At 50.1% G+C, this 126,734-nt stretch overlaps 1 protein-coding gene across 15 annotated transcripts; it reads right to left on the bottom strand.

Annotated features, from left to right (window-relative positions):
- Positions 1-4,094: 4,094 nt before the first annotated feature.
- MBNL1 (muscleblind like splicing regulator 1) lies at positions 4,095-111,875 on the bottom strand. 15 transcript variants are annotated; one of them, XM_054835648.1, is made up of 11 exons: positions 111,441-111,875; positions 83,269-84,240; positions 33,591-33,761; positions 27,528-27,728; positions 20,566-20,823; positions 19,532-19,585; positions 18,506-18,659; positions 13,166-13,201; positions 12,376-12,470; positions 9,036-9,110; positions 4,095-7,473 (listed from the first exon to the last, which is right to left on the bottom strand). In XM_054835648.1, exons 2-10 carry the CDS (start codon positions 83,440-83,442, stop codon positions 9,054-9,056), a joined length of 1,200 nt encoding a protein of 399 aa, XP_054691623.1. In that variant the 5' UTR covers positions 83,443-84,240; positions 111,441-111,875; the 3' UTR covers positions 4,095-7,473; positions 9,036-9,053. The 15 variants fall into 15 exon arrangements, with proteins under 15 accessions (XP_054691623.1, XP_054691622.1, XP_054691619.1 ...); XM_054835647.1 differs by lacking the exon at positions 111,441-111,875 and adding an exon at positions 103,604-103,784; XM_054835644.1 differs by lacking the exon at positions 111,441-111,875 and adding an exon at positions 103,341-103,495.
- Between the last annotated feature and the right edge of the window lie 14,859 nt (positions 111,876-126,734).

Here is a 126,734-nt window from a genome sequence, read left to right on the forward strand (position 1 = left end):
GCAGATGCTGCTCTCCAGCACCAGCACCCCACCCCCTTCCTGGCCAAGCCTGCCTGGGCATCTCGGCAGCATCCCGCGGCTCAGGCGCCCGTGCTCAGCCCTGCGGCTTCGTTCCCGTTCCCCCAGCCCCGGGGATGGGGGGGTCACTCTCCCAAGCACTCAGGTACATCCCATCCTCGGGAACTGTCACAATTCCCACTGCTGCGGTGACTGGTAGCTGAGGGCACATGAAAACAGCCAAAAGCGGTTTTGCTCTGTCCACCCCCAAAGCCAAGGGTCTGCACCACGCCTGGTGCGCCCTCAGTGCACTTCTAGGGTGCTTGGGAGTAACTGCACTTTTATTTCGGGTGCATTCCTGAAATATCATTGTGATTCATTTCCTCCTGTGGCTTATTAGCACAGGGATAACGCACCTTGTAGCATCCTCACCAACTCCATGAAACCCAGCACACCGACTTCTTACCTGCTTTCAGTTCGCTCCTTGAGCCTGTACAAACGAGGGAGACTTCTACACAACCCCCTGGCCCTGGGGAATGGCAACGGGCACCCGGCACAGGGCACCCGGCTGCAAACGCCGCAGCGCTCGGGTCCCCTCCGGCACACGGCACAGCTCTGTCACCAGACCGAGCTTCTGCAGGAGCAGCGCAAGGCCCCGGCAGGTACCGTTGCTCTCACCAGCCATCCCACCCCCAGGCTTCCCCGCACCACCGGTCAGCGACACGCAGTGAGAAATACCAGTTCAAGCAGCTGCACGTGAGCTGCTCCGGGTCCCTTCAGCCTTTCCAACGCCCGCCAGCTCTGCACGGCGATAGACTGGAAAGCGTTTTGAGAGGGGTGCACCCACAGCAGGGGGTCCACCCCCCTTTAAAAGCAGCATCAAGGGCCCATAACTTCCTGGACTTTTATCACTCTCAGAGCCACGACAGAGGCATAAACCGAAGGGGAATCCCACAGCACCACATCCACAGCTCTGCTCTGCACCGTTAGCCAGAAACCAGGTGAGCTGGGCTGGGCTGGGCTGGACCGGACCTGGGCCGGGCTGGACCGGACCTGGGCCGGGCTGACCTGGCGAGGAGATCTCAGCCAGGGTCCAAAAGCCGCCCCAGTGCTGGTGCCCTTCCAAGGCTGCAGATGAACCATCTCCTGGAGGATCTCCCCGAGGGACCCCAAACCACACCTGCCCAGCAGCAACCAGCTCCTACCTGCGCACCCAGAGGCCCACAGCTCCCTCCTGCAGCTGCAGCCCCAGCTCCCTCCAGCCCTTTACCCCCCGGGGCCACTCAGCACCACGGCAGGCACCTGTGCGATTCCCCAAACCTGCTTGCCCGGCTGCTCGGGGGCTGCAGGAGCTGATGCTGCGACGGGTCGCCGCGGGCCCAGGGCACAGCACGGCGGGGTGGGGGCCGGCCGTGCCGCTCTGCCCAGCCCCGGCCCTGCTGCGTGCCTGTGGGTGCTGCGGGGGGCAGAGCCGTGCCCGACCCGCACCTCTCCCCAGCGCCACGGCTGCGCCGGCAGCCAGCACGAGGCACCGAGGCATCGCGTGACGCCACTGCCGGGACCACAGAAAGTGGTGTGATCGGGTCTGTTTGGGCAGGAAATAGGCTTTTTTTTATTATAACTAAAATATGTATGCAAGAAGACCCTCGGAATGATTCTGTTTCCTTCTTCCTGACGCCATTCCCTGTTCTCATCACAAATCGCACAAAGGCAATTAATTAAAACTCCGTTTCAGGTTTCTGCTCCCCCTTCCCCAAAGGCTGAGAATCCTTCCCACATTTCAGAAAGCATCTCAGCTGCAGACACGTGTGGACCCCTTTGACCAAAATTCTTTTATTTTGGTTTTAACAACTGCTACAGTTATTGCTATTGCTCCGGCAGCCGTTACCATCCCAGCCCCGGTGAGGTGCCGCGGCCGCCGACGCGGCTTTGGCAGGAGCTCCTTCTCGTGGCTCTCCTCAGCATCTGAGCAGTTTTATTTTCTCTCGGCTCCCTGGCAGAGCCCCGCTGCGGGCAGCACGGCTGCTCGGTACCCGCTTACCGGCGGCTGCGGCCTGAGCCCCCCCCCCGGCACCGCCCGGTGCGACAGACAGACCCGACCCGGCTGCGGCGGAGGGTCCTGCGTGGCACCGACCTCCCACCAGGCTGGTGGCCAGAGGCCGAGCCGCCGAGCGCATCCTGCCCGGCTTCGGTCGCAGGAGCAGTGACCCAGAACAGCGGCCGGAGCCGATTAACCACGGGAACCTCCGCGGCCTTCTGCATAGGTTCGAGAGGAAAATGAAATCATGTTATTTTTGCTAGTTTAGAACATTTGTGCTGCTTGACACATTTTTTTTTTTTTTTTTTCACTTAGCAGCTAAATGCAATGATAGATTCAAACGCTGGTGTCATCGCAAGTATTGGTGCAAAGCAGCGCAGATGAGCCGGGCGTTGAGCTGATGGGAATGAGGCGCCCGGATGTGCTGAGCTGAGAAATGAAGTAAATAAAAGCGGCCTGAGAAACGGGAGCTCTTCGGTGAGGCCTCGGGCTGTGCCACCACCACAGCAGGCACCTGAAATCCTCGTGGGGAACAAGCGTGCCGATGTGTTTCCTGTTCCCCGTTAAGCCTGTGACTTTTTGGCCGATGCTTTTGATAATCGGAGTGCTTTGTGCGAGACCCCTCAGGGAGCAGCAGCGCGTGGAAACGGGGCTCCCTCTAACGTCAGCCACCACCTCGCCGCTGCCCGTCTGCCTGCTCTGGGCACTGGCACGGGGCAGGAGGACGCTCGGGGTCCCCTGCTGTTACCTGCACCTTGGGGGTATTGCCCCAGGAGGGAGTGACAGAATCACAGAACCACACACTGGTGGGGCTTGGAAGGGACCTCTGGCGATCATCTCGTCCAACCCCCCACTAAAGCTCCAGAGAAGGAGACTCCACAACCTCTCCGGGCAGCCTGTCCCAGGGCTCGGTCACCCTCAGGGTGAAGAAGTTTTTCCTCATGTTGAGATGGAACCTCCTGTGCTCCAGTTTGTGCCCGTTGCCCCTTGTCCTGTCGCTGGGCACCACTGAGAAGAGTCTGGCCCCTTCCTCTTGACACCCACCCTTTAGATATTGATAAGCATCGATCAGATCCCCTCTCAGCCTTCTCTTCTCCAGGCTAACCAGCCCCAGCTCTCTCAGCCTTCCCTCGTACCAGACATGCTCCAGGCCCCTCATCATCCTCGCAGCCCTCCGCTGGACTCTCCCCGGTAGTTCCCTGTCTGTCTGGAACTGGGGAGCCCAGCACTGGACACACAACTCCAGATGTGGCCTCACCAGGGCAGAGCAGAGCAGAGGGGGAGGAGAACCTCCCTCGACCTGCTGGCCACGCTCTTCTCCATGCACCCCAGGACACCATTGGCCTTCTTGGCCATGAGGGCACGCTGCTGGTCATGGAGAGCTTGGTGTCCCCCAGGACTCCCAGGTCCTCCTCTGCAGCGCTGCTTCCCAGCAGGTCACCCCCAACCTGTCCTGGTGCTGGGGTTACTCCTCCCTGGGTGCAGGACCCTACACTTGCCCTTGTTGAATTTCATTGGGTTCCTCTCCGCCCAGCTCTCCAGCCTGTCCAGATCTTGCTGACTGGCAGCGCAGCCTTCTGCTGTGTCAGCCACTGCTCCCAGTTCTGTATTGTCAGCAAACTTGCTGAGGGTGCACTCTGTCGCCTGTCCAGGTCATTGATGAATATGTTGAACAGGATCGGACCTGGCGCTGACCCTTGGGGCCTCCAACGAGACTCTGCGCCGCTGATCACGACCCTCTGGGCTCTGCCGTTCAGCCAGTTCTCGACCCACCTCCTGTCCACTCATCTGCAGCTGTGGTGTCCTGGTGCTTCGTATCCACCCTCGGGGTTTAACAATAATATCACGTACACTTAGCGCTCTCAATATATATCCTGTATATTTAACGTTCTATGCACCGTTGAAGAAAAAAACCCCAATACCAGCATATAGGGTTTTTCCCCCAGATAAATGATATCCCTTCAGTCTAACGAATGTGCAGATAAAATGAAAAATGTGTAGAAAAGAAAGCGGTGCAATTTTCAACCTGATATAGAAAAACATAATTAAGAAAAGAGAATTTTTATTAGGGCAATTTCACTTTATTTTTTCCATACAGCAAGGTCAACTATAGCAGTAATAATAAAATAAGCATAAAAACAAATTGCAGCCCAGGACAGAGTACATAATTTGGAGCAACTACAAGCAAAAGTAAGTCTGTGATTACATAATAGTAAAACCAAGCACATCTGTCCTTTCAGCAGATGAAAGTTGCGGGGTTGCAGGTAAGTGCAACGTCATTAATTATTCAGTGTGAGTACTGGAGAGATCAGATAAAGTAACGGCCCGATCGCTGCTTCGTCCAGCTTTGGCATATACGATAATGACAAGGTTTCTGGAACGCGTTCCATTAGAACGGTAACATTGCCCAGGGTCTGGGGGTTTTTTCACCTGCTAAAAGAACAGGACCACTACAGCAATAAAAAATAATCACATAACAACTACAGCTACGGTGTGCTGTTTGGTTTGCCTGTTCATGATTTAACTCTTTTGTGAAAGTCAGTATTTGTTTTGAAGAATCTTTTTTTGTGAACAATAAACCACTGAAATTGTCAGAAACTGGTTTGAATAGCATATATCTTTAATATATTTTTTGATACTTTAAACATGCAGTAGTTTTTGAATAATGTACGGAATATTTGATCCATGATTTCACCTTGATGGTCTGAAGTACCTGCTTTTTTTTCTTTTTTTTTTCTTTTTTTTTTTTTTTTTCTTAATGATTTTCAGGCAGATTTGAACCAGTGGAGCTTTTGTCAGTCATGAGATCTCGGAAGGATGGCATATCTTTCCAGCTGAAAAAATCCTGGCAAACTACAAGCTGTCCACATAAAGCAAAGCAACTTTTTTGAAGGGGTATGGAGTGCTAACTCTGTGCCACTTTTGCAAGCAATTTTGTTCAGCCTGTCATTTTATTAGCCTTAACAAAACTCCTTGTAATTATAGACATTTTTATTCAAAATAAGATCTTACTATTATACAGGTTTCTCTCTTTTTTGACTATATACAGAAGTGCAAAAAGTCAACCTTCTCTCTATACGTTCCCACATGCTAAACTGCAGCATAATCAACCCTCAAGAGTTTGCACACACACACTATAATTCTTGTTACGTAAACTTTGAGTATTTGGATTATCAACAAAGTCCCTTGATCTATTGATTATGCAGCTTATTTATAACAAGGCCTGATATTCAGGGATTTCAAAAAATATTTAAACAATATTTTAACATTTGAAATGGATACAGTAGAAAATAAATTTTATTCTAATATCTAGGAACTAGATTTTCTCATAATAACTAATTACAAACAAAATAAATCATCAAAATATTACTCAATTGTCTGCCAGGATTGTTGCGATAGCAACAACTTAACTTCTTACTTAGCAATGATTATATAATTATAAGATATCCATATAAAAGATCTTTGTTCTTTTAATGAAAACTAGACAAGAACTAACAATGACTGACATTCTTACATTGTAATATTAAATCAGTAAAATATAAATCATTTAGTTAACAATAATACGAATACTCATATGACACTACATGTAAATTCAAAACTGAGTATGTTATGAAGAAAACTACTTTTTTTTGTATTTTGAAAAAGTCATCAGTAAACTCTAATAAAACAAAGTTCTATAAACTGAAATGGTATTCAACTGGTAATAGAAAATGAAAACAAGCTAATAAATGTAAGAAATAAAAACTACACTTTTAACAAGAAAAAATAAGTAATATTCTATAATGTTAAGTAACTACAATAACATGTGAAGTCACCTATACTTTCTTAACACGATTGAAATTACATTGGTATGGGTTTTAACCCGTAATGTAATAATCTAAGGCTTTAATAGATGTACAGTACAATCAGTAAAATCAACACATCATTCTTATACTATAAAGCATCTCTCTCAAGCATAAAAACTCGCAGTAAACTTGGAAGTATGGAGAGTTCTAGAACCGAACTCGCGCTTCTTCCACTCCACGCTACGCTACCAGTGACCTGGCCCCCACTTCAGCACTTTGCTGAACAGAGCAAAAATATCCTTTACTAGCTGCAACATCCAAACCACAAAAAGGAATTCCTTTGGATGAATCCATTCTTAAAACTTGAATGCACATCTATTGTTTTGTTTTTTATTTTGTAAAGGCTTTCTAAGGCTATAAGCAGTTAATCTGAACAAAAAAAGTCACATATAAAACTCACCCAAGTATTTAACCCACCCAATTTCTAGGCTAATTAACATCTCCATGTTTTCATGTTTTGGTTTGTCATGCATCTGATGTCAGTGCTTCTTTCGTCTTTGTTTAGAGTCACCGTGTAAAGCGTGACTTTGATGAAGTAAAAGTGAAACCCATCTCTGCAAAACATTTATAGTCCTTTCGACTTTCGACAGAGGCTATAAATAGAAGCAAAAGAAGTTCCTCAAACATTTGTTACTGTGTCTCAGAAATGGCTTGTCCCTTTCGTATATCATGTTATACAGTAAAATATGCATAAATATTACACTACAATGTCTTAAAATAGTTTATATATATGTCCAGTATGGGTTAATTTGTACGGCTAGAGTATCCTTCTTGTGCTGTCTACTGTTACGGTAAGGAATAGTTGGCCATTTCTGAGACAGCTTTGGTTTGAAACAGAATGGTGCCCTTTGACTGATTAGTACTAGTAAAGTAAGTGAAAACGTGATTCTGAAAATAACACTGCAGAAGTAATACTCTGATCGGATGTACAGTCTATGGCACTTCATGAGAATCCTTAACAACATGGTATTTAAAGCCACTGATGTGCTTTAAAAGATACACAGTTGTGGTTTTGCTTGGCACATTCATCTCTGTCAGATACCTCTCTTACCACTTCTTACAATCTATTACATTAAAAATATTACTCTTAAACAAAAATTACTGTGCATGCACGCTCTCATCTATAATGGCAATTTTAAATACAAGGTGCACCTTTGTTATTTGTAAACCTTGAAAGAAATAAACTTACTTTAAAAAATTATATCTTGGTCTACAGACGTACCAATACATAATAGATTTATGGTTACATCATCGTCTGTCTTTTCAAGGTGACATACGTGATTATGTAGGAAACACACCACATATGCATATTCAAATCCATATGCATACTTCTGTGCCAGAAAAGACAGACAATGTTGTAGGTTTTAGACAATAAGATCACCTCAGCACAAATATCAATTAAATGTACAAAGTATATAGGCAACAGTGTGCAGTGGATTTCCAAGTTCTTGTTTCATCTTGTTAACATGCAATGTGTGGATGTCTTACTGCTGAGGGAGTTCCCGAGTGTTGCTTGACGGTATATACATTATGGCTAATGAGCTTGTCCTCTTCTCAACCCAAACACACTGTCCTTTGCTCTTTAGTTATGATCTAGAAAGGAAAAGAGATAAAGCATTTGCAACACAGTCGTAACTTCTTGGCAGCACCACATCAGCCCAAACTTTGCATTTGCAACCGGGAAATCCGCCCCCGAGTGCCGGGGAAGCTTGCACCCAAACCCCTGCGGGATTTCCCTTCAGCAACGTCCTCGCAGCAGAGTTCACCGCGCACCCGAATTCTGCAGCGATGAAACGCACCGAACACGGGCCTCCCGCTCCTCCCGAGCCCCCAGCCGTGGGATCAGAGCCTGGGGACGTGCCCAGCGCCGGGGAGGCAGCTCCCACACGGTGCTGGTGAGCACTGCCAGCACCCCGGGCTCCTCTCTGCTCCCAGGCTCTGCCGCCGCTGCCCTGTAAAACCCAGGAGCCCAACCAACATCTGAGAGGCACCGAAACATCCTCGGAAATCTGAGCCCTGCCTTCCCAAGGTAATTCTTCTGACTTAACTGCCCGCCTAGGGTAGCTATTTCTGTGGTCTCCGTTGCCTGCCACCCCAGAGACTCCTCTGGAGAGCGAGCCCTCCTCCTCCTCGGGACGGTCTCAGCCCCAGCTGACTGCGCAGGGAAGCCCGGTAGCAAGTTTAGGCTGCAGATAAGGGGCATCCCACCCGAGTCACTCAAGCAGTTTAAAAACATTTAAGCTCAGCGGAAAGGAATAACTATTATTATAAACCCACTGTGGCAGATCAGTTAATCCTCACCCTAAGCAATAATTCCATTGTGGCCGAGCCGTTCAATACAAAACACAGCAGAAATGGAGCGCGAGGGAGAGAAAGGCAAGACAAATGACAAGCTGTCCGAGGGGAGGTGATGTGCTGTGGGCGGTCTTAACGACAGCAGGCAATTTAGCGACAGCCTGGAAACTACCGTGTGCTCACGGGAAGATACAGGAAAACAAACCTCTCAAGCCTGGGCACACAAACCTCGAGTTCAAACCACGCAGGATGAAAGGTCACAGCATAAAAAGCTGACACGCGCTATCTGCAGTCGCCGTGCACGCCGACACACTGCAGGTGTGAAGTGCGCCTGCGCCGCGGGGCCTCTCCTTGCCTATGCCAGGAAAACACTGCACGTAACGCACCGTGGTCTGACAACCTGTGTTCTCGAGGAATCGGGCTTCAGCGAGGCAGATGACTAAACTTGTATTTTCAGAGATGCTGGCTTTCCAAATTTGGAGACGTTAAGATTAGTTCTTGCTCAAGACAGCTTAATGCAAGTAACCACCTCCCCTAGACCTGGCCTCGGCTCCCATCAGTGCTGGAGCCGTCGTATTTATAGACAAAACCTAAAACTCTGTCTGCGGGCTCCGGTTCTGCTCCATGGGTATGTACACACTAATGCCGACGTCTGGCCCAACACACTAGCCAGCGGGCCACTGCTAACACCGGGATCTCCACTCGGAGAAGAACGGCACGGCACTGCAGTTCAGCGCCTCTTCCCCCGTATCTTACTAATTGTCTTAGAAAGAAAATAAAAACATCCTGTCCCTGAAAAAGACAAATTATGCACATATAAACACACAAAAACTGCAAGCAACAACACATTGGGAACTTACTGTTTGATGACAAAATGTCTACATCTGTGTAACATACTTGTGGCTAGTCAGATGTTCGGCAGATATTATGGGTATCTATAGGTAAAAAATTTAAACAATGAGTAACACGTGCAATGAGCCGACCCAGAGACACAGCACTTTGCTACAGAACGTAAATTTGGAAAAGTGAGGATCAGCTGTGAGTTGGTGGATTTTATATTGTAACTATAAGTTAAAGTCAACTGAAGTGCTACAATAGCAACTTAAAACTGGAAAACGTTGTGTTAAGTACTACTTGACAAATATAAATAAGTATTATTGGCCGTTTAGGAAATAAGAGAAGTTAAAATCTACAAAAGTCATGCAGTGCAGTAATGGAAAATAGCCCTTTTTGTTGGCCTACACAAAATTCTGTGCTTTCAGTGTATCATTTAAAGCGCTAAATTCTACAGCGGCCTCGTTTCAGTCTGATTTTGTGAAGTGCTCACTGCTTTCACTGTCTTGGTTTTTGAATGCCAAACCTAAGATGCCCTGAGCTTGAATTTCACGGCTGGTGGAAACCCACTGCCAAGAAGAGCTGCCCGCTCCTCCCACGGCCGCTGTGGGCAGCACGGTGGATCAGCTGAAAAGCTAAGACTCCCCAAAGCAGTGAAACAATTCCCAAAATGTTTGTCCGCGTAACCAGAACTCGGCACGTGGCTCTCTTGAAGTGCCCCATCAACTCAGTTTCCCATTAAAGAAATCAGGGCAGATTCCCTGCAGCGCAGACACCCCGCCCCGGGTGCCAGCCCTGCAGCCCTGGGGGCGGCGCACAGGATGAGGTCCCCGGGGGTCCTGAGTGGCACCGGGGCACCGGCGTGCCGGAGGAACCCTGAGGAACCCTGCGTTAGACAGGACCACAAATCTGGCTGGAGGGAGCAAACCGATGTGCCCACGTAGAGGGAAACACGCTGGGGCACACCCCACAAAACTGATGTGTACCGTCACCAACGGCGGCAGCACCCGAAAGGACCGTCTCCTGACGGATGCTGAGGCTGACCTGTTAATCCACACAAGGAAGGGAATGGGGAGGTTTCAGCTTAACTAAATCGCTTCTAGGTCTCGCTCTCGGTTTTTCCACCCCTTGCGCCCTCTCCTCCCCTAGCAACTTCACACAACTCTACAACATTGCCAACTTGTACAGAAACGTGCTTCAAGCGTAATGAAGCTTCTCATACCATTTTTTTCTACTGCTGCAGGACAGGCTGTTGCACCCAACTGTGTAGAAGCATCAGGGACAGTGCTGTCGGAACATACCAAGGACCTTCAACACCAGTCAATGAAGATGAAGGGCCAGATCTTAAGACTTTTCGGCATGCATGCACATTGCACCGTGTGGCATTAAATAATTTCAGCATTGCTCACATAGTATATACATATATTCATTATATATGTATATATTGAGGTTTGGCTGCAGTACTTTACTGAATGTGTTATGAGGCTCCAGGGAGGGTATGCATGAAATGGTCAGATTCTACAACAGAAAGTTTCCCTGTAATCTGTTTGGGAAAGTGCATGGTTATTTGGACAGAGATGGTTTTTTTTTTAAAAAAAAGGATGTTCTTCTGTGGCTTGGCTTGTCCTCACCAATCTCTGGACTTACGGAGACACTTAAATTAATTGAATAGTGCAATAAATTACAATATTAAGATACTTTGGGCATACAGGTGGGTTGCTTGTTTAGGTGACGTACGCAGAGGTAGTCCTGCCTATAAACTAGCTTTCCAAAATACAAAGTAATTCTCATGCTAGTTTAAATCCATGACTGACATGGTCATTCAGCAAGAATTTCTCAAGAGCAGAAAGCGCTACTTGCTAAGTAGACTTGAGTATTTTTTGGAATTGTAAAATATCCATGTCCCTTTTGAGACTCAGGATGTGCTCCCCATATATTGCTGCAGTAGTGTAATTTTTGGAACAGTATTTTTGAGAGACCAGTAAGCAGACAGGTTAACAAAGAACATGCAGCTGGGCGTAATACAAACCGGTTGTGCTCAACAGGCGAAGGCAGAAGGGCTCAAAGCCAACAACCCTGGACTCGACCCTGCGAGAGCCCCTGCGGCGAGGCCGGGGGCTCCTGGCTCTGCAGGAGCCGGCACCGTTCCCCCGAGCACAGAGGGGCACGGCGCCGGCACTGCCGCTTACCGTCCAGCTGCAAACCTGGACACTTTATGACAGGATGTGGAACTTGTTTAAGGAGCTAGCTCTAACGACTTAGGGAGCTCAGTACGTCAGGTGAGCCTGCCTCAAAAACTGCCATTCATCTCCGGAATGAATTACACATACAGAACCACAGCTGCTACATGCAGAAGAGAACGTTTAGCTCCCTTCTAGAAAAGGCACATGTGTGATTCCCACCGAGCCGAGAGTAATACCTGCATCTGAGACCAGAGCCGATGGTTTCAGGATGTAGGCAATTCTAACTTCCTAGCAAATCTCAAAACATAGGCTGGTTTTTTAGAGTCTTTTAAAATTTTCTATTGCTGCACTTTCAGCCAGATGTACTGCAGAAATCTGCATGTTTGACAACCCAGCTAGGTAAAACCACAAGCCACGATCTGTCCTCAGGTGCAGCTCCAGCTGGTACGTGTGGGGACTGCAGCTCCTCCGGCCCCTGCTGCTTATCTTTAGAGCATCGTTTCTGGAGGGGACTTTCAATCACTTATTTAGTAAAGCATTATTCTTTTATTCCTGAATTACATGCAAAGATGGCAACAACGGGGTAGCTATTTAGAAGTAAAACCAGACTCTAATGGACATTTTCCTAACTGAAGTCTGTCAACTGCAACAAGTGATCGGCCCTTTCCCAGCAGAATCACAAGCTGAAACAAAGGCTTAAAAGAAGTTTCTCTGTGGCCCATGCTCAACAAACATTTTTGTTTTGCTCTTGGAAGAGGAGAGTCAGGACATGTTCAGACTGCTCAATTCAGACTGTTAGAATTCTGATCCTGCAGCCCCTCTGCACAAAGGTTTTACTGGCTTTCACTGGAGTTCTGCACTAAAAGGAACTGTCGGCTTCACAGAAATAGAAATAAATAATGGGTTCCGTGTATTATCCCTTTCTCTTTACATCTCTGAGAGTAGAAATAAGCAGCATGGCCCGTAAATGTTAAGACTGAGTCAGAAACTCTATTATCAATTATTTTTAGCATCAGAAATGGAACCGCAGCACCTTTTGAGCATGGATAAAGGCTTATTAAGCTGTGCTGCAGGTCTTAGAGAGAATGTGTAGGCCAACAAGAGGTAAAATCAAAACCCCCATGCTCATTACAAGCACCAATTTCAAGTTGTCTGTAAGGAACAAAGCTGTAAATTAGCAAACCTGGTTGGCTGTGGCTGTTGCAGCGAAGGGAACACTTGTGGCAGATGTTGTTGCTGCAGACACAGTGGCTGGCGTAGCACCGTGCACCATGGGAACTTTCGGAAGGAAAATCATATAAGCAAACATACAGAAGAGTGTAGCAGTATGGGAACCAGAGCGACACGTGGTAGGATAATTGAGCATGGTATTTATCACAGCAAAAAGCCCGAGACGTCATTGCCAGCGCGTGACATGCAATCACAGTGCAAAGCAGGACAACATTCCAGGGAGAAAGAGGAGAGGGAAATGAAAGAGAAAAAAAGGGGAAAATGCTTGTTACCATCAAATCAAGAAAATCGACACAAACAAGCTTAACCATTTCAATACAAAAATCAACAGAATAATTTTTAAATGCCCTTATATTTACAAATTTTTGTCTTTTAAAAATTCAACCCAAATATTTACTGCAAACAAAAGTTAATCTTGTTGAAGGACAGTATATGTCTACGTGGCTATAGTAAGATACAGTCTTTATTTAACACAAGATAGTTTCTAAACACTGGAACTCATAGTCCAATCAAAATCCACCAAGGAACAATGTGCAATTCAAACTGCTATAGAAAATTAATGACGTCTATCTGTCCATGTCAATTAAATAAAACAATTGCATTTAATTGACAGGTGTTAGTGCAGGAGGCTAAGGGAGATGGATTGGCACAAGAGCTATACGTTAAAATCTAGCAGTGGATTTTGAGGGTCCGTGAGCTGCACCACAGGTTTAAGATAATCAAGAAACAAAGCTGGCACCTACCAACACTTGTAGCGGGTGTCATGCACAATATTGAGCCTGCCCATCATGCATTGCAACAGGAAGGTGGATTTGGAAAGGGAAAAGAATTAAAACAACCCATCACACGTGTAATTAGAAATTTCATTTGAACAAAGAAGAAAAATTGTTATTATGGGAACAGTGGCATGTAACTGTCAGCACAATCAAACCATACAATAGCACAGTGACCCATTAGAACTAGTCTTCAGTGAAGGGAAAAGAGCTGATCGAACTGTGTGCCGGTATATCGTGTTTGCCTTTGCAGCACTGTGGAATATTAGCATGGCTAGGAAAAGCTTCTTTAGCTTTATTTTAAAACTCTCTTAGTCTTAACTCTTTTTGCCTTTTGACGTAAGGACGATGGATGGATGGTGAGAAGAGGCTCCGCTCCTCTCCTCTCCCCTCCCCCTTTCCAGCTGGGGCCCTTCTCAGACGGGCTGGAGTGCCGACCCCTCGCAGAGCAATGACTTGATCTATACTGTTTCATTAGCCGCAGCCTGACTGCTCCAATATTTAGGTAATGTACAGGGAAAACCCAGCTGAATTTGGCACGCGGTGCTTTTGTCATATCTGTGTGACCCTGGTGAGCTGGCGGAGAAGTGGAAGCGACCCTGACTGTCCTCTGCTGTTTGCTTAACACCAGGTCAGAGGGGTGGCTGCACAGCCCAAGCCTCCCATGCAGCTCATGGCAGCACCTAAGAATACTTGTTCAGCGTTTTTTTCTACATTATGGGATGTATTTTAAGCTGCTGGTGTCTGGGCTCACAACCTGCAACTGTCGTTAGGCTTCACAAAAATAATTAAAGTGACAGTGCCTGGTGAATTCTGCCCTGCAACAGCAGGAGCCAACAGCAGTGTGGTGTTTTGGGGAACATTATGGTGCCATTTTTTAAATATCACTAAGTTGGTCATTCTGTTTACTTTGCATAGCAAAATACCTTCCACCAGTCATTCTGTGGAATGGAAACATTCTAGAAGAGTGCTGGTGGGAGCCACGGCAATGGCAATGCTGCTTCCTCGCCACTACGTGACCGCCAAGGGGGACAGGAAATTGTTTCAGCCGGTGCCAAGCATTGCAGTGGCTTGCACGATCTCCAGAGCATTTAACTGAGCAGGGAAAAAGTCAGTCGGTGCAATTAGTGCTGGGGACAAGGTTATTCTCTGTCATCGCTGTATCGGTAAGGCTACAAAGAAAAGGGCATAATCATGTTTCCTAATTACTCTTCTATTTCTGTGCCATGGAAGAGACTGAAAATATTCACAAAGAAAGGTCAAAAGAAGGGTAGCTTTTCTGACTTCCACACGCACAAATCGTGGCTGAAGTCAATGGGGCCACTTGCAAAATTAAAAAATGGAGCAAAATTTGGCTATAAAGTACAAGCAGTAAGTAAAACTGCTTTCTCGGTCCCTCTTATGACACCTCTGTGGTGTTAATGAGGTTACAGAGAAGAACCTTTGAGTTCTGCCTCTGTGCAGAAGTGCCCTATTTATAAGGTTGTACCTACTTCATTACATCTGGAATATTACGTCATTCCACGCATAATTAGGTCTACATGCTAAAGACAAGTTAGATTTTCATAATGACTCCGAAATATCACTGTAAAGCTTTTCAGCTCAAAATTTTAGTCTGAGTTATCATCATTAACATTATAACCAGTGCACACAGTTTTGAAAGGGAATTGAAGCAAATGAACATAAGGCAGAAATGAAAATACTAGCTAGGGTGCAATAATTTGCAAGTATGAAGACATAATGCTGTATGACCCTCTTACCAGTAATAAAAATAATTTTTGTTATGACCTTAATATTCATCTTGACTTCAGGAGCTTTGACTGACTAATGAGAATGCATGAATAATAAATGTGCAGTTTCAAATGTTCCCTAGCTTTTCAGCACAAGGCAGAATTTTAATTCAAGAATGTGCTCAGTTAACTGATCATAACTTCACAACCAGATTATTTCTGCAGTGGAATAAAGCTACTTTTATAAATATTCTAGGTTTCCTGGTGTTTTAAGCATTTTTGTTTCTCTTCTCTCCCTTGTATTATTCCCCTCCGTCTATTGATTCTGTTCAATCTACTAAATCCTAATTAAAAATATCACCAAGACAGCATAAGGAGTCCTGTGGAGGTGAACAGTTGTGCCTGATCTTTCCCTCCCTGACATGCGGAGCAGAGCAGTGTTTTTACGCAGCCCCAGAAGCCGACGGAGGGAGGTGCTTCCACAGACGCCGCTCTGGGAAAGCATCTGTGCACCGAGTGAGTCCCAGTGATGAGCAAGTTCGCTCTCTGGTGACGAAGCTGCAGTAACTAAATAAACATGCAATGCATTAACCTCACGGCAGAGGTGGCCAAAGCCTTGCCGTGGCTCGGCTTCGTGGCTCAGCTGCCCTGCTGCCATTCTGGCCCTTGCAGGTGCATCAGGACGGCAGCTCCTGGGAGCATCCTGTAAACCTGAGCCCTGGCTTCTGGAGGATTACGCTTCTCAAAGACTGTCTGGTCACCCGCTTTACAGGCAGGAACAGCCGTATCAGCACAACTGAGGAGACAGCGAGCTGAGGCACAGGATGGTAACAAGCACCGGGGCATGAACGTCATCTAGTTGCACACAGGAGCTCTGTATCTGCACGTACAGACATACCCCTGGCCAGCTCGCAGGTACTGCGGGACAAAGAGCATGTGCAGAAGTAGTGAACGCCAAGTAACCGGTGCTCTGCAAGTTCACAGCCCCACAGCAAAACATTCGCCCGCGTGTCTGCCAAGGTGTCGAGTCGGCAGCCAGGACCAAAGTACCGAAACAAGCTGTGAACATCTATTAAGTTGTGCAGAGCCTCCTCACTCGGCAGACTAACTCCACTTATCTCAACTCGCCAACACCACAAGTGTTCCCAGTTCTTTCCTGCAACGCCTTTTAGACTCCTCTCTCAGTCTGGGGACAGCTTCCAGCAGCCAAGGTTTCTGGGAGACATCAAGAGGGGAGCCGTGCAAAGAGGGAGCTTTATTTGAGAGCAGGGAGATGAGTATCTAAGGGCGTTTAATCATTTAAAGTCCGCTGGGTGGAGTGCCAGTGTCCATCCCCTGGCACGGACGATCCCTTTGTTTGCATTCCCATGCCCTTGCATACAGGCAGCCAGAATTACGCCTTACAATTTAGAAGAGGTATCTGGGTTTGTCTGGAACATGAGTGGAAAACTCTCAAGGGTGAAACATCGAGAGGGAAGTGCTCTGCAGAGAGGAGGGTCCTGCCAAGATCCTCCGCAGGGGTACAGACCTGCACCGTGTAGGTTCTGCCAGTGTCCTGCCCTCCAGACCTGCTGCATTCTCACTCACTGCAGCTGAAGCAACTAAGAACACATACGAGTAATTACACTTTGTGTGCCTGAACCTGAAAAATACCACTTTAATTCAGAGCCCACTGAATTAACCTGCTTCTGCTGCCTGGCAGTGCAGCTGAGGCCACCCATGCTCTGTGCTCTCCGTCGGTTCTTAGGGACGGACGGAGAAACTCTGTTTCCAGATGACTATGCACAAACAGGACTGATGCTAGTTAATTTTAAGTGGAGAAGACTAAGAATGGCAAGGTGGCAAATAAAATTTTCAAACTTTTGGGAAAGTACTGGATTGCTGGAAAGCTCAAACTGCTGCTACCTGAAAAATATAAAAAGAGAATTTATAGTAGCTCACGCTAAGAAATCCTTTACTCTTCTTGTTTAACTTATGCTAAACTTCAGTGGTCAAATGAAGCGTCACTGCGCAAACCCCTGCAGGTTTCAGTAATTTGCTAGAGGAAGAGCTGAGGTAGGTTGTGTGCAAGTGCTGACGTGAAAGGTCCCCGTCACTGACGTAGTGCAAATGAGATCTGACGCACAGGAACCACAGCCCCAGCTTCTAAGTTCAAAGGGCGCAATTCAAAGCAGCTCGAGTACTTCCAGAAATCATCCAGCCCTTCGCCGATCTAATGGAAGCTGGAGAATTGCATGGTTTATGGACTACACCAGTTATGCTTTGCCAAAACAAATCTGTGAAATTGTTTAATATCTACAGGAAGGACTGGGATTGCACAAGCATTTTTGTAAGAATTTTAGTATGTGGGCTACAGACCTGATCTAAAGCTAACTCCATCAGAGTCTTCCTATGGACTCCAACAAGCTTTTACTAATATATTTTAATGGTTGCAATGTATTTTTGGAACCTAAATAAGTTATTACAATGTACTACATCAAGCAACTGATTTTTGTGCCATTTAAATTATACATGTTGGTTGTATGCCAGATGAAGAAAGAACAGTAAAAGGCATTATGCCGAATTCCTGGGAACGTGCTTGCCAAAAATGTTAAGAATAAAATCCTTAAATTTTTTCGGTAAAGACTGAATAGCTGTATTTTCCTTTCTCCACTCCCCTCAGCTATTCTGCATTACGAAGGGCTGTCCTCACTGACTCCTTCCAATTTGTTGAGCACAGACCTACCAGACGTCCTCTGCATACCTCCCAGAATGACAGCGCCGATTTACTGTGGGTTCATATGTGAAAAACTAACTCAGCTGTGTCATACTAGATAATGGTTTTTTTCATGAAGTGCCATTTGGAGAACCAAAATATATATATATTCCAACTTTAAGTCCTATCACTTGTCCTCTGAAGGGATTTCTGCTTATGTAAATAGTACAGGCACCAATTCTTCAGCAGTTACACTAGGACAAGTGCAGATTTGATCACTCCTGAATAAGAACAAGTGCACCTCAGTTCTGCTTAGTCCAAAATCAACCCTGAGGCTTTAGCGTAGAGGCCTGAACCTTGGTTTCCTGTGCTGGTTCATGATGATCCTATCTGCGAGACTGCCTGCCTGTGCCTTTTATGATCACTGCACCATAACTAAAATCAAAACCTTCAAGTGTGTGACTCAGAACGACTGTTGCTAAGCACACGAAGGCAAAGGGGTCTTACAGCAAAGAGAAACAAATACAACAGCTTAAGAGATGCATAACGAAGAGAGAAGTTAATCGAGGGAAAGAGGAACGAGAGAGAGCATGGTACTGATTTTTGTATTAGACTGGAGAACACCCACCCAGCTTCCGAGCGAAGCAGAGAGAAGCCAGCCTGCCTGCAGCCAGCACCTCCTCTGCCTGCGGCTCACCGGGCACCGCAGCGTCTCAGCCTGGAGAGAGGCTGCCTGCACCCGACAGCAGCCGCCGCGGCACCAGCGCCGCTGCGCAAACACCTCTGTGCCTTTGCCGTCAGGAACAAGCGGTTGTCTCCTAGCGTGTTTTTTTCCTGAATTCCCCCTTCTCCCTCCCCGGAAAAAGGCAAAGGAGAAGCACTTACCTGGTGGGAGAAAGGCTGTATGCTGCTGTAACTGCATGTTGGCAAGAGCTTGCTGGTATTGGAAAATACCAGTGTTAAAGACTGCGGTGGCACCATTGGTTTTTTCAAGCGCAGGCCTCTTTGGTAATGGGGGAAGTACAGCTTGAGGAATTCCCTGAATGGTGGATGGGTATAAAAATAAAGTCCAGTAAAAAAAAGAAAAAAAAAAAAAAGGGAAGGGGGGTGTGGGGTGTGGAGGAGGATGGGAGGGAGGGAGAAGAAAAGGAAAGAGAGAAAGGAAAAAAGAAAAATCAGTAGAAGGCAAAAAAACCAGGCAGCACCATGTTTATCCATGAGCAAGCAAGCAGCATAGCAGACTTAACTACCAAATAAAAGGCGAGGTAAAAGCTTTACAAGGGAGCACTACTTTAGCCTACCATTACAGCGGCACAGGTAATGTGTTGGAGCCGTACGTTATAGGAACCGCCATTAAGTATTACGCTAGGGTAAAGCTTCAGGGCTTCGATCAGGAGCGAGGGTATTGGGGTGGGGGGAAGCAGCACTGCTAGCTCCATGAGGATCAACACGTAGAAGCGATGTTAATAGTCACCGTCCGGAGCGGATGGCAGGGCCGCTGGCGCCAACCCACTCCCCGGGCCCCAGCGCCTGCCCGGGCATGCAGAGCGCGCGTCGCATGCCAGCACCCCCAGGACGCCTCCGCGCCACAGCGCCGCGAAGCCATGCCAACGCACCCTGCGCCCACGGTCGGCCCTGCGCCACGGCCGCCCGCGTGGCACCCTCGGGGACGGGGAGACGGGACGGGACGGAGGGGACGGGAGGGGAGGGAAGGGGACGGGACGGGGACGGCGGGGCGCGGGGGCGGCAGGGTCCCGGCTCTGTGCCCAGCCTGGCCCGGCCGCCCCCACGCCCCTCACCGGGGACCGGGGAAGGGAGGGGAACCGGGATATTCCATTTCTACACATTAACCCCAAACTCGACTCTACGATACAGCTACATGCCAAGCTAAAAGGTGAAAGGTCATAGTACCAGGTCAAAGGTTGCCTCGAGGGGTCGCTTCAGTGATTTGACAGCCGACTGAGTCTTAATTAGCAGGCAGCGAGCACATGATGGCAATGGCCAGTGGGGTCAAGCGCATTAACATAAACAGCAAGCAGAGGTGCATCATGGGGGCAGCAGTGCATTTGGGTAGGTGAGAAAAAACAAATAAAAACAAATCACCGGATGCCGTGTACAACGGTAACAAGACTAGGCATGCACGGGGGGCCGGCGGGCGGCCCCCGCGCGGGCAGGGCAAGCAGGGCGGGCAGGGCAGGCAGGGCGGCGGCCCCCTCCTGCGGGCAGGCCGGGGGAGACGCGGGGCCTCGCGGCGATGCAGGAGCGGAAACGGGGCTCCCCGCACGCGGCCGCCGGCTCCCCGCCCGCCCCTCCTGGCCACCGCGCCCGCTCTGCTCCTCTGCCCACACCCCACGGGGCTCCGCGCGGCCAGGGCGACGTGCCACCGCAGCCCTCCGCGGGGTGACGGCCTCTCCGCCCTGGGAAACCATCCCGGAGCGGCTCCGGGCCTGACCCGTACGAGTAGGAGCTTTACTCCAGAGAGAGCTGCCGCCAGCCTCGGTGGGGGACGGGGGAGGTGGGCTACGGGCAGCACTAACACAGGGGGATCGACTTCCAACTAACTCGCTACAAACACGGACTTACAGTAACTGAAATACGGGTTTATCTATCTGTGCAACTAGATAGATACGCATCTACCCACGCACAAACATACAATAAACTATATATACATATATGCACACACACGTACAGACACACGCACACGTATGCACACATATATGTACATATAGATACTCTGTACATCAGCAGGCAAAATTAGTGAAACACCTTAACGGTCTGAAACTACTTAAGAGCAGACCTGGCACCACATGCTGAGAAAGCTCATTGCACCGTGTAGTGACCGGGACCCCCGAGCACACGTGCCCCCCTCCAGCAAGAACAGCTAACACATCAGTTATTTTCTCCCATCAACGTACTTCTACTCCAGAGGTGTTTTCCAAACTCACCATGGCAGCTGCAGTCGCTGCTGCCTGGGCAGCTGCAGCTTGGTTAACCTGGTACTGGGCAGCCTTGATCTTGGCTTGCAGGTGTGCAGGAGGGTGAAAATATTTGCACTTTTCCCGTGAGCATCTCCCTTTGATGTAATCCATGCAGACAGTGACCGTGTTGTCATTGGTGTCGATCATCGCGCTGTCGGCAGGGTGAGCGAACCGGCAGTCGTTCTCTCCCCTGTTGCAGTTGCCGCGCTGGTACTCTCGACATACCTGCGACACCGGGAAAAGAAAGTCGCTTAATTTGGGTGACGGGTGTCACAGGCATGGCTCGGAGCAGAGTCAGGATTTCTGGAAGTCTGCAAGAGTGCCATGAGGACGGGCGCCCAGCCCCAGGAGGAGCTCAGCAGTGTGGGACGGTGGGCTTGGCTCCCGAGCAGCAGGGACCTGGCTTCTCTAGAGCCACCTCTGATGTCAAAGAGCACCAAAACCCAGCAGGACCGAGAGCCAAGCACACAGCAGGTTTTATTTTGGCTCCCGCTTAGCCGCCCACAGGGCTCCTTCTGTTTTCTGAAGAAACGCGCTGTGGCTAGCTCTGGGAGATCACCCCAAGCACCACAGTGCTCGGACGTGGTCGCACTCCTGGGTGATCTGGCTGTGCCCAAGTTAGCACTGCCCGGTGCGTTACGGTGAGTGGCCAGAGGTCCCGGGAGGGTCGCTGCGTGGCAGACCCTGGGCAGCCCCACCGGATGGGTGCTTCGTGCCCGTGCCGTGGAGCAAGCTGCACCCGTCGGGTTGTGCGGCGCCACACCAGCCTCCACGATCCAGTGTCTGCCACGAGAGGGCAATCCAAACCCCGCAGTGGCACGGCTGCCTCTCCCGGGCTGCCGGGATTGCCTGCGCATCGGCAGAAGGTGGGCCGCCTTGGGAGAGCAGAGGCTGCAGCCAGAGCGGTCACCAGTCCCGCTGTCATGCTACTGCCGTGCGACAGCAGCCAAGCGAAGCTGAAGGAATCAGCGCAGGAAGAAACCTGCAGGGCTGGAGGGCATCCCCCTGCAGTGTCCCGCAGCGGGTACACGGGCTCCAGCCCGGCCCCGAGCCAGCACAGCCCCTCCCGGACCTCCAGCCACCGCTGGCGGTGCTGACACTACTTCACCGCCACTGTGACACGCGTCGGCTGCCTCCTCACACACCTTGCAAACCCTGCATTTAAAAAAATGACGCACGTTCTTTTCATGGTCAGCTCTTCACAAACCGCAAACAAAAATGCGTTTGTCATTTTAGTTTTCCAAAGGCTATAGGAAACAGAAAGGGACAAAAGCAACCAAGTTTGTATAAAAATAAAACCACTTTAGTAGATGGAATTTCCTTTTAAAGGTGGGTGCCCATGAGCTTGGATCATCAGTATTTCCTCAAGGACCTTGGCTCTGATCCCTGCAACAAACCAAATTTGGTTATTATTTGGTTTCCATCCATGCTGCTCTGGCTGCTTTTTAACCCCTGTGCTGCTGCTCCAAGGACCAGCTGCTCATCGTCTGAGACCTATGAAATGACATCCCCAAAGGACAAGAGCAATGTCATTTGTGAACCCGCTTGCAGGAGACATCCGTTTGCCCAGGGTCATTCCAGTATGACCCTATTTATAGCTTTTTCCACGTGGTGACAAAGACTCTGGCTGTACACTTGCAGCAGAGCCAAATGAGACAGTTCGGGGACCTCCACAGCTCTCCTTCATCCCCATGGCCCTACAGCTGGTGGCTGGGTGCCGGCAGAACTCTTTCTGCAGCACACATGAAACGGACTGGGCAGGTTCCTCAGCTGGAAAATAACCACTTCCTTCCAGGTAACTCTTCAGCCAGATCCCTTCCCTGGCCTAGTCCCCGTGCAGTGACACAAACCACTCTGCAGCCAGCACGACACAGGGAGTGCCAGGGGAAGGACATGGCGCCTGTTGAAGCCCTCAAAAGATACAAGTCTGCTCCTGGTAGCTGTGCGTGCTAGCACCATCCCCGCCGACACGAGAGCCCTGGTCTGTCTGCCCCCGAGCACCCACCACAGGGACCTGACCTCACTGCTCCCCAAGCGCTGCACTGGTCTGCCCCACCGCCTGCAGCACCTCTTGCTCTTTCATCCTCTAGGAATGCTTCCTGGGCACGAACCAGTGTCTTCTACTCAAACACAGGCCTCCCCAATAGACAAAAATGCGTCATTTCCTTCGATTATTTGTCTGCAGTCTAGAAGTAAACTGAAGTCTTTTCCTCTAAAGATAAAGACAAGGATACAACTAATGTTAGTGGCTGTCTTTGCTCTTTGTCTTGTATTGGTGATCCGCAAAACCAAGGTCTCGAAACCACACGGAAGCAAGAACTACTCCATTAGTAACACAAAGATTATATATATACAGATTCATATATAAGTGTGTATATATATAAAAGCATCTATATACAGAGAGCAAGCAAGAAAAAGCATCCACAGATAAGCTAATTTTCTCACAGTTAAAAACCAAAGAAGAATAACCAGACAACTGAAGGAGTTAGGCAGACAGAGATCATCTTTGGCGTGTCCAGAGCAGCTTTTCGCTGAGCTGTCCTGCAGTAGCTAAGGCCATGAATGACTCGCTCAGTGCTCCTCAACAGATGGATCTCTGACCGATGCTTCACAGCAGTCAGGCACACGCTAGTCCTTTTAATCAGCGTGACCAGTAATGGCTCTTCAACCACAGCGATGGTAGCCAAGATATTTCCACTTCTTGTTTATTTAAAAGCAAGCATTGAAAATGGTGTTAATTTTTTTGCCACAGGCATGCAGTAATATATCATTCATCTGCATGAGTAGAGACATGGAAGCATGATACCGGTCTTTTGAATCTGGAGAGCTTCTATGTAGTTATTTATTAATAGCCCTGTAATTAGCATCACAATTTTCAGCTCAGTATGTTAAGAAACAAAACCAAAAGAGGCACCTGTACATCTCCAGCCCGTGTGCAAAAATGCTGAGTTAGTGCTGCAACACTGGTGATCCATCGTCATTCACTTAACTCGTTCTAACTTTGGGCTGAGCTTATTTTGATCGCCCCGCCGGGATTCAAGCTGCCCACCCTGGTGTAGAGACAACCCCCGCGTCACCTCAGCTCTGGCCGAGGTCCCGCGCTGCTCCCCGAAGGTGGGCAGAGCTTTGGCTGGAGGGACTGGTCAGCAGACCGAGATCCCTGCAAGTCACACCTCCTGCCTCTCCTCTGCTTGGAAGAGAATTTACCGAAATGGGGATATTGTTACCCAGCACATTTTGAACGTTTAAACAAACGGCACCGCTAGGTCAGATTTCCTGATTACCCCAGATCTGACAATCTCCAACAGCTTCTAAGCTGCTTCTTTCTGGCAAAAAATGGTATATAAGAAAGGAGCAGGAAACTGCAGCTTGGTTGTGGTCATTCTTGATTCTTGAATACTTTTAATAGAAAATGATGGCATTCAAACGGAAACACATGCGTTTTAAATAAAATGGTTAGGCAATTCCTTTCTCTCTCACTTCCGTCCTTCTCGCTTCTCTTCTAGTTCGCTCAAAGAGCCACACTTTTGTGCAAGATATTTCTGGCAGGAGAGGAGCGTGAGGAAAGCTGTAGGACAAGCCTCAACCCATGAAATTTCCACCCTGAGATCCAGATTCCTTACGGGAGTGGCTGAAGGCACTGGACACCCGAACATCTGCATGCTATCTGTATGCATGGTCCGAATACGTATGAAATCAACCCTCCTGCTAGTAACGGTCACTGACCTTATCTTACGAATATTCATATTAATTCAGGAGACTAGGCACACTCCCTGACAGATTTGTGTTGTCTGCCTGCTTTCCTTAAAATCCCAGGTATATGTATTGAGAGCTTTTAGTTGTGGAACAGTCTGATTCAGTATCCCAGAACACGTGTGCTAGCTTAATTAATGCCAGAGTACATCATTCTTGAAAATAAGTATTTAAAATTCTAAGCAGAACAAATCATATTCCAAGATTAGATGCTAACATCATAGCTGTTATTTTTCTCAAGGACAGTTCATTCCAAGGGAGAGCAAGCTAAGCCTTATAAAGCTCTCTAATCATGTCATAACAAATGACAATATGACAGCAATAAGCTCTCTTAAAGAGCAGGTAGACACACACTGGCTGCTCTGAGAGAACAACCAGAGCATGCAAAATCTTTCAAATCAGTTCTGCATTTCTGTAAAGTACATTAAAATGTTCTGTGGTTCACAAAAATGATGTGCTTGTTTGGTATTTGTATACTAAATTTGGATACTCCAGATTAAATGACCAATACACTGGAAAGCACTGGCAAATTATCTTCTCAACTACATATTTCACTATTTAAACTGCATTTGCTGAAGGGAAAAAAGGAGGAGGAGAAGACACCCTCTCCCCCCAACAGATACTACTGTTGCAAGGCAGCAGCGCAGTCTGGGTCAACCTGCACGTGCTCTTGATCCCAGTCAAATTACAAAGCAAAACTTAAACAGCTTAAAGGGTAGAAGGAGCTGGATTTCTTTGCAGCGATCTACATGGTGCAATGGCTAGAGCGGAGCCAAGAGAAGGCCCTGTAGGAAGGCAGGGCTGGGACAGCCCTCCCCCAAGGACAAGGGCATCTCCCAGGAGCGGAGCCCGCTCAGGTAAGGGCAATTACAGCAGAGAAGGCTGCTGGGTGCTGACTGAGCTGGGACGTCAGTCAGCTGGAGAATGGGGCTGAGAAGCGGGTGTCCTGCTCGACCGTGCTCTGGCTGCGAGCTGAGCCCACGGGAGGGCTGGTGCTGGCTCCCCCGGCGCTGCCGAGGGCTCTCCCCGGCACGGGGTGCTGCCCCGCGGGAGCTCTGCCGATGCGCAGGGACCCGGCACGCTCCTGCGCCACCAGAGTTTCCTGCGGTGAACAAAGTCTGCTCCCAGAGGAATCCCGGCACAGCGCCACTTCACCAGGAAAGGTGACAAGAGAGGCACTCTAAGTCTCAGCACTTATTTTCAGGGGTTTCCAACTTGGCCATCATGTTCCTTTCACTCAAGTTCAAAGCAAAACCACTTGGCCTTTTTTTAATATTTTACTGATTTCAGATGCTTTTGCTGGCTTTTCCCTGTTGATAACAATGTTTTTTACTGCAGACTGTGCCCCTGGGTGTTTTGTGAGAGTAACGCTCTCACAAATCCCTCTTGTGCAGAGGAGTTTGGCTCAGCAGCGTACCACTTCTCTAAATAGCTATATAAAGAGAATGCAGGACCAAATCCTGCGTGTTGAAGTCCCAAATTTCATTCACTCCCCGTGCACTTTGGTCCCAGGCTGCTGGCCAGCGCAAGCTCTGCCCCACAGGCTCCACATGAAGAGGTGCCCCTGCACAGCCCCTCTCGGGTTCCCGCTGACATACATGCTTCCCTGGCCTCGGGCAGAGCTGGGGCTCAGGGACCTTGAGTACGTCCTGCTCCTGCTTATGAACAGAAAGCTTTTGAGCCCACATGTCCCCAACACCACTGATCAGCGCTGTGGCCGTGGAAGCACAATCAGACACAGCAGCCGACCTCGGCTCTGCAACCCAAAGGGCTCCCTGCCATCGGCGTCCTCCTCTCAATACTGATTTCCAAACCTAGCATGATTTATTTATGAATTTATCTAATTGCAATTTGGTTTTAATCCACCTCTGGCAGGTATCCACCGTGAAATAGAGTCCTCAAAGGAAAAACATCCCTTGGTGATTCCAAACAGCCACCCATGCGCCAGCTCTCAGCTGGTGCGGCTGCCTCTCCTGTAACCCGAGCACGCTTTGGGGAACGCTTTCCTTGGAGAAAACATCTCTAAAAAGGGAAATGATGCGATCCTGCAGAAGGGGAACCTGCGGTGACGTGAGCTCTGAGAATAGTGACAGAGGCAGCGGGAACGCTCACCGCCAGATGACCCTCCTCCCAGCTTGCAGCCTTCTGAGCAGCAGCTTGTTGGTCAGAGATGCAACTAAGAAAAAGGAATTAATTTTCCTTGTAAGGAGAATTAAACCCTGTTAATGCAAATAAATGGGCAGAAAGAAAAGCATTAGAATTACATCTGGCTGCATTTTAAAAGAGAGATCCTTCTCGCTCCTCCCATCGTGCTCCCTGAGTTCAGGGAGCAAAGCTGCCGCTGGCTGCTGTGTGGTGCTGGAGAAGGTGAGCACCGGCATGCTGCAGGGACAGCCAGCCTCTCGCAGGCGGCGCGTGCCCTAACACACTGCCGTATCCAACAGACCACGGCGTGACAGCGGATCGCCCTGTCTGCTCAGCCTCTCCCATTGCCGCCTCTTAACCACCGGGCCGGACCGGCGCTGCCGAGCACGCAGGCTACGCTCGCTGGCTGTGCTCGCTGGCACACCCCAAGCACGCAGCAGCCGGTGGCAGGTCGCTGGCTCACCGCCCACGCTGCCGCAGCACCGATAAGGTGCCGAAAACACTGTCAGGCCTTTCAGATAAGAAAGATTCAGGGCAAGGGAGAGTACCAGCTAGAGAGCACTAACACTTGTCAGGGTTGTAGCAAGGATGATAAGCCGGGCGCGGGAGGCCAGTGAGGGAGTGCCGGCACCATCCGTCCACAGTGAAAGTAAGAGAGAGGCTGAAAGTCATCCTCTGCCCAGGCAGCTGAGGCTCTGCCCTGACACCCGCCCCGGTGTTTGGTACCCGTTCCCCCGCACCCCCACGTTAACACCTCCTGGGCACACACTAACACAGTTTTGAGGCGCTCTTGCTGCTGCCACAGTCATGCCTAAAAGGACTCAATATTTCCATTTCTTTCTGCAACGGAGGGTCAGAAACAGACCCACAAGCATTATCTTACTGTATGATCGCTCGGTCACTCCCCGTCCTTACCTGTCACCAAGACACTATCAGCTGAAGTGAAACCTTCACAACAAAAATATTTTATACCTAGGAGACGTAATAAATGATACAACTTGTGAGAGTAAGTTACACGTATCAGCCCCTACCTCCAGCCTGTCTGTCCTCATCAGCTTTTGGGCGGCGGCGGCGGCAGCGGCAGGAACCGGGACACCGGGGTTCCCTGTCACCAGCATCGGGGCGGTGGGCAGGATCTCTGCTGGGACCAGGCCTGGGGAGACGGGCCCCAGGTAGGGGTTGAAGGCGGCCGATGCGTTGGTGGCTAAGCTCGGTGCAACGGAAAACATCGGCTGCAATCAGAGAAAAGACGACAGACACTTTAAATATTTATACTTGCCATGCTGTCAGCATAATAACTTTTTGGCTATCGTCTTGAGTGCAGCAGCGGTGAGATTCTGTTACCGATGGGAAGGAAGCATTTGTCGTGTTTGTGGGACATGAAGAACACTCGTGCAAATGTTGCACACGAGCGAGCCCATGAGGACAGGCACCCCCGGCCAGCCTCCGCTGGTTCTCCTGCTCAAGCTGCTTCTTCTGCACGGTTACAGCACGGGGCAGCTCTGGAGCAGACTCTTGTTCGACCCGCACTTGAGCAACGCCATCAGAACCCAGCACTCCTCACGGCCACGGGAGGAAGTCTGGGGGTCTCGAAGGGATGTGTCCAGAATGGGTACAAACATCTGCTCTCGGGGAAAAAGGCGTCTGTGCCAGAGCCCCGACACACCATCAACCCACACTCAGCTCCAGACCCAGATAAATACATTTCTGACCCTGATGACAGCCAGTACTGGTTCAGAAATTACGGAGGTTTAATACAGGAACAAGACCAGATGACCATAATCATTCATTTTTACGCAATTAAACAGGCTGTCCACGCAGATATTCAGAAAGAAATACACTGTATCAGGGATATGCTTTATTTAGACTAAAACATTAAGCCAGAGAGAGAGAGAGAAAGAAAGCGTACAAATACTGGGACTTTTGTTTGTTTGCTTGCTTTAAAAAAAGAAACAGTCAGATGCCCTTGTAGGCTATCACATGTTGTGAAGATAATTGGATGTGGAAGACCAAATAATGCTGTAAGACCAAATGCAGAGCTGCTACGCTGCGGTAAAGATTAAATAACTCTTCTGCCCCACCGAATGCAAAGGCACTGTGCTACCAGTGTAATTGCCAAATAAAATTTAGTCTGGAGTGTTTATCTTTAGTATCTAAATAAAGTAGTTACTCAAGGCATTTAGATTTTTCTTCCAAACTAATTCTTAGAGGGAAAAACACCTACAGAGCTAACGCAACTCTTTTTCTCTGTTTCCTATCTATTAAAGCCAGACAGCATCTACCACCACTTGTTTTTGTATTCCTGAGGAAATGACTGAACTGTTTAGAAGCAGGGAACAAGTCCATTTGAAACACTGGACAAAAACACATGCAGAGATTACTGAAGAAAAAAGAAGTGTAAATGGGAATAATTTCTTTAGCGTCTCTGGCTCTTCATCCATGTGAATGAAAAACAAACAGGCAAATTTTACAGGAACTAAAATATTACTCTTAAATACACTATTAATTAACTGCGCTCTTCATTACTGTGTTATCAGCTATGTAATAATGAACATTAAAAATAAAACCACGAACCAGTATGGTAATGTGTAGCTTAGGAGATATCAATGTTTGATTTCAGCCCAATGTACTTACTGTACAGTAAATAAAAGACTATCCCATTTATTTTCTACTGAGATAATTTTATACTAATAAAAATATCCCGCGCCCTTTATGCCACTGCAAAATAATAGCATATTTTATCAGACCGTTTCCCATCATTCTGAACCTGGCAGGTGTTTTGCAATGTGCTGTACCCATGTAAATTAGGAGATAACCACCCGTCCTGCAGTCTATCAGCCCAGACTGGGAGCCAGGCTGCTGGCAGGAGGAGCCCACGACGGGGTGAAACCTGGGCAGCACAGGAGCACTGCTGGGCAGCAGAGGAGTCTGCCAGGGCACGAAGCCACCCCAACGCTTCTGCACCCAGGAGAAATTTCTGGCGGTACGGTGGCCCCGGAGAACACGCGGCGCAGGCTGGATCTCCCCCGGGACTGTCCCCAGGCTTGGGCGGCCGCGGGACGAGAAGGAGCGGGTCACCCCACGCACAGCCCGGCCAGCTGTGAGCATCAGCCAAGGGTCAGCCTGGGCTCCCCATCCTGTAACTGCAAACTGGTCAGAACTGGGACCTCAGTGCCACGCGGGAGAGGAGAGACATGGGGGAGCTCCAGGTCAGTCCGAGCCGCTGGGCTCATCTCTGCTGAATGCTGCTCGCTTGTTTTCCAGCGAGCTTTCACTTCCCCATCTCTAGAAGCAGAGGTAATATTTCTCTATCACCTTGACCAAACCATACAACTGCTTACTGGCCTTGCAGTTACGGCCCTACTATGCTGCCCATCGTGCAAAACAGCTAAAAAAGGAAAAAAGCTCCTGTAGATCAGCAGAGAACAGAGGTGAAGGAGGACACAGCCTTGGATGCAGCTCTGTGCTGCCAGATGCCCCATAATCCACATCGTCTCCTCTAGTGAATAATTCTGTTCTAAAAACGCCTGTGCACAACGAACGTGAACCTCACCAGCAGGTCTGACCTCCCTGGCTCTGCTTTTCAAAGGCACTGCTCGCTAACAGGCTCTATCGATTAGGCAGGAGACATGGGGGCACCTTTGGAATCGGCCTCTGCAGCGCAGTGGAGCCACAGACAGACAGACAGACAGACAGACAGACGGGGTTTCTGCCAGCCCCCAGCTCGCCGGCCCTGAAGGACCAGCTGCCCGCAGGGAAGGAGCTGGACTCGTTTAGCGCATCTTTAACGGTCATCTACCAAGCACCCGCCACGCCAAGGAAAGCACGAGAGCATCCCACGTACACAGAGAAACACTGACAACCTACAGCTCCTTCCTAACTGCAAACACACCCGCAGGAAGGTCTGCGACGAAGGTCTGGGACCTCGCTCTGCTCCAGGCTCGCACCTGCAGCGTGCAGATCGCCCGGCGCTCTGCAGAAAGGCATGCCTGGCTAACAGCAGAGCTAGCAGCCCCGGGGCTCCCCGTGCCCCCCGTGTCCCCGGAGGTGAGGGACGGCCCCAGAGCCTCCAGCCACCTTCATGGCCCATCGCCGCTCTTCTGGGCTCACGTCTGCATCTTCCTGCTTCTATTTAACATTTTTCCCACCAAACACGCTCCTCCACACTGGCAAAGGCCAATCCAGGGTCTGACATCGCCGCTGCACAGCAGCACGGTATCGCCCTCTGATGCTCTCGTACCAAAGCCCAGCTGAGCCCAGCTCCCCCTAAACCAGTTCACAAGCGAGGAGGGCAGGACCGATCCGTGCAGGCAGAGCTCTTCTCGGGATCCCGGTGCTTGCAGTCAGCAGGACACGCGATCCCCCCTCACCCTCTGAAATCCCCTCCCTCAACTGCCAGACAAAGGCAGATACAAGAGTGAACTAAGAAAGAAAGATGAGGAAAATCCACAGACGTTACTTGCAACTAAGATAATTAAAACATTGATCAAACAGAAATATGAGCGAAGGGATCCTGTGCTTTGCTTACCAAATTAGAGTCTCTCATTAAGTTAGTTCACTTTTATTAAAGCATATGGTATTGATTTTTGTAAAACAAAACAAACTGACTGAAGCATCGTTAGGTGGGATGATATAAATCACCTCCTATAACACCCCGAAATAACATGTTTCAACTGTACTAAAAAATAAATTAATTTTAAGGCCAAATTAGTAGGATGACATCCATGTGGAAACACTGTTGCTGGGATGGGCAATGGGCCTTGCCATGAATCCTCGTATGGAATGAGACTAAATTCTGAAAATACGGAGTCTGTAATGTCTGAGCTCAAGGGATGTACACAGAAATTACACAGGCACGGGTGGAAGGTTTCTTCAAAACACACTGACTCAAATTTTGCTCGTTAGGACAGCATGAGTGTAGCAGAAAGGAGAATTTAAATACAATTTAAATGTTATCCTTGCACTAGCCTCTCTTTATATTAAAAAGGAGCGTTAATCCAAAGAACTGCATTCGAGTTTTTTTCATGTTTACCCAAATGCTGGTGTGTGCCTACACACTGCTTTGTACAAACCCTTGGTTACAATTCATCAAACAAACAAACAGGTTAATAGAGAAGAACATCGTAAGCAATGGTTCGTACTGTTGGCTGCATTTTCACTGAAGCTTTCTCACCGTCCCAAATATGAATTTGCTGGCACTAAGGCTGTATCTCCGTACTCAGATCAGGAAACAAAAATGAAATTGTGGCACGCGCACACGTCTGTTTTGAGCTGTTCAAACTGAGAAATCATTCTGAGGGTGCTCTGGAGTTAAAGCACATCAAGTACAGCCTGAGCTCTCTAGCTGCACGGACACTTAATTTTGGTTCCAGAAGCCACCAGCAGTGGGGTCCAGCCCCACCTCTGCTGCACGCCGGGGTGAGGCCGGGCGGCACGGCACAGTGCCACGGCATCCCTTGAAGCACTGCGGTGCCACCGCACTCGGTGTCTGCGCTGACGCTGCCTCACCTCATCCCCTTGCCTAGGTGATACAGACAGTTTTATTTAAAGGAAAGCCAATCAAAAGAGAGAAAATAAAATGTCCTATCTTCTCATGCTGTGCTAACGGGTACTAAAGTCAATTTACTGTGACAATCCTACCACAACATTTTCCGCTTTTCTCCCCCACATACCCTTCTTCTTGCAGCAGCTGAGGCATAAAGCTCTGTGGGAGAATAACAGTTATATTAACTGAATCAAATACGCCACACAATATTCACTGATGTTCTGCAGACCCACAAAACGTGGGGCCAAATAAGCATTCGGCACAAGGCCGAGAGTCCTTTCTGCTGAGATGGTTTTTCCTAAGGATTTAGCTACATTTTGAGGAGTATTTATTGTCGCTATGTTTTTTGAAATAAAAAAATTGAAGAATTCATCCAACAGAGTGAATACAGGTTTCCTAACGAAAGGTATCTATCTAGAGGTAAATTCAACTCCCTAAATTCTACCTTTGCCAGCAAGAAAGGAAGAAAAGAACTGTCAGAGAAGCGCTAATGTAGATATATGTCTTTTACATATATTTTTCAACTGATTTTTTTCCTTTACTGCCATTTTACCCTTTGAAAGAGAGACCTTCAGCCAGGGGAGCATTGTTTGCCTTTTTATGTAGAATATACCAGCTGTGCTCATACATTAATCAGCGCCAGTCTCGCTCATACATTAATCGGTACCCTCTAACGTCTGAGATAGAAATTTGTATCAAAAAGGTTCCGGGCCAAATTTAGCGGTAGGTCAGCTCAGATGACCTCTCCGGATTGCGCTGGAGAGCACGGGGTGTTCAGCTCCCAAACGCGGAGGCACACGCGGGCTGATGCCAATCATCCCCACATTTGCTGAACCGAGGGATTACTGCAGAGCAAGAAACTGAGCCGCGGCGTTCGACCGTGCGGAACACTGCACTGCGCTTACGTACTGAGGTATACGAGAAACAGGTCCGATGTCACGTACGATCACATTTTACTGTGACCAGATGAGAGATTTCTGCCAGATTCTCCTTCCCCACCCCTTGGCTTTTTGCAGGAAGTATGATTATCTGTACTTCTTCTTCCTGCCGAGCCGGAGCTGTGGGTCGTGCAGGTCAGGCTGACATGCACCATACATCGCTCAGGGCAAGCTTTCTGCTCTGCCTGACAGTGTGCTGTAAAGCCAAAGTCCAGTTCCAGCTAGTAATTCCCTGAGAAGGTTTCCCCGAGTGAATGGAAAGCATCCAGTGGGAATCTTCTCAAACCTGGGAATTTCCAGGAGCACAAGAAATTGTAAAGGAAACACCCATTTATGAAAAACGCATGCAGATCACTCACTTTCTTAATTGTAAGAAATCAGTTGCAAAAAATGATGAACAAAAGATTAAGAAAATTAATTAAATTAACAATATTAATTCAGGCAAGGGAGAATTAAGCAGCACAAAGACATACAGACTAGCATTTCGTTCTATTTGATTTCCCCACCAGCTACTGATGTTTGTGGGATTTTACAGGATGTAAGCCCACCTGCTGACCTACTTCAGCTACAGCTCATTGCACCCAGTGATGGAAGCCAAAAAGCACACATACCACAGGCTGCAACGGGGCACCAGGCATCATGGCGTTGGCAAGCTGCATCTGCTGGGCCAGCATGGCCATATTCTTCTGCTGAATCAGGTTATTGCGTCCATTTATCTCCAGCTGCGTTTTTAAGTGTGGTGGTGGGTGAAGATATTTGCAGTTTTCCCTTGAACATCGACCCTGAAGAAGAGAATCAACACAATTGGCTTAGAAGCTATAGGCGTATCTTCGTTCCTCATGTCATCGGCTCAAACAAACACCACAGACCTAGGAGGAAAGTCCCCGGCTGCTTCCCTAGGTTATCAAATCCTGACCAGAGCAACTTGACAATTCTAGTATCAGCTGCTTGCTTTGCCTTTCTGAACTACGTATTTCTACAGTACAACTCTAAAAAATACCGTTTCTTTCAAAAGTTGCTGAAGGGGAGCGAATACCAGTTGTTTTGAGAGCACAGCATGCCCATGCTCTCTGGGCACACGTGTTTGCTCAGGGAAAGCTATCCCGGGCGCCCGGCACGGCTCCCCCTGCCCACAGAGCTGCCTGCAGCAACCAGGCGGCTGCGGAGCCGGAACCCCAACAGAAGCAATGTGGTCCAGCTGCAGCCGTGAGCCCACAAAAGCTCACTGCTGCCCTCAAAATGTTCAAGGCTCGCTTCTCTTTCTGCTGCGCAGGGGCACAAGCAGAATGAGCGCACAGCAAGACGTGTGGTCAAAGGAGCATCACCCCCAGGAGAACAGCACTTTGGCTCGACCTGGAATACAGCATCTTTGAAGAAAACCTCTTACGTACGATGCATTTTTGTTGTAATTGTGTAAATCAAACAACAAAATCAGAATTGACTTGTTTCTAAATTTTTCATTAAATTCAGATGTGGTAAATCACAAATGTCATGCACTAATTTTAACTGGATGAAAGGACATTCATCAATTTGACAACCAGTCACATCAAGAAATAATAAAAAATACTTCTATGTACAACGTCTATCCAAACCCCACTGTACATCCTCGTTACAAGTAAACCAGCTTCGCACGTAAGACAACCCAACCCCGCTTGGTGAACTCTCTCAGCGGGGTCCCTCGCTTGGGGTGCCCCCGCCTGCGGGCTCCCGGCTGCGGCATGGCGAGCTGGGCACAAGGGTGGCCTCGGAAAACCAGCCCCCAGCCCCCAGCCCCCCGCTGTGGCTCCACCATAAAAACCAGAGGGAAGGGCGCTGCCGGCTCCGCTGCTCAGAGAAACCCCCTCCCGGGGCAGGGAACCCCCTCTTCTCAGGGCGTGTGAGCTGCCAGCTCAGAAACACAAATTCATTGAGATGGAAGCTTTACACACTAATTGTGCTTTAAAATTGTAACACTGGAGCCCATACTTTCACTAAAGGGGATGGTAACAATAAAAACACCACACAACTAAAAAGGAGAATTGAATCCTTTTCTGGAAAAAAACCACATTCCTTAAATTACATTGGTTTTCCTTTACTCATTCATCTTTGAAATAAATCCAAACAGGAACAATGACAAGGCAAAAGACAGCCTTAATTTCAGTAAGAAACCGTTTTTATCAGGAAACAAATTAATTCAATAGAGCTTGGCCTTATACTGCAATTTTGCTCAGAAAGTTAAAATGTATTCTTGTTACAAGATCTACCAGAAATCTTGTTTGTTCGATGATTTTTGTCTCCCCTTCAGGCTGGGATAAACGGTTTGCTGCTGCCCCCTCCCAATCCGTCTTCCTGCTGGCAGTCCAAAGTTCTTAAAACTCATTTTCATAGTTAGACAACTGACATCTGAGTGACCCTTGCCTAGGAGATACACCTGAGAGACAGAAAAATACGTCAAGTTTTGTGGATACCAAGGTTTCGGAAAGCCCTACGTGTATGAAGACCACTGCTGTAACGAACGGCAAAGGAAGTTCATCTTCCCGAGCACTCGTTCCCAACCTTCGAGCACGTTTCCTTGAACGAAACACATTTGCGTTACACGATCCCGTCTACCTCCAGAGACAACAAACAGCAGGGCTGCTGACGCCAGTCTTCTCGTTTGTGGCACGAGTCGGGGGGCTCCCCCGAGCCCTTTGCGTGGGGCTTTGCCCCCCCGGCACAGCCCTGCGACGGGGCTCGGTGCTGCGGGCTGTCCTCGGCAGAGCCGACGCACGGAAGGGACCACTGACGGCACTCGCAGGGAAATCTCCCTAATGACACAGCTCCAAATGCTGGGAAGCGACCAAGGCAGGGGCCAGGCACTGCACACGAGCTAAAAGCACGACATCTATGCTACAGATAAGACGGGGAAAAAAACATGTGCGGCCTGGGAAAATATTTTTACAGGGGAATGGAGTTTCCTTCTGCAAATAAGGACTAGGATACTTCAGTGACAAACATTAACGATTTCTAAGTAGAAAAGACAAACTGATGGTGGTGAAAGCAATCGGTGCTTATGGAGCATGAATTCTAGTTGCTGCGCTATTAACTGAAACAGTGTATTTATAAGTGTGTGTATATACACATACACACGTGTCCGTATGTGCATCTGCTGGTGGCTGTTCCACCCGTGGGTGCTCCCCGGGACACCTCCAGCCCCGCACGGCCGGCCGTGTCCACGGGACCAGCGCCAGCACCTGGCAGCCAAAACGACATGCGGGACTTCTCCCACGTCCGCACAGCACGCCTTCGCTCGGGGGCAGCCCGCCTGCATCCTGGGGATGCTTTCGGACCAAACGACCCTCAGTTCTCTCCTTTACTACCCTACTGACACCACAGTTCAGCATTTAAGCCGTTCTGCACAAAATAAACCAACCTCATTTCAGCACCTCGCCCCCGAAGCATTTCACAATTACGTGAAATGGCAGGTAAAAGGCAAGCCCTCTGCAACAGCTTTGTTTACGGCAATTTTTCTCCTGATACTAAACCCCGTGTTAATGTTTGCTACCACTCAGTAACACAGGGCAAAATTACACATTTAATAGCTGACTGGAAGATGGTATCTTACATTAGCACAGTGTAAAAATCAGACTTAATTACTGCTAAATGAGTAACATGAAACTACAACATGTGTTGCTGGAATCAGAGAGGAGCGATTAACAAACCCGACTCCGAAATGCAGACTAGCTCCATGCCCTCATCTCAGTGGTGGGGTTTAGGCTGCTCCACACCCTCCAGGCTGGATCCAAAGTCTGGCAGTATATGTTGTGCGTCATGACGGCTTAGTGTTCCTCATAGACACAAATGCTTTAATGCCAGAAGAAACCATTCCAGTGACCTAATGCAACGTCCTCGGGCTCCTGGGAAACAAGGAGCCCCGTCCCTCGTTTCCCCATCAAGGTCATCATTTCTATTTGCTTGGCAGCTGATCTTTAAGGAAGACAATTTACTCTGAGTGACTACAAGAACATACCACATCCCCAGGTAAACTGTCCTTATGCTTAGTTATCATTATCTACTACCAAAAAGTTCACATCTATCTTGTCTCGTGTTGGAGTCCAGTGCAGCATTTAACTTTCAACCTTTTTGCATTTTCAGATCCTAGTGAATTTTCCAAAAGAAACAGAGACTTCTCTGTTTGGGAAATGGCTTTCTTGTCTTACTTACATTCCACAGACCTTCAGAAATGGTCCACAGAGTGCCCCAGCGTTGGAAACCACAGGCTGGAAACCACTGTCAAAATCTCAATCAAGAACATGGACTGCATTCATCTCCTTTACACTGCAAGCAAGTAGCTGCTCAGCTACCTTTTCACTACGTTCTGGTAACGTCAGTCAACAGAACCCTTTCTGAACTCTCTGCTGTTTTCTCAATGATAAAAAATGAACACCATAAGCAAGCGAAGTTGCGCACGCTGGCAGCGTCCTGAGACGCTGCATCAGCACACGGGTAGGGCCTCACCAGAACCCCGCTGGACTGAGAGCTGTTACTAAAAATGCTGCTGAGGCGCTCGGGCACGCTGCTCAGCAGAGGCTGCCCGCAGATCTCCACTCCCTCGAGACAAGGGGGATGGATGGCCCCCCCCCCAGCAGAGCCAGCAGGGAAACTCGGGGTGCGCAGTGTGACACCAAGGGGGAAACACCCACGGGGGGGCTGTGATATTTGGGCAAAAATCCCATGTTTACTTCTGCGCAGGAAGAAACCCAGCTCTCGCTCACACTGCAGCCGACAGCCGGCACGGCCGGGCCCAGGCGCTGCTGCTGTAGCCGGGCACGGACACGGACCCACTGCGGGGCCCAGGGTGCACCGGCCCGAGCGAGCCACGCATCATGGCCACGCTGAGGCTCCCGCAGGAGGCCAGTCCCGGGTGCATGGCCTGTGCGGCCTGCCAGCCGTGCCCTCCCCACACGTGTCCCCGTGAGCGATCCCGCTGTCGCTAACCAGCACTCAGCAGGTACCACGCGAGACCACGGCCCCGCGCTGTGCCGAGCCTTCGTGCGCACCCTGCTCACAAATAGGCCCCGAGAGCGAGGAAGAAGAGAGCAAGCTCGGCCCGTCAGCCTGGCGGCTTGGCGTCCTCCCAGCAGGAATGCCGGAGCGGGAGGACGCGCGGGCCGCTCTCACATGATGTTTTTCTCCAGCTATCATATCAACAACGTTCAGGCAGAGCGCCCAGGCTGAACTGAACAGCCAGCCTGACTGTCATTAAATTAGGGCAGCATGATGTCTGCAGTATTTTAAGCTGCCCAGCCCTGGCAAAAGCAGGAGATGGGGACAGGGGAGGAGCGGGTGGCACACACACCAGGGACCTGTGCCCAGGGGGTGCCCCCCAGCCCCCGTGGTGCTAGGCGTGGGCCCGGCGTTAGCCGCCCCGGCAGGGCTGGGGAGCGAGGCTGTGGTTCTCTGCTGGTAACGCCTCCGGCCTCGCTCGCAGCACTTCTGCGCCCCCGATAAATATTCACAGGTCACTGACCCGAGCTCATGGCGAGCACACGCTGAGCTGCGGGGGAGCTGAGGGGGGGCCTGGCTGCCTCCTCAGCACCCTTTGGGGAGGCAGGAGGGATGGGGCTGGGGGGCCATGGGGGGCTCTGTCTGTCCGTCTGCCCCCGCTGCCTGCTGGATCAGGCCCACCTCCGAATACCTGCTGAATCTAAACGCCACGCAAACACCATGAAATGGCAAGGGCAGTGCCAAGAAAAGCCATTTGTTTGCAAGCTCATCTGCCTGCGTGTTACCTTCTGCACCATCCCTCCTCCTAGCAGCGTCTCCCGGAGCCCTTCTCACGCCTGTGAGCGGTGCTGAGCGGTGCAGCTCCCGTGCCCCAGTGCAGGCAGCTGGCCTCGGCTGCGGGACACACTGCATCTCCACCCAAAAATGCCTGGAGGTCCTTGTCTGCCACTCGCTCCCGGCCGCTCACAGCCAGGTCCCACGCTCAGAGGGCGTTGGCAGACTTGCCACCGGCTTCTCAAGCACTCAGCACACACCGCTGGCTGTGCCAGCGCTGCCAGATGGCATCAGCACCCGGCGCTGCTCCGGGGAAGCTGGGTTTGCATCCCGGCCAAAACCGCAGCAGCCGGGTAAGTGAAAAAAGCCAAAGCGGGAGCAGCTGCAAAGATGGCAACTGCAGCAGAGCGGAGCTGCCATGCTGCACGAGGAGCCAGCGCAGGGGTGAGCCACCCCGAACGGCCGGGGACGCCGGCATGCTACACGGAAGCCATCAAACACAGCTTTTTCACCCTTGCACAGCTTCCTGAGAAATAAAAAACAGGCCCTGAAACATACCTTAAAAAATTGGTTATTGCTAATCTCAATTTTTTGTTATGACCTACACACCAAACCCTGTAATCTATATATTTTCCTGAAGACTACAGAGTTTTTGTAAAAACTGCTGGTCAGATTACGGTGCTGAAGAGATTTTAGTTGGAAATAGGTATTAATAAAAATGTGTCCATAGGAAAATATTTACTTTGTTTATTCATTTGTTGACAGAAAATGTCTGTTTCTTTGAGCTTTCTATTCGTTTCCCTAGCCAGGTGGAAATGAGCAGCGTGCTCTCAGCACACACCTTGCCCTCACTGCTGCCAGACAGCAGCACTTGCCTTTGTATTTGGGAAACCTCTGCGACACAGAGGGGACGGAGTGAAGCGGGAGAACCCTTCCGTGTTATGTTACTACTTCCCAACCACAGGGAAATTTGGGGTTCTTATTTTTTTTTCAAATTATCCTACAACAAAATCATTACTTACTGGGGCAGACACATTTTAGAGGTGCAGATTCCTGTTTAAATGACTGGTAAATACCAGGAAGAAGGATCATCTTTTTAGCTGACAGCAGCTACTATATAAAGACAGACCCTTAAGTCTTACTTGAAATATGGGGGCAAATGCACATTTGCTCCTACTCTCGTTACAGAAGTAAATCTTCTAAAGCTGGCTCCCCACTTTTGTCTTAGTTTTTAATATACAAATTTATTTCCTATTCTCTACGTTTCACTTTCATTGCTCAAAAACGCTGTAAAGAAGAGTCCACTCCGGTCATGGGATCAGGACGCCCCGGCCGCAGCCTGGGCACGTGTGCCTGACCCCAGCGGCGTTCGGTCCCCTGTAATGCCTCATCGAGGTGCAGCCCGGGGTTAAGCAAGGTCTGGTGATCGGGAGTTTGTCTTCCCATTGCCTTCAGGGGAGCAGGGACGTGGTCCCTGTCCCCAGGCACCTTCCCACAGACCGCCAGAAGCACCTCCCAGCTATGCAATTTGGGTTTATTCCCCACAAAGTGGGAGGCATTTCATGTGGATACTTGCAGAATTGTGGAAGAGAAAACACGCAGAACTCACAGAAAAAAGAAACCATAGTCAATCCTGTCTTGGAAAAATCACCCCAAAAATTCTGCATTCTGAAAATACAGCGTAAGTATTTCTACAAGACGTGGATCATCTGACAGATGTGTTGGATTTTGATGTTACACCTAGGTATTTAAGGCTTTCACACAGATGAGCAAGAAATGAGTCCATTTCTGTGAGGTCACTACCATATTTCTCTCTACAACACCATTTTTCTGCGAAGTGCAGCACCTCCTGTTTTTCAGATCCCACACTAAATGTTAGAAATACAACAGCAATTTTTCCTTCCAGAAAATATCCTGATTGTATGCCTAATAATGAAAAAAGTATCCTTGGGACTCAATTCTGAGATTGCAAGCTCCTTCATCCGCTGCGGTTACAGCTTAGGTAATACGGGTACTAACCATTTTCACTCTTTCCTTGAGGGAATATTTAATGGAAATATCTGCATTAGTCAATAACTAATTAACAAGAGGACAATTTGAGCTTAGTGTGCTGCAGAGCCCTCTGTGCAAGTGCGCTGCCGCCCAGCAGAGCAGCGTGACCCACCGGCAGCCCCGAGGCAGGGACACTCACCCACGGCTGTGGCACAGCCTACAGCCTGGGCAAAATCCTCTGAGCCACGAAAATGCTCTTTCAAAGGGCAGAGGCAAGTGGGTGGCCCCCCACCCACCAGAGCAGTGGAGGTCACAGCAGCAACCTCACTGCTGACACCGGGTGGGTTTACAAATTAACGGCACCCAAGTTGCTCCTGTCCAACCTCGCAATCTGCAGAGAAGATCTCAGGGTGGCATCGGGTCCAGCTCCTGCACCCGTGGCCCTGGCGCCTCCGGCACGCTGCTGCTGGTTTCTGCTTCTGCTCCGGTAAGGTGCGTGTGAACCCCCAATCTCATGCACACTCAGGCCAAAGCTGCACACTTTGTGCAAATATCTGCACTGAGGTCTGAAAAGCAGGTCCCAGAGTAGTTTGAGTTTGAGCAGCTGCTATTAGGCCTTCAAAGCTGTTTTAAGAACTTGCAAACATTTATGGCTTCAGCACCTGCTTAAACCAATTCAAATTCAAAACAATTACTTTCCAATACCTCTCCTTAGACGCCTCTAATCTGTCCCGCAAAGGAAGAACACCAAACTCATCACCCTGGTGGACTTGGCTCCAGTCTAAAACTTTCTTGGAAAGCACAGCCTGGTGATGCAACAGATAAGGTCTAATTAGCAAACTGCTCTCGCAAGGTCATTATTCCTCGGGGCACAACCCGCCAGGACCCCGCACGCCTGTGCAAGGGACCTGCAGGGTGCCAGAGCAGCCCCCGCGCAGGGGCGCTGCCAAAGCCCAGAGCCCTGCCCTTGGAAACTGTTCCCACACCGAACCCTCGCGGGGTGCAGGAAGGCAAGGAGGACCCAGACCACCCCGCTGTGGCCTGGCACCCGCGGTGCCATTGCCCAAGGTGACACCCCACGTGAACCCTCCCCTCCCAGAAGGAGCCCTGGGAGCCCACCACATCGGCCGCCTCCAGCACCCCCGAATTTCAGGCTGAGGTTCCTCAAAGCAGGGCTTACCCTGCGTTTGGTTACCTCCACAGGGATGGTGTTTGCAGTAACATCACATATAACTGTTGTCAGTGTTCCCTCCAGCGTCCGGACGGGTTCTGGACTGTGACGGGTTCACGCAGTCATGGGGGAACACCGCTCGGCACGGGCAGCTGCAGCCAAACCCATGTAACAGGGGAGAGCGGCGGAGACACGACACTGCGTTTGCATTTGTATTTGCAATGTTACCAGCAATTGGACAGACGGATGGTGCTGGGATGCCTGCAGTTTTGGAGAGGGACATCCTCTGCAGAAGAAGCTGAAGGTTTTGGGAGGATCAGCAAACATCAGACTGGGCACAGTCGAAGTCGAAATACAAAAGAATTTTGACACAGACTGAATAAAGATCACAGTTACTGCTGTCATTTGATAAACACCAGAGAGTGCACGTGGAGCACAGCAATCCTGCCATCCTTGTTTAAGGTTATTCCTCTGCAACAGGATAAAAGCAGAAAACCAAACAGGCCGGCCAGGGGGTGTGTGCCAGCGCCGCCGCACGCCCCCAGTGTGGCACGGACCCCTTCCTTCGGCCAGGGCAAGCTGCCTGACCACACGGAGCTTTCCTCCGTTCTGCTGGAGTTCGGTAACATTGAGCACTCTCCGCCAATCTGAAGTAAATACATCTGTATGGACAAGTTTCATAAATGCAGTTGGTCTGGGAAAGTCTTAAAACTAAGCTGCGCCAGCCTGCTGGGTCTGTTTATTTATGCTATTTTTATACCACTGCGGTAGCACAACCCGAGTTACCGAGCACTTGCTACACCACTCTGCGCGTGTTTATACAAGAACTACTGCTCACAAAAGCAAACGGGAAAGCTTCTTGGTTTTTATCAAGCCTGACTGCGGGCCGGCTGCTTGCTTCAGAGCCGAGACACTCACCTGCATCCCCGCAGCGCTGCCCCGCTGGGACTGCAGCCGCCTCCCACCGCCCGCCTAGCAAACAGAATGTTTAAAAAAGGGGCTTTTATACCCACTAACAGCGTATGGACAGGACCGATGGAACAACCTACATGTGATTTCAGTTGAAATTTTAACATGCGTTGCTGCTGAGGCATGGCCTGGAGCCAAATTAATTCTCCAATTAAAATTGTTGCTTAGCAACAAGGCTTTCGCTGCAGGAGAGAAAAGTGGGGTGCCCGTGACGGCTGGCTGTGGGCGGGCAGGATGGGCGCGGGGAGCCGCCTCTGCCCAGGGTGCACAGCCCACAGCCGGTGCCGGACCCCCAGTGCCAGACCCCCACCTCAACGGAGGTGGCCGTGGGGCACCTCATGTGCAACAGGTAAAAACAACCCTCCAGAGCCACGTGGAGACACAAACTACAGCCCAAACTCTGCTCTTTGCTTATTGCAAAACACAGCAGAATTCTAAGAAATACCAGCCCCGTGGAGCTGCTCTGGGTTTTGAGCAAACGCTTTTTCCTCGGGTGGTTTTGTGAAATCATGGTTAAAATGTGACCCTGCACGCAGCATTGCTATCACTGTTGCTACCATTAAATCAACAAGGCAACCTCCAGGCCACAGGATGCAAAGAACTTTTAAACATAAAAGCATCTACCAGAAGCAGGTTGTAATCTCTGCTGAGGGTCTTCGGCAGCTACCACGGCCTTTAGTCACCTGCAGCCTTACGATGGACTCGCCAAGCATTTCTGTGCCATCAGAGTTACCAAGTCCCGCTTTTCAAAATCAGATGGATAACCCTCTAATATTTAACAGGCTACATCCTAAAAACAAAAGAAAAAGCTGCTGGTGGGCAGCAGACACTCCTGTGAGTGCTGCACATCCCAACTGCACTGCATGAACACTTACTGCCCCGCCACTCTTTAACAATTATTAGTGACTGACATAATTAAACCAATCACTTGTGGGTATTCGGAACGTGCCACGATACTGAATGGCAACAGCCGCAGCTGAGGATGCTCCGCTGACGTCTCCTCTGGGCCGGGGGGCTCTGCCTGCCGCTGGTGCCTCCGCACGGCGCTGCCGGTCCCCCCGGTGTTGCGGGTACCCGGCTTGCTTGCCTCCGCGTGAGCCAGAGCCGGCAAAACAGCAGCCATGCCGAACAGTGCAGCTGTAACAGATTAAATATTTTTTATCCAAAACAAACATGCAAAACATCTCCCTCTTTCAGGCAGTATAAAATCCTTCTGACAGCAGAGAGCCCGGAGCGTTAAAACCCAAGCAGGAAGATGGCTGTTACGTAAAATCCGAATATTGCCTCTAAATGGTAAAACTATTTATACGGATGCTCATGTGTTTTACAGGGAAGCATTTAACTACACGTAAGCTATGGTTTGCTTTTTAAAAATAAAACTGTTTGCACTCACTTTGTTATAGTAGCTGGCCTGCCAAGCATACATTCAGAGAATTTTTTTCGTATTGAGCAAAAAGAATTACTGGACTTATTTTACTGACTTGAAGCATACAAACTGCAGTCCCGGTGAGCCAACGGCTACGCTTACGACTCCGGAGCCAGGCAGCGATCCAGAGGCAGGACCACGATCACTGAGGCACTACACAACCTAGATGGGATAATCAATGCCTTGTGCCCGAGTAACAACGATGAAAAACATCTGTGTATTTCTGTTTTTGTATGCGGTTTCCATGCATAAAATGAAAATACCCCACAGCACGGCAAAACCCAGAAGGCTCTCGTTTCTACGTATGATAACCACATTCCTGGCACCATCGTGGTCGGGCTACCCCAGGACAAATGTGCCGGTGCAGCTGCCTACGACAAACACATGGAGAATCCCCCCTTGAAATACACGTTTCCCCTCGAGCACAGGGAGCAGCCTGGCGACGCGCAGCGTCAGAGGACTGCAGGCGCGGAGGCCGGCAGCCATGGATGTGGCAGTTTAGGTCGTTCAAGCAGCCCTTCAGACCTCATCTGCTTCCCCAATTATCACCGCCACGCTTTGATCCACCCCAGCACATTTCTCTGCTCTAGAAAATCATCCCTAAAGGTCCTGCTGAGAGCCAGCCCAATTCCACCTCCCCGCCAGTCCCACCTCCTGCTTCCAGTGGCCACGGACGTGAGCAGGATGCCACTGGCCCCAGCTTTATAACACTAGCCTCAAATAATTAGAGAATCTTGTAAGGCAGAATCCAACCTACAAACCAAGCACAGAGCTGCAGGGGTGAAGGCAAACCCTTCCCGCAGCTGTGGGGTGTGAGTGCTTTGGCCAACGGCAGCCCAGGGACGGCACGGTGCTGAGCCAGCGTGGCCACGCAGAGACTGGCAGCCAGGACACCCGCGGCACAGTCCCCGCTCCCAGAGGGAAAGCAGCAGAAAACGTGATAAGGGGTTGATTAAATAGCAGAGGATGAGAATAAACATTGACAACAACTGCTGAATTTCTGTTAAACAAAGGATTTCACATAAACACGCACGGCCAGTCACAGCTGAGTATCTCCTTTATAAACACACACCGAAGCTGGGGAGCACGGCACTGAGCGCTCACCATACGGCCACGGCACCAGGTGACACCAGCAGAGAGGCCACGTCCTTGCCACATGCACACCGAGACAAGCTTGCGGTGTGCAGCCAGCCAGCATCTCTGGGCACCAGCATCCCTGGGCACCAGCATCCCCGGGCACTGGGCACTGCTGCTGCCAGCTGGGGGGCAAACCATGTCCGACTGCCCCACCTCATCCCAGCAACTCACCAGCCAAAACAACTGACATTAGTAAATGATGAATTTTATATTGCTTAAGTTAATCACAAGTGGAAAAAAGAAACAACTACAGGGAGCCACTGGAAGGTGCCACTCACATGCCTGTTCCTCCTCCTATTTAACTGCAGCATTTTTGCTTCATTAGTATTCCTACAAACTTCAAATTGTTTTTACTCCTGCACTATGTATCCAGTTAGATGACATTTCACCAATTAATAATAATTATATTAATAAACAACAGGATAACGACTGCCTTAGCATTTACATAAATCAACCCCTTCAAAATACCGACGCGTTACAGGCCACGCATTTCGCTCTCACGTTGCTGCCCCATACGAGCACTCCAGGAGGTGTCAGGGCACCGCGGGAGCTGGGATGGCATCACTGCTGGGATTCAGGCGGCAGGAACAGGAAAATAAGCAATAAAAACTCTGTACCTCATCTCTCCCTCGCCATTTCACAACGCTTACAAACCTGTTCCTGACCCGCTGTCTGTGGATTTTTGGGAAGAGCCCCAGACCCAGCTGCCATCAGCCCCACAGGGGTGTGGGGGGGTCTGGGCACAGACACATCTTGCAGCGTGGAAGATGAACTAAATCGCAAGCAGCCCCCAGCAGCAACAGCCCCGCGCTGCCGAGCACAGATTTCTGTCAGCACTGGCATTAATGAAGTTCTCATGGAGAACACGTTTTTAGTGAACAGCAACAATAAAATAAAAGGATAAAAATGATCAGGATACCTCTCCAGAGCCTTCAGTTCAGTTTGACTATGTCTCCCCTTAAGGCTTGCTGCCGGACTGCAACAGCTGCCAAGTGTTAGCAAAGACAAACGGAAAGTATTTTTAGCAACAACAAAAAAATGCCCTGGGTTTTATCAGGTAGCTGAAACATGCATTGATTCAGCCCTTAAATACGAGCCTCGAGGAGCGGATTTGTAGTGGGGAGCATGATGTCACGAGAGCCGAGGGACCTCGCAGCCAATGGTGACACCAGCGCAGTGACAGCATGTACACTGTGCCATCGGCACCAGCACTCTTCCCTGCTTGTGTTTTGACCCATCTGTTCTGCAAAGCCCCAAACCAGCCAATTCAACATGTTGAGTCAACAAGATTCAACATAATTCTGCTTTTACCGGTCTCTACCCTCCTCCATTTAAGAGCAGGCTGTGGCGTTAAAGTCCCCGCAGAGTAGGAGTTTCCCTGGCAGCCCCAACACCCCGGGGACCACCCTGGGTACCACCCCATCTCCATCCCCATCCCCATCCCCATCCCCGCCTGGCTCTGGACAGTGCCTCAGCAAACCTGGTGCAAGTAAACACAGCTATTTCATTTCCAATTATAAACTTACTTATGAAACTTATTAAAGGTCCTGTAGCAGAACGCGAGTAATTTCTGCTTTTAAAGCACTGTAAACATTTAGCAGACACATTGAGTACCTTTGGTTAAGTCCTGTTTCCAGCAATACCAATCAAAGCTCAGCCACTCTCTGGAAAAGAGCTTAACTTTGGTTCAGAGCTGTTTCAAGCTTGGTTCAAGCCCGTTAGTTCATCACAGCCGCTGGTCCAGGGGATGACTTTACTCCATCCCTGGTAAGCCCAACAGTGATGTGTATGCTGTGCTTCATCTACTGCAATGCATTATTTTGATTTATTCAGCTAAATCAAGTAGCTGAGCAGAATTATTTCCAAATACACTTCACTGATTTATTTCTTTATCATATATTTCTTTCTACAGTTTTATGGCTATTATTGCAGAAAGGAGGAAAAAATAATAACAAAAGAGGCCTTTTTCAGTTATTGTTGGTCACTTTGGGAGTTCTTTGCCAAAATCCACACTACAGAATAGGTACAAAACAAGCGTTTCCCAACTCAGCCCTGCAGACAGACAGGACCTAACAGGAGCCGCAGCCACTGCTGCAGCAGTGCCCGTGCTGCCGCGGGGCTGGGGACGTGCCCGGGTGCCCCAACAGCAGCCGCCCCGCACCCCTGCGCCCCGACGGCACCGGGGATCCCTGCCTCCTGCAGGCACCTACTCTGCCTTTACAAAAGGAATTTGCTAAGACACTCACTTTTTGGCATGATGTGATCTTGGTTATAATAATTAAATTGATTCGGCTACAAGTTTTATACTTTTTAATTATCTTTGTGCGTATTTTCATATCCAGCATAGCCATAAAACACACTGAAGTGACCACTTAATGACGTCTTTGTGTGTCTACCTTGTAGATAAAAGTCTCAAACCCTCCGATTTATCACTTTGGCTTATACTGCTAATGGCACTTGTACGGGAAGAATCGCAGAGGGGCCGTCTTATTGCCATGAAATTCAACAGGCTTAAAAAAAAGAAAGAAAAAACAAAAAAAGAGTAAGCAGACTCCCAGCATGAACCCAGAAGGAAAGAAAACAGCACAGCAGCGAATCCCACCCTGCTGTTTCTAAGTCTGCCGGGAGCTGCCCCGGGCTTTGCTGGGAGGGCTGAGCACTCCGGCCAGCCCCCCCACGGGGAGCGAGGCAGGGGACGCGCTCGGGGACTCGCCGGGGCCTCTCCCCCAGCCCAAGGCACCTTCTGCTCCAGCCCGGCCCTGTCGTCACCGGCAAGTCAAAGTGCACAACCCCGCAGGAGCAGACAGGGAGAAACAAGGGGAAGCACAGAATGATCCCCAGCTCCAGGAACAGCGGGACGGGGATGGGCACAGGGCCGTGGATGGCGACGTTCACGCCCGCACCACCTTGCTTTGCACCCTCCTCCCCCTGCGCAGCACCCACCATGGCGTCACCGAGGCGTCTGTCCAGCTCGAGTCAGCTGTACCCCAGGGTAAGGTGGCCGCTGGGGACTCTACCAAGCCACCCCGAATCTTTCTTTCCTAATAGCCGTTGGCAAGTATAGCTTATGGACATACAAATCTGTTTCTAATCCTTTAATACAACTTGGGATTGATATTCATATTATTACAAATATTTGTATATCCACGTGTGTCTGAGTATACACGTTATAGATATCAATTTGTATTTACACCACCGCCACTCCCAAGTCACACAAACTCTGTAGACTGAGACAGAGGAACAGCGGATGCCTTCCCAAGGAACCCCCCTGCCCCCCAACCAGTGCTGGACGAGAGGGAACTGCATTTTTCCAGGCCTATCCGGGAAAACTGATCGCCCCCCCCAAGAGTCGGTTGTCTCCCAGGGGTTGCACGTGGATAACAACAGCATTAGAAACCACAAAACCTTCCTAGCAGGGACTTCAGAAACTGCTCTGAACTCCTAAAGCCACAAAATCCTGTTAGAGCAATCTCCAGTAATCCGTACGATCCTTAGTCAAGCATATAATAACTAACATTTTAAGAGTAAAATGAATGACTTTATGTCAAGATCAAGTGAAACACGTGCAAGATTTAATCTATTTATCGTTACAGCTTCACGCAGTGCCAGCCAGCAAGTGGCGGTGAAGGAAGCAGCGCTGTACAAAGCCTCGCCAGCCGCAGGTACCGGGGATTACTTTTATCGGCGTTTCTGTTCACAGTGTATAATCTCCCTGTAAATGACTCGGCCTGAAAACAGTCCCTTTGCCGTGCAGCCTCTGCTCTTAGGATCTCAGTAGTTCCGAGTAAATGACTAAAATAAGCAGTAAGGTGAAGATCTGTCAGGTTCCACTGCCACTTTTTAATGGATGTACTGCAGCATAATTAATATTTAATGGTATTTTCAGGCTTCTGATTTGTTTTGGTGTGGTATGACGGAAAACAGGCAAGTTGTCAAACGCTGCATCCAAAGTGGGGGACCAAACAAAAAGGACACAGCCTTTGTTCAGCAGAGCTGCCGAAACAGGTCAATGCGATTTACAGCAAAGTTAGAAAGGGAATACCACAAGAGGGATGACACCATGGACGTTATCATATACTTTTTACATAGTTGGCGTATTTTCAGATTGTGTAGAAACCTGCCCGCGCTGCCAGCAGGGGTGTTCCCACCGTCCCAGCCCCAGCTCCTGGCTGCCCTGTGCTGCCTCCAGCTCCTGCCCGCACTGTCTTTGTGGTTCTGTTGACTCAAGCAAAGTTTTCTTGTTAGATATCAAACATAACTTCTAAGGCACATATATGCACATGTAAAATAAAAAAAAAACAACCCAGATGTAGCTATTCTCACTTGTTTTTGAAGCGCACTGGCATTTTAAGTCTCTTCTACCTGGTGAAAAGGAGAGGTGGTTGGCATGGTGATCTAAATTGGATAATTGGTGTCCTCACCCAAGTGTAAATACGCAGCAGAATTCTCCATTATAGGGGCTATATTTAAAACTGAATTGTTATAGTTTAAAAATAAAATCTTGCTTTTGTGATTTCAAGAGAGAGACATTGCCATCACCTGTTGCTCACATCTGCAAGCAGAGAGTAAGGGGAGGCCAAACACAGCGAGCTTGCCGGCCGTGCCGCCGTGGCAGGAGCGACGCCAGTCTGGTGCTCGATTTATAAAGCTCTTCCCTGAATTGCACAGGCACGACGCAAAGCACTACTACAGCATCTTCAAATAAATCTAACCTGGAACGTACAGAACAGGCAAAGCAAACAAGTGGCACGAGAGGGAGCAAGGCACCGTCTCTGTGTCGGTCCTTCTGCACAGAGCCCGGCGGGGGGCACCCGCTGCAGGAGGGACCCCCAGCCCCGGAACCCTGAAGGCTGCCTTTAGCTCCCACTGATACCTGCAGCGTGTCCCCAGCCCGGCATCCCCCGCGTGGCATCCTCCAGCCCAGCATCCCTGATGGGACCGCCATCCCCCCGGCCTGCAGCTGGATGTGGGCAGAGAGCGAAGGGCCCCTTTCAAGATGTGCACAGGGTGCTTGGGGAAAGCACCAGAACAAGGACCAGGAGGGGAAAGGGGGACAGTCTCCCCTCTTCATACTAAACCGCTTGCTTCAGAAAGGGGAAGCGCATTTTTCCCTCCTTTAAGCTCTGACGAGACTTTATGGCAACGACACACCATTGCATTGCAATTATGGTGTCTGAGATGCGAGCGACGTTAACAGATTACAGCTGCAAACTGCCATGCTTCTTTCTAAACAGGAGTGGTTTGATAACCAATTCACAATATACCCATTGCAAAAGCAAAAATATCCTTTAAAAGAAGATATAAAATATTTTCAGAAAATTTCACTTTAATTATACATGCAATAGATTTCCCTCTTTAAGCTCTGCATCTCATTTCCAGCACACTGCTCCAACAGCTTTCCACAGTGCTGTAGCCGCTCTCACAGCTGTGCCTGCCTGCACTTCCACCGCTTCTGCAAAGTGCCTGGGTTTTTTAGTGACAGTAATTCGAAAGCTGTCCTTTATATACTGGGGGAAGGAGCAGAAGCCGGTGAATCCTCAGCAATACAGCGGGATCGGAGCTGCCCACGTTACACCTCACCACCACTGCTGAAATGTATCCCTGTTTTTCAAGGCACAGAAACGGCAGAGCGCTGTAGAGCTGCAGGAGTAATTTAAAAACAAAGATAAAACCAAGAGCTGATAACAGGCTGCTACAACACCCAAAGGAGACGCAGTGTGGAGATGCACTTGGAAAAGGAAAGCCTGAGTGCAGGAGTTCAGGTACAGCCATGAAGACACTGCAAAGGGCAGCCAGACTGAGACAAACGGTCACAAAACGAAGGATGTTCCCCAGCGTCACTCTCCTGCATTTATCTCACCCGTTCTGTCTGGATGTCCGAAATCCCCACGGGTATAAACCTCTTCTGTAACATCTACCACCATCAGACTTACTCTGAAGGCTCAATCTGTATTTACTCCATTAGGAGAAGCGATCCCTGCAGACTTCCATGCAGTACTACCCACTGCAATGCACGTTACTTCTGCTAGCAATTTTTGCAGCGGTGGTGGTTAACCTCTCCTGCAACCTCCTCGTGCTGGGTCCCTTTAAGGTTAGGTTTTAAGCAAATGGGCATATTGCATTAGGCGGGTAGCGCAACACGGGAGGGTCTCTCCTCTGCCTTCATCCTAATCGCTAACTTGGCTGCTGAGGGCCGAAGCCCCAGGTGAACCGAGGACACAGACTGCAATGCTCTGCCGTGCCGGGCGAGACGTCAGTGGCCGCGCAGCCTGCCAGCGCCGTGCAGCCTCCTCTCGCATTTATAGTTAAGGTCATTGCTGAATAACAGAAAAATTAACGTCATATCAATAAATTGTTCTCCACTTTCCAACAGTACACCAACAGCACTCCTTTAGCAATCTGAAGGTCAATCGCTGTCATTATTTTTTGTCTGGATTTTACTGAAGAGAGGATGATTTAAAAGCATTGGTGAAAACTACAGCCCCAAGCCACCGACACGGGAAATCACTGCTGGAATCGTAACCTGAAAATGCCGACACACTGACATGTTTGGGGGGTTTACTGACATGGTTTACATAGCAATTAAACATTTCTCTATTTTCTTGCTATCCCTTTTGTAGTATTTTGCCTTGTTTTTAGGAAACACAGCATGTTGATACACTATTTTGAATACAATAAGAATAAATTTGTCAGGCAAATATTTTATTGATTGAAAAATAATATGGATTCACTGAAACTATTCCTAAATCTGACTAAAAACTACCTAACAACATTAGTGGGGAAAGTAATTGTTAAAATACTGTTTTATTCAAGTGAAGTTAAATGACAAGTTCTGATTGAAATATGGAAAATTATTAAACTTAATTTCAAAATAGCATTTGACTTTGCAACTTAACTGAGCACAAGTGAAACAAAGCTTTCCTGGTCTGTATTCTGCATGGGCAGAACAGAGCGCCCCGGTATTTGCTTTCTGATGACGAGACCTCCCAGCAGTGTTTCCAGCGCCCTGTGGTTTCCAGCTCTCCCACCCCATCCCACCCCACCGCACGGGCCCTGTACGGTTGCTCCACCGTGGGTCCCGGCGCTGGGCATCTCGGCACACCGGCGGTCGCCATCAGCCGCGCTGCACGTACCCTGCCCCGTCCGGGAGTCCCTGCCGTACCACCCTTGTGTGCTTTTGAGTTCTTCTCCTGGCAAAGTCTCTCTCAACCAGATTCCTTCCCCAAGCAAATCCAAACCCAAGACATGCCTGTCCGGGTCCACTGCTGCAGCAGCCCAGGCTGCCTCGCCGCTGCGTACCCTCTGCCTCAAGCTTGCAGAGTCAGAGGTGAATGGATCTGCCAAGGCCATTAGAGGCTGGAAGTACCAGAACTGTGTTTCCTACCCCAAAACAGCCAGCTTGCTGAGGACCTGCTCAAGCACCACTTTCATGACAGGAGAGGCCCACTGACCTGCAATTAATCAAAGGAGCCCTGGGCAAGGTCACCTCCCCTCTGGGGATGCTACCAGCCCCAAATAACTTGAATTACTGAAAGCCAAAGGTTTTCAGTGCCCTGCAGGAGATACTCAATATTTGGCAAGACTTCCCTGCATCACTCCTGCTGGTCTCCCTCCTTTGGAAGGGACTACACTGGGTCCAGGCTAATTTCAGCTGATTTTGGAACCTCAAAGCTGTGCTGAAAAATTATCTTACCAGTCAAATACTGAAAACTTGTCCTCTGAATTTTAAACATCTAAATGGTCATTTCCCCCACTGAAAGGCAGCTGAGGTCTCTGCCGGAAGGACCAGCCGTTCTCCTGCGAGCAGGCAGACCCATGCAGAGAACGAAGGAGATGCCTGAGCACGCACCCGCAGCGAAGAACTAAACGATACCTCCTCCCTGCTGACACCATCGGTTTGGGGGAGAGGATCGGTTTGTGGGGAAAGGGAAAAGACAGAGTGTGAAATTTGTCAGCTCTTGAGGTACACCTTACAAATATGAAAATTATTTTCAGATAAATAAAATGTTTCCCTGAAACTAAGGTCAACCTCTCAAATGGGAACTGCTCTGTGAATCAATACCAAGCCCGGGGAAATGATTTCAAACGCATCCACTGAGCTCTGCTCCGAGGTGCCACTTCCATTTGAATGTGAAAAGCAGACAGTGCCTCTTCACCAGGCGAACACCGAGCACAGGGCTCGAACCAATCTTTACACAAGGAACGAAGAGTGCATTAGTGGCACTATGGGAACCAACTGCTCCTTTACCTGGCCAAGGGAATAGCTACTTTCTCAGTGCTAGAAACCTTTTTTCCAGAAGTTTGCAAAGGATAACAATTTTGAATTACCAGCGTGAGAAATGATCTTGAATCTCTTTCAGTACTGCCACGCTGAAATATCCACTGGACAACACGCTCTGCTTCTCTGTGCAGTTCTGCAAGAGCTGGCTGGTGTTTTTAGTCAAACCAGACAAACTAAGCCCAGCGCATTTCGCTTGCTAGGAAAACCCACTAACTGCAGAGCACTGCCGTCCATGGAAAGTCGCTGAAAGGAGGCACGGAGAAGTGACCTGATTTTCAGGAATGCAAACAGCTCTCCAGTCCCTAACTCTCACATGCCTGAGACATTTTACAATACAGTAAACTTTCTTAGATGGAAACATACTGCTTCATAAACATCCAAACCTTTCTACTTAATTACTGCACATATAACCAGTATTGCCAAAATAAACCGAGAGCAGCAGCTATGGAGGGGAAGGGGGATAGATGTCAGGGGACTGGGACAGACTCTCTTGCACATTTCAGCAAATAGCAGCATTTTCACGCCTGCAGGGACACGCGTGCGGGTGCCGCTCGCACAGAGGTGTGCGACAGCAGGGGACAGCTGACACTGTGTTCTGCCTCTGGCCACCAAAAACTTAATACTTCTGGCCCTTTTTGTATGGTTTGCTTATGTGGTGATCAAATTAAGGCCATTCAGTCTACTCAGTAGTAAAAAAAAAAAAAGGAGACTGAAATAACACACACAGCTGCACAAGAAAGGCCTGTGCAGGAGGCATGGTTCACATTCACCCCTAACTGCACCGGATTTCAAAATCGGTTTAGGCTAATGTCACTACACCACAAAACATTAAGCCTGGAGATGTAATTTCCGCAGGGGCTTCCACTCTGAGGTACACGAGGATGCCGGGGCTGATGGACCACTAACGTCCACCACAGCAGGCAAAACCCGGACACTGCGACCCTTAGAGTAACAGCGTGAGGTCCCAGTGCAAACCAGAGCTGACCCGCTGCACCAGAGAGGGGTGACACACGTTTAACAGTGAAGGTTTGCTTCTGGTTCACTGTTGCCACCACCGCTGTACCACTGATGGGAGGCGCAGGGAGAACTGACCGAGCGCCGGCCAGCCTTGCAAACCCCAGCGGTGCCAGCCCGGCTCGCTGCTCCAGGGGCCGGAGATGCTGGGGCACTGCTGTGCCACACCGCTCGGGCACTGCCGGCGGCCACGGCTCAGGGCATCCTCTGCCCAGGAGGAAGGATGCGCCTTTCGTCTGTGCCCGGCTGCCAAAGGTCCAGCTAATCCCAGCATGAGAGAGAGTCCAGCAAGTCAGCACAGGACGATGAAATAGCACAACGGAGACTTAACTTATGGGGTTGTTTAAAGAGAGACACAAAAAAGAAAAGAAAAACTTCACAATGTGTAGAAAAGGAAGGAAAAACGCTTAGAGCTTCCAGTAATGAGAAACATCAGGCCAGCGGACATCCCTCTTCCAGCCAGCATCACTGCTGTGACCAAAAGGACGAAACCACAAATCTTCTTGAGTAAGGCAGAAAATACTTTTCCTGTCCAACAATAACTTTATAAAATAAAAAAGCTGAAGAATTTATGTTCTGAAAAAAAATTAATTAGATAATCATGATATCTTTAACAATTTTTAAGAAAAAATTCCACCTGTTTTCCACAACAGGGAACTTGGTGAAGCCAACAGCTTCAGCTTTTGACAAGACAAGTGACTTCCAACAAAACACATCTTTAAAAACCAACCACCAGTCCCTCTGCAGTCCTCTCGGTCCTCCCAAGACCGACGGCAGAAACGAGCACCATGAGCAGCGGCGCAGCCAGGCTGATGCACACACATCGGCCGAGCCCTGGGACAGGCACGGGCTCCAGCACCGCAACAGCCCCCGTGGCACGCGGTCTCCGAAGGACAGCGGGCATCGCCACCAGTACCATGCAATCCCCCGACTCGTGTGCCCCTGGTTCTGGCACCCCGTGTGCCCCACAGCCCGGCGGTCGCAGACTGCCAGAGCCCTCAGAAACGTGCCTGTGGTGGCAGGTCCACATACCGTGACAAAGCAGGTACTTATTTAACTGTATCCCTGGGATGGGCGCAAGAAGAATCCAGAGCGAACAGTTGGTCTGCGTACCCAATGAAGCCAAGAAGTGTCAGCATCTGATTATTATTTATTGCACTGATGGAGCCGGAGCTGTCAGAAGCTGCTGTAAGCAGTACGCTAAACAAAGCAGTAATTAATGGGCAATCATGCACCAGTGCAGTGCAAGGCCAGCTGCCCAAGGGTCAGTGTGAAATACAGCTCCTCGCCACATCTCACCATGCCGCCTGTGCTGCAATTAGACAGCTACAAAGTTTCCCGTAGCTTGACATTACCACACTTAACAAGTTATCGATGGCAATGAAATTTTGCAAGACTTCATCAGTAGTTCAACAGGAACCTCTGAACCCAGCAGCACGCATCTCTGCACAAGGACAACGCACGCACCTCAAGCCTAAAAGCATCCACGGGTCAGCAGCCCCCAAAAGCTGGTGTGCCACTGCTGCCCACCCGCAGGGCACTGCCACGTCCCCACACCTTTCCTCTTTGTTTCTGTCGGCCTGCCCCTTTGAAATTTTTCTTGTAAAGGTTAATTCTGTCTTTTTGGAAGTGAAAATCAAAGAACAATCATTAAAAGATAAAGATTAGGCTGAGAGAAAATTAGACTTGCATTTTTCCTTAAATGCGCAAGACAGAAAAACGCTGCTCTTCTCTTTTCCTCTCTGCTGCGTCATAACATCAAAAAATCGTCAGCTTTGGCCCTTGCTGAACTTTATATTCCACCAAATAGCGAAATCTTTCTCCTAGAGTTAGACTGACTACTAGAAATATTTAAGTTTTATGTAAAGGAATAGTAAACACACTTCAAAAGGAAAGAGGGGAAGGGCTGGCTATATGGCACGCAATTCGCGTGGAAACTTCTCTGATTAAGTAAAGAAATTACGCGTCTGCCACAGGGTATGGCAGGGGATGCTTTCCGTTGCTGTTCACAACTTCTCACCCTCCTTGCTGTCTACGGGGTGTGGAAGGAAGGAGGTGTTTGAAGAGCGGAGGACTTGGTGGAAAAGAGAGATCACATGTGAAATTTGTCAGACAGCAGGTACCGAAACACAGGGGAGATGCACTAAGTCGAGTTTTTAAGAGACCTGGAGGCCAGCTCTACAAAATGTGCCAGGAATAGCTGGTGACAGAAAGAGATGTCCTCAGGACAGGTCAGCAAAGCACTGGAGAACCGTCAAAATCAGTGCCATCACAAAAAAAGGGGCAGGGAATAAAAGAGGAAATAAAAACTGGTATCGATAGGTAAGGCGAACAGCATGAGGAAAAAGCACTGCAGAGAGCACACCACGAGGCAAGTGAGTGGGAAGGAGCGGGGTGGAGGAGAGGACTGAGGAGGAGACCAAAAGGCTTTGCAAAACAAAGAGGAGGACGGGAAAGCCCAGAGGCTTGGGCTCTGCCCACAGCACGGCTGTGGTGGGAAGGTCACATCTCCGGTCCCGAGGCACCGAACGTGGCTGCAGGCAGAGCGTGGGCAGAAGCCTTGGTAACAGCTCACTGCGTACGCGGTGCCACGCGTCCCAACTGCGGCTGCAGCCGTACCCAGCTGAATTCTCCATGCTGCCCCATCTTCCTTCAGACCTTCCTCAGGCCAGCAATCGTTAAATCTTCTCTGCTCGTTAATATCCACTCGTTACCCCAACCCTTACCTTCAACGGAGAGCAGGCGGCTTCCTCTCACTCTGGAAGATCCAGAAGACGCCCATAATTCATGTCCCGGTGCCTGCAGTACTCGGCACCGTGGAGAACAGCCGCGGGGGCTGAGCCAGGGCAGGCGCTTCAGAGGCAGCCCCTGCCAAACGCCACTGAAGCATCGCGCCACCAGGTACACAGCAGCTATTTATATGGTTGCAAACAAACAACAAGGACCGGCACAGATACCTTTTTAGTCAAAAAGAGGTGTTTCCTTCCACACACGTCTGAGGGCTGCTTTGGCCAAACCAGCCGGGGCGGCCGCCTGCACCTGCCCGTGCCACAGACGGCTTGGCAACCGGCACGGCACCCCACGGTGCTCCTCCCCGCCACGGAGAGAGCGTGGCCTGTGCAAATGAGACATCTGTGCGACAAAAATAGGGACAACGTTGCATCTAAAATACGGGCTCTGCCTGCTCTCGTGGAAGAAAACCTCTAGAAGCGGATAGGGAGAAAGCCTACAGAAGTGAGGAGTGCTTTGTTACAACCTCATTGCTCATCACCATAAAACCCGTGGAGCCTAACTGGAATGGGTACTGTTCCACAGAATCTGGTAACTGACAGAATTCAGCACACGCAAATTAAAACAACTAAAATTAATACCTTTTCCAGTGGTACAGTGCTGTCAAAACAAACAAGCAAACAAAAAAAAAAGCAGGAGATGCTCTCCCCGCACAGCCAGGCCTGCTGTACTCTGCAGGTGACAAGTGTTTTAATTCTACATAAGAGAACCTATTTTCCATTCTGTGTTATTTTTCATGCCCGATTGCTGCTGGGCACTATTCATCTTCTACCAGCTTTATCCCTACTAACTTTTAGAAGACGTTTCTCTGAAGGAAAACAAAATCTTAAACTTGTCGGAAGAGAGCGTGTGGCCGCAGCGTCCCGCAGCGCAGCCGGAGGAGCAGGGAGGGATGCTGCAGTCAGTTGCGCCAACTTTGGAAAATGGGCTCTTTTCCCTCCATTTAGCTGCACCAGCAGCATTTCAAATAGTAGTAGTTAAAGAATTTAGGTACAAATTTCAGATTTTTTAATAAACCAGCTGATTTTCAGAAAGGCTGAGTGCTTTGTACCCCCTGTAGTTTGTTGAAATGCCGGTGTAATTAATGGTGCCCCGGGCACAAACACCACCAGCACTGGCAGCGCTCTGGCAGGACGAGCCTGTCTTGCTGCAGGATCTCCGGACCTGGCACCCCGAGACACAGCAGCATTGCCAGGCAGCCGGCGGCTCCTCTTGGGGTACTGACACCCCCCCACGCTCTATTGGCCCCCATCCCGCCTTCCAAAAAACAGGGGAAATGCCTCAAGTTGTTTCTAAATGCTCGAGATGTCTGAGTAAGCCCTTGGTGGCAGAGCAAGGCGAGGCCCTGAGTCAGTTATGCACGGCCACCCCTAATACACAAAAATAACTTGTTTATTCCTCCCGATGTGTTATTTTTACACGGGCAGCTCCGGGCAGCCGTGGCGGTTTGCTGCCACTGGTCCCAGCAAAGGCAGGAGGCAGGGGCCGGGCACACGAACCCCGCAGGGCACCGTATCGGGGACATCCCCGGCCGACCCAGCCGTCTCGCCTCGGGGCAGAGGGCTGCCCGGCAGGGCTGGGAGAGCTCCTCGTACCTGGGGGGACTGTGGGAAACACCTTCAGCTACCGCCCGCCCGGGCACTGGGGAGAGCTGCCGTCCTCCTCCTCCACCTCGGCGCTGCCCTTGGAGCTGCAGAAGGAAAGCCTTTGCCTGAGCTGCCGCCGGAGGAGAAACGTTTGATTTCCAATTGTCTGGGGGAAAGCCCTTCTAAATCAAAATGTGCCCATGGTTTCTGGTGAGGCAGACACAAGTCCTTCACACACAGGAGCAGCATTTATCAGATGCCCACTCTGGCTGCACCCATACCAGTGCTTAAAGGAAGAACCAAAGCACAATATTCCCTTCCACAGGCTGAACGTTGGTTCACAGTGCATTCCTGGAGTAACTAGTTAAAGCTCTGCTGGGGGTGACTTCTCTTTATAAATACTGGGTTTGGTGGACAAAAGTCCAACTGAGCGAACACGACCACGCGTAAGGGCTGCTAATAACAAAGCGTGGCTGTGAAAGGTACGTGGGAACACAACGGAGCTGGAGCGGGACAGCAGCAGAGGAAGCTGCTAGCAAGTAAATATTGCTCAACACGACACCAGTATTGGGGAAAAACTGACAGAGTGGAATAACAGGAAGCTTAGTCACTTCTGGACAAAAAAAGCAAAGCGTAAGAGAGGGGCGGGAGGGGAGCTGCGCGGCAGGCCGGGGCGGCGGGGCTGGGAGGCCCTGGGGCGGGCACGGAGCAGGGCAGAGCAGAGCTGGGCTCGCAGGGCGGGCAGGGGACCGGCCGGAGGAGGAGGGTAGTCCTGCCCGGGTGCCCCCACGGGGTGCCAGACCGGGGTGACGGGCAGCCCCGCTACAGCAACCCCTTTGGGAGTGCAGCAGGGTCTGCAGCACGGGGTCCTCGTCCCCAGGAGACTCCAGCTAACGGTTTGCACTAAGGACTGAAGTTAAACTGTGACCTAGTTAAACCACATCCCCAGCTTCTCCTCTGCCTTCCTAAGCGTGGAGAGCACCGCAACTGCTCAGCCTGGGGAGGCCAAGGAGGGCGACATACAGCAGTTAGAATTTAAGGACATGTTTAATTTTGATTACTCTTATCATTCGAACCACAGAACATCTTCAGAAGGTGAGCCAAGGACCGACGCAGCACAGGACACTCGCCACCTTCCAGACAGCGATCGCCCGCTCCCATTCGGGACCACCACAGGAACGGCGCTGACCACGACCAGCGGCAGCAGGGGCCGTGAACCACAGGGTCCAGGCGGGCACGCCACGGGCCGTCACACCGAGGGTTAACCCTCAGGCTCCACACAAGCTGGAGAACATTTCGCTTGCGTACAGAATCAGCACATTTCTGGTGGCTCTCAAGCAATACGGTATTCAGACTGTAAGGGTACTTTGCAGAAGCTTCAGAAGTGGGGAAAAAAGTTGGAAAGAGCAGATAGCCCTGATGGCGATCTTCCACACTGAAAAGTACTTGTTACCCTTAAAATATGGTCTGCGCTGCTCACTGCTGAAGGGATAACGGCACTGGATGTTAGTAAAGGGACTATGTTAGAACAACACAAATCTAAAATTTTACTACATCATCTGGAGGGGCATGCATAGCAGCGAGAAAGATAAATGTAAAATAATTAGAGGATAAAGAAAGCAACCAAACCATGCCAAAATGAAGACAAGCTTGATTAATAAAATTTTTTACTGCCTAGGCAAATGAGGGAAGAAAAGGATGTGATGAATAAATGGTTCAGCAGCAGAGAAATAAAAAAACTTAAAAAAGTTTATGGTTTAAAAGTTACTACAGTGAAGATCTGTCTGTAAGTAATTCAGATTTCAGTGCAAAGAGAGAGATGCAGTAATATTGATGTGTTTGCTAACAGGAGGAAAAGGGAGAGCTAAGTCTTTAACAAAGAACAAGTTTAAGCAAGCAAGGGGAGTAAAGGAAAGTGTCATGGGCAAATAAAGGCTGATACATCAGGTTTGTTTTACCTAGCAAATGTGTGCTAAGGCACAATAAAAGCTTCCTAACCAAATAAACAACCTTCCAGTCCCTGCAGGCTAACCGCAGCTGGGGCAAAACCAAGCAGCTGAGCACACGGCTGGAGGCCTGGGCTGGTGAATCCCAGCGGTGGAGTGAGAAGTGAGACCTCACGTAAAGCACGGCTTCACGGTACAGTCTGGGACACACGTGTCATGTCTATTTAAAAAAAGGCAAACCCCAAACCTGATCCTGAAGTGGTACAACAGCTACGTGGAGAAACAAAGAGTCGAGGACACCAATCTTAGCTGGTGGGAAGGGAAGCGTGTATAGCTCGTCAGAAACGTGGACGTTATGGACACAGCACACTTGCGGCGTGGGGGGCTGCGAGGCAGAGCACAACAGAGTACACGCGTGGAGGACACCCCAGCAGCCAGCGCGGGCCGAGCCCAGCACCAAGGCAGGAGCACGGCCGGACGCTGCGGCACGGCCCTGCAGACATGCAGGCAGAGGGCAACGGGCCGAGCAGCAGGCAAGGCTGGCCAAGCGGAGCTGGCACGAGCTCTGCAAACCTCACCCGGCGGGCAGCGCACACAGACCATGCTCACGGCACGACGGGCACAGCCCAAAGGACCGAGGAGTGCAGCAGATGCTGAGCCCTTTGGGTCTCCACTGCCCGGCTCTGGAGGGGATCACCTGATGCCACAAGTAAAGGTTTGTTTAATCTCTAATTTGTGGTGGCCAGTTGCAGCTCGGCCTCAGCACACAATAGCAAAACAACTCCTGAGGCACAGGCACAGCCCAGCATCCAGCCACCGCGCCACGGGTCAGTCTCTGGCTCCATCACCGACATGCCATGCCATGATCCAATAATCACTGACACTGGGAGGTGGAAATGTTAAGGAAAATTGAAGCTTCACCCCATACTGATGAAGAAGTTCCTGCTCAGAGCTCTGTACTGCACTGCCAGAAGCGGAGGGGAATGGCAGGACATCGCTGACCCACCAGCCAAGCTGGACTCAACGGGCCCTGTATCGGCCACAGATTTTTTTTTCATACAGCTTGAGAATAATTTCCTGCACTAAGTGCTTTCCAGGACTCATAACACTGATATTGTAGATCAATATTTTACAAAGGCAAAGCTGCATGACGGATGTATGCACTAATTAAACTGTATCTAACAAGCAGCGCTGCTGTAATCACACACTCTGTGTCCCTTTTAGCTTTTACACCAGAGCTTTGGCCTCACTCACTTTCTACATAAAACAAAGTGACAACAAAACCACAGAACAAAGGATCCACTGTAAGCCACAGTGTGCAAATAAAGATAGTATCTATGTTGTCCGTACCAGTGCAGTGCAAATATAATTAACGCTACAAGAAAACATCTCTTGCTCTCAGGAGCTCTCCATCTTCTCTCTGCTAAGCCCACGTATAGGCTTTACTTTTAAAAATGCAACTAGTTGTTGGAGCAAATAAATATAGAACGTTTACTCCATTGCATAGATCCACGCTGTTAGAACAAGCCCAATAGTTCTCACACCTGAGGACTCCGTATGGCCACAGACAAGGCTGGTAACACACGGCCCATGCACCACAGCACTGTGCGGAGCAGGCACGGAGCTCTGGGCACATCCTGCATCCCTGCCCGTTCCCAAGGGGAGGGTGCTGGCAGCCCCGGTACGATTCTGAGATACGTGTGTTGTTCTCGTTGGAAAGGACCCAGGTGAAAATCCCATGCGTGCTCACAAACGTGCCTGCGGGATGAATATTTGGTATCAAATCCATGAAAAGCTGAACTCTTCAAAAATCACATATTGGGGGGAAAAAAGGGGCAATGATAGCTCGGACAAGCTTATGAAATATGTGACAATGACATTAGAGGAGCAGAAAGTACATACAAAGAGCAGAAACTGTTTTTCAGCATCTGTAAGGTCTTACAGAGGATCTGGCCTCTGAAGGAACAAAGAGGTGAAGATTAATCTGCCCTTGCTATTTTCCTCCCATTGCTGAATAGAGGAGGTCAATGGAGGTGAATTAGCGGGAAACACAGATGGCAGGGTTTATTTTTCTAAAGTTAAATAATCACGAAATATGCCAAAATACTGCTTTGTGGTCAGACTTCCCTTAAAATAAACAATTAAACATGGGCACTGACAACTGAAAAGGCCAATCACAAACCCAAACTGCACAGACAGAAGCAGCAGCATTCCGTGGTGCTCAGCACCCGGGGCGCAGCGGCCGGCTGCCCCGGGGCCAAGCCGGGGTCCCTCTGCACAGGGGGAGGGTACAAAACCCCAGGTGCAATGGTGGAAGGGGGGCAAGCATCTGTTTCACAGAGGCTACCCTTCTGTAGGAAGGGTATTTGTACTAAGGGCACTTTAAGTTCATTGTAAGACATTTCAACAGTTCCACTACCTTTCCTGTATACACCGAGAAAAAGAAAATACAACCTCGACAGATATTATCTGCGGTGCATGTGAGCTGAAAAACATGCCTATGACCTGAAGATTTGAACGCTCCCACTTGAAGTGTTCAGCCACATAGCTGGTGGGAAATTAAAAATTTTCCATGTGTGGGAGCCAACTGAACTGATGAAACAAGAAGTTACATTCAGAAGGAAGAGCAGCGTATCATGATCTCATTTGAGAAGCAGTTTTTCCCTAAGTTCAGCATATGTGAGGCAGAATGAAAGTCACACAGATGAGAGCATCGGCCTCGGGGCTGGGCTGGAAGGCTGCGTTACAGGTGTCTGCTCTTCAAGAACCTAAAATTCTCCTTTAATATATTTCACATATACCTATGAGAGGAAACAACTCATTTCTGAGTATTAAAAGGAAATAAAAACACCATTAAATTCCCCTCTTTTCCCCCACCTTTTTTTTTTTCTCTAAGTTAGACCAGATTGGCTCCAAAAGTAGTCAAACAAGAAAGAAGTGTAATAGCAAATGAGAACTTTCCACAGTGTAACCTCCCTACAATAAAACAAGTTCAAGCCGAAAGCTTTGCCCACCAACTGCCAAGCCCTCAAAGTCCCAGGAAGGAATTTCCCGGGGTTCGGAGATGCTCTGCTCCCATCAGCCAGCACTGACCTGTGCTGCCCCAGGGCCCACATCCCGCTCCACCGCGGCATCTCCATGGGCAATGTCAAGGGCAAGAAACGGCTTCTCCGGCACACGCCTCCCTCCTCCTCTGTATGGATGAAGCCACTTAACATCAGGCTTCCCAGCAGTGCTGGTAAAATTAATTTTCCTACTCCAAGAGTGAGGGCTGGAGTCTGTCTGCTCCTGTCACAGAAACAGGAGGAGGATGGAGAAGAGGGAGAAGGAGAGATGGGACCAGAAGCCAAGACAAAAAGGAAGGAGGAGCAGGGCCGGAGGGAGACCTGGCACTGCTGCCCCTGACTGCTCCTACCACTGTTCCAGGCGATGCCACGCCATGCACCACCACCCTCCTCCTCCTCGGGCTTCGCAGTAATGAGAGCAAGATCAGAGAGCCAGGAGGCCCCTGAGTGCTGATGCCTTCATGTGCACCTGGGCTTATCACCAGCATCTGAACTGGTGTTAGGCAGGCCCTTAGGAGGAGCTCCCCATCCTCCTCGAGTGCTCAGCACTGGGTGCTCCCGTCTGGGAGTACAGGTCCCAGCTTCCAGCAGGTAAAGAACCTCAGAGCACTCGAAGGGACGCAGCAATTCCCCCGCCACTGGAGATCCCTGCCTCTCCCACTCCCGAGGGCTGTGGCACTTTTTAAACAAAGTTAAGGAGCAGAAGCTGAACTGAGCAATTTGTCAGATGATCAAAACAGAACTTAAGTAGTCACTTAATAACATTTAATTAATTGTCATTTAAACAGAACAGAGAAAAGAATGAAGCAACTACGGATGGTGCTGGACAAGTGACCTTTTGCTGCACTCCAGAGAACAATAAAATCCAGCAATGCTTTCCAAATTTTAAAAATTAAATATGGGTGTATTTTTAGCAACTGCTACTTTCAATTTGTTTAAGCACAAAGCAGAGTTTCTAAATTCACAAAAGGCCTTTCCAGCTGCTGAAGGCTCCTTTTTACATACAAACCCAAAGTCAAGGCACAAAACACAGAAGCCCGAGGACACCTTGGAGGAGCCAAGCTCACACTGCGAGGCGGCTTCTGGGTGTCCAAAGGCTGTCACTGTCACCTTCCCGAGGACTGATGGCAGTCCTCTCTGGTCTCGAGCAATGTATATGGGGAACGAAACTAGGAAAACATTACTTTTCAAAAAGTATTAAAAGCAAACCACCAATGTGCTGCAGAAATACATGCAGCAGTAATACCTGTCCGTATGTACAAATCAAGGAAACCCACCACAACTGACTATAACATAATCAGAACACGTACACACAGAAACAGAAAAAAGTCAGGCAGGAAAGGGATGTTTCGGCTCCAGAAACCTTCTGGAATCAGCAGTAGCTAAAGTGTAAAACTGACAAAGTAATTTTGACAGTGTAATTTACATCATAAAGTTTAATTTTAAATAATTGTCATGTGAAAATAGATTAATGCCAAGCTCAGCTATTTCTCAGATCAGTGCAGTTAATAAGGGAGAAGAGCATACACAGACATCAAACCCAACTGACTTTCAGGGTCTTTTTCCCCCACTTTGAGAACCAGAACGTACGTGAGACAGACTGCAAGGTGAGACTGGCCTTACAGCAGGGCGATCCAACAGTCCGTTTGAATACCACCCCAGTTTACCTGGAGCGCAGTGGGCTCGCTGCGCCTGCATCTTCCACCCACGACACAGTGAGAGCTGTCCTGTTCCAGCAGAACTGTCTTTCGGTCCAGCAGAGCTCCAGCACCAAACAGCCACATGCCGGGAGAGCTGCACCGGGGTGCTGACCTCAACACCCGGTGTCACCCCGAGCAGAGGCTGACTCTGAATTACAGCAGGCCACCCTCGCTGCTGCGGCATGGCTTACACCCCTGGAGCACCCACAGACCACCGCAGCCTGCGGAGCCCGTCCTGCTCCCCACACACAGTGACCGCGGCGTTGGCAGCCCTGGAGGGGAAGCGCGAGGGAGCGCAGCAGCACGCTGCATCTACCCCAGCCACACACAGCCAGAGCGGGTGAAAACTCTTTTCCCCATCAGCTTTCCACCCGCAAACACCGCAGGCACAGGAATGAAACGCTCGGGGATCCTGCCAAAGCTTTCGTCTCCCAACACCTGTGGAGCTGCCGGCAAGCCGTGCTCGTGAAGCCCAGTGCCAGCCCATTGGAGACGGTGCCTCTTCCCCAGCCCCAACCCCAAGGAAGAAGGCGATGTCTTTCACCGGGCTGTGAAAGGAAAACACCGACTAAGCCTTAGCTTTTGTGAATGTTTTCCTATTCCTGAAATGTTTTGTTATGTTTCAAATGCTTCACTGTAAAAGTTGTATTTACAGATTTTGCCAATCTACAGGCAGGTGTTTAAAAAAAGCAATTGAATAGTTCATCTATTGCATTTCCTCTACTTTACTACGTCTGTAAAAAAGGAGAGTCAGCGGGTGTCTAATCCTCCTCAGGTCACTTGGCGTTTCCCTCGTGTCTCTGGAGGGACCAAACCTCCATCCTTACTCCAACGCCCTGCTTCTGTTAAACATGACGAGAGCGCTTCCCCTGCCCTTCGCCCACGTGTGCTGGGAGGAGCTCTCCTTTGGTTTCCTGCACGCTAGTCGACTGACGCCATAAAGAAAGCAAGTACAAAAGAGTTTTGGAAAACAGCCTAACTTAAAGACCAATACATGATACAGACAGATATAAAGCCGGAGAAAGCAACGCACCGTGATCAGTAAATCATACAACAGTTAGAACACCTCTTGCTATCTGCATTATGCAAATGTACAACACAGGTATTACAAATAACTATTGCTGGCACGTGCGTGCACACACACGTGCCCGCTCCCCAGTACCGCAGGCCTGTCTGCTCACAGCTAATTAATGAACGACAACACCTCTCTGCGCCTGGGTGCCAAACGTTTTCATGAGCATCCAAACCCAGTGCTGGAACCTCAGAGCAATTCTGATAACAGATCTACTTAAATTTCACGATCCTTCCAAGTACCTTTGAAGCAGCGTTTGCCTGGATACGAAGCCAGGGGGCTTGCACCATAAGAGCCGTGTTGCGTACGCGGGGCTGGGAGGCACCTCGCAGCTCAGCCCCCGCGGCACGAGACTGCGCTTCATCGCAGTGGGGCTGGGGGCACCCGGGCATGCGCGGCCGCCCTGGGGAAAGAAGGCTGAGCATCTCCCGAAAGCGGCTCCCGAGGGCACAGGGCCTCCCCACACTTCACATCAGGCAAACCCCCAATGCAACACAGCCCTAAAAATTTACACCTCTTGTCCCTCACCTGACTTCAGTGAGCCTTGCTTTGCACTGTTTTCTGTCATTAATTTGTGATGTTTGTATATATACACATATATAATATATATAGCATATACTGTGCATACAAATAGTAAACAGTGTGTATATACACAAATATGTATAGCACAGAGTAAAACACTTCGTTGAGCTTTATAACAAGCAACTTTGAAGTTCCACTGCAGCCATTTTTTCAGTGTCTAACCACTTAGGTATTTACACATCTAAAATCACCAGAAACATCTAAAGAATAAATGTGTGACAAACACCATGTAAAAATATTCTACATATTTACAGACATTACAATATCTTCGGCTAGCGGCCTGAAACATTAAGAGGCAGCCTCTGCTTCCCTTTGTATTGTCAGTGCCTTAATTAAGCCAAATATTAAAAGGTAAACAAGGTAAAATTAGGTGCACTGTCTTCCATATTAAAAAAACCCCCCATCAACAAGTATTAGTTTTCTCTTCAGATATGTTTAAAAATCACAGCAGTAACCATGTTTGCAACTAGGTACAAAAAACTGTCTGGCAAAGAGCTGGCACAAACTGAGAACAAGTGCATTTTCCCAAGAAATTTAAGAGCCTCTCTGTATGCCACATCCAACCGATGCATTGCCCTGAAGAGTTTAGTTCTCAACCTCTCTTGTGTTTTACGCTTGCTTTCTCCTCCTCCTCTGCCTGCTAACACCTTTAAAATCAAGTTCTTTCTCCTTCGGCATTGTTCAGGTGGTATAACAGCATCCAACCTCCTTCAGGCTCATGCCTTTTTTCTGTCTTCTGTCTCCCCTTTTCATTTCTTCTTTCTTCCGTCCTCTTTTCTAGTTAGAGATGTAATCATCTCCTTACACGCATTATTTCTGCAAACTGGAGAACACCTGTGGTCATCACCTCCTCTTCCCCTTTGACTGCTTTCTTTTTTCACTCCCCTCAGATCTCCATTTCTGCGCACGCTGAAAGTGCCCATCCCACCCAGGAGCACCTTCCCTGGGACCAGGCTGAGCCCCGAGACGAGGAGGGGCCGCCGCCGTCTGTTCTCTGCTCAGGGCCTCAGCCACGGTGTAGTGGCCAAGAGGAGCCCGGCGGCGTGGGGCTGCCTGCCTGTGCAGCCCGTGGCCCCCCACACAGACCCCGTTCGCCGTGCTTGTCAGACGGGGGCAAAGCTGGGAAGCTAACAGCTCGGTGCAGGGGTGCGCCAGCGCTGAGCCCCGCTGGGAAGGCAATGGTGGTGATGATGCTCCCCGGGCCGTGCCTCCCGCGGTTCCTGCTCCCAGCTGCACCCAGGCTCCCGCGCCAGGGCCAACCGTCACAGTGGCCCGCGGCCGGCACCCAGCCATGGAGGGGGCCACACTCAGAGTCTGGGCCCCCGCTTTCACCCCAGGCAAAACTCAGGGCAATAGCTACCCCACGCAGCCGCGGAACGGGGTCAGCCATCCCCATGCAGCCGCAGAGCGGGGTCAGCCATCCCCACGCAGCCGCGGAGCGGGGTCAGCCATCCCCACGCAGCCGCGGAGCGGGGTCAGCCATCCCCACGCAGCCGCGGAGCGGGGTCAGCCATCCCCACGCAGCCGCGGAGCGGGGTCAGCCATCCCCACGCAGCCGCGGAGCGGGGTCAGCCATCCCCACGCAGCTGCGGAGCGGGGTCAGCCATCCCCACGCAGCCGCAGAGCGGGGTCAGCCATCCCCACGCAGCCGCAGAGCGGGGTCAGCCATCCCCACGCTCTTGCCCCTGCCAAGACAAAGCCCAGAGGTGAAGGTGCCTTCGGGGGCAGGAGGACCCATCCCACCATTACGAGGGGCTGCCCAGCACCGAGCGGCACCCTGCCCGGTGGGACATCAAAGCCACCCGCTGCTACCAGCCAGGGCCAGCCGCCACTTGGAAAGCCGCAGCTTTCCATCTGAATGGGGAAGATGTGAAGTGAAAATACAGGCCCGAGAAGGGTGAGGGACTCGCGTGCAGCCCGCTCTGCTAACCCATTCAGCCCCGCAGCCGCTCCTCCCGCCCCCAACTCTCCCCCAAACCCCGATACATGTACATGCTACCTGCTCACAGCTAAATTTGTATTGTAAAAAACGAGGCAAAATAGCACTGACGATGTACCAGTGCCTTAGCTGGCTATGATACAGCCATTTACATAACAATTTTAGTACCTCAACGTCTTTGTTCTTCCAGCCTTGAATTAAAACAAACCAGCCAAACCCCTCCTTACGGAACTTCCTGCAAAAATATGTCTTTAATGTACTAAAGCAAATAAAAATAGACCCAAGAAAATTGGTTATATTTCTTATATACCAAATAAAACGAGATTAAAAAAACCCTCCTGATTTCAAGAAATACTTTAAAAAGGAAGGAATAAGTGCAGTAGCTGCATTCAAAATCTTGCACACAGCAGCTACAACGGTATTCCTCCTCCTATACACAGTTGTACATATTTTTAAAGAAACTACTTGTAACACACTCTGTTCATCTAAACATTCATGGCTCCCATCCTGTCAACATTCATGTACTTGAAAATCCCTTGCAGGCGAGTTCCCCCAGCCAGTCGAGCAAAGACAGGCTCCGGGGTACGTACTCTCTGTGCTCAGCGCCTGCACGATGTGGGTGCTGTGCCATCTGCACGCAGAGCCCCCACCCAGCGGGCACTGCCCAACGAACCTGTGCGATGAGGGCAAATGAACCCCCCGCCACCCACACCCCTGACCTGTGGGGTCAGTAACATGGTGACAGTTAAAGGAATGTTAATTGTGATGAACCGCTTCATGATATGTCTGTTCCAGATCATTTTGGTATAAGGGATTTGAGTTTATGCTCAACAAAGTTTCTTTCTATTTCTCCCTTTTTTTTCCTCCCACATATAAAATCTAGCCATCCATAGTTCAAATAGGAGATGTGACATAAAAAAGCAGCCAGAAATTCTGGTATTCTGGACCTTAATCAGTACAACTGGCACCTCTCCTTTGGAAGGGCCATTTACTTCGACATAAAGAAGCCATATCAACTTATACCTGCAGTGGATAATTAAAAAACCCAAACAAACAAAAACCCCCAAACCCAGCACTTCAAGGAGGTTTTAAAGTAATTCCTGAGACAGTTTTTTCTGCATTTTTGAAATCAGCATTTGAATTAATTATCTGCATAACTCAAAACTTTTTTAAAAAATTCAAATGAGCAACAGCGCATACAACTTGCACTTTGGAACACTCATCTCTATTCAAAGTAACCAGGTCCGTAAAAAACCTTAATCATTTGCAGCTACTTCAATTAAAGCCTTTTCCCGGTACCAGCTATAGGAAAAGGCAATCGCTGGCTCTAACCCATGGCTGTCTCTCCAGTCGCAGCTGCTGTGAGCATCTCCAGCGGCTGAACCTACGCTCATCTCTGAGCGAGGGCTGAGAGGTCCTGCCCCACCAAAATTCAACTACAGAGGGCAGCTACATGATTGCAAGGTAACGGGAATCACCGTGAGACTTCTGAAGAAGGCAGAGTATATAAACCAGACTTTGACTCTCTGTACAATTTAAGCTTATTTCAGGCAATCTCCAGGCTTTCAGAAAATAATGTTCCAGGAAAGCTTTAAACACAGCAATCCATGATCTAATAAACTGAATACAGTTGCCAAAAAGCTGGTATTTCTGCCGTCTCACAATGGCATTCTTACCTTTGCCAGTTCATTTATTTTAGTGATACAAGCAGCTGTACCACAAACAAAAGTCAGCTGCACCACACTGCGCAGGCATTTAAATTTTGAGTTATATATAATCACTGTGCCCTTCTCCCTCATGTACCAATCTCGGTATTTCTGAAATATTATGCAGGCTATTTATATGGCTGGTCTTAGTTTCCAATGTATGTGAGAGCACCCATTTTTCTCTCATTTGAGTCACTAGGAAAACCGCTGATTTAAAAAAAAAAATAAATGTGATTACATGTGTTTCTACTTGTCTCCCTTCAGCTCTACTCACGATGCTTCAGACAGGTCCCTTCACCGTGTGAGCAAACAGCCAGTTCAGTGTGCTGCATCTCACTGGGTTGCCATTCAAATATTTCTCAAGTCCATCGCCCTGGGCTGAGCGAGGTCCGCCACAACCGCTCCCGAGAGCAAGGCAATCCCGGCTGCCTCTGGAAGCACGGGTGGAGCTGGCGGCCACATCAGGGGCCAAGTCCAAGTGCAATATGGAGGGTTTATTTCACTCCACACCAGCTGACTGACCCCACCGCCCGGGCTGCCAGGTCGCACCCGCCGCGGTTCGGCATTGCTCTCCCCCTCCCGCTTCGTTTCAGTCCTTGAGCAATGCCTTCTTCCACCGGCTGACAATGGGCCTCGCTTAGCGCATCAACATCCTTACTTTTAACACATATTGTAGCTGATTTCTTGCCGTTAGGCTTATTTAACAATTACATGCAGAAAAGTGCATTTCTCACCAACACACCTTTATACGACTTGAGGTCTATTCTTCCTAAAGAGTTCAATAAGCTTCCTTGCAGATTTATCTCCCCTGAGCACATTGCTGCTCCATATATTCCACACTTTCACAGGTGAGAGCGCAGAAATGACACCCAGCGTTCACTGCTCTGTTGGCACATTAATGACATTAACACCAGAAATGTTTTCTGAACACAAAATACAACTTGCAAATAAGTTGTTACAAGTAAGTTACTAGGGGGGGGAAATTGTTCACATACTTCTAAACACTTTTTCCAGCAATATTTTAAACTATCGTCCAATCCTATATTGATAGTACCATCAGGAAAGTGCAGATAGTTTTACTTTCAATGCAATGAAAAGCTGAGTTGACTTTACAGGCTAGAGACTCTTCTAACTCGTGCTCTCAAGAGTTTATAATCATTTCCAAAAAAGCCAGTTTTAACTGAAGCTGCATGGTACTGCTCTTTGAAAAATCCTTTTTTTCCTCCTGTTCAGTCCAGCCACAGAAAAAGATTACAATCCTCAGTTCTGGTCAGAGTGTGCTTACCCTTTTGCTGCAGGTGTATTTTGCCAGTTTGCAGCTCCACGCACATTCGCTTCTGTGCCACAAACACTTGGCCAAGTGAGAAATTCCCCTGACCGACAAACCCCACCATGAGCCCCCGCAGCATCAACCAGAAATAGTTAAATAATAAATTACTTTCTTTTCTACGAAACAATCCCTCGCACTCCACTATCGAAAGGAACTTTGCATTTTAAGGTACTGTCCTTTGCCATACGTCTGCACGTGTATCCCTCCATCCATTACCCGCATGCCTTGCGCAAGGGCAGCACCTTGCTCTGCTCCGTAAAACACCAGGTGCAGCCTCGGTGTTCAAAAACCAACAGGAATAAGTAACGACAACTTAAGTACAAAGAACTGACTCTTCTGTTTCCTCTGAGGAGTGTCTAGTTTGAGTGGGAAATCTTTAAACACTGTTCGCCCAATCGGGGGTTTCCTAACTTGCCTGCATTTTTATTTGGCTACAGTCCCTGCATAAATCCGAGCTGCCTCCTAACTCAGTTCATTGCAGGGAGCATTTCACCAGGGTACGGGACAAGCAAGGATATGTTAATGTGAATGATCTTCTGAACATGCCCTACCACCAGAAAGCTGAATTACAGGCACAATTTACCATCAACAGCTGGCTCCAAACCCCGATTCCACCGTAGAAAATGGGAAGTGACAGAAGAGCCAGCAGCCTGTCCAGGTTCAGCTCGCCTGGCCCTCGCTGTACAACGCGCTCCGAGCTGCTGCACGCTGGCGGCCGAGTTCTGCTCCAAGAGCAGGACCAAGTGTACAATTCTTTTTTCTCAAGTATTTGCTTCACCAATAGCAATTTAGAGCAAGTCCCAAGGTCCCAGAAAACGTTTCATTCTGTTGTTTTCAAAAGACTTCAGTTAAGCACGCGTACTCTTGTTGCTGTATTAACAAATAAAGAAAAAACGTGCGCTGTTCTCGACACTGCTATGCTAGCTACTACACGCAGCCAGAATTCTGCCAGGCTCCTGTGAAGTGAAAACCTCTCCACGGGCCAGTCAAGGCTGGAAAGAGCTCTCTCAAAATAACCTCTCCCAAACCAAAATCGCACTGGATTTGACTGAATCCCGACAGGATGAAGAACTTCACTTCTGCAATGGATTATCAGTCTAGGCTCGCAGAGTGTAACCACTGTTACAAATTCACCATGGAACTCTGCTTGCTCACTGGTACGCTTCTACACAGTTATTCCTCAGATTTCTCCCCAGCACGGATAAAGCATGGATTAGTCAAATTTGTTAAAATTCACTCTTGTGTCTTCTTGCAATCTTAACCTTGTAATGTTTATGATCGGTTTGTATTTATGCTTTCAAGACCGAGGATGGTTTTTTAAAAGGACGCACATCTAGAGAAAGGACAGGGAAAGGGAAAACAATGCTGGAAAAGCTGGAAATCAAAGAAACATTAATATTGGATTGAGAGCAACCCTGAGGAGAAGGACTTGGGGGTGTTGGTTGATGAAAAGTTCAACATGAGCCGGGTAATGTGCAGTGGCAGCCCAGAAAGCCAACCGCGTCCTGGGCTGCGTGTCCAGCAGCGTGACCAGCAGGCAGTGTTCACAAGGGAGAATGGCCTGAAGCTGCAGGAGGGGAGATGGAGATGGGATGTGAGGCAGAAATCCTTCCCTGTGAGGGTGCTGAGGCCCTGGCACAGGGTGCCCAGAGAAGCTGTGGCTGCCCCTGGCTCCCTGGCAGTGTTCAAGGCCAGGTTGGATGGGGCTTTGGGCAACCTGGGCTAGTGGAGGGTGTCCCTGCCCATGGCAGGGGTGGCACTGGGTGGGCTGGGAGGTCCCTGCCCACCCAAACCAGGCTGGGGTTCTACGATTGCTAAGGGCTAAAATGCCATAGGGCTTCTGCTGTTCCTGAAGTTCAGCAGGTGGGTACTTCCCTTGGGCAACAATTCGATCCATGAGCAGGAGACAGGAAAGACTTAGAAAGAACAGAAAACAATGACCTTTACTCCTGCAAAGTGGTGGTTAACTACTACACCTGCAGCTACTCTGGGTTTGTGTGGCTGCACCACCCACCTCCTGCGTCCCCACAGCACCCTCTCTGTGCTGGCCGCTTCCTGACCCCTCGGGCATGTAAGGACACACACCTTCCCTGCAGCCGGCACGGCAGGGTGGACAATGTGCACGTGCATGAAGGACAACGTCTATACTTTGGCATTGCTCTTTTTCAAATTTATATCTCAGTCTCACAGCCATTTATGTTTATGTTTCAGCCTGGAAACTATCCCATTCAAATTCAGTGAAATTATGCCGACTAAAAGTAAATGACTTTGTTTCCTCAAAAAATTGCTGCTTTCTTCAACCAGTACTGTGTCCCTTTTTTGCTAAGTCTCTGTACTATTTCACCAAGTTAGGAATGGTCCAGAGAAATCTGGAGCCGAAGAGAGTCTTTCCAGGAACTTCATGGGACTTGAAGTGCTCTCGAGATGCAAGCTCAATCCAAACCCGCTACCCCAGCCGGCCCCTTCAAACCCTCCTGCTAAACCACCACCGCTCTTCAGCAGCCTTTGAGCAAACTTCTAAAGTATCAGCATTTTCCCATCGGAGCAGCACTAGTCCTCCCAGCATCCCCTTTCTGAAAAGCGAGAAAACTTTTCAGGATCTCTGGGGTTGAGAGCTGGCAGTCAAAGCGCACTGGGGTGCAAAAGGCTGCTGAGTTCAGCACTTTTATCAACCAGCAAGTTTACACAGTGACTGGGATATAAAAAAACGCTATCTGAGGAAACAGATCCTGTTTATCACACCAATATATCTGCAATAGCCAGGAATGCCTCTACTCACTCTGACTCAGGGACACCACCTCTCGAGGCAGTGCCCAGAAACACAACTCTGTTTCTCTGGGACGGAGCAGATCTTGGCCCCGGGCTGGGCACCCAGGCGGGCAATGCCCCCGACGGCACCCATCAGTTCTGCCTAACATCGTCCCTCGGGAAACCCTGCTGCCCACCCACGGAGGGAGGACAGACCCGGCCGGGCAGGGGGGACGTGCCGGAGTGGAGCGCTCTGCCAGAGCCCTGCCAGCCCCTCACCCTGCAGGGTGGCGTGGGGGCAGCTCCCAGTGGGGACACGCCAGAACTCCCGCAGGTCACCCAGCATCACCTGGGTACGTGATGGGTTTCCAGCACAGCTTCTGGTGGATCACACAAAGAGAGGTCCTTCGAGGTCTCCTACGTTGCTGCTGCTAACGCAGCAGGAGCACGTCCCACAGCTTGCCACTGCTGGCGTGAAGCACTCCAGCACCGCTACACCCTGCAGGTGAAGTAGCTGGACTTGTTATTCCTCTTAAAAAAATCCAATTATCAAATGTTAATATTCTCCTCTATTTGATCAAAATCTTGGGAGTTACTTCCAACTACCTCAACAGGGTATTTTGTATCAGTTAAGTAATTAGATAATCCCTAATGAAGAGAGTACATCATAAGTATTTCAATAAACTCAAACGTGAACACCAAAAAGGTTTTCTTATTTGCTTAATCCTGTGTTTCAGTATATTACAACTGAGTGTTTACTTAAATCTTACTTCAATAGCAGTAGCCCTTCAAGTGGCACTGTGCAAATTAAGGGAAAAGACAGAAGTCTGGATTAGAATAAAAGCGTCTCTTTTGCTATTTTATACAGGGACTAATTTAAGCACTGCTAGGCAGCCCTGGAAGAACAAACTAAAAGCCTGGATTCCCCAGCCACGGTGCAGGGCTTGCAGAGTCAGGGGAGCAGGGACCAGCACCGCTGTGCTGCTCAGGCAGATTCACCTGCACAGGTCCAGTCCCCCGCGATTAAGGCCACCAGCAAGCATGCCAATTAGCACAGCCGGCTAGCCAGAGACGGGGTAAGGTGGCTTCACATCCTTTAAAGACTAGAAAGATCACCCTGCTATTTCCCCCGAGCAGTGTACACAAGCCAGAGGGAGGAAACACACAGCGAGGCGATCAGTGGACAAAATCAAGCAATTAGCGTCACCGAACTGTGCAGGGTCTGCGACCCTGGTTCTCCCAACGGGAGAGCTGGCCTGGCGCCGCAGGCAGCGCTCCCCCCTCCAAGGTGCTCCAGCTAGCACCAGGCTCCACTTTCTCCCTTTTCGTTCCCTTTGAAAGCAACACCGAGCAGGGAAAGACATAGGATAAACAGGAATAGTTTTTAACTGCTCTTCACCAAAGCCACCTCTACCCCAAGCCTGTGCTTGAGCACGGGGCACTGCTGTGCCCCCCTCCGAGTCTGGACCCCGACCAGCAGCAGGATGGTGCTGGGATGGTGCTGGAGCTGGTTCCCAGGGTGAGAACCACTGCTGTGAAATGGGGAGAGCAGGCACTCGGCTCTCTACCGAGCCCAGACTCATGCACCCATCGCCAATCCACAGGGAAAAACAACACAGCGCAGAAGGAAGCACAAAAAGGTGCCCATTACCATCCAACCCCAAAACAATGCTGGTTTACCCTCTTAAGAGGGTTTTCTGAATCCAACCGAATTGGTAGGAGGGCTGCAGGCTTGCCTTGGCTTTGGCCAGTCTCCTAGAGAACAGGACTCATTCGCAGACGTTAGACACGGCTCCGACACGGGCTATTCCTGACGTGAAGCGCAGGCTTCGAAGCAGCACCCAGGGCAGTACTTCCTAAAGGGTATCCAGTCCGGCTAACAAGGCTATGCAGTCCCAAAGAAAAAACATTAAAGCTTCTCCAAAGGCAAAAACCAGATGTGATCATTCGGTCTTGAATGCAATTTGTTGCTTCCAACAAATTTAAGAGTGAACCTTGGCAACAAGGCATCTGTATTTAGAAAAACAGAGCAACAGAGACTTGGGGTCATCCCGGGAAGGACAGAGGCCTCACAGGCTGCTCCTGACCACTCATTTGAAGACTCGGGACAAATGACAGCATATTCTTGCCATGAGGTTTTCTTATTTTATGCCCCTTCAAATCTTCCCCACAAATTACTTCAGAATTTTACTGATTGTGACTGTACCCAGCAGAGTTCCTGACTGTATGTAAGAGAAACCCATGCTGGTTTCTATTACATACAGCCTCTAAAAAAATGACAGTGCAAATGCTGCAATGCAATGTTTTAATTTTTTTTTAATTTCTTCCTGCAGATGTGGAGCCGAAACTGCAATATAAACTCTGCACAGCATAGTGAGCCATAACTCTTTTGTCCGAATACCCGATAAGATTTCAAAATGCCGTTTATACTCCCACAGAGGAACACGCATGGTTTCGATTGTTTGGTTTTTTAATGGACTATTTGCCACTCAGCCTAACAATCGCACCATTTTCCCAATGTATTTGCCACTTTCCCTTTGCTTCCTCTTCTGGAGCTCAGCCTACTGGCAGACGCACAGGCTGACGAGGAGAAAAATGGCAAATCAGATCTGAGGAATTTGAACACTGTTAATACTTTCATTTTTTTCCAATGGTTACTGCTTTATGAGTTTCCCTGGAATCAGACGTGTGTCCCAGCCCCCGAGCTGAGCCTCACCTCCGCACCCAGAACGCTGTGATGGCCTCGCACTCAAGTGATGCCGTACCCCCAAAGTTAAAATCACTGAAGAGTCACCTGCTAAAACGTTCTAAAACTATGCTTCTGGATTTTTTTCTTCTGCCTTAATTACAGGCGAGACAGAGCCAATGATCTGCCATTCTCACATTATTAGTGAAACACACTTACTGTGATTTTATTTTCTTTGTATTAAAATAAATAAATAAGGTCGTTATTCTACACCCTCAGGTAAGTATAACACAATGGGGAATGACAAGTCAAAAATTATTATTTTCTGAAGCAGTGATGAAGGAAAGAGATTTGAACAATTAACAATTTATCTCTGAGGTGGCAAAAATAAGGTACTCGCCAAGTTCTTCTATAATAATAATAACAATGCATTTATATATTTTTAAGGCTTCTCAGTCAAAAGTGACATGCCACTACTACAGAGTTCAGGAGTTTCATTTTAAAAAAATAAGTACTTCTACAACAGAAAATAAAATATTAACATGCTATTTATTGGTGGATCTTAGGCACAAGGCCCCTGAGCTTCAACCGCAGCCATCATCAGTGAAAAGACTTGAACTTCTAGTCTCTAGCTTTTTCTTAGAATTCAAGAAAGCAGAGAAATGTTAAAGTTCAAGGCTTTTCAGCTGTTGAAGGAACAGTAGGAAAAAGCTTTTACACTTCAACAGAACACCCAACACAAGCATGAAGTAGTGGCCTTAGTGGGGGTACAACTTAGGAGAGCAAAAATCCATTTGAAAGTCTCAGTGCCTGTCACAAACATTAGCTCCAAAAGGGATAAACTGCGATTCAGCCCAAATCCTGCTCTGTTTACCGAGTCCGCTGAAATATGTGAAGTGCAGATCAGCTGGAACCGACACATTTTGGATCACCGGAGTCCGCACCCCGCAGAAAGCCCACTGACTGCAGCGGAGAAGCGCCGACTGCCAGCAGCGCTGGCCGCAACCAGAACAGTCTGAGTCCACATCCCCTTTCCCCACCTTCTTCCTCCTGGTTTTTATCCTTCCAAAAGCACGGGGCTAGGGAAGAAGCGTGGCAGGCAAAGGATGTGGCGCGCACGGACAAGCTGTGGGCAGGCTGGAGGGGCGTCCTCAGCGCATCTGCAGCCTCCCGCAAGACTTGCATTTGACATCCATCTCCCCATTGTTAAGACATCTTTATCTCAGTTTTCAGGAAACGTCAGATGACTCATCTATCGGAACATCTGATGAAGTTAATGTAATTTCAAAAATGAAGTCTACTTAGGCGTATTTTTTCAAGCAAAAAAAATGAAGAAAAAATGTTTTAAAATTATTCTAAAAATCTAATTTCTGTTGCAAACCGGTTTCCTGATTTAGGAACTCAAGAGCTTATTTTTGCTGTAGACAGTTTAACAGGCTTTTAGGCATCCAAATTTAGGGGAAAAAAAAATCCTACGGCATTTAAACAAGGCAGAGCCAGAGCTGGAGCTGACTCAGCCACTCAAAGGCACAATTTGAATATACTACATAATCATTCTTGTTTTAAAATTATCCTCCTAATATATAAGGGCTAGATTATCCCACACGCATTTATCTTGATTAATGCACTACCCTAAGGACAGCCTTGCAGATTTCATTAGGACTAATTATGAAGCAGGGTATTCAACAGAGGGATGATAAAATCTTGCTCTGATTGACACGGCCCTGACCTCTTCCTTGCACTAACTCGCCAAGGTCACAGAGACACGTGTCTTCCTTTTTCTCCCCACGCTAACTCGCAGGTAACGACTGCCGCTTGTTACCAGTGCAGAGTTGAGAGAGGACCGGCTAGGTGCGCACGCAGGGCCCGGTTCCCCCAAACGACAGCGTCCAGCCCAGTGCTGCAGTGCCACCGGCCCGCAAGCAGCCCTTGCCGATGCTGAGGACGGTACCTGCGGGCGGCAACACAACAAGGAGGGGAGGCTCTCGGGGGTAGATGTCACCTCTTTTTCCTCTACACCAAGATATACAGCTTTTGCTTTCAATTCACAGGGAGAAAAAAAAGAATATCAAAATAGTATTTTGCCCAAGCTAAAAGTTCCCCTTCTGAAATCTATTTTTACCTCCTCCGAGCAGAGCAGATGAGCCGCGCTTGCTCATGGCTGGCTGCGTGCTCCGTCCCTGCACAACATCCGCGGAGGACACCTGGGACGGGGCCAAAGTCTGCTGGGCAGAGCTGAAGGGTACTGCCATTTCACGGGGTCCCCGCAGAAACTATTTGCTTTGCCTGTTTATGTTCTAAATATAGCAGAGCACACGGGCCGTCTCCAGCTCAGGAGCAAGTACTGCTATCGGGGCTGCGGCTCGCTGCAGCACTACCACACACCTGCCTGACGCCAGCTAACATAAAGCATTTTTTCTAAGACACACTAACGCTACTTCTCGGGAGCGCTGTGAGCAAAAGATGCATTCAGAGTTTGTAAAGAAAAATTCGGTGACTAATATCTGTCTAATGTCCAAGAGACAATGTTTAGTTAATACTAATATTAGACACATTTATAAGAAATCAAGTATTTTAATATTAAGGTCAATTTTTATGTGTACTGCTATTTCACTTAAGAGCAAGGGCATTGCATCCACGCTGAATTACTAAAATATTAAAAATAAATTTTGAATGTCCTAATAATTTTTTTCTCCCCCCCCCCCCCCCTTGGTAAACTATTAACTGACTTTACAGGGTCTAGACAAATCTAGTATAAGATTTCCCTAAATTGTTTTGGCAAAACTTCTAAAGTTTGCGTTATTGCAGAAAACGTAACAAACTAACTAGTGCTTGTTTAGCTGAGCACACCCAAAAAGTGACAAAGGTCTGAAACAAACCCCAAACTGAGTAACTGCTTTCCTGCCGTGCGGAAGCCAGTGCCGAGCTGGGCCATTTTCTGTTGACCAAAGGTATTTGCATACATTACAGCAGCTCTTCGCTCACAAACACCGAAGCAAGCTCTGCCGGGCCGGCCGCGCTCCGCAGGCTGCGGCGAGGGGTGTGCCGGGGCCCCGGCGCCTCTCCGGCACGCGGCACACGGAGGAAGCGCCTCAGCCACCAGCAAACCTTTTCACGTGAACGCAAGTGAACGCATCTGGTAAGCAGCGTGGTTTTAAATAGCAAATTCCTCCCCAGCTTACGGTCGGCTCCTGCGCTGACTTTACATGGGCAACAAAAGACTTCTCTGCAGAGTATTCTGAAGCTGTAATGTCACCTACAGTTATTACCCACGGCCCTGGCAGCTCTTCACAGAGGTGGTAATTATCTCCTTCATTAAAAAAGGAAACGGAAGAGCCCTGCTGACGGCAGCAGAGGAGCCCGCCGTGCCGCCGGGGAAGCCTGGCCAGTCCCCGGTTTGTCTCTCATCCAGACACAAGCCCACGCTGCGCTCCGGCTCCAGCACCACCGGCCCCCTCGCCCAGCACCGGGATCCTGCGGCACTTCCAACGACCACGGGCGTCACAAGTCTGAGGGGAGGACGCCGATTCACAGCGAACTCGGGTGATGCCTCTCATAGCGAAGGAGATTCTTGTTCAAATAACTCTGGCATCTTGCTCCAACCTTTTCGGTCAGCTCCTCGCTCTGAAAAGCACAAGGCCGGTGGGGTAGGGCTGCGGCGACTGCATGGCGCCGTGCGAACACGGCAATTCAGTGGGAAATTAAACCAGGGGACAGCGTGGGTGCTATCTCCCCAGTAAATACATCTTCTCTCTCGCAGCCCCTCAGGCAGAGGCAGGTTTAAGCCTCCGAGGCCAGGCCTGGCTTCCAGCGGGTATGCCGTCGTGGGCGCAGCGCCGCAGCACGGTTGTCCTCGCTGCGGCAGGCCATGCAGCCGCCACCACCGACACGCTGTCAGGGCAGCCCAGGCCACGCCACGCCTCGTCGCAAAGAGGAAGCGCCAGGCGGGCTAGCTGCCACCCGGGGCGGTGGCCACGGCAGCCCCATGGTCAGAGGCCCTGGGCTGCTCCTCCGGTGAGAGCGACGCCTTGGGGCCAGGACTCCCCATCGGCACCAGCGGCCACTGGCACTGCTCCTAACTCCAACGCTTTTTTAATGCATAGAAACATTTTATTTCCACATTTTAAAATTATTTTTTCTTTCCCCCTGCATGCATTATAATTACTGTAACTTTAAAATAAATTTGAACAACATAAAAACCAAAAACATTTCAATATACGTAAGTCAAACCGTGGCTGGGGTGGTGGAGCTGGGTATTTTGGGCCTGAGAACATTTGAAAGGTTCACCCTCTACCCTGATCTGTGACAAGACACATTTTTAAACTCAGGAGCGCTGCAGGATTTATATAAAACTGCTATAAAGCCACCTCCTGCCCAGCTCACACCACGATGGGGGCCTGGCTGCTCGAGCGACCTGCAGCAGCTGGTTACAGCTCCAGCCCCCTGCCTGGAGCACATCTCTGCCACCAGCCAACGCCACACGCTCCGGCTCTGCTCCGCTTCCCGGGATTTGGTCCCAGGAAGATAAAATTATACTGTAGAAAAAACTGACAGACATGTTTCTATTTCCTAACTTTTGATTTTTATATGAGTCTACTGAATTAATTCTGTACTGTTTGTGGGATGAGTATTTTAAATGTTAGGATTATTTAGTTCATAAAAAATGAAAGGAAGGTGCTGGGACCCACACGTTTAACACCTATTACTGAAACTACAGCTACAGTAAACCAGCAGCCATACGTTTATAACACCTAAATCCTAAATGCGCCCTAAAAATCACAGTGAAGCTGTACCCCCTCTCTGCTACAGCCCTGCTTGCACATCTAGAGGCACCTTGCCTTCTGCTAAGCGTTGTCCTTCCCTTCAGCAAGTGCATTTGTGAACAGACAGGATAACCACAGCAGTCCCAAACACAGAAATACAAGCAGGGTGCTCACAGACACCCAAATAACCTAGGGAGGAAAACACTCTTCTAAGATTCACCATCAGCTGTCCAGAGACACCAACAACCTGCTGGTAGTTACGAGATGGAAACAAATCCTCATATTGCTTACGTGGTTTGTGCTATTAAAAACAAAGAATCCTTACAGTGACTTTGCTGTTTCTACGTGAAGTGCCCTTTATTCCAGCTACAGGCACAGAATAATTTGGAGGCAAAGAACCAGCCACTGTAGCCATACTGGAGGATTTGAGCTCTGCCAGGCATATTTTCCCTTCGTTCCCCCTATCCTTCCCCTTCCCCTGAGGAAAACAGCAAAACAAATCAACAAGCATTAATAAAATAAAAGCAGCAAAACATCCCACTGCTGGCAGCCAGCAATTGCTCCCTTTTGGGCTGCAGGGTTTCTCTGGCTACAGCTGCTGCTTTCATTAACTGTATATCCTTGAAAATAATATAATATTTACTCACTTTCAATGAATCAAAGCAGGCGATTACGCGTCCATTTTCAACTTGGCAGCTTTTCGATGGGTGTGCAAATTTACATTCCGTGTCTGGTCGTGAGCAAGTCCCCCTTTGGAACTCCCTACACACTTCCAGCGTTAGCCATTTTGTGTCCCGAATTGGCGTGACACTAACAGCCATCTTTAGATTTTACAGGTAGTTAAAATTTCCAATAAAACGGACAAACGAGTAGCTGAACTGATAAACTGGAAATGATGAAAGTGCCACCTCCAGAATACTTTTTTTTTTTCCCCCGCTCCCTATTTTAAAAGTACGTGTAAAATTGGGTGGCCGCGATCTCAAGGAAAAGACGTGCCACCAGGAGTTCACAGCGTGACACTGTTAATCGACAGAGGTTTCGTACTTAGAGAAACGCCAGGATTACCAGCAAGGTGAGCGTTACGAAGTGTGGCCCGGGACTAGCCTCGTGCGCTCAGTAACCCATCCTGAGTGCCCACCGGAGCCCACAACGCAAGCATGAAAACGTGGCAGACCCTCTGGCACGGGATTTCCAAGCTGCTTTCAGTAAAGTTGTCTGAAAGGTAATCTCCAGGCAGCTGAATTTGCAACGGGGTTTTGTGGTGCAATCGGTATCGATTAGTTTGGCATAGACAGATGCAGCAGTTTAGAGCAACGATCGAGACTAGAATTTTTTTTTCTCTCTTTTTTTTTTTTTTCCTCTCCTCTCCTTGATTTTCGGGCAGAAGATATCTGACCTTCTCAGCAAACTTTTATTTTTACAGTAAAGCAGCCTACGGCAAGGCCCGATAGCGCCTTTCCCTCGGTTTTGGGTGGCAGCGGGGGTGTCTGGCTAGAGGTGGCGGGCGGATGCGCTGTCGTCGCAGTCTAGCTGGCAGCAAGCAAGGCAAAAAGCAGCGGCTGCTCTAGAAGCGGTCCCAAGCAGCAGAGACGTCAGGAAAGGCACTTCTTAGTACCAACCTGTAGAGAGAAGAGACACGTTACAATTCAGCGGGCGGCATTCCGGGCTGTCCCGCGGAGCCGCCGCCGCCGCCCCGCGCAGGGCACTCACGCCAGCCGCCGCCGGGCTGCGAGGAGAGGGGCCGCTTCCCCGTGCGGAGCCAGGCATGACCGGGAGCGAGCCAATCGCAGATAGCGTTGCAGCGATATTCCGGGCAGGAAGCCAATGGCGGGGGCCGTCTTATGAAAGGTCGCGCCTGTCAGACGCTGGCTGCGCTGCCCCGAGCGCCGAGCGCGCCCGCCCGACGGGGCTCGCCCGGCCGCCGGAGGACGAGCGTGTGGGCCCGGGCTCTACCCGACATGCAGCGAGGGGGACGGACCATGGCGGCGGCGGCGCCCGCTCGCGGGGAATGGTACCGTCCGCTGACCCGCCCGCCCTCCCGCCTGCGCGCCGCCGCCGCCCCGCCCCGCCGGAGGCCCCCCCCCCCCCCCCCGCCGCCGCCACCGCCCCCCCCCCCGGCCGCGGCCCGCAGGTACCGGCTTCCCGCACGGACGCGGAAAGCCGGGCCCCGCCGGGAGCTCGCCCCAACGCCGCGTTACGGTACAGTTGTTACCGCCCGGGGGCCGGTGGCGGCACGGCCGGCGCGACCCCTCCGCTCCCGCGGGCGTCGGTGCTTGTCTGAGGGACTCGAGGAGCGGCTCGGCCCCGGCGGCACCGCGACTGCCGGAGGCCGGGGGGAGGGAGGGGGCACAGGCCTGTGCGACCGGTCACTACCACAGAGCCCCGGCCCGGGGCTGCACTCGGCCAAGACCTCAGGAGATCCCGAGCCCGCACATGTGCGGCCGCCCTTCCAGGACGGAGGGATTACTCAGCACTCTGCCTGCCCCCATTAGCATACTGCAGGTGGACTACAAGCTTCCTGATAAACATCAGTCGCTCAGAAAAACATCCAGGCATTTTACATCTAGAAATGAGAGAGTAAACCTTTCCCCTCAGATGCCAAGGTGGAACGGGTGCTTCTTGGAGACGAGTTTCAGACACCCAGCTTTGCCACAGAAGTCTGGTGCCACATGCAAATATAACTCCTAATAAGTTGTAACTCTCGTCCCTCGCAAGAGCAGCCTGGAGCACAGAGCAGGGGACCCTCATGGCAGTGCCCAGGGCACGCTGCGGGACAGCCAGCACCGGAGCCCACCGCCAACACCAACAAGGGGAATCCTCGCAACAGCATCCCATCTGCCTGCGTTTAGGGGGAAGGTTGTTCGTGTCCTTGTCTTTCTGAAGACACCGCTCCCTAATTTGTATATTCCCCCTCCACCTCCCAAAGCAGCATCGCTGACACTGTCATCAGAAACACGTTGTGGGAAGTGGTGCTGGTCAGTGTGGATGCAAACCAATGGATGAAAAAAATCTACGAGGAGTCTTCTTCCAGGGACTAAGTGATCAGAACAACAACCTACAGGAGAAGTAAAGCACACCTAATGCAGCTAATAAGATTACAGCAGGCACCGTGGTTTCCTTGCCAGGACACTTCTAATCATGCCTGCATTCTTAATCCCTGCTAGCAGGGGAGAAACAACCGTGCATAATTACTTGCGAGCACAAGTTAACAGCTAGGTCTCTTCTTGGTAAACACAGATATTCACTTGCTTCAACTACCTAAAATTCAGAAGCCAGAGTCATCCTGTGCCAGCAGTGACTACTGAGCAGCACTTTGGGATACAGCAGAGATTCAGGTCTTGAAAACTCACTCTGTAACAAGTGCTCAGGCAAACAAGTTTGCTTCTCCCACCTGTGCCACATTACCCAGCCGTGATGGGTTAACACCGAGAGATTTGGAACTGCAGGGACAGTATGCCGGGACCTCACCATGCCGGGACCACAGCAGTGGGCCCACTTCAAGCAGGACTGTCCTTCACACCAGAGCTTTCAGAATCCTGAAACACATCACCCGGCCTCCAGCCAAGGTGTGCTGCAACTGACCCTGAGCTCCACAGATACAGGTAACAGACGTATCCGCTTCCTCCCACCATCACTCTTGCACAGCACAAAACGACAGCTTTTAGTGATATTTGTTATGAACATTGATTCTTTGTGAGACCCTCAGGAGCGTGTGATGCCGATACAGGCAGTAAGAGCTCTGCAACAAAGCTGTGAAACAGCTCTAAGCAGGGATTTTTCTCCTGTTCATCAGTTTGGTATACAATCCATACCAAGCATTGATTTTTCCAAGCACCGAGAAGAGTCAGAGCAGCAATTGATATATTTTACGTGCTAAAGCCAAAGCAAGTTAAAGGGCACATTTTCAAAACAAGATATTTAATTTCACTCTCATTACAAGAACAGTCACCCCTAACGAGGAAAGAAAGATAGCATGAAGGCAACATACAAAATGAAAACTGATGAAAACTATCTTTTGCGCTCACATGTAGTGAAAGGAGTAATCTTCCTGGTAAAACTCACAAAACTATGTTTTACTCCCAGCTTTGTAGTAAGTTTTCTATTTTGAGTCTGACCAGCCACTTACAGCGAAATCCTGCTCCTGTTGAGGTCAGTGACATATCTGTAACCGCATTAAACAACGCTGAATTTCACCCTTCATTCCTCAGGCTGCCAGCTACGAAAAGAAAAGTATTACTCCAAGGAGCTATGATGCCTCAAGGGTAAATCTTCTGAATGTGAAGAAATGCTGGATGTATATTTTGTCTGCACAGTTAGTTGAAGAAAAATTGTTTTGTCAGAATTTGTTATCTACCTGAAAACATAGCCAGAAATGTCAGCTTTAAAGATAGCCTTCTAGCAAAAATAGTCTGACTTCAGTCCAGAGGTGTATCTTCAATAGCGCCACTAAATAAAGGAAGATGTTAGCACAGAATTGTATTTTTTTTATCTGCAGAAACTATTTTCCTCTCACTTTGAAATTCTCTTGCGATACTCCAAGTCAATAAGGAGTCCCCAATAAGCCTCAAATACTAAAAGATATCACTGTCTGCAGATATATTGATGTCTCTCTTCGAGCTGTCTCTGATAAGCTAGGAAAGACTGCAACAAATCCAGAGGGAGGAAACATAGTGAGAGGACAGGAAAAGGTTTGAGTTGTTTCTTAATATTTTTTTTTTTTAAATTTAATTAAAATTGGGGGTGGGGGGGGCCTGACAGTTCCCAGACTCCACCTAGTAGGCCATTCAGTACTAGAGGCTGTTCCTAATCCACAGCTGGTCTTTGAAGTTCACCTTTTGAAATTTGGAAGTATTTGCTACTTGTCCTGGCACTGTTGCAACATTGGTTTGGACAAAGCATAACCTTTCCTTCACTGATTACTGGGAATACGAGGAAAATGAAGCTAAAAATACTGAAAGCAAATTAAAAAGTGATTCTCGGAGAAGACAAAAGAGAGAAGTAACACTGACAAGTCATTCCTCAAGAGGGTAAGAGGGGTGACTTAGTTGTCTGCTGAGCTGGGTCAATGAAAACGATTAAGAAACGGCTTCACAAATCAACGGGAAGGTTATCTGGAAGTGCCCAAGAAAGTGAAACTAACACAGAAAGGACCACGTGATTATGGTTCTGATGAAGTACATTCAATTTTTATTACTTCCCATTATGGCTATAAAGAAGTGTTGTACAGCCAGGTTAATGATACACTTTTCCTCCTCTTCCTGTTACAAAAACCAGGTATCTGAGCAGGAGTGTCACTGCACTGGGAACTGTTCCCCAAGAGCCGCTGCCTTCACTCTTCCTGTGACTAACTGGGTTTGCTGGACTTTCCTGTTTTCTCTATCTCAATTCACAGGCGTCTCTCAGAAAGAAAGGCGTATAAAGCTGGACAGGCAAAAAGCACAACCCTAAAGGAGAACATGGCAGTGCAGAATGCTATTTTTATGCTCAGAGGAAGTGGAAGCTGAAAACGCCAGTCTCAATGACATGAGAACTGTCAGCAAGAACAGATAATTACACAACATGAATCCATCCTCATGACAATTACTCTGATGAGATAGGAAATGGAATAAAGTCAATATTCTATTTACATTGACGGTACAGTCTCAAAGCTTGAAATTGCCAAATGGTTGTCTTTTAAATAAATACAAAAATTACTGACTGCCTTACAGTATTTTCAAAACACCTCTGCCAAATTCAAAGTTTACCAATAACATATCTCAACATAAAATTTGGAACAGATACAGCAATTACTTCATGGCACAATTGAGGGATATAATTACAGCGCTGTCACAAAATTAAGCAGAAACAATGAGCTAATTAACATCTTGGCCACCTAACAGTGAAGGATTGGTTAAAGAAAAATATTCGTTAGTAAACTACTGCTGAACAAACCAAACTGGTCTCGTACTCTGGCTCTGTAGGAACTGTACCCGCTACGCCGACACGACAGCAGGTCAAAGCAAATAGACCCCTCTCTCAATTTGGTACTTCTGCATGTATCGGGGGAAAAGGAGCGTGCAGAGGCAGCGGCACGGCACAGCAGCTCCGGAGAGGGAATGCCCTGATACTGTACCTGCCGAGAGGAACTTCAGAGCGCCCCACAGCCCAGCAACTTGTGGCATGAACCGAGCTTGGCAAAACTGCAAGCACCTATTAGCACTGAACCATTAAGCAAGTCCCACACCCGATTTGTAAAAAAACTGCCAACATTACTTCTATGACCCAGATATTTTGCATAATACACATAGTTTTAGGAGTAGCAGTACTAGTAGTAGTGTTTTAAAGGTTATTTCTGTACTGGTTTAGCTCTGACAGAGTGGCAACCTCCCACTGACTGCAGTGGGCTTCTTGGGCAGATCCTCATCAGATGTGTCTGGATCTTGAGTATATTTCACAGTTTCTGAAACCATTCTAGCAGAAACACCTAACTGTGACATTACATCTGAATTTAACACATCCAAGTGTACTCAGTTCATGAAAACTGGATAAATAATGAAAAAAGAGGCAACACGTTGTAAAGTAAGTTCCCCCATTGCACAAGCGTTACTGCAGCATGCAGAAAGAAAGAATTTCCTTGAAATCAGTTCTCCAAGATTTACCTCCCTAATCAAACTGTGAACCAATTCCCAACAACAGTTTAACGGCACTGACGTACAAATCCCATAGCCCAATCCTTTCTTACTTTAGATTAATTAGAGTAATGCTATTTTCAAGTCAGAAAGTTATACTACAAATTCCATAAGCCCTCTTTCCTTTAAAGAGCAGACGGTTATGAAGTAACCACTATTACTGTGATTAAAAAAACCCTTTAAAGTCAAGAAATATACCTGTTGAAATTTTTCTTTTTTTTTTTTTCTTTTTTATAAGCTAGGGTATGTATCAATCTCCTTTACAAAATCTGGGGCTTCAGAGATGGGCAGAACTCACGTTATCTGACAGCAGTAGATGGATGTATATTTATAAACTAAACCAGGGAAAGGTCAGTGTCTGTCTCCAGACTAGAAAATATGTATACGAGCTATTATTCTGCTCTTTCAACTTGTAAGCCAGAGACAAAAAATGGCAGGGAGGACTACTCTGCATTTAATCCATTTGGCCACTGATTTATGTATCACAAAGCATTCACACATCCATCCACACCACCGAAGCTGCAAATATTGTTTCTGGTAGTAAAAACACATCCATACCGTAATGCCTTTACCATAACATTTACATAATATATTTTAGAAATAGGAAGTTCTGTATTATCCTGACATAGGGGAATTTCAGCTACAACAGAAGTGACATTTCCCACGCAAGTCTAAAAAGAAGTTGTTTATCTTTAAAAATAACAGTAATCTAGCGATTTAACTTAAAATGCCGAGAAGTAATTTTTTTAAAAAAGAAAACAAACGGTATTGAAATAACCAAAAGCTCTTTTATTAAAAATCAGTCTTATATGCTTGTTGTAATGACTATTAATTTTAAACACCAAGTTTCTACACAAAGATGTTTCCAAGGCCATAACTAAACAACTATGCGCCCTTCTAAAAAGTACAGAGCTATTGATTAATCAGACTCTTGCACATTAAAGACATTTTGTTTGATTAACTGCAAGCGTCCGTAAGACCGGTGACGCAGGAGAGAGGCGTGATGACCTACATTGATGGCATCACACCAGGATCAGTCTCCCACAAGCCCAGCATCTGCTCTGGGGCAGGACAGGGGCGCAAGCACAGCTGGCCCGGCCGGACGCTCACCCGAATCGTTCGCCCCACGCTGTCCCCTGCCACCAGAAAGGTACATTGCACCTGTGAAACGCTTCCTACTCTCTCCTGCCTCATGCACACGGGTGACTTTGTAATGCCTGTTACTTCCCCTGCTTGCGTCAGTGGGAGCAGGCTGGGGTGCCGGCCGACCCTGCAGCCAAAAACTAATACAGAACGCCCCGCACACAGCCGTTTCTGCGTGCATTCCTCAAGAACACAGCCACGTGGCGAACTGCACATCCCAGAACTGAGATGCAAAACTGGAAGGTACGCGTAACCCTGGCAAAGAGGATAGCTACACACCACTGACAAACACTCCCATATTGACAGTTCTAACTGTACCTCTGTGTGTATATATATAAAAGGTTATATCTATAAAAAACATGATTATTAGCATCATCCATGATAACAACTGCTACAGAAAAAAGTGATGTCCATGACTCAGCATGGGAAGCAACTGCTTCCCTCTAATATCGAATTCAGCTGATACCGATGGTTTCGGAGAGGAGAAGCGACCCAGAGGAGCCCTCACTCATGAGAGACACAGCAGACACCCAGCCAGCTTCTTGCAGGTCAGGTGCCTTAACACCTACGGTATAGCAAGGAAAAAAATACTGGCACCTTATTGCTGCTAAGGCTCTAAATTAAAGCTACACATCACCTCTAGAAAAGTTCCCACTTTTTACAATCAGCTATATCGTTTTTCATTTCCCTTCCTAAAGCAGCTGCCACCTGGCCCTGGTTGCAAAGGGTGGCTTTGTCCTCCCCCAGAAATGGATCCCGGATTTGGGTAAAATGAGTCTTCAGAGACCACTCTGGTGAGCACCTGATGGATTATGGCATATACACAGCCAGTACTACCATTATTATTAATTTATTACTAATAGCATTTGCTGTAGCCAACAGGCTCCTCTGCCAAGCCTCGCTAACCTGCCCCAGTCCGGACACCCCCTCCCACATTTGCCCCCGTCACCAAACTCAAGATCTCAAAGTCCTTGCCCATTCACATGATGATCGTTTTGTTATGTGAATAATTATGAACTAGGAGTCTGGATGCAGCCACCAAATCCTTGCACATGTCAAATTAAACAGCAAGATTAAATCTGAACTCAGTTACCAGAAACGGCAGAGGCCATCCGTGCCACGTGCTCCGAAGCGGTGCGTGGTCCCACTCCCGGTCACACCCCACGTCCCACTCCCCTGAGCCACGGCGCAGCCCTGCTTACCCTGCGGAGAGGCAGACTGCCGCAGCGGGGCCTGCCGGGAGCACCGGGGCATCTTCGGCAAACTCCAGTGTGGGGCACCTTACCACTAACTAACCGCCTGCTGCATAAAGGGGCATGCTCCTGGCGAGGCCAATCACAAGTTATAATTACGTGCGCTGCTTCACCTCGCATCTGACTTGAGGGCAAACAAAAAGGGACGTGAATACAGATAATGAGGAACACGTTATACCGAGTTCCGCTTTCGACAGCCAGCTAGAGCTCAGGTTTCGATGGCCCGGTCACTTCAGCTCAGCAGTGGTGAGCTGTGGCCATGCTGTGACAAACGCATGCTTCTCTCCAAGAAGGAGGAAATTACATGGGAACGGGTGAAATGGGGTCGCCGATGCGGAAGGGACCGAAGGAGAGCAGCACTCCTCCAGCCAGACCCGTGGCAGCGCCGAGCCGGCACCCCGGCAGCACTGAGCGCAGTGCCATGCAGCCCGGGGACCCGCGCCTCTGAAATCGCCCAGTCGCCAGGAATCGCAGCTCTGCCTCGCCGGGGACACCCAGAGCAGCGAAGCATCGCCAGCGTAGCGCGAGGATGTGACTGCCTGACCTCTGTTACCGTTAACGCGACTCACAAGGCAACGACAGTGCTGGAAAACTACTCCTGCACCTGCTGCGAGAGAGGAGATAAAAGCCGACTGCATTTCAGTTCAAAGCTTTCTGTTTCTCAGAGAATCTCAAATCCAAACCAGAGTGTTTTCCATGTTTTAATACATTCTGGTCTTACATTTATCAGTCATATCCTTCCAGGATAGTAAAAACTTATATGACTTATCAGAAAATAGAACAAATCTAAAATAATGTCGTTATTTATGTAAGAATCTAAATCCCAGAGAACGGGGTTTTTACCTCTCTATGCTCTGTCACCATCCAAGGCATCAGAGATAATTGTTATGCACCAGTGCAAGAGCAAAATGATTGTTTCATTTACAGCAAAACTAATCAAGTTTAGGAGACGTTTTCCTTGACTTAAAGATCACTACACATACAGTGCTCAGCAGCACAGAAACACTTATTGATGCAATTAATTCTGCATCATGCACAATCTCACCCAAGATAAATACATGTGTCTTCAGACATCAAGGAAAAGCTCCAAATTAGTCACCAGTGTTAAAAAGAAATAATAAAAACTGAATGACTATGCTTTATTTTAGGAAAGAAGTGAAAAATGTCTTTGAGATCATTTTTTAACCAGTATTTGCTATAATTTATTGTTATGCTTGTTCATCTTGAATCATGAGACTTACGTAGCTAACAATAATCGTGAAAAACAACCCACTAACGGCCCCTGTTCAGAACAGCTTCTGCTGCTCAAAACCTCAGCCAGAAGAACTGCCACGACTGCCGGCGGTGCCTTACAAAGGGACTTCTGAGCAAGGCTGCTCCCCGCGCGAGTTAACAGGGAGACCTCCCAGTGCGGTGCAGTGCACGGGGTTTAAGGCTACCCTTCCTCCCCGGCTCTGGCAGCTGTGACTAGTCGGAAGGAAAAGCAGCTCCTGCTTCCCAACATCGTGCTCTCTGATTTCCCAGGAGTAGTCAGCCTGCAGGAATGACATCAAGAGCTGGCTTTGGTGATAAATTTTGCTAACACTCATTTTGTCTGTGGATTCCCCAATGTCTGAATGGCCCAGCTGGTGTAACGCTGCTCCAGTACCTGCTTGCACACAACTTTTCTCTTGTTTTTAGCCTTTTGCTGTTGGGAATAAAGATGAACTTACAAGAGGATGAAAAAGATCTCCGGTTATTCAGTGCCCAGAAGGCGGCCCTTCCAGAAGGCATGTGCTCGTACGGGAGGCAGCTGCAACACCGTCACGCCTGCAGCCCCGCGGACAGCACTGCAGCAGAACCCCCAGCCACCGCTGGCACGGGTCCTGGCGCGTTCCTGGGTCCCCGAGTGAGGACGGCTTCAGGGACACCATTGGTGCAACGCACCGTGGCACGCAAGATCACCCACAGGCTGAGCTCACTGAACTTACATTAAAACGAAAAAGAGCGAGCAGCAGCCTTGCTGGAAGGTGCACTGAGCACGGTGGCACCTTCTTCTGCATCACTGCAAATGGTAGCTACAAGGGTTTCCAGCTCCAGACAGATCTTTAATAATTTTTGTTTCGGGGTTAGGGATTGGGTTGTAACCCACTACTTTGCTAAGTTTTTATTTACGGCTGTTGCATGGCTGAGCTATCCGAACTATTTCTGAGCTCCCACCTTCCACAGAATAATCAAGGAACGCCTCCGAGGCAGAACGAATGCAGACCCTTCATTACCCTCTTGCATCCTTGTACTCCTCGTGGTCTCACACTGTAATAGCTGCCGGCTCGCTCTTGTTCCGACAACACGGAGCACCACCACAGCGGCTCACTCTGCTTAGGTCAGGCCGAGGCAGTGGCATTTCCCACCGCTCTAGCAAAGCCCTGCACACGAGGCTTGCGCTCTGGTGTCCGCTACAACCTCCTTCCTGAACAAGGAGAAGCGAACTGTGTCCTTTTGGCTCGCTCCGTAGGCAAACTTTTTTATGCTCAACTGGTGCCAAATCACAAAACACCTAACCTTCAAACTCCCATTAATTCTTCTTGCAATGTAAAAATGGATCGGTTTCCCCAAAAAGCCTGCTACAACAGGATAAAAGTGCCAATGCTAACATGTCAAAGGACCACAACTGTGGACCAAAAATTTTAGACAAGAAGTGTCTACAAGACTCAGGTCATTAGTTACTTTAAACATTCTTATTTTTTAAATGACCCAAAAGAAGAATGACACCATAGGAAAACCCAACACAAACCAGTGCTCAAGCCCATTGAACGGTGCCACTGACACACTGAGCGCTAATCCCGCAGCTCCGTCTCTCCTTTCCTGCCCGGGAGGAGCCGCGGCAGAGGTCCTCCTGCCAGCCGATGGGGCGGGAGCGAGCCCCCGTGCTAAGGCAGCTCACCCACACACAGCTGCTGAGCTGCCCCGCAGCTCCGGGGATGAGAACGAGTCTTAGGAAAAACCATGGAATATTTGGAAAATAGCTTCTGAAAAGATTTAAGAAAAAACAATTTTTATAAAAATGGTGATTAAAGACAGAATGCTTAGAAGTTGTAGAAAACAAACCAAACAAACCCAGAGCACTAATTTTGTCAGTCATGCAGAAAAGTGAGTGAAAGAAGTTCAAATTCTTGTATTTTAGTGGCCACCATTAGCTGTATTTAATTAGAAGAATTGAACAGAGCTGCGTCTACTTTCGACAAAAAAATCACATCATTAAAGATTTATTTATGGAATATATTTGCACATAAGTACAGGAGCTCAATAAAATGCTGATAAGCAGCAAGCAAGATATTTTCCCAGGGACTTTCTTCTAAGCAGTTTGCAAAGCTAAGTCACACAGCAAGTGTCTGCACTCCCAGAAGAACATTTTTAACTGTTACACATCAAAAAGCTGAGAAGCACATAATTACATTATCAGTGTCACGGACTCGCTACCTTTGATTTTTTCACTGCTTGCGAAAGAAGTCTCACTTTAAGTTAAGTTTTGCCTATGTATCAGGCACTGAAGGGTTCCCATATAAAAGTACATATGGAAAGGATGTCACTGAAACCCAAAAGCAATCACACAAAGCCAAGAATGCTGCCCAGGCACTAATAAAGTCTTCCCAACACTGGAAGAAACATTTTTTTGTTTGGATTTTTTTTTCCAGCCTCCGAGAGTCACAGAAAAAAACACTAGAGTTTATTTCTCACAAGTAAATCACGCTGTGTTTATCAGTGTGTGCAGTTGGCAGGACCTTCCTTCCATGGAAACCAGATGGCACAAGCGACACCGAAATAGCCAGCGTCCCTTGGGGATCAGGAGGAGGAGGAGGAAGGGTGCCAGTCCCGCACAGCCAGCCCCGAGTAGCCCCAGCCCACCCGCACCTCCGCCGGCAAAAGCCAGCAGATGTTGGAGCACCAGCTCTCGGGCGCCTGCGCGCACACACGTATTTTCTACGGTGAATCCAGGCCTAACTACTGCTGCCTTCAGCTTGGCAACCTGCTTGGAAAACCTGACACATCTCCCTGGTCCAGCGAGCTCCCAGAGCCCGCGCACTCCTCCCCGGTGCCCTGGGGAGCACGGCATTTAGAGGCTTGAGACCTCGGGTATATCTAGACCAAATTAATGCAGCAAACTTCATTTGCTCCTGCAGCAATTTACTGAAATGTAAAAGAAAAGCTTATCTCCTTGAACACTGTGTAGGTGTCGCTGCAGCTGAGATAACGTCACTTCAATGCCAGAGCCAAAGCTGTCTCAGGAGCGCGCTCCCAGCCTGCGCCCTGCTGTGGGTTACCCACGGTGGGCTGCAGCCACGCACCCGTGGCCATCTCCTCCCCGTGCAAAGGGGCAGCTTGGGGTTAACGACTGCCGAAAGGAGCACCCAGGGCCTTGCAGAACCCAGCGGAGCGGCTCCGATCGCTCTCCCTTCTTTAGAAGGAAAAATTCCCATTAACTTCTCTGGAAGCAGGATTGGGCCCAAAGCCCAAACATGCTCTGGGTTCCCAAGTCCTTACTCACCGCTCGCAGTCGGACTCGCTTGCGCGGGAGCCAGCAGCGCGGCAGGAATGTGCGGAGCCGCCCCAGGTGGCGCGGGCAGCAAGGGCTGCGGGGAGCCCAGGGTCCGGCGCCGCGCTGTCCTCCGCTCCTCCAGCCCCCACCGCTGGCATCTGCACCCGAGCTCAGCCGGAGGAACGATTCTGTGCTTCGCACTGGTGCGTTAAATCCCTACAGGTACCTCATAAACGCTGCCTCTCTCCATCTGTGGGTATGCACAAAGGGTGAGCGCCGGCACCGTCGACTGAGCTCCCCACGCAGGCTCCTCAGGCAAACCTGAGCTTACAGCCACCCAAGTCCGGACGCAGTATTTATAATGCTTTCGACATTTTACTTTTCTCTCCAAATACCACCTGCTCCAAGTTCAAGCCCAAGGCATATTTTGCCTTGCCAGATGATCTGCGACCGTCTCATGACTTATTACATTGTTATCATCACTAAGCTTAGCAAACAGGGCTGCTGAGTCTATTAATTTTCTGAAACACAAAGTCCGACACCGTAGAAACAAAACATCTCACTACAAGATATATAAAATGTGGTATAGTGAGATAAGGGGAAAATTCAGTGCACGCTCTGTTAATTTTTTTCTGTGCCACTGCAAGCAAGACTGATGCATTTTTGTAAGAACCAACTCTGAATATAACATTAATGACAAGTAAGTAAGTGAAAAAAACTCCTTCTTCCACAGCAGCCTCCCTCAGCAGCAGACAGTAAGGTATGCTTCCAACAGGAAAACTGGACTATATGCAGAAATGAACTGCCACTCTGAATTCAAACAAAGATCTGATAAAGTGAGTCAAACGCTGCTGGCCTAGCAATGGAGGGCTCTGTGAAAGCTCACTTTTCAAAATGTCAAAGGACTAGACGTATTTTAACCCCTCTAGTACTTACTCCTCTTTATTGTGCTGAAATTCATTCGGATTCAGCCACTGATATACAGCTTGCATATTTATGTCCCAAAATATTTTTCTGTGAAAACAAATATTTGGCGTATTTCCCAAAAACACGAGGTCCAAAGAGCAACACAGGCAGTTGCACACTTTCTGACAGTGCTTGAATAAGGGCTGGAAGTTGTTTCTCTCCGAGAGTTCTTGCCAGCAGCGACCGGCAGCCCCAGGAGGTAGCGGGGCTGCAGGAGGACCCACGGACCCGGGGGGCTGAGCTGGCTGCCCATTATACACGTGGCTTATGGAACTGATCATCTGGCTACACAAAACTCACGGCCAGTTGTGGTTTACTCCATCCTGGCTTCCTCGGTTTCCTGCCCAATCTGTAGGTTCAAACAAAAACGAACTCCAAGCACACTATTTAGCATCCTTGTGCCAGATGTATACTTTTACTTTAACTGCTGCTGCTACTTCTAAGTAATACCAAATAGCAATCATCCCATTGAAAATTCAAGCCACGTTTAGTGAGAACTTAAGTTAGGCTTTAGTGAGGACAGATTATACCTATTGCAAACATTGACTTTTTTTTTTTGTTATAGTACATTAAAAAAGAGTTCTCCCAGCTACCTCAAATAAAGATATTTTGGAAAAATATTCTAACAATGCAGCATATACACATAATTTGAAACACTGACTATTTCACAGGGTAGTAGCTAACAGCAAGTAAACGTTTAAAAAAAATAATTGATCCCAGAGGAAAAGCAATTCTCGTGGTTCATAGCTGGATTTTATCCTGAGGTCAGCACACCTCAAACCCTCACATCGAACAGCCTCGTGCGCATCAACCTACGCCGGCTCAGCGCTGCTGCTGTCGCTCTCCTGGTGCATCCGCTGGAGCTATGGCAGAAATTTCAGATCAGCCTCAGAGCAGGAAAACGTACTGCTGGTTCTGAATGCATGTAAAACAACAGCTGTCACTGGCTTTATTCTCCAAACAAAGCAAGGACTAAGACATTCACCTGCACAAACTGCTGAAGGTAGTAGAGCGGGAACGGGTGACATCGACTGCTCACTTGAACATCCTTACCAGGAACCACGCTCCATTATAAAATGCCGTATCAAAACCTTAACCTCTCAACTTTTTATATTAAATCTGTATTTTTTTTATCCTGAGGTGTATCCAAGTTTCATCACAAGTGTGACACAGTTTTAACGGTCCCTTCTCTTCCCTTATTAATTACCCTGAACTCTCACTGACGCTACTGGGAATTGCAATTGCACATACTCATGGCAGAACAGACTCCAAATGTCACCGAGGATAGCAATGAAAAACCGTTCACATGTTTATCACTTCGGTAAATAATTATGGGGTAGTAGGAAGGAAATGTTGTTTACTTTGCTGCATTACTTGGGAAACTAAGTTTACAATATGTAATTGTTAATAAAATAAAATAAAAAATAATAATCACAGGCAACTGCTCCAATCCCTAAGGAACGCAAACAGCGGAGACCACCACGTGTGCAGGCAAAGGAAAGCCCTGGAGCCCTGCCGGCCCCGGGTCCTCCTGCCACCCCCCTGCCCATGCGGGGCTGGAAGGAGCAGGACCGACGTGAACGCAAGGGTCCCTAGGGAAGCGATCAAACCCAGCCAGACTCCTTACAGTCGTTAGGTACATAAAGCACATTAACCGAAATCCGGGATCTACACATCCGAGCCCTGCTCGCGCTCCAGCAGGACCTCTGAGCCCGCTGGCAGCACCTGCACATTTGTGCGCAGGATTATTCTGCCAGCACTGACAAACACTACAAAACCAGATCATTTCAGGCAGCATCTGATCACTGACATTACTGTCCTGCCTCGCTCATACTGGAAAACCATCATAAAATATTCAAAATACAACCACAGTAAAATTCCTTCTGGACAGGAGCAGCTGCAAGAATTTTTTGATAAATATTAATAGTTACAGAAGTCATCCTTGACATGGACAAAAATCATAAAAATAAGACAACAAAAGGGAATAGAACTTTTTTTGCAGTTTTATCTTAACGATCTGGTCTTTGTTAACAGCAAAATCACCTCTTCATAGCATTTGCATCTAAAAATGTGCATAAGGCAAAGGAAAACACATATTAAGCCTTTCAAGGTAATGAATAGTTACTGCAAGGCATCTTTTATAATCCAACATGCGTGACTTCTTCGGTGTTAGCGCTGTTAGAAAAATGATGGTTGCAGCCCATACGGGCAGTTCCTAAGTAGCAATCTTCCTCTGTTCTGGACATCAAGAGGTGCTAAGGCTCATCCTCCTAATTACAGGCATTCCTGTGTCATTACTACCTCTGCATTAAATCTGAAGCAGCAAAATAAAGCAAGTACTTAAAGGAAACAAAAACAGAGAGGAAAGCGTGTGTTTTAACCTGAACTGGCCAGGAGATCTTCATCTACACCACAGGTTTAAAAACCTTTACTGTGGCCACATAACCCATCCTGGACAATAAAAAACACGTGGCTTGAACGGTCTGTCTCCTCTGGGCAACCAAAATAACGGCCCTGTGGAGCAACAGCCTTTTGACTGTTTAATGTTTCAGCTGTTTGGTGGGACGCATGTCCTGCTCCTGTACTTCAGATGTATTTTCCAGGTTTCCAGCATACCTGGGCTCTAAGCTCAGGGAAGTCACATTTGCACCTGACGCTGGGATGCAAAGCAATGCAGCTCGGACACTGCGCAGAGGCCACAGAACAGCACATTTATCCGTCCTCTACAAACCCCTTGGAGGACAGACTGCAGTGAATGACATTACACATCTTTTTCAATTGCATCTTCCCTGCTTATGAAATTTTGGGAAGTAGCATTTTCAGTGCTCCTAGGACACGCAAAGCAGACAAGCACCAGAAACCTCCAGGCAAAACAGGTTTTAAAAGAAAGCAACAGCACCTGCTACTTTCAAACGCTTGTCAGTGTGTGATATTTGTCACGGAAGGGTCTAAAAATGTTAGTTTATTCAATACTTGGCCTCGCTATAGGAAGCAGAATAAACTCATTAATTATTACCAATACAGGTAAATAACAAACAGCATCTGAGTCTTAGCGAAGCGACAGAGTACTAGAATCCAAGAGGCGGAGCGAGGCAAAACAAAATTTAACCCACCTCCAAAACTGAAAGTGAATGTCTACATTTAAGGCTTGAAGCAGCTTGATTCAGATTTATTTCTTTCTCATTATATTGTTGAACTCCCCAAAGCAGAATGAACTAAGATCATTTCCAAACCAAAGAAAAATCAGCAAAAAACCCTGAAATTTTTACGTGCCTCGCCAGGCATGCTGAGGCCAGCAGCAGCAGAGGGTGCGTGCCCATCGCCTTACCCACAGCCCCAGCCATTCCGAGGCGCCGTGCTGCGGCTGCTGCGATGGCGAGGTACAGTAGGAACCTGCATGGCACCCTTCCAAACCCCACTCCAGCATCTTCCTCAGGATTCTGCTTTCATGATCGCCTGTCACCAGGATGAACTGGGCTGAGAGCCCTTGCACACTGTACACCAACTGCAGCGAGTCAGTGAAAGAGTAACATCTTGGCTGCGATTGCCTACAGAAAAACCTTTGAGTAAAGACTGAATTATGATTACGATTACTTCTGCAATTAGATAATACTATACCAGAGAAATTTTAAATTAAAATTCTCTGCTTCCGCTAATTAAACTGTTTGAAGAAACTCCTGAAGATAGATACTATCCATTACCTTGTTAATCTACCAGATCTAAAAGCCTAACATCTTCTGCCACGAGGGTGAAGAGCATGGGTCAGATGCCTGCCGAGGAGGGTCCAAGCTGCAGGCAGTTGTCGGATACATCTGAGCTGCCCATTTCCCGTGTTTGCAAACAAGCTTTCAGCCCAGAAAAACACAAAGCTCGTGCCTAGCCAGCACATGGCACAGCTGTACTTCACAACGCTTCTGAGACAGCGAGCATAAAGGAGGATTTTGTGGGTAAATGAGAAGAAATCACAAAGCAAAGCTGTTCCCACCGCAGGGAACGCCGGCGCTGTGCAGTGGATGTATGGAAACCATACTCTCCACTGCAGCCGAGGGGGGTTTCCACAGGACAGCTTTGACTCCGCTTCCTGACTGAAGTGAATTACAAATCACTCGCTTAATGCCCCGATTTTGCCCATTGATTCAACTGCCCCATAGCACAATTAAGCATCCTTGGACTCAGGCCCTTGCCTGCCACTCAAAATAAATTTAATCCAATGATGGCTTTAAGGAACTGAGACAATAAACGTGCCCTGTCACCGTCTCTCTCACATACCAGACTAAGAAATCTGTTGTCTGCGTATCACTCCTCAGTAGCATGAGTAAATAACAACTGCACAGTCCAGTACTTTTAGGTGTCACGTAAACTAGGCAGACTCCACAAGGACCGTTAAATCATGCCTACAACATACGGGGCAATAAGTTTTCAAAATTTTCTCAAGTCTGGAGACTACCTGGTTATAAAACTTTGAACATTCAGTCACCATCGCTTTTCTATTTAAATATCTTTTATTTCAACTAAGCCTAAAGAAGCTTTGTAGCTCAGAAGCCTAGCCTTTAAATCCAGGGAAGTCCAACTCCATTTTCCAATCTACAGTTCCAGTCTACACCTGATCCAACACGAGCTGAGAAAAGCAGGGTGACATAGGCCTCACAAAATTTAAATTGCAAAAGCACGTGGTGCAACCGCAGAGCTCAGCTCAGCGTACACCCAGCGTCCCCATCCCCTCCAGACGGACTGTCGGGGTGCTCCGCTCCCCACACAACCTGACGGGCAGCGCTCCAGGCTCAACCCGCACCGCACGCAGAGAGACTCCCAACACCTTGGGTTTCTGCACTGGTACATCCCAACACCCAGCAGTTTTGTCACCCATTTCAGTGAAACTGGGGATGCCAAGCCTCTCATTTCTTTCTCTTCTGTCTACTTTAAACTGTCATAACGTTGTTGCACGTGAGCAGGGGCCAGCACCAAACACAAGCAGGCAGCCCCAGCGGGAAGCTGCGATGGATTGCAGGCTCCAAGCGCCCGACCTCAGGCTCTCACCTCAAACTTCCCCTGCAGCAATAAGTCTCATCGGTTAATTATTCATTATGCAAATTATTTCCTTGTTGTCACTTTGGAACGTGTTGTTGTTTCATTAGAATCTTTTTTCTGTAGTGCTAAAGAAGATACAGTCGTTATTTATTCAATGTTACTACTCGTTATTTACACCCCTCTCCTGTCCATTATGTCTTTGTTCAACCTGCTCCCACACAGTTTCACTATCTCTACTTGTCACCTGCGTCCTTCTGCTACTGCTGTGCATACTCCCCCCTCAAAACACCACCAAAAGAAGTAATTTCTTTCTAAAAGAAATAATCATGGATTTTTCAAAAATAACCATTTTATACAGACGACATCCCTGCATTTTTCTCTTCTGCTACGCTAACATCTTACCAAACTCATTTGTTTGCAAAAGAAAGTTCTGAGTTCAAGAACTTTCTCTAATAGGGGAAAAAACCCCCCGGCTCTGTGTCCACCCGGCGGTCCAGACGTTCCCGAGGGGACGGGCAGCGCAGCGAGCGCGCACCGGGACGGGGCTGTGCTCAGCGCGGCGATGGCCCCTGAGGTGCGGGCCGCCCCCCCAGCCAGCCGGCACCCCGGCGCGGCCCAGCCCAGGGCACCCCGGCCCGGCGCTCTGCCGCCTGCCACGGCTCGCACCGCCTCGTCCCTCGGACCCCCGGCCCGGCCCTCAGGGGCCCGGCTTTCTCTCTCCCCCGAGCGCCCCGGGACACGTAGCGGGGCCGCGGCCGGGAAGGGCAGCCGGCTCCCGGGACGGGTCACGCGTGGCGAGCTTCCCCAGGCGGGCTGGAACGGCCCCGGCTCCGCCCGCGCCGGGAAAGGGACGCGCGGGCAGGCGGGGCCGCTTCCCCGGGGCGCCGCTCCCAGCCCCCGCCGGCGGAGGACGGCGGCTCCCCCCGCCCCGGCCCGATTCCCCCCCCCCGGCCCGCGCCTCCCCCGAGCGGAGCGGAGCGGGGCTCCCTCCCCCCTTCTCTTCCCTTCCCCTCCCCGCGCCGCCGCCCCTGGCAGGCCGCCGCCCGCGGGGCCCGCCGCAGCCGCCGCGCCGAGGGAAGGCCGCGGGGCCGGGCCGGGGGTAGCGGCGCCCCCGGGCACCTGCAGCCGCCCCCGCCGGCACTCACCTCCGGCATGCTGGCGGGGCGGGCGGGCGGCGGCCCTGCCCGGGCACGGCGGTGGCGGCCGCGGCGGCCCGGCCCAGTCAGTCAGGGACGCATGCTGACAGCGCCGCCGGCGCGGCGGGGCGGGCGGGAGGCGGCGGCAGCGGCCCGGGCTCCCCGCGCCGGCCCCGGCCCCGGCTTCCGCCGCCGCCCCCGCCCCGCCCGGAAGCGCGCCCCGGCCCACGGCCCCGCGGGGAGCCCCGGGCCCCAGCCCCGGCCGCGCTCACCTAAACCCGGCGCAGCCTCCGGGATCCGGGCGACACAAAACCGAGGAAAAGGTGAGGAGCGGAGGCGTCGCGGGCTGCCCTCCCCCGGGGACTCGCCTCCCTCATCCTCCCAGCAGCGGCGCGGCCCGGCGCCTCATGAGTCACGGTGCCCGGGCCCCAGCACACGTGCCCGGCCCCGCCGCCGCCTCCGGTTTCGGAGGAAAGGAGAAAAAAAAAAAAAAAAAAAGCAGCAAAGCGGGCGGAGGGAGGCCAGTGGAAAATGTCTCCGGCGGAACAGCCCTGCTGACACCGCCGCTCCCGCCCGGCCTGCGGGACGTCCTCAGCACAACGGTTCTCCAGCTGCGCTACCCATCAGAATGCTGTTTCTTCCACACACCCCCAAAAGGCTTCTCCTGTCATGAGGCGATAGTACTGATCTTCTTTCCAGAGCTGGCAAAAAGACCGTGCTTTCATCCCGTTTCCCACTCTTTCTTCATCTTGGCAAATAAAGCGCGTGGCAAACTGCTCGGGTTTGCCCGTGCGTCCCAAGGAGTCGAGCCCGACGGCTGCGGCTGGGCCCCGGGGAGCTGCGCCGCCCGGCCTGGTGCTCCCCACGGCACCCCGCACACACTCCGAAGCCACCCCGTCCCTTCGAGAGCGGCGTGCCCGTCACCGAGGCGCCGGTTCTGCTCTGTCGAGTGGCACACGGGCAGCTGCCGGTCCTGCCGTGCCGGGGACGCCGATGGGAGCCGTGCAGGAAAAGGAGCTACAGTGATACAGATTAGTCAGAACATAAACGTGTCCCTTGCCAGGACAGTCACATCTAGGGCCACGCGCGAAGGAATCCCCACACGAACGCGTGGCACTAAGCTAAGGGACAGGACGAGAGAAGGATGTACACCTAAATACACAGAGAGGCAGGCTGCCAGGCGGGGGAGGCGCTGGGGGACGCACAGGGTCCGGTCCCACCGGTGTCGGCCCACCGGGACACGGGAAGCAGGATGGGACCTCCGGAGATGGCAGTGGGGACGAAACGATGGAAAGAACTGGAAACACCCTGCCAAGGCCAAGACTGGAGGAAGCACAGCAATCATCTCCCAAGATTTAGGGATGCTATAAAGAGCAGGGAACAATCTTGTCTCTGTATTTATGGTGGTGAGGACAAGAAGATGGGCTTAAACAGCAGGGAGAGAGATTCAGGCTGGGCTTAGAGGGAAGAAAAGGGCAGAGAAGGGACTAAATCAAGGTTAGACACTCGTCTCGAGGAGCGATTTAGGTACAGTCCATCCTGCCTGGGGTGAGGGAATGGATTAAGTGACCTTTTGCGGTCCCTCTTCTAGCTCTTTGTTCCTCTGACCCTGCCGAGGTTTACTCTTTCTGATCTATACTTCTCTCTCATAGTCTTTTCCATCCCCAGGCTCACAATATTCCTCTTACATTGCTTTGTTTGTTGGTTTGTTTTTTGGTTTTTTTTTGCTGTTTGCTATAAAAGAGTCCCGTGCCTTTGAAAGCTATGGTTTTCAGTTCTCTATATTTTACCATTTTAATAAAATCAGTGGCAGGATTCTCTGACTTTGTCTCTTGATACCAAGGCAGCAGTCGTGCCTTAGCCAAACTCACACCCAAACCCTACAAATATTTGCAAACATTCCAGGAGACATTTTGCTTAGTATTTTTTTTCAAAGTATTATATCATATAAAGCAACTGTTTATTGATAAGGCTGAGAATATTTCGATGCATATACACATACTTTTTCAAAAAAACCTCAATTATTCTCTTTTCCCTTAAACTTTTGATTTCAATTTCTGTTTTCTTCCATAGGGAACGAGTCAGAGAACCGTTACCTTATGGCGAGCGCTCCAGCGGTTTCTGTTCCTCCCCTGTCCCTGTTACTAAATGTAACGGCAGGCCAATTCATGAAGGCGGGGGAATCCCTTCCTCCCCCTCAGCCAGGCTCTGCCCAAGCAGCTCCGGCGGGTGCCAAGCCCAGGCTGATGCCCGGCCCCCAGGTATCTATCACGGCAGCGAGTTGCCGGATGACCAGCGCGGCCGCCAACGGCCGCTGGCTGCCAGCACCGCGCTCCTGCCTCTCCGCAGGAATGGCAGCTGCCACAGGGAGCTTCCACAGAGGCCTGAACCGCTCTCGGGTTTGGAAAGCATTATAAAATGGACATGTCGGGCGCTCGCAGCTCCACCTCCATAGAGCTTTCTTCTCACTTTGGGTGTGAAAATTAAGAGCCGTCATATAAATGAGTGTTCACGGAGAGAAAGAGTATGAATCCTGTAAACGAGTTCTGCTGCCACCATACCGACACCATGCCAAAACGACGTTTTAATGTCCGTTAGGAGGCAATTTTGTCTGAAGTCCCGTAGTTGTTACGCATCGGTCCCCCCCCGGCAGGGACCGCAGCGCGGGGGCATGCACAGTGAGAGAAGGGGTTCAAGGGCTGCTGCAAGGAACCGAGTACCACGTGCTTCAGAAATTAAAACACAAAATACTATAGAAGGCTTTTCCGTGGTTAAGTGTTCACATTTGGTCTGATCTCCTTCTAGCTCCCTAACATCTCGGGCCAGTGCCCCGGGCCAGCCCCACTGCACCGAGGGGGCTGATTTATTGCTGCGGTGCACGTGCTGCTTGGGGTGTCCCGTGCCCCACATCTCCTCCTTCCCACCGCCCTCTGTGCGGAAACACCAGGTACTCCGAACGCCTCTGTCCTTTGTGCCTCGGTGACTTTATTCTGAATTCCAATCCCTCTGTTCACTATTTTCAGCGTTACTACCGCGCTGGGTTCTCTCGGCTGGGAGCACACGGCGGGCGCAGCAACCCTTGGGGCTGGGCGCTGTGACGAGCAGCGTCGTGCAGCGGGGCCCTGCCACACGACAGACACGCGGCCTCCCATCATCTATCACCTCTATCAATACCTCGTTCCAACTTCATTTTTCCTACCAAACGCACTGGGGCTTGTAGTTCTGCTAGAACTTTGTCTTTCCATCTTCTCCCTCTCATGCTTGTCTTTTTCCCTCGAATCTTGCAATTTCTGTTTATAATTCTGGGCATCACTTGTTACCCATATGTTTATTTTACCTTACAAATTAAAAAAATCAGTACCAAAGCGGCATCTCTGCCGCAATTGAATGTTACTTTTATTCATTCATAGATGCTGGGCTTCGGTTGACTTCTGAAATTTCAAATGATTGCTCAGAATTGCATCTGCCACATCCTTCAATACGTAACAGAATAAGCCAAACCACTTTGCTTTTTGCTTTGAAAATTATTAGGCTTGGAGACTAGAAGAAATCTGCCTGTAAGTTTGCCTTTTTCCCTGACCTGTACTCAGGGCTGAACTAAGCAGAGTTATGTTTTGAGAAATGAGGTGATAATGTGCTTTTGGGCGTTAATGAATAATTCCTTGCGTTACTTTGGGAAACAAATAATATTACCTGCTCAAGAGATCTGAACTCCAGCTGTTTCCTTCTTAAGGCTTTTAGGTTCTGTTATGCAGCCTGGCATTAATACAATTAACTTTCCTTTTTGTGTGCTCTACTCGCACCCTGCAACGGGCCACGCGGCACTTCTGAACCCGCAGTGAAGAACGGGGTGCCTGGAGCGTCCCCCCGGACAGAGCAGCCTCGGGGAGCATCCTGGAGCGCTGAGTGCTCGAGGACGTGAAGGCACGTCACTGACTGGGGCAGCTCACTGGTCTTTTCTGTTTATCTTTTGGGGCTTTTGTAGAGAAACTGAAGACTGAAAGGCCATAAAGAAACATTCCTTTTTCTTTCAGGAAGATATGCCATGAATTTACACTTGTGTTTCATAGAAGTTTAATCTGGATCGGTAAAAAAATTTGTGGTAATTGGTATCCCACCGTATTTTTATATTTGCCTGACTTTCGTGACTTTGCCTGTCAGTACATAAAGCAGCAGCGGTACGGATGTGCCACTCGGATAACTTCGGCATTGGTTGCACACGTCTTGATAGCCTCTGGGAACAAATATTGTAGTGGACCATTTGTTGCTTTTCCTGTTTCTGTTCTATCACAAAGGAATACGTGAGGCTGTTTCCTCTCCATACGCTTACATCAGTATGCTGGGCATTTCCAAAGCCGTTGTTCCGGTCACAAAGTTTTCTGTACAAACTCCTCGCTGCCCAGATTTCTCTCAGATAACTTCAGCAGGCCGGTGCCTGCACAAATCGTCTTTTCTAGACACAGAGCTAGCTTTAAAAAATAACTCGTGCCTGAACTGTGCCTCCTTGTCCTGGCTCGGCAGCGGCCGCAGAGCGGGTACGTGGGCAGCCAGAGGCTCACGGCTGGCACGGCAGCTCCCTGCCCAGGTTGAGAGGGCCGGGCTCCACAGCCCTTCGCGGTCCGCTGCTAGGTTAGGCTTATTTACTTTCATTTTCCCGTCAAGTCCATTTTCACGTGACAGCACACGGCAACCTGCCTGCTGGGTTTGGTCCTTGCTGCCTGCCCTGCCTGCCCCCCGGGACCTGCCACCGCCGGGTGTTTCTCTGGGGCTGGCTCCCGCTGGGAATGTATTTTGTTTCACGGAGGTTTATATAGGTTACAGGGAATTAAGCCCTAGGGCACGGATGCCAAGCACGAGCTCTGCCGTAACAAGATGTCCGGGCAGGGCATGGTGAAGAGGAAACTGTAAGGCAATTGCAGATCCGGTGGTCTCCCAGATTGTCATCTGATAATGATAATTACCATCCGGGACACCAAACACCACCGTGGACTAATTATCTTCCAGCAGAGAAAAAGAAATACGTCACTGTACGCTTGGCTTCACGTGCCATTCAAACAAAAGGACATAAATTAGGAGACAAGGGAAAAAATAAACACTTTGTCTACAGAGAAAGTATTTTGAGAGACATTTTATGTTTTAGAGTCACTATGTGTTAGTACAACTGGAGCAAAAAAGAGGAAGTCTCTTGGCTGAGCTAACGCAGCCCTGGCGCAAGTGAAGCAAGAGCCTGACCTCCAAAAATTGTGCAACGGTTGCCTGCCCTTCCCTCCGAACCCCGGCAAGGAAGGCTGCCGGGCCACCGAGGATCCAGCGGGCTGGCAGAAGCCCCCAAGCCCGGCAGTGGGACACCGAGGTTTCCTGGGTGCCCCGGGTGAGGATGGCTGCTGGCCACAGCCACACCTCAGGCGGAACAGAAGCGCTTCCCGCTCCGGTTCCTGCTTCACAGTGATCTGAGGGGAAGAGTTTAAAGAGAAAACTGAGTGACGGGTCATCCTGCAACAGGCACGGCATTAGGGACGTAAGGTGAAAATATAGTTAAAATTACTCTTTGACGTTACAAACGTGATAAAGATGCTGAAAGAGGACTTAAGCAACTTGTGTTATAGAAGCCTCATAGATCATTTCTAGCCCTACCTCAGAGATGGCTTTCTTAAGACATTGGGTATGGGCAGGAGGAGGTAACCGCCAGCTCAGCGACGGTTTTTTTCACCGCTCGCTCCATAGAAGCGGCCGCCCTGGCAGCCTGCTGCCTGCCCACGCAGCCTCGGGGTCCCCACAGAGCGCGGTGCCGCTGGGCGGGCGGGCACGGGAGACTGGAGGTGTGCAAACCGATGCGCCCGCAGCCAGCGAGGACCAAAGCCTCCAGCAAGGACCAAAGCCTCCAGCGAGGACCAAAGCCTCCAGCTCGGCTTGCACCAGTGCTTCCCTTCGATCCCCAGCTCCCGCGTGAGCGAGGCTGTCAATCAAACAGGAATCTTTTGCTAAAGAAGAACAAAAAAAAGGCAGTGAAGAACCTAATTCACTTCAGAACTAGCTGGAGAAGTCCCCAGGCTCCAGCCAGCTGCGTAGCTGGCGCTGGGTGAGAGCAGCCTGGATGCACCATCAGCCTCCCGGGTGCCCCGTGCCCGGCACGCTCCCCGCCTGCGCCGCACCGGTGCCCGCAGCTCCCCGGGCAGGAACCGACGCAGAAAGGTCCATTCAGCTGCGCAGGCACTTCCAGCTGCACGCCCGCGAGCAAAGCTCTCTCCCCAGTGTTCACAGTAGCGTAGCCCTGAGAGGACGACTGCACCGAGACCCGCAGCCTGCCCCGATCCGCACGGTGACCGCGGCGGCACCCGGCAGAACGCCCACCCGCCAGGAGCGCAGGGTCCTGCCGGACCCCTCCCTGTTACAGAAATAAAAATCACAGTGCAGGTCCACCTAGCTTGAAATATGCCTTGGGGCTTCATTTTATCGTAGCAAATAGCTGGAATGCAACAGTCACAAAATAAACCTCGGACTCTAATTTTCCCTTTTTTCCCCCTGGCCTTTACTAAGGCAGATACACAGGTTACGCAAACGCAGACTAAACACCACTACGGCCCTGGAGAAGCTTTGCACTTCCCTAGGCTGTTACTTGTTCGACACTCGTGAAGCTCAAGTTCCCCAAAAAGGTCGGACATTAAATTTCAGCCTTGCCGATAAAGAAAGCAATCGTTAACATCTCTTCTAGCACGGTGTAACTTCTGCAGTAACGAACTTCCCCTTCTGCTTCGCAGCAACATGGACACCGTCGCTTTCACGCTGCAGTGCTAACAGATTTTTTTCTTTCCTCTTTTAACGATGTTATCTGCATGTGCATTTTGGTAAAGACAATGTGCAAACTTCAGACTTGGCCCTTCCACTCTGTTGTCCTTTTATTTTAAAGCCTCCTGCAGCTATCAAGTGACAATATCTTTGTTAAAAGTAATAAAGTATTTAAAATCTCTACTAGTCTACAAACACATAAATGAGCAAAATCCACACTGCTAGCTTCACAGCGAATAATTTTGACATACGCTACGTCCTTTGGGTTCTCTGTAAAGGACATTTCTTTATTGCTCGTCAGCTTGTGCTGGAGCCCAGCCGGCAGCGCCGGGCTCCACTTCCACTTCAACCTCTGTGGGGAGCAGCGTGGGTCTGGGTGGACCCTGCCTGCGACCCAGCACGGTATTTAATCACGGAAAACCGGTGGGACGTTTGCCGGCAGCAACGCATTTCATGGCAGGAAGCCGACCGAAGGTTCACTCTCAGGGGATTAAAGTCATTTTAATTTCTTGTGGGCTTTACCGACGACTCCCGGGGAGCCAGAGCGGGGCCGGGGAGCGATGCTGGGGGGACAGGCACCTGCCCGCCTCACCCAGGGCTGGAGGGGACCCCCGTGCCGGCGGAGCGGTGCTCGGCCCCCGTTGAGCAGTATGGCCGAATTGCGGCACAACTATGGCGGTGGTGCGTCAGCACAAGCATCCCGCCCTGCCTCCCTCCACCAACAGCACAGAATAAACTGTAAAACCCACTCCTGGGGCTCCTGCAAGCACATGAAAAATCTTTCTCTCCTCTTTCCCAGCGGAGCAGGCAGCACAGGAGACTAACTGCCGAAACGCTAGTAAAGCGGGGGAGAAGGGGACGATGCACCCCCCGGCGCTGCAGCGGCCGGCTCCCGCCCCGGGTCTGGGTTTGTCCCGCGCGTTCCTGGGAGCGGGTCGGTGCCTGCTCAGGGTCCCGGAGGAGCTGCACGCCGCGGGGGTCCTGCTGCGTCCCCGGCAAGCGCCAGGGAGGGTCTGCTTTGGAATCTGACTGCTACTTCTAACGCTCCTAAGAACTCCAGAGTTCTGTCGCTTCAACTTTGCACAACAAAGTCTTACATTTAGTGCTCATTTCTTTAACGTATTACTTAAATCTTCCCTAACTTATCTCAAAATAGCAAGACCTATACGCCAAAGTAGGCGCAATGAAGTGCGGATATAATAATAAACCGATTTAACCTTCTGAACAGCTCGCCATAGCCCACTAAACAACTGCACGCTATTCTGCTGCAAATTTGCACGGCCGGCAAGGGCCACAAAGTGGGGTAAAAAGCGTAATTCTTACCTGGGGGGCCTGATGCGCGGGGTGCGTCGGAGCGTGCTGCGGCGCTCTGGCAGTGCAGCCACCGCCTCCTCCGGCGGCGCGCGGGGCGAATTACAACATGCTTTTTTTGCAACAGCGGGATGGTGGCCTAGCGAGGGGCGAAACGGTGAAAGGCCAGAAGATTTACACTTTCCAAACCCTATAGGTGTAAGGATGTGAAATAAGCTATTCGCCGTAGCATACAGCAGTAACCATGGCGATGGGCTGTCGTTTGCATATATATTTTCTTAAAGAAGCAAAAATTACTTTCCGCTAATAAAAAAAGAGACGCAAGGGGAAGTGCTTTTGCATTGCAGCCACATCTTGAGTTGCAGCGTGGCTGGCTGCCGGGGAAGCTCACGTCTCGGGCAGAAACGCGCGGTTTGAGATGAACTCCTTGAAGACGTCTCCGCTGAGACCTGCTAATCTGCCCGTTGGCATCTGGCGGGGGGACGGGCTCCAGCCACCCCCCCAGGCCATCACCCGCAGCCCCTGGAAATGGGGCGATGGTTGGGGCGCTGTTCCTGGGGCTCCCTTCCTGCTGCGAGCCACAGATAACGGCTGCTCGGCCGGCACACTGCTGGCAGCGCCCGCAGCGCAGCCGGCCTCACCAAACAGAGATATTTAGGCCCATTTTTGTTACTTCTGCTGCAGCCGCCGCCATCTCTGGGCTTCCTGCGTCAGCAACAGCCCTTCTGCCCAAAGCCCCGCGGAGCGAGAGCTTGCTGCGCGCTGCGGAGCTGGCCAGAAGCTTCCCTTGCTCCACCCAGGGAGGGAATCGCTGTCCCCCAGCTTCACCGCTCACGGCCAGCCTCCCCAAAACGGCGGAGCAGCTCCCCGGCCGGGGCAGCACCTCGGCAGGAGCCGGCTGCCCGTGAGGGGTATTGCACAGGGCGGGAGGGACGCGTAGGTGGCAGCTGTGGAGCAGCAACACGGGCACCGCTGCAGCGGAAACGCTGTCTGCCTTCCTTTCCGCCTGTTTAAGCCGCTTTCCGCACCCGATGCAAGAGGGCTGCCTGCTTGCAGGGTACGAGGTGCACGAGAGCTAAGCTTGCGAAGCCTTAACTGCCCGTGCTTCCAGCCTGCGCTGGAGGTGAAACCGTAGGTAAAAGCAGCCTGGAAACCAGCGCAAAGAGATGCTGCAGTCAACACTAACGGGAATTATGGGCAGGATTTCTTGTTATTTCTTTCCACTCCTCTGCCAGTGTCTCCCTCTGCTCCCGTCGTGCTGTCAGAAAGCTGGTGTCAAAGCACGAAGGTTCCCCGTCTCAACGCACAGGATGCTGCGTGAGTTCACAGAGCAGATTCACAAGAGTTACTCATGGCACGCTCCAGCTAACCCGGAGCCGGTGTGCTGGCAGAGCGGGCACAGCCCCAGCTGCTCGGCCGCAGCACTGCGACGCCGGCGGCAAAGGTGGCTGCACCAGGGGCCGGAGAGGACGTGCCTTCAGCTGCACGGCTGCCTCGCCGACGTTGCTGCTAGAGCTGCCCTTTAGCGGAATGGAGTTTCTCCAGACCCGGTCGTTTATATCGGCATCACGGAAGCCCGAGGTGGGACGAGAAGGCAAAAGCTGGCAGGGACAGGCAGGACCGGTGCTGGGCGATGGCCTTTCCCGGCAGCAGTGGGGGCAGCGGCGCAGCCCTGCACGCCGGGGAAAGGAGAAGTTGCACCAGCGTCAGGGCTGCCTTTTGTAACCGCTGTCACGCTCCTGCGCCGCGGGCTGGCTGGAGGCGGGGGTGGGGGAGCCCCGACCCTCCTCACGCTGTTCCCCGGCGGCAGCCCCCCGGGCCCCCTTGTCGGAAGGGGTTTAAGCTCTCACTGCCGGCTTGACTCTTGCCAAGAGCAGAGCGTTGCAGACAGCATCTCTCAAGGATCTGTTGCTGGGAAATACCAGAAATAGGTAAGGTGCTTAGCACAGTATAGTTACTGCACTATGCTTACATTTGTTTTGCAAGTAGAGGGACTTAACTACTAATTCCTACAGGATGAAGCACCAAAAGCTGGTTTTTAGGGAGCGGGATGCTCCAGGTTTGGTACTGTGGCACCTTTTATAACACCATGTTTCACCTTTACACCTGGAAGTCAGGACATGATTTACAAACCAGGCTTTTTCCACGTTAAAAGCCCAAATCACAACCATTTACAAAATACCTTCACGTGGACAACCCAAGGAAATGGTTTTCAACAACTTACGGCGGTGTTCTGCGGGGCAGCTGTGGTCCAGTGGTGTGTTTCAGGAGCGACGTCCTGACAGGCTGCTCCGGCCGGCGCGGGGCAGGGCACGGACACCCGCCCGTGAAAACAGGCTCTGGGTCCGTTAGCCAGTGATTTCACCAGGCTGGCAAACCCCTCGTGCGGACGCCGTTAAATTGTGTTAGGATTGAGCTGAGGCACACGATCGAATGAGATCAGATGCTGCTATCACCACATGCAAGTCCTTAATCCGCAGCAACTGCGGCGGGGAACGCATTCAATCTGTAAGTGTTAATTGCTCTTTAATATATATTACATGAAAATGCATTAGCTATTGAAGAGAATTCATACCACGGATGTCCCTAAGCAGGGGATTTTCAGATGATGTATTTCCACAGGTACCACTCGTTTGGGGGGGACGTAGCCCAAGCCCACAAACTTCACGTGTGTTCTAGAATTTAGGAAGTTCTAGATTAAGGAAGTTTGCACTGCATGGTTTATGTTTTATCTTTAAAGATTACCGGTGTACAACGCGCAAGGCGTCGGGCACAGCTGCAGGGCCAGGGCTGGCGGGAGGAGGCAGGGAGCGAGCGGGCACTGCTGGGGAGGCGGCGGGAGAAACGCCGTCGGTCTGCGCAGGGCAGCCCCAGGCAGGTAAACACGCTCTGTCCTGCCCCTCTCCCCACGCATCCCCCCGAGGCTTTTTTCATTCGCCCACCTCCCGCCGGGACGCGGCGGGTGCTGCGTGGAGCTCCAGCTGCCCGTGCACGGGGCGCGTACGCCGGCACCCGCCGACCGGGGGTGTTCGAGGCCAACGCTGGAAGGCGGCGTGTGCCATCTCAGTACGTATATTTACCAGCAAAGTGCTTCTCACGAGGTACGAGTCTCATAAGTATCATCGCTCAGTAGCGGTTCTTGAGAGGTGGGTAAGCCATCGAGAGCGCTGAAAATGGCCTGGCGCACCTGAATGGTTTCATGCGACTGTTCAGCATCATAAGGCTTTAATCAAAGGAGAGTTATCCCATTTAAAAACCTTGGTTTTCTTCTCTCTTCAAAACCATCACAGTCACCCCAAGCCTGGCAGGCCCCCACGTAGCGTAAGGCACGTTCTGTGCCACCGCAGGTCCCGCGAGGCACGGGGCAAACTTCTTTTTGTCAGCTGCAAGAGTAAAATCTTTCCCTTCTGGGGTTTGCATCAGGAGTGGAATCAACTGACATAATTAACGAGGTAAACAGAGCAGGAAAAATGGAGTTACCTTCTGCAGCAAGAAGTACTTCTCTCCGTTTGGTAACCAGCAGCCTTTCCCAAATGGAGAGTTCCAACGTAAAGCCAGATCCGGGACGTTGCAAAGATCCAAATCTTGAGTCTTGATTTCAGTTGCTAATGAATAACAAAATACACATGAATTGCAGAAGGTAACTGATAAGCTGATTGGGTTTTACCAAGATTTTGAAGCAGTCTTCTAAGAAATACCTGCTCCTAGTGTAGAATTTGGTGCATTTTTGCAAGGATGTGGCTACCATGCATGAGGGATCGCCACTTTCCTTTCCCAAAGCCTTTTTCCAGGCAAAGCACGGGCATGCCGGCCATCTCTCCGGGCTTTTCAGGGGTCCAGCAGCCTGGTCAGAGTAAAGCCCCCAACAAAGGTGAAAAGTACCAAGAAATTTCAACCACAGAGATACAACCGATAAAGTTTTCCATGGGTGTCAGCCGCCTGTGCAGGAGTCCGACGTACCCTCGAGGTCTCCGTCAGAACGGAGGCATCCCCGGAGAGGGATCTGGTCTGAAAAAAAAAGCCCCCACGGCTACAGCGACAAGGAGATTTCCTCCATCATCGTACAGCTCTTGCACTGCCGGGCGCGGTGCGCTCGCAAACGTCACCCCTCCTCGGCTCTCCAGCTCGATGCGGTGCTGCCAGAGGTTCCCGGGCTGGCCGGGGTGGTGAAGTGTTCAGAGCAGGGCCAGAGCTCTCTCCCTGCGGTGTCAGGTACGCAGCTGGGGACGCCTTCACGCTCTGATGAATGAGTAAAACCGTTCGTTAATTGCTGATTAAAGACGAACGTTTGGGCACGCTTCTGCTCAGACTGCTGTTTGCTTTGCTGCGTTTCTTTTGCATTGAGCCAAAGCGTCGTCAGCACCAGCCTGCTTCGGGAGATCTATGGTGGTGGGTCGGATGACAACGCTTTCTGTCCGGCTTTTTTTCCTTTTTTATTATTATTACTCCAAAAGAGTTGCCCAAAGCCCGAGGTCTTCCTTAGGCCTCATTCCGCAGATATTAAAATAACGAGTTCCTTCGGAAGGGCTTTCTTCTCTCCTGAGCCTAATTCCCTCCAGCGGGAGCTCGGCGGAAGGCAGACAGCCGGACACCAAGCGCAGTGTCGCTGTCTGCCTTTTGCATCTGCGCTGGAACAACATCTTTGCTGCTTGGCAGCTCATCGACGCTTTCCGCGTGTTCCCCGGCTGAAGTCATAGCCCTGCGCGTGACTCGTTGCTGTGGAGATGCCTGTATCGCAAACACGGGAACACGATGCCAGCGAGCAAAACAGCACGCAAAAGCGGAAGAGCTGAGCAAAAAGCTTTTTTCCCCCCTGCAAATGTCATTAGCAATTGCTAACCCTGCGGAGGAAGGACCTTCAGAGAGGAACACGTCTGTTCCGGAGGCTGCACAGGGCCCCGCGCGCCGTCCCGAGGGCAGACGTCTGCACCCAGGGCTCGTGCCCCGCGGCAGCCCCAAAGCCACCGCCGCATCACCGCACCCGCCTCCCGCTCCCGGGGCTCGCCGTGACCTGGGCTTTCGGGTGGAAAATATAAGCGTGTCGAGATGTTCAATTAGCGACCGGGGTGCCGAAGCTCCGCAGAGCCCCTTGCGCGGCAGGGCAGCCCCTGGAAAAGCCCCGGGGGAGCAGCAGCGGCGCGGGAGCGGGCAGGCGATGGGGCGACGCTCCCCGGGCGAGCATCGGCTCCTTCCCTCCCCCAGCAGTCCCGGGACGGGGAGCCACGGGCCGACGCTGCCAGTACAGGGCTGAGCACGCGTTACGGGTCCGGGGGGGTTATTGCAATAGTTATTGTGTCTTTAATTACGCTGTTTGGGATGCCACTTCATAAAGAGAACCTGGGCGCTGGAAAGGGGAGCGAACACCACCTGCAGATTTACGTTTCGCGCGCCGAGAGGCTGGCGGACCAGCAGGTCTCAGGCCAAAGCCTGAAGCAAGAGCCCGGCTGCGGGGGAGCCGCTCCGCTGAGCCTCCCGGAGCGGGTGCGGGGGGGCCAGGCCCAGGGATCCCCCCGCTGTCTGCGGAGGCTCAGACAAACGCCCGGTTCAGCAGCTGCTCTGGTAGCTGCTGGCAAAGCCAGGGCGTACAATGGTTTGTAAACAGCCCTACAGAACTTCATTTTTTGAGTCAATAATGCATTTTCATAATTATGCAAATTACAGTGGCAGCAGAACAGATGAAAAATTCATAAAGTAAACTGTTCTTCCAAACCCAAATATTCTCTGCTGCTGAAAGGCTGCAAGTTTATAATCGGGTTTTTTGTGTTTTGGTTTTTTTTTTATTACAGAGAATGTCTGCTTTTTGGGGGGAAATAACTCTCATTAATACCTGTTTTGTGTTAAAAAGACATTTGTGCAAGAAGCAGAAATGGAAGAAATATCATCTATGTACTTCATAGCATTCGTGTGCTATGAGCAGTGTAACTGGCACGTACACTGGCACATACAGCAGTTCCCAGTTAGGACATTCAAGATTCAACAGAACCACACCCGAAAGAGAACGGCGTGGCCGAGAAGTAACGAGAGCTAAAACTAAAAAATTCACGTGCCGAAGTCAGCAGGGATGCTCCGCTCTGTAAGAGCCCCAGGTAGCTCTGCGCAGAAGTCCCACGGACACAGAAAAAAAAAAATCTTTGTAAACCACATCAAACGCGATGAGAAACGCCGGCAGGGAAAAGCCTCCGCTGCACGGCAGCCCTGCGTGGGCACGCTGCAGCCCCGGCTGGTCCCAGAGCCACCCCGGCCACTGCGGTCACACACCTCGCGTACAAACCGCCCAGCCTCAGGAAAAGCTCCGCACGTTGCTCCGCTAACAGGAGCCAGGAACGCACGCAGACCTCCATGCTCTATATAACCCCCTAAAAATATCAGTGCTCTCCTCCGAGGGAATTTATAAAACTGGCCGACGTCTTCCCGAGCTGGTTTGCGCTGATGAACAAGCTGGGCATCCCCTGCACTTCTGCGCCAGCACCGGCATTCGTGGGGCTGGGAGGGAACAGGATGCGCAAAGTTCTCTCTCTCCTGGTACCCCGGTACGCAGCCCCACCAGCACACACCTTACCAAGCGGCATTTCCGTCACCAACAGTTAAAAAAATAAATCAGATTGCACAGCACAGAGGTGTTTACGCACTCACGTGATGGTGACCCCGCGAGACGAGCTGCGTCCGTGCTGACGTCCTTCGAAGGGAAGCTTCGCTCCGCTTCTGCGCGCGTTACTGTTTGGCGGCCACGGCAGGCTGATTTGCACTTTCACGTCTTCCCCTCCCGTTTCACGGCGTTAGCACAGAAGGGCTCTGACCTGCCAAAACCATTTTAAAATCGGTGTTTCCATTGCCCTGGAGACCCCTTGCATTTTCTGGCAGTCGTGTCTGTGCTTTTCGTGAGGCGGTAAAGCCTTAACAAACCTTGCGGCAGAGGGAACAAACTCTGGAGTACACCTAGGAACCGTAAAGTGCCCAAATCAGTCTATTGCTAGAAAAAGAAAGGATCATGATTGCAATACTTTGTACTGTAAAAATAAGAGTTCTAATATGATTTTCATACAGCAATCACTAAAAATTAAGGAGGCAGTTAAACGTTTCACTTCCATCAGACGCAGGGCAGACCTGGACACCGCTGGAAATCCGAGCGATAACCCGTGGCGCGCGTTTTCTCCGAGTTTCAGTGACGCAGGAGTCGAGGCTGCTCACCCCCACCCGGGGGTTTTGAAGCAGCCCCCTCTGGGGAGTGCCCGCATCGGGTTCGAGTTCTGCCCGAGAGCTTTGACAAGCCGGGAGCCCTTCGAAAAGCCGAGAACACCCCTGGGTCCGGTGTGCCAGCCCGGGGCCAGCGTCCCACTCCGGGGTCCTGCGGGATGGTGCCCACGGCGGCAGCAGCGGCTCCCGGGGGAATCCCGGGGAAATCCCAGCGCTTCCAGCTCCTGCGTCCCCACAGCCAAACCCAGTCCCGGCACCTGAAACGAGGGGCACAGACAGCTGGGGGGGTCACCCAGAGCCAGCAATGGGTGCCCCAGCCTGCCGAGGCCATCGGGCAGCGAGAGGAAAGACCGTCTTTAAATACGGGAAAAACCCGCTAGCCCCTGCTGCGGACAAAGGGCAGTCACCCACGCTCCATCTGCTCTGCTGAGCGGCAGCCGATGCCGTCCGGAGAGCACGCGCGCTGACGGCACGCAGCGGCAAGGGAAGCAGAGGGTCCCCGACGCCGCGCTGCGTACGAAAACCGTGCCATTAAATCCGGGGGTTTTGTCTGTGGGATAGGAACGATGATGAATGACAATAGGAAAAAAAAAAGGAAGCTAATATATTAAGCTGAAGCTACACGTTCAAATGCCGATCCAGTAAAATATAAAACCAAGAAAAAATGCATTTGGAACTTCCTGAATTCTAGTGTTTTCCCAGTGAAAAAGGAGAAACCCAGGCCATTTGCATCAGAACAGATCTGACCCTGCAGTGTTTTCCTTTGCTGTATGAAGGGTTTCTGTTCTGCATGTATCCAGAACTTTAACACTTTCTTATTAAAGCTGACATTTGTCTGGCCAGACACCTGACTCTGTTCTTTTCATTAGTTTTTCTGAATTTCAGTCAGGGCTTTGGCTCTGTTAAAAAAAAAAAAAAAAGATTTTAAAATGAGTTTTCAGGGGCAGGAGCATTTTGTTTTGTTTGAAAAGAATGAGGACGCTTTGATTAATTTGTAAAGGATTATCTGAACGGGAGGAAGTGTGGGTAACACGGGCAATCTCTTCTCTTCCTCGTTAGGAGATAAAGGCTCCTCTCTCCTCAGTTTCGTCCCAGCGTTTGGGGAGAACAGCTTCGCCTTCCCGCCGCGCACCGCGTCCAACGGATCCCGCCTGGAAACAAGGGTCTCTTCCCCGAGACGGGAACTGGTAGCGGGATCCTAATGTTTTTATACTAAAAGCCAGTGGAATTTGTAATAACAAACTGGGGCTGTGAAAGATCCTCTCGCACCTTCCTGTGTCGTTCAGCCAACTTTCCTGTTTTCCACGAGAAACCGTGGAACTCCAGCGCAGAGCGTGCGTTACCCACGGCACGCTGGCGCTGGGGTCCCTGGGCAGCACCGGGGGCACCTCGGCTCCCCCGAGCTCCAGCTGATACAGAATCATAGAAGCCTTTAGGTTGGAAAAGGCCTTAAGATCATCGAGTCCAACCGTAAGGAGTAAAATGTGAAATTCCTGAGTACGGGAGGTGGGCAGTACGTCAATGCAAAATACAGCCGGTAAAACGACTGATACTTATTTGGCTTCTGTGTTTTGCATTTTTGCCTTTCAGAAGTTAAATCCCAAACAACGTCGATAGCTATTAAAGGCCTTTCTGCTGGATTTTTTTTTTTTTTTTTTGGCTAAATTTATCTAGACATAAAATAATAGATAGTTTTAAAGAGTGAGCCAGTCGTGCTTTGGAGCGCAGGCTGACAAGTCCTCCCAACAGCTTATTCCTGCAGTCTGTTCGTGCTCCAGACGCCGCCGCTCCTTGGACACGCGCCAGCGGAAGCACGGCATTTAAAACGGGCCAGCCAGCCGCGCTCCCGTGCATTTCATCCTCAATAATACAGGAGAGTAGCTTTATTTCACCTGCGAACTAACCTGATTTGTGCGCCCGGAACCAGAAACACTCTCATTTCCTATCAGGAGCAGTACGTGGTGCGCCGTTAGTGCCAAGGTACTGGACTAGCGAGGTCACCCCTTCATCCCCCACCCTGACCGTCTGCTTACCGAAACCCCTTTTCTTTTCAGTATCCAATACTGGCGTCAGACCTATGACACAGTTAATTGTCACTAGCAGCTTTGCTGTTTGACATCACTTTCAGAATCTCATTCCATGCCATGGGAATAACGAAGAACTTCAGTCCGAGTACGCTACAGCCCTTCAAAGCACCATTTCGCCCTAAATTTCACAACTAATTTCATTTTCCCTAAACCCCACGGGCTTTCAGAAGTGGATCACCAGGCTGAAGTGATCCTTATTCCCTGAGGAATACGGGGTTGTTACTGCAACAGTTCTGCCAATGCTGACCTCCCAAAGGAGGGACTTCTTCACAACAGAGCGGTTTAAGCCTCGCTCGCATGGGACAAACGCAGATGCCCGATATAGCAGAGTCAAACTTTTTTCATTCCTAAAAATCTGTATCTCCATTTGCTAGAAGGAAGCACGTGCTGTCGCTTCCCGACACGTTTTCTGGAGCTTTGTGCAGGTCCCAGCCGATGGCGTCACTCCCCTTTCTCCGGGCAATCCTTCCGCAGTGCGATACGCCCCCGTGGATCTTTCCTGCAGATTCAGGCCTCCTGCTTTATTTAATTTTCTTTTTCAATCCTACCTGTTATCACCCCGCTGCCCTGCAAACAGCCAGCGTAACTCCTCTCCTTCCCCGCTGTTCACAGCCTCCCTGTTCTTCCAGAGCACTACCACATTCCTGCCCGTAGCGACTCCGCCAAATTAAATATTAACTCCTGGAAACGTTCCTCATTTCTCTCTCACTTATCTTCTGGGCGAGGCTCCCCTAAGCTCTGAAGTTTCACCGCGGTGCCCGCGATGCCGGTGGCAAATCCCGGTGCCGCGCAGCAGCTTTCTGGAGGACGGCCGTGTCCCCCGTCCCCGTGCGCGGGTTGCGGGCGTGCGCAGCCAGAAGTGCCTGGGGCTGCCGGGCTGCGCTACGCGGCGATATCCAACGTGCCACGTTTGTGCCAGGTTTGCGGGAACCCCACCAAGCTGTGTCATCGATAGCGTAATTAGCTTCCCCTTCCACATCCTTCACGATATTAAAGGTGACTTGACTTAACCTCACGCCTTTGACATCACAGTGAAGAAATATTTATTACTGACATCCTTTACCAGTCCTTCATCCTTTCTGTAAATCCACGCAGAGCGCTCTCTTCAATACCACTTTATAAAGGCACGTTACCAAAAGGTCTGTCAGTCTATAAAGGTAACGCCGCCCTAAACCCTCGCTGGTTATAGCTTCCATCAAGAGGCAATTAAATACAAGAGCAGAGGGTCATTAGCGATGTGTAGAAGAGCTTTTCTTATTCTCCTAATGCCGTGCAGACGTACGTACCCACGCCAGCCCCGCGCAGCAGTACCTCCCGGCGTCTCGGCGGCACGCGGAGAAGCCACCACGGCGGCCACAGCCGGACCAAGCCGTGGGCACCCCGGTCTGGTTTCACCAACCTCTGGAGCCACCCGGAGCCTCCAGATTCTACGAGCCACAGAGCAGCTCATCTAAAGAATTCACTTAATTACTAAAGCGGCCCGCCTAAAGCAGTCACCTCATTAGCAGGCTGCTAAGGGAAGCCGAGTCACCACCTCACCCCCACGCCCCCCCAGCCGTGAAAACAGGGCACAAGCACCCCCGGCTCCATGGGTGAGGAGGGCACCCCCGGCTCCGCGTCTCCCGCCATCCTCAGCACACCAGCACCTTCTCCAGCCGTAACTTCGGGCGCTTCTCTCACCCCTGAACCTACCTTCGAGTTTTAGCTAGCCAGCTGCAAGACCCACGAGAGGCACCCCCCGTTCCACGTGCTCGCACCGCCCTCGCTTCGCTCCACGGTCGCCGCCGCTGCGGCTTCCCCAGGCGCGCGGCTGTTCTCGCCGACAGAGCCCGGGAGGGCGCGCACGCCTGTGAGTCGCACGATCCGGAGCCGCGCAGGAGGGGAGATGTGGCTGCGACAGAGGGGACACGCTGCAGGCAGCGAGAACCCCGCCAAGTGTCGCGCCAGCCTTAACCCGGAGGGTTTCCACCGCTTACTGCGGGCTGCGGTGAACTTCATGAGCAGGCGTTTTCATTTGCCCTCCTTAACAACACTTGAATCCTATCTATTTTTAAATCTTAATTCTTAACAGTCTATGACAGTCCCCAAAGAGTAAATTAGATGAGCGTAAATAACACTGTTTTCAAACAACTGACACGTTTTAAATGCTTACTGGAATTGGAAATACTTGGTATTAGAAACCAACCAGAAGTAGAGGCATCTCTGATACCTTCATCTAAGAAATATCTTCAAAAAGAAATAAAGCAACTAATACTTGATTTTTTTTTTTTTTTTTTTTTACTATAGATGCCCGTTAACGTAACTCTTTACATTTTCTGACCCTGCATTGCCAGGCAGGCACGGCTTCCCAAGCCTCAGCAGAACCGATGCTTTTGACAGCCACTGAACAGCTCTCGTGTGTCTAATTAATAGAAAAGGAAAGAGCCCAGCAAACATCACAGACATCTCTTTACTTACCCACGACCAACCGGCAGTTCTTTGTGCCAAACTCATCCCTCCAGTACTCCAAATCGGCCTCCACAAGCCAAGTCCCAGCGCTCTTTCTTTTCTTATTCAAGTGAACACAAAGTATTAGGCTCGTATGCTATTTCACAGTTGAGGGCCCCCAGGATTTGCACAAGTGGCCCTTCACCTAACGATAAAAACCTGCTATTTTACCCCCTTGACCTTATTTCCCTCCCTCCAGAGAGCCCAAGTGCCCAGTTCACGCACCAGGAGCACACAGCAGCGTTTGTTTAACAGCAGGAAGCGTCCTGTAGCCGCTTCAGTAAAAAATAAAATAAAATAGGATAGGATTTGGGAAACAGTACCAGCAACAAATCTCTTCCGTAAGCGAGCTGTGGAACAGACACCGTAGATGAGGTTTGCCTTGTTCCCCGGAGCAGTCAGCCCTCTCCAGAGCCCACACCTCCATCACGAGCCTGGAACATCCCTGGCGTTAATTTGGGGTGCCCTGATGCTCTGCTGACTGCCCTGGGCGCGGGAACTCGTGCTGGGCCTGGGCACAGGCACCTTTCTGCCCCCACCAGAGCTCTTTCACCTTTTTTTTTCACCAGGAAAAATACTATTTATGCCAAAATATTATAACAGAGCAGCAGCTTCAACTTCTTTCTCTGAAGTAATGCACTTTAAATGACTCCAGCTTGTTAGTTTGAAAGGAAGGAGACTCAGTTAAGCAGAGACCTTGCAGGAATTTAAATCCTGGACACAAATTCTTCCAAAAACCCACGGTGGGCAATAAGGCAGAAATTCAGGGGGAATAAAAAAACCCCAAACAAACCAACATTTTCCCTGTCTCTTGCCTGGTTTGGGTCCACAGCAGAGCCCCTGCTGTGCAGCCAGCTGGAGAGGCAGCTGCCTGCACCCTGCCTGCACCCCCGCACCCTGCCTGCACCCTGCCGGCACCCTGCCCAAGGGCTCGCACGGCGCAGCCCCCCCCAACCAGCCCCCCCAGCAGACGAGACATACCTGTGTCCTGCACCTCCCCGGAGCGAGCTGGAAAACCAGCAACCGCCCCGCACGCGGGAGCAGCCCTGCCACCCCCGGCATTTCACAGCTGCCCGAGCGGTGGGAGCCAGCAGACCGGGATCAGCTGGAGCGAACGCAGCCGCGCGTGAGGGACGGGTCTCCGGCCCCCGGCGACGTGCAAAACACGCCAGGGCTGCGCATGCTTCCGCGATTAAACGACACCTGCACCAGTTTGAGTGGAGGCATCAGAGAGTTCACCAGCCACCTTTAGAAATGGAGAACTTCTTCATGGAGAGACTGTAGCCAACTACGTATTCGTTGCTTTTAATATCTAACTGCAAGTATGTACGCTGCTCTGCTAACGGGAGCGGTACACTCTGGTCTGTGTGAAAGCCCTGGCGTTTTGGCATTTTATCAAAGTATTTCCTTTGCTTCGCGAGAGGGTTTTGCGTATCTGCGATCCAAAGCGATCGCGTTTTCAGAGCGTTTTATTGCAAAACTGCCAAGTTGCACAAGTGGAAGTAACGACAACTCATCCTTTACGCAGAAAACAGCAATTTCAGGACCTGAGATGTTTTTAAAGGATCACAATCTAGAGGAGAACTATCATTTTTTCTGACATCCGTTACAGCAGCATCAGCTGATTAACATTAGCTCGCCGGAGCGCTACTGGCTGGATTTACCACTGAAAGGCTGAGACCTAGTAACATTGCTGGCTCGCTTTTACACTGTGAGTAGCAGAATGGCTCCGAAATATTACACAGCCTACAACGTACGGTCACGCTAACACAGTCCTGTGTGACGGGAAGTCGCTGCCAGGGAGCCCGGTTCCCCCCCGCCAAGGAGGGAGACTAAAATTACATTTCAAAGTCAGATCTCCTTTTGAGGCGGATGGGGAGTTACTGCAGGTTAGCCGACACATGCCCTTAAATAATTACATCGGAATGAGCGTAGCACATGGGACTTGCTGTGCCCCACATATTTTCAGCCAAATAAAGAGAATGCAATTTTTTTTCATTTTTTAGCAAGGGAGTTCAAAGCTCTGGCGACGGCAGCGCCCCAGCTCCACGCCTTGTGATGGCGCTTGCACGTTTGTGTACACCGGTGCTCAGTTTCACACCGCTTCTGCCGGCCGTGGCAAAGCACAAGGCCTTTTCGCTCCCGTTTCAGAGCGCCGGCACGGTGTGCCAGGGAGACAGCGCTGCTCCTCTCCTTTTAAGGCTGGCCGCAGGGCGCGGGTGCGGAGCTGAGCCCTGTCTGCGGCCGAGGCCGGGGCAGGAGCCGGGGAGCAGCGCTGGCGCACAGCACCACCGGAGCACAGCACCAACAGCTGCTCTGCGAGAAAAATGCTGCAAAGCCCTTCCGACTGCTGCTGAGATGTCGTGTCATAAACCTTTCTGGAAACAGCCCAGTTCGGCCACCAAACGCCCCGACCCGTCCCATCTGCCGTTCATCTGCCCGTCGGCGGCGCTGCTGGGAGAGGGAGCGGAGACAGGACCGCGGGCTTGGGGACCCCCGGGGTGTCCCACGGCCGGTCACAGCCGCCTGCTTGGGCACGGCCAGCCCCGGCTGCCGGCGCTGCTTCACACAGCAAACCGCAATCCCTGCGGTGCCGGAATGCGAGTGGTTTGGGCACCCTCGTGTGAAAGGAAAATACCTGCGAGCGGGTGCTTGGGGCTCCGGTCTCTGCGGGCTGCGCTGGGGAAGGGGTGGCAGGATCGGCCCCGGCTGGCTGCCGTGAAGGGCTTTTGGCTTCGGGTCTGCGTCAGACCAACGACACGGCTCGCTGCAGGGGAGGAAAAGCGTGGCGAGGACGTTGTTCCCGCGTTTCAGCTCCTGCGCCTTTGCTCCGCGTCCGGGGGAGGACGGCTGAATGCGCCTGGGGAACCAGGGCTGCAGGCATCCCGTCTGGAGCGGGAGGGCGGCTCCGGGGGCACCGGGGGCTGCCGGGGAAAAGCAACGCTCAGGCAGCGTGAAACAACCGCGACGGGACGTTTCCCTCCCTGCCATCGCTTTTTTATCGCTTTATTGAAGTGATGCTTAAAGTTCTCCTCCAGCCCTGCGAAGCGAAGTACTCAAAGCAATATATCTCCTGCACACACTCCGTTCCACTTTTTCTTCTTTTATGTGTAATTTTTAAAAATTAATAACCGGCTGAAGTACTCCCTGGATGACTGTCGGAGCAGAGCACGCAAAATTCACTACCTGCTTTTTAGAGATTCCTTCCTTCCTGCGTAGCCTTTGCGGGGACAGGGCCGTGCGCCCCGCTAGCCCAGAGCCGTGCCTGCGCTCCCAGCTGTGCAAATGCCACGGCTCATCCCCCTTCCCTCGCTCCGAAGCACCTGCATCGCTCCCCGGGTTTTTTATTTTTTTCCATATCAGTTTTCAGAGCCAGACAGAGGGTCACCAAATGAGTGGACATTAGGATTTGGTGAGACCGTAAACTTTAAAAAGAGAAAAATGTTTTATATATAAACGAGACAAACCTTATCCAGTCCGAAAATCCCAAATATTATTTTGCATACTTAGAGGAAATGGCACACTCATCCATCCCCCG

The sequence above is a fragment of the Grus americana genome, chromosome 9, assembly GCF_028858705.1.
Source record: "Grus americana isolate bGruAme1 chromosome 9, bGruAme1.mat, whole genome shotgun sequence".
Classification (NCBI taxonomy): Eukaryota; Metazoa; Chordata; class Aves; order Gruiformes; family Gruidae; genus Grus; species Grus americana.

What these genes read in the sequence shown, in the direction of transcription:
- MBNL1 (XM_054835648.1), bottom strand. Translation starts at nt 83,442, where the DNA reads ATGGCTGTTAGTGTCACGCCAATTCGGGACACAAAATGGCTAACGCTG. An exon ending in TACAGCCTTTCTCCCACCAG is followed by an intron (nt 13,202 to 18,505) that starts GTAAGTGCTTCT and finishes CATGATGGGCAG; the next exon opens with GCTCAATATTGTGCATGACA. An exon ending in GACACCCGCTACAAGTGTTG is followed by an intron (nt 12,471 to 13,165) that starts GTAGGTGCCAGC and finishes TCCTTCCGAAAG; the next exon opens with TTCCCATGGTGCACGGTGCT.